The 144,179-nt window shown below is 44.4% G+C and overlaps 1 protein-coding gene and 1 long non-coding RNA gene across 2 annotated transcripts; both read left to right on the top strand.

The window, feature by feature from the left end:
• The first annotated feature begins 53,799 nt into the window (after positions 1–53,799).
• On the top strand, positions 53,800–55,037 carry LOC146195834 (uncharacterized). The gene has a single exon (XM_084596873.1). It carries the CDS (start codon positions 53,800–53,802, stop codon positions 54,988–54,990), a length of 1,191 nt encoding a protein of 396 aa, XP_084452999.1. The 3' UTR covers positions 54,991–55,037.
• A 3,135-nt stretch (positions 55,038–58,172) lies between these two features.
• On the top strand, positions 58,173–107,102 carry LOC146195833 (uncharacterized). The gene is made up of 4 exons (XR_014705602.1): positions 58,173–58,209; positions 63,795–63,847; positions 83,429–83,497; positions 106,896–107,102. It is a non-coding gene; the product is annotated as an uncharacterized LOC146195833 (long non-coding RNA).
• Positions 107,103–144,179: the final 37,077 nt, after the last annotated feature.

Genomic DNA, 144,179 nt, shown 5'->3' with positions numbered 1-144,179 from the left:
TACAATAAGGACGATAACGCCGATGACTTGGTCTGGCAAGAGGTGGGTCTCCCTCGACATACCCCTGCTAATTGACTCTAAGCAGGTTGGTGCGCTAGTGGTAAGGATACGGACTACTCTATCCTTAGCGGTAAAATGTCAAAGGTGCTGAAGAAAAGACACGATGCCTTGTATAGGTGCACATATATGTGCGGATGGGGAATACCACTCGGTATGAGCAACGCGAGAATCACAATGGGCTGCTGCACATTCGTGGGCACATTCCTCAATCTGCCTGAATGCTCTCGAGACGTCAATCACTGTATTAGTTTTCATTGCGAAAATTGCGAGACTGTAGACCTCTAGATAACGGCTTGAGGGGCTAGTTGGTCTGCATAATACCCAGAAATGTGGCGCAACAAACCCAAACACAAGCGAAGAGACACAACAGAAGATGCACTTGAGTGTAGAAGAAGAGGAGTGGTGAAGAGGAAGTGTGTTCAGATCCATATTACAGTTGGTAGTGTGTGCGTGTGTTGTGTCTCTTCGCCTGTGTTTGTGTTTGTTGCGCCATATTTCTGGGTAGTAGACTTCTAGAATCAGCTTGGTAAATTTTCGACTGAAATCGCTGTCAGCAAACCAGCCGAAGATAATTGCTGGGCCTCACTGCTTATTTCTGGAGAAGCTGTAACAAACACTGACCGGGTTAATTATCTGACAAGGGTCACTTAGGGCAACCGGAGCACAAGAAACGTGCTGGTGTAGAACTGAGAGTGGGCCCCTGCTGGAAAAACTGCTACATTAACAGTTCGGGCCGTATGTAGGCCTCAGCCGTATTGTCAACGTGAATTGCGAATTTAGGCCGCATGAAATTGCGCACTCGGCGATTAATGACCACTCACTGACATTGTGCATGGGTTAAGATTAACCCTTATTGTTCGCGTGCCAGAACTTACAGTTCATCTAAAATTCCGTCTTACTTCCCTTTATTAGGTTTCATTTTTAAAATTCCTTTATTCTGCATTTCCTCTTTAACAAGTTTATGCTGCAGCGTTCCCCTTTCTGTTTTTCTAATTTTTGCCTTCTTTCCCTTCTTTTGCATCTCCCTGCTTCGTACTTATCAAAATATTTATATCGACAGAAAAGGCAAAATGCATATACTCTGTACTAAGTGTATGCATTGTAACGACACTGGCATTGGACGATGCTATTTTCTCACTGGGGACTAATGCTACTCACATGACTAGCTGCCTGTACGTTATGCCGCGACGGGGACGAAGCGGTCGAGGTGGCAAAAGGAGGTCTCGAACTGGCTCTGGGCTCGGCGATTAAACCTAAGTCGTCTACTGACCCCTCTCATTGGCAACTGCGTTTCATCTGGGTGGTGAAAATATATTTGATTCATTGTGAACGGCATGCAATTACTATAGATTGAGTAGGAGCGCTTTATGAGAACAAATTCACTGATCCCCTAACAAACTCGCCGATCTCTAGTGCATTGTGCGAAATGCTGCCGTAGCATGTATGTTGGTACATTAACATCCGTCTACAATTCCACGCAGTACACTGCATATTAGGAATCCATTCGATGGTAGCCGCATTTTCCATTAGGGTGATAGCGAAATAAGGATTGCATGCCGCTCATCCTTGATTATATTTTTACTTAGACTTGTGGTCCCTCACAGATATAAAATATAACGCACTTGCCTACAAAGCTCGACTTCACACACAGCTCTAACGGACCTACATAGCGCGGTATTCACACATCATATTTGAACTAGTGTTGGTCACAAAAGAGTCTAGTTTAAATACAATACAAGAGCTAAAGCTGCGTTTTGTAAACAATATATAACAACTTAAAAAGTTTTAAACGCGAGGTGGTCTGGCGTAACCGTCGACTCGCATGGATCCGTTAGTGATTGCGGTCTCTTTTTAGGGTCCTGTGGCACGTTATAGGCGAGCAACATTTACCACAGCGTAGCACGTGTAAACAGAGCACCCTGCTGTCATTGTGGTAGCATTAACCTGACACTAGATCCTCCATTTCATGCTGCGATAGTCCTCAGATTTATTGAGGTGTACGCCGGTGACTTAGCAGCACTGCTGCTACAAGGTAAAATCCACCGCTTAGCAAGTCTTTAATAAACAAATACGTAGTTCGTAGTGGTGCAATCTGGTTTAATTGAATCGCCATGATGTTTACCGTATTCATGCGTGTAACAGCGCAAAGGCGCCTCGTTTTTCGCCTTCGTCGCAACACGAGCAGCTTGGACGGCATTATTCTCATGCTCTCGGTTCTAGCAATCAAGCCCTGACCTCTGATGCACCGAAGTAATATAGACTATACGTCAAAGACGAACCTAAAGAACAAAATCCACATCTGTCAGCATGAATAGCAGTATTATCAGCGCCATAATGTTTTCTTGAAGACTGCTACAGTTTTCCGCTTATCACGCAAGAATTAGGTAAGTTGCCTATCTACCTCTAAAAGCTGAGAAAGTGTTGGGTAATGACAATGATTCTACAGCACAACTAAGCTGATATCAACAATTTCTCAGCTTAAACACGCACATATTGCTCGTAGTTTTTTGGCAACAAAGCGGAAAGCACTCATGTGCATTTCGTACTGGGGGTTGCTACAGAGTCGGAGGTAACACCTCACATGCACAAAGGACATTATTTGTGTACTCTCTGGCGTTGATTACGGCTCTGGGTTCTTTATATGTAAATAGGCGTTCAATTTTTATGTCATTCGACCGTGCTATATTCGTGAAGTTTTGTGCAACAATCTATCATGCCATTCATACCTTTCCAAAATACACAAAAATTAACTCTTTACAGCAATTATAGACGTCTTCTTCAACCATCGCTCCAAGGGGGCGGAAACAGAAGTATGTATGGCGCATGACAAAGTGTTCGGAATATCGGGGCTTTTGTTGGAACACACTTGCACATTTTTTTGTGAAGCCATTCGACTTGCAAAATAAGCAAGCGGTCATGCCTTGTAGCGGTGAGAACTTTAAAATCCACGTCATCTTCAAGCACCGGGGCACTTTGAATACCTGGCTTATCAGGTCTGAACATGAGTATGCTAGTCCCATCTGGAACCTTCACCAAACGTACCTTATCTTACAGAGGAGAAATGAGGATCCTATCTTTCCACCAGAGTTACCTAGTTTTTCTGCATGCGTGAAGCAACGATGATCTGCTATTTGTCGGTGCCAGCCAGGTTCATATCCTGAAGCTATTACCAAAATCTTAAATATATCCGTGCAATTAATTGGACAAGAAGTACTCATCAACCAAATGCCTTTGAAAAGCATTAGGAGCACCTCAATTTCTGCAATCGAGCCAAGTGAAAATCTATTGGGAGGTATTCCAAGCACCTATGCCGGTGTAGTATGACCTGCTCGCCAATTTGTAACCTAGCTTACTCGTTTCGAAGGAGGATTCTGCTGGCGCTTCGCCGCCACATAAACTGTGTCTCTCTGTCATCGTGACTGTTGGCGAAATTGTCCACATGTTTGCCACTAAGCTGTACCACATATTCATTGGCTCTCAACGACTCAGCCGACTCCTTTTTATCTGTTTGTGTAGCGTCCTCCATGCGTTTGCGCATTTTAGTATTGCTTCTCCTTTTGCTCAATGTGTTTCTGATCTTCTTTATTTAATTTTACTCACCTTGGAAGACCACCTTCGACTGATAATGCATAAAAATGGAGTTAATATGTACAACTATAATGAATACATGCCATTGCTTTAAGATAAAAGTTGTCACAGAAGAGACGAATGAGGATAGGCACTTGAAAACAGCGACGTTGATGGGGAGGGCGTTCCAGTCCACAACAAGTGGCGAAAGAAAAAGGAACCTGACATTCTTGCAGAACAATGTAAACACCGGCTAATCTGAAGTAGATGTGCAGTGCGGGGACATATGCGTGTGCGATGAGTAATGTAAAGTATTCGATTCAGAGTGCTGTGGCAAAAGTTGTGAAGCAAACAAGGACTTGCGATGCGGCGGTGAGTTTTGAGGCTTTCGAAACCGGATATATTAATCAGAGATGAAATTCTAATGCATAATATACGAATATGCAAAATGAACGAAGCGGATGGCGCTGTTTCTGATTAACAATCATGATTCTGAATCATGCATATAAACATTCTGGTTTGAAAGCTTTCTAGTAGCGGCAAAAAATAGAAAAGAGACTAAAATTTTGCCCCTAAAGGTTTTTCTTGCGTGAACAAAATTTTGGTGCCTAATATTCAAATCATGGTCAAATTATAAAACCCCATAGGTATTGGACTGCTAGGCTTTGCTTTAGGAACATTCGATACACTTTCGTCGATGTTTATTTGATAGCTGAAGCTACGGCACTCTTCAGCGAATGGTATTTTTGATGAATAACTTAGATACTTTGGTAGCATATCCGTTTCTTACAAAATTTCACACTCCGTTATGAGTGCGGAGTGAAAAGAAAATATTTCCCTTAACTAATGCGCTGCTTGAGTTTTACGTTATACAGGCGAGTACTACTTCTCTCTACATACCGGTATAAAAAACGTATTATAGTTTAGTCAATGCCATCGGCAGCTTTCTCTGGAAACTTCGCTCTCACGGCGTAAGTGCTCTTTGGTGCAGCAATGTCGGTCATCATATTTCTAGTGTATATACCACATATTTACTAAACGGCTACTAGAAAAAGGGAATAGGAGATATTAAAAGAAACCGCAACAGCGGAGAAATGAGGATGCTATCTTTCCACCAGAGTTACCTAGTTTTTTACGGTTGTTTACACCGGTACGTAGAGAGAACTAGTGCTCGCCTGTATGACGTGAAACTCAACAGAGCATTAGTTATGGGAAATATTTTTTTTCACTCCGCACTCTTAACGGAGTGTGAAATTTTATACGAAAAGGATATGCTACAAGGTATCTAAGTTATTCATCAAAAGTACCATTCGCAGAAGAAAGCCGTAACTTCATCTATCAAATAAGCTTCGAGGAAAGTCTATCGAATGTTCTTAAAGCAAAGCCGATCAGTCCAATACCTACCGCGGTTTTATAATTTGACCATTATTTGAATATCAGGCGCCCATATTTTTCTCACGCAAGAAAAACCTTTAGGTGCAAATTTTAGTCTCTTTTCTATTTTTTGCCGCTACCAGAAAGCTTTCAAAGCAGAAAAATGGGCTTGCATTTTCAAAACGGATAAAATACTGGCCGTTTCCTTGAGAAAACCTTTGAGAACTGCTTGGAATGTGAAAGAAGAAAAGGTTCGTTGCGCCCTCAGGCATCGCAACCTTCATCTGATCAGGAAAACCACAAAAAACTCAATAATTTCAGAATATCCACGATGTTTTCCTGACCACTAGTTTTGGAAACAATATTTTGTCTCGCATGAACGATCGGCTGCAAATCTTTTGGTACTGGTTGAACGTTGTACAGAATTCTAGGTAATGTTCGGGGTTGGCGGTACTAAGACGACCACACAAGATTTTATTGCGTTTTCCCAAATTTTTCGGTGCCTCTGCCTTCCCTGTATTTAGTTTTCAGCTAGTGCTGTAAACCTAGACGCAAAAGTAAGTGACAGTATGTGGCTGCTAATGTATGGTATATGCTGAGGCGTCGTAGTGACTGCCCACGTATTTTGAGCACAATACAGAGGAAAAAGAAGCCGGAGGATCAGCATTAGTTCTGACAGCGGAAGTGCGTTTTCTCAGGAAGTCTCGACCAATAAAACATTGGTAAATTATTGAGTGAAAGAAGCGAGTATGTCCGGCGCCATTGTGCGTATTGAGCTTGTTTTGACTTTTTATACTTGCGGACTATAAGGATTCCTATTTTTTCGATTCCGTCAGGCAATATTTAAAAAAAATAAGGCTGGATAATTGAATCTGTTTTATCAAATTATAGCACAAATGCGCTAGTGGTTTCGTCTACAGAAACTGTTTCCAAGGTGCATTTAGCGATGCAGCATTCAAGATCGTACATAATTTATTAGGCATACATGCCACCTCTATCTGGAGTCTTTCTCCCCGCCGGGGTGGTGCAGTGGTAAGACGCCCGACTACTGTGCCGGAGTTCCCGGGATCGAATCCCGGCCTCGGCGGCTGCGTTTCGATGGAGGCGAAACGAAGTGGCGTCCGTGTGCTGTGCGATGTCAGCGCACGTTAAAGATCCCCAGGTGGTCGAAATTACTCCGTAGCCCTCCACTACGGCTCCTCTTTCTCTCTTTCCACTTTCATTCCCACTTTCCTCCCTTCCCTTCGGCGCGGTTCGGGTGTCCACAGAGCAAGTGTGACAGTTACTGCGCCTTTCCCTTCCTGTGAACCAATTCAATTCAATTCTCCACTGGGACTTGTACGGCGCATTGCTTTGCTTTTAGTGCGGTTGCCTACCGCTGCAGGTACACACCCGGAGACCGCATGTTTCAGTCGTTGTGACCTTGACGCTGAATCTAGGTAAAACAAGAACCTAGCCTGTAAAGCGGGAAATCTCGCCCTGTGTGTAGGCTTACTCCTGCTGTTGCATGACCACATGAATACCTGGCCACTTTACCATGATTTTGGACCTTAGATGGGGACCTTAACCCTTACCTTTCATTGATTCATATCAACGTAAGAGATCACGTGATGGGTAAGTGAGGACGTCCGTTGAACGCAGTGGTTTTAGAAAAACCAAGCGAAACATAGCTATCGCTCGTCAAACTTGGTTTACCCGCGTTACCCAATGCTTTGATTTATGGCTCATCGCGTTTAGTACCAAACTAGTATCGAGGCGACGCACTAACAACAAACGCGTTTTGGAGACTACCGACCGTCGATATCCGCGACTGCTCTTTTCGTGCGTAATTGGGACACTCCTGCGTAAATTATTTCGCTTTGCCTTTTCAAGTCGACGTCAGCTGTAGGTATTCGCGGATAATTTCCTATATATACCTTTATTTCTGCGCACCCACCGAATATAGCGCTTAGCAGCATAAACCGAGAACATTTCTTTACCTAGATGGCCAGCCGCGGCTAGTAGAACTTCATTTAAGCCACTGGCTGAAACATGGCGGGATTGGAACTCTGTCATAAAGTTAGCATCAGATTAAGGCATATAGTAAAATTTTCCTGACGCTAACTCCACGTAAACCGAATAATAATTTAAGGCATGAAATTTTAAAGGTTTACATTGGATAAATAATATACAGTTTGGCGATGAGAGCCTTTCGGAAAACATTTCGCTGTTTAATGAAAAAAATGCTCCTTGCCAGACTCACGTCTGAGTGAAGACCTCTTACAATTATTAGAATACTAAAGAAGGTACATTTGTCGCCGGTGCAAATCTCTACCGAAATCCTTACGTCGAGTTTGACCAGGTTAAGTATCCTAAATAGGAAGGGAATGGTGTAGCACCGCCACTAAAGCTCATCAAAGGACGACCGTGTCATAGGTTTCATAGTGGCACGTAGCCGAGTTGCCACAAATGAAGATACCGGCGTTGCACTTCAAGGAAGCTCTTCATTGGGCTTACTTGCGGCCACAAACGAACTAAGAGGACCGGCGGAGGTGATAACAACAAATGTGTTGTTCTGCCGTCGAACTAAGAATGTTTTTTGCGTACGTGAATGCTCAATTTAAAGGCGGTTAAGAAACATCTAGTTAAACCTGAAAGTGGTGACTAACATAACCTGCAACTCTGTAAAAACACGCGCGAATGGCTGGAGCCTTCGGGATACATCTCAACGCACGTGACAAAGAAGATAATAAAGCGTCGTATCGCGAGAACGAGCATGGACACAAAAAGAATGCAGAAACGATCCGCGCGATGGAATCACAATGATAAAGCCGCGTGCGGCGCCTTCTGAACATTAACAAAGAAAAGTGAATTGTTCACTGCAGTACCAAATAATTTATTTTTGCTAAGGTTTTCCACTGATAATTGGTGCATATAAGTGTAGCGAATTAGGAGCTATAATACAGGTAGCCGTTATGCTATAAGATATTGCAGATTCCTATAAACTGAAATAAGAATGTATAATACAAACACGGTTTTACTACCCTCTTTCAGTGCTAACTTATTTGCACTAGTCATGATTACGCCCAGGGTGGGTTCAAAACTCTTAGCGTACCTTTCAAACAAAACCGCCACATTATCGACTAGTCCATTCCTACTTTACTGATGTCAGCCAGTCACGCCCCAACAGCATAGTGTTGGTGTTCTCGTTTTTCTTCACGACTATTAGCGGAAGCTGCTTGTGCTGACCGTTGTGGTCTAGCGAAACGTTTAACTTCCCCGTTACCGGCAGCGGAGCAGCTCTGTAAGTTGTTAGCTTTAGACAACATGGCGCTTTAGGTAAGCTGGGCGAGTATTCCTCGTACAGTGCCTCTGGAACAACCGATAACATTTAAATAATTTTTAAAATCATTTTACCATTAAATTAAAATGCACCTTGACACTGTGCAGCAGCCTAGTAGTGAAAATTGGCCTAAGTACTTTATAAAATGCGCCCAAAAATACGCTCGATAGATATACTCTCGGTGTACAAGGTGGTGGAAAAGGCTTGCGCAACTTTTGGTAAATAAAATAAATAACATAAAAAAGAAATAACAAAAAATAGAAGAAGAGAAAGAACAGAAAAAAAGAAAGAAAATAAAAGAACGAAATACAGAAGGAAGGGAAAGGAACTCAAAGCCAACGAAAACGTCTTGGACGGCATCTGAGGTATTGTTTACTTAAGATTTCCTTTCAAAAAAGGGAAGCACATCAAGTCATCAAAAATGTAATCGTCTCCAATTATTCATAACGTGAGAACCTTAATTGTAAAGCCCGGTGATCTTTCACCTTGCAAATATCCGAAATAAAAAGCGTAGTTTTAGACCATATGCTAATTCCCCACTTTTTATGCACTGCTTTGAGCAAAATATTGTTACGACGGGGGCATAACGTCGCAGCGCTGCATAGGTCGAGACGGAAGGGAGTTTAGCTCGTCAACGGCTACGCTTTCGCCATGAAAGCCCTTCCCTAATGTCTTTATCCTTCTCTTCTGCTGTGTTTTTTCTTCTTCAGGATTGGTACATCCCTTGCCCCGGCTTAACGCCCCCTTTAGGAGAGGTAGTTATTACCAGTGGGGTGACATGACTTCATCTGGATGATATGGTAATGTGGTAATGCGCGCTACATTGTAGTTCAGGTCACTGACGCGGTTGATGACAACGTGAGAGGCAGCGTAATGCGCTAACCTTTCCTGGGCTAAACCACCCTTCTGGAGAGGTCGCCGAAGGCACACTAAGTCTCCAGGAGGCGTAAGACAAATGGCGATGCCAGCTGTCGCACCGAGATTTGTAACGGTCTTGCGTAGCCATAATCCGCAAATGGGCGAGACGGCGAGCTTCTTTCGCCATACAAATAGTTTCAGAGATGCATGGTTCGTCATGGACGGAATAGGGAAGAATAGTGTCGGAAGAATGCCGGGGAGCACGGGTAAAGATATGAAAGAGCAGCCTCTAGCCAGTCGCCTCATGTGTTGCAGTGTTGGAAGCAAACGTTATAAATGGCAGAATGGTATCCCAGATGCGATATTACTAGAGAGCATGTTGACGAGTGTGCGGTTGGTGTGCTCCGTCAAACCGTTGGTGCGAGGTTCGTATAATGTAAGTGTCAAAAATAAAGGCGACAAGCACAAACGGAGGCGGTGTTCCACAAAAAAGCGCCGACTCGCCGCTCAACTCGCCGAGTTTCTGGAGCTCTTCCACATATGCCATAAACTGGAGACATCGGTCACAGATGATTACTCTCAGCAGTCAATGACACAGGATGACAAAAACGAGGCATGATGCACGTTGTGAGTGGTGGCTGGAGGAAGAGCAACAGTTTCGCAGTAGCGGGTGAGGCAGTCTGCGCATGCCAAGATCCAATGATTTCAGCCGGAAGGCTTCAAAAATTGACCCATATGGTAGATCTCGACTTTGTTTAATGCATCACATGCTGCCGTCACAGGATATAGCCAATCCGTGTGGCGTGGATGTAAGGTGTTTGTGCCGCTGGTACTCAGTGCAACTCACCGGTCGTCTGGCACTTCTTCGGCAAATAAAACCGGTTGATGGTATGATGGAGCCTTTTTATGAGCCCAGGGGACTTGAAGTGGGGTCATCGTGCATGGCACGCAAATGCATAAGTTGTGGTTCTTAGGAATCAAGAGTACACAATTTCTGCTTTAAATTGAATCGTTCGTTTTATTCAGAAGGCTATCACGGAGACAAATAATGTTCGTAAGCATGGAATCCGGCGCAGCCGTAAGAATTGGCTCGAGACTATGGCGGTCTCTTGCGCAGTCCGCAGAGCCGAGGCGTCAGGAAACTCAGGTACGACGGAGGCTACGTAGTGATCGAAGTTGACAGAGTGACATTCGCTCTTGGGAAGGGAAAGATGTGAAATGCACTCTACATCGGCTTGTTTACGGCCACTCTTTTACAAAACATTGAAGTCGTACAACTGCAGACGAAGGGCCCATCGTGCCAGACTACCAGATGGGCCGTGAAGATTGAGAAGTCAACATAGGGCATGATGCTCTATCACAACCATTATATTGCGTCCATAGAGGCAGCACCGCATTCGCTAACAGGAATAACTATACTGCGAGGGACGCCTTCTCCGTACCTGTAAAGGCTAGCATACGTAAATACATGCTCGCCGGTTTCCTAATGTTAAAGCGAAAGCATTTATTGTCTCATTGTTCTCGACAGAATGTTGTCAGCAGAGGTGTCACGCTTTCGAGAGCGAGGTTTAAAAATAACTTAATAAACCCTGTCTCCACCGTGAATTGAACCTCATCCCAAGTCCAGCGCTTTTACAACTGCGCCACGCCCCGGATCGTGAAGTGCTCTTCATAATTCCCCTGGTCTATCGTGAGGATGATAGCGGGATTCCACGAGTAACAGATACTGCGCCTTTCCTTTCCTGTAAACGAATTATAGAGCAGCGGTGAACTTTGATGCGTTCAATGAAACGCTGGTTGTATTCGACAGGGCGCGTGCTACGTACCGTCACGGCCGGTCATGACGTCACCATGCGTTTTATGCTAGAAATGGGAGTGCATAATACCAGGACGGAACTTGCTGAAGCAGCGTCCAACGTGAGGGATTGAATAGGTTGAGCACGGGTTTAGAATGGGTGGGTAGAAAAACATAGGGGTACAGCCGACAAGGTTGCCCTAAGGCCACAATGTCGCGCGAACATCATTGTCCGTCTTCTCTCCCGGAACATGCACCCAGAATACCACAAGGAGAGACGGGAGAAGAGAGCAGAAGAACTGAATAAAAGAGCAAAGAATTCAGAGTAAAAGAAGTTGCCTAAGTAGGTGCTGCAATCGGCCGATCTAGGGCGCCGACACCGCGGTAGTCGATGGTAGCGGCGCAACAGTCGTTTCCACCACCATCCGAAGCAGAAACATAGACACGGCTGAAGAGGCCACAATAGTGCTCGCTTGCGTCGGAACGAAGTCTAGATTGATCTTTAACGACAGTAGAACTGCTATCTAGAATATCGGAAAAGCCAGGGTCTCGCAAGGAACCGCCCGAATTCTATCAACTTCAGCTAAAATTGATCGCAAAATTACTAAATGTGGGTCCCAGCACACATGTTCGTCCCCGGCAGTGCGGCGGTCATGATTTAGCCCGAGATCTTTACTTCCGATCAAATGCGGAGCCGCCTGACTACCAGGAGGCGGACGAACATTTGGAGACCTATAAAGAAGTCATCGAAAATTATAGATTAGGAAGACGTCTGATGCTGCCCCCGGATCCTAGCTTAAATAATAAATAGTCGATAGCCTGTCGGCGATTACAAGCCGGACATTTCCCAAGCCCATCCTGGTTGTTTCACGCCAAGATAGATGAGAGTAAAAATGATAAACGTAAAGCTTGCGAAGCGAGGGGTCCCTCGACCATATACTTTGGGAATGCCTTAAGTCTCCGGGCGCTAGGGACAACATTAAAAGTAGAGAAGCCTTGGTGACCCTGCAGCGAAGAGACGTCCCCGCTGACTAGCAAAGAGCCGTTCGCCTGGTGGCTGCGGCCGTGAATAACCAAAGTATATTCGACAGTCCTTAGCCACGGAGGTTCCAGCCCCCGTTCCTCAGGCCTGCGTGCCAGGAGCGGGGAGTAGGGGGCTTCCCAAATCGGAGAAAAATAAAGTTTTAATCAATCAATCAATCATGCATATACGAAACGACCATGCCGGGCATGTGGTTCAGGCGTCTGTGTGGCGCCTTTCATTTGCCACGTCCTTGAACGCCGCACCAGACAGCAAACAGAAGTAGACCCAGATGTCTAGGAGGCGTTAGTACAGCAGACATGAGCAGCGTTTAAAATTTATTTACACTATAGAAAAGGCGCAGTATCTGTCACAATTCTCCGCGGACACGTACCACGCCGTAACGGAAAGGGAGAAGGTTGCTGTAAATTAAGAGAGGGAGATAGAGGTGCCGTAGTGGAGTGCGGCGATCTATCGCGCTATAATGGCTTTTGCCTCATCGCACTTTAGTGGTTCAAAGTGTCCTCTAGAATTTTTCGTACGAGCCCAGCATAGCCAGCAATCCAACTTGAGTCAGTGTGGACTTCAGTGGTGGTGGTAGTGAAAACATCTATTATATTACATAGAGGTATAGACACTAGGTTGGATGCCTAGACAGGCACTCCATTGGCGTTTGCCGCAGCCCTGGTGCGCTGCATTAAGGCCTTTTGGGCCTCTAGGATGCAGCAGCTGGACAGGGTCGCCTCCCAGTTATCCCGGGTGGGCTTGGGGATAGGGGGCGAAGATGGTTGTTTTTTGACAGGCCCACACCATGTGGTAGGTGTCAGACACCTCCCCACAGTGCGAGCACAGCCCGTCGAATTGTGGATCAAAATGTTTTAGAGTAGCTGGGCACAACATTGTATTGGTGAGCAGGCGGAGGAGCACCGGCTCGTTAGCCTTTCCCAGCCATTTGCACGGGATGGAAAGAGCTCGGTGCGTGAATCTGTAATATTCACGTATTTCTTTAAATTTGTAAACTGGGCTGAAATAAAAATCCTGGTCCGCGTCGGACCCCGTGGGAAATGCCCAGAGAGACAGCGCGCGGGCGGCGGCGCCGGCTGCCTCATTCCCTTGGCAACCTTGGTGACCTGGAGCCCAAACGAGAGATCAGTACGCGGAATCCGAATCTCGACTACAATTGTGGTATATGCGGTAAGCTAGGGGAGCTGTCCACCCTTGCTGGACGTTCCGACAAGCCCCTCTCGAGTCGGTTATGAGGTATTTGGAGGAGAAGTCAGAGGCTGCGAGGGCAATGACAACCTCTTCTGTGTGGGTTGGTGACTGGGCTTTGAACGTAAGGCCATCTACTGTTTTGCCCTTGTGAATGACCGCGGCTGTGTACCAATCCCTAGAGGTCGGGTCGGAGACGTCCACATAGAAAACTCCTGTTTACTTCCATAATGTTGGTCCAATGCTTCCGCCCGCGCCAGGCGCCGACCATTATATGCTTCGTGTACGAAGCGAGAGACCCGGTGCTGCTTACGTCGTAATATCTCATACCGACCAATTTCACGAATGGCTCACAGGAGCTTTTGGAATAAAGATTCTTTGATGCTGGCCACAGTAGTGACACTTGCACCACCCAAACGTCCGTTTATTGCGGCGCGTATTGAGGTTCTTAATGTCCGGCAGGTTGAATAACCTCAGTGAACGAACTGAAGTTGTCTTGGCAATGAGGAAAATGTAGACATCTCCCGCAAAGCCCTTAAGTGGATGGACTACCTTGTTGGCCTCGGTCGTCCGGCTGTTTACGGTATATCATAATTTCAGTATTGATTCGATGCAGGTGGTGCAAGTTTCACCTACTGTCTGGGCCCGCGGGTAAGTGTCTGCTCGCCTGTTCTTTCCCAGTTAGATTACCGAAACATTCTTTGATGACATCCACAAGCCCTTCGAAGCGGTCAGGGACTCTTAGTGATTCTCGTACCACATCAAGGGGTGCTGCTTCAAAAAGAACACATTTACGAGCTTAGCCACCGAATACTAGAGGTTGAGGCGGCTTACACATTCAAAATGAGTTAGCCCCTCATTAGCATCTTTTCCTGCTTTACCTGCAAAAGAACGAATGCCTCGAAATGACAGCGGGAAGTCTTAGACGGGGACAGAAGGTCTCGCGTTGAGGTTCGGGACTGCTCAATACTCTGCTGCATTCTCACGAGAACGGGAGGGAGACCAGGAAGGTGACAGCTTTTGCGAGTCTCCAGAAGTTTAGAATGCGTTGGGGGGGGGGGGGGGGGTGCTGGGGGGGAGTGGACGTACCTAGCACCTGCAACCAATTTGATACGAAGGGTGTTTGAGATCGGAGCGTTGCACAGGATGCGAAGGCAGGGAGCTAAGCTGGAATTGCTGCGCGGCGGGTATGATATTATCCTTCATTTCCTCATCAAAAGTGGCGCACACGCACAAGGAGAATGGGCCACAGCCAGGCTGTGAATATATTTTATGCGTTTTCATTTGCAGAAATGAGATTCAAATTTTGAGCAAATCCTTTTCAATTACAGTGATGAATGAGGGTGGTGCGTGCACTTGCTGAAATTTAAATTTTGATATTAAAAAATACTAATAATAAGACAATAAGAAAATACTAATAAGACACCAATTTTGACGGTCGTACAGAAATTGAATGCCCCAAACTGATCATTGCATTCTTCTGCTTAAAGGGGCCCTCCAACACCTACCGTGCACTGCTCACAAACTATTTCAGTCGCTGGATTGTGCTGCGATACACATTTCAACGTAATAACGCACGTGTACGCACAGTACATGTCTCACAATCCGATTCAAAAGTTGGCTCTCTTTCCTGCGACTTTTGCCATCCTCCTCCTTTTCTGTGCAACGCTTTTACGTATTAGGGTTTTGGAATGACTATTGGTCTGCTTCTTTGCGACGTCAGGCATCCCATAAACTATCACTTATGTCAAAATAATTTATATACGCTGAACTTCTAGTTATCAGGGAAACAGATTACGATGTTTTGCAGAACGAAACATTTTTTTGGAACTTTTTTCCTTGAACTTCCGGTCTCGAGCGAGACCCTTTGTCCTTCGCGCGGGCACCACGTCAACAACGGCGCGGTCGCGTGCGCCGATCTCGTTTCAATTCCCTGCGGGGAACTTTCCGCCTGTGTATGTTCTAGTTTCTTGTGTCTCCCATGCGAAATCGACTGTGAAGTCGGTTTACCGGTCTTCAGCATTAGGTCGGTGCCTTAATGCCGCGCCCCAGTGCACTGAGCAGTACGTAGTGCAGCAAAATGTGGAGACAACCGCTCCGTTCCCGTGTCCACCAAACCAAAATACGCACCTCGGATCGAGTCAAGGCGACAACATACGCTGGTAAGTAATGTGTTTACTAGCCTGAACATAGCACACACAAACGACGGTTTCACAGGTGCAATGAGTTAGTCATTGTTGTCATGCGTCATTACTGTAACGGCTTTTAAATCCTACCGTCTCAACTGTTGACTTTATTTAGTCAAACTACTCACAGAGGTTGCATTTTGTCTCCTATTAAGTTTGTAGTGTATAAAAGTTTGTCTTATAGTACATTAGCCAAGACAACTGTACCGACCTGACTCGGTCATGCGCGATGCGCGCACCCGCAGTATCGTGGGCCGATGTTTGCCGCTTCCGGCCCTTGATACCGGCGTAGACTGGGGGTTTGCATTGTAAGCAGCAGCGACGAAATAAGCACCCTTTTCTAACTTACTGTGAGCAAATAAAAAAAACTTACCGCAATATGAAAGCTCGGTGAGCAGTTTAACCACAAACGACATAGCGGTTGAGCCGAAGAGATACAAGCCTCCGCGGTAAGCATGTATTAGGATACGCATGCCGCATCTGCCCCTTGCAAGGTTTCACATGACGTGCAGTGATGAGGAGGAACAGAGGACACAAGGAAAACGACTTTATTTCGAGATAAGTTCTAGAGCATATTCCATTAGGTCCTGAGGCAAAAAAAACAGTAATACAAAAATTCTTCCCTCGGCGAAGCGCTGTTCGTCGTCGCTCAGCATTATAAATTACCACTAAGAACACAGTGTTATTTCGCGCACATAATATTATTGAGCTTAGTTACACTGTTGTCTTGTAAACTGTCTAGCTTAATGCATGGGAAAAAGCAAGCCCGTGAAAAGAAAGATGTGCCATGGCCACTTGTGAAGTCGGCTCACTTTAATCACATCCATTCACTTCCAGCTTTACCTCAAGAAGTTGAACAACTCTGACCGGCATAATTATTCGCAATTCAGCCTTACACACACCCTGAACCCACAGTTGCTTTGCCTTTCCTACTTTCTGTTTCAAGAGGCAGCTTTGATGCAATACTTGAAAAGCCTGCGAGCGGTCGCACGCTATGTGGAGGTGCCGCGATATGCAAACAGCAACAGATTTTGAGTGCAATTTTGCTTGGCCGCAGCCGCCAGCAAAACACAGAGACATGGGTATAACAAGACTGCACCCATTTCGATAGGAAACGTCTTATTAAACTGCGCTCCAGCTATTGTCAGTCGCAGCAAACACATTGAAACAATTGTTTCTGTTCCAGCGGCCAAGCTTTGCGGCGCTGATGCCAGTCTGTTGAGAATTTGGGTTAATAATACTGACAGTTTTACTATACAATTGACTAGGCATGATAAAGCGGAAATCTGTGCCTTTGTGCAGCAATTAGATCTTCTTTTGGTGGTCTTTCATGGGCATCAGTCATAAAGTGGCGCGCTGAAGCCCTGCTTGCAGCTGCCCCTCCGTGTGAAGAGCCATAAGACCATTTCCCCACATCCTGGAGGAGTCTGTGGACGTACGTTGCTTGAAATAGTCATCGACATTACAACAGTTTACATAGTTTTTGTTTAATATTATAAGTAGAACGAAGTTTTAACTCACAAAATGTAGTCTTTGTTTTCATTGGAGCGAAGCTATTTACTTTCCAGTAGTCCTGTCCTTTTTTGCCTGTGCCTGGAGCCTTTAGGATTTTTCTTTGAAGATAATAACCAGATGTGACCTAAAGAGAAGGCAAATATAAATTAATTGCTCATACTTTAAGGCAAATTTTGTTTCTTGTTCCCTACTAGCAAGCGTATGCCGAGTAGAGGTTACTATAAGGAACTGTTAAGCATCATATTAAGATCACTTCAGCAGGGATTGCTTCTGTGTAGTTACTATGTACAGCGCCTTTACATCAAATTAAGAATAGGATGCAAGTATCCTCACGTAGCAAAATGAACGTATGACATGGGTTACACAGCATATGTGTTCTTCCACAGCAAACGTGTTCTTCCTGCGGCTCTATAACAGCAACCATCATCAGTCCAAGTGATCAATTGGTGAGCATTCTTGCAGATTTCAATACAGTAACTTAGGGACATTCGAGAGGATCCTACAGTGGTCGGAAATTTGCGCCTTGATCACTTCCAGATCTTCAAAAACTGCCTTTTTCTTAGGACTGCACTACGAAGACGAGCACAAAGAAGAGACGAATTGTAATTCCAGCCAGCCCTTCATGCTTGCCCTCAAATTTGTGTCATTGCAGTGTTTCAGCTCTTGTCCTTTCTGTGTGTATGTACTCCTGGTGTGCTGTTCTTTTTTCATCCCATATACCCATTCTAACATATAAGCAATTGCTTCCAATAAGGACCCTTGGGTGGACTGTGCAGTCTATAGAATCCTGTCTCACTTTTTCTATGAAAGGGGATTACAGAATGGTTTGTGCTACCCTTCTAGCAAATATGTTTTTACCATATTATATGAAGCATCCTAGAATTTTAGAAGTGTGCACCGCAGTGTCCTCCAAATTTATGAAAACAACCTTTGACATCGCAGTGTTTCGAGTTTTGAAAAAAAAAGACACAAGATAATTTCAGCTAATTTGACAGCAGTATATTTGCTATCAGGATGGAGGGATTGTAGCAACTGGCCCATTATGTGCATGGGTGATTTAATTTACGCAGAAGTTGGGATTGCGTTACGTGGTGGGCACTCTTTTTTGTAGATGTCAGGGTCAACTCCTGTGAATCACAATTGTAGGGTCTAGTACCTGGCCTGATAACATGAGATCTCGAGATCAAGCACTGCACTAAGAAGAGTGAAGTCAAGCCCAAGTTCTACAAAAGAAAGGCACCCATGCGCCCAGTAACACAGCAGCTGCTCCCTCCTCACATTAAAAAAAAAAAAAACGAATTCATTTTACTTTTTCTCCAGACCTCAGTTATAAACCATGAGAAAGACTGTTTTAAGGTGCTTGAAATTTGTCGCAGTGCAATTTTTTAGCCCTCCAAGGCTATTGCATAGCACGAACTAAAAGCGAACTGCTAGTTGCAAGTGCCAATGGGCTGCTTAGCCAGTTGAAGAATCAAAAGGAGCAGAAGAAATTGGGGAGATGGAGCACAAGCTTTCGTAGATAAACTTCCGTTTTATTTGCGCTGTGTTATATTTCCTATGCCCTCTGTTCTTTTTATAATGACAATATTAAGTACATACATAAAAAGCTTCATTCAATGACTTATTGCTCGCACATGTCATGCACAAAGGCTGGACTGCATCCTCACACTGGTGTGAAACTTAATGTCCTAGTTTTCTCTTTCATTTAACTAACCTTACTTGCAGCGCATCATCCGAGTATGCAATTGATTTGGGAGCAAACCTAATGACGAAGCTGTGAAAAGATTCAAAAAAAGATGTTAGGGCTTTACGAGACAGCTGTGGATTGTCTTTCAAAACCCAAAAGTTCTTCATAATAGAGTTCAGCTTTTTGAAAGCGCATCGCACAGCACACGGACGCCACATCGTTTCACCTCCATCAAAACACAGCCGCCGTGGTCTGGATCGAACCCGGAAACTCCGGCACAGTAGTCGGGCATCTTACCACTGCGCCACCTCGGCGAGGCAGCGACTAATCCTTTTTAGCGCGATAGCTATAAGGACCCCGTGTCGCAGAAAATTCGGTGTCGTCGTCGGCGGCCGCCGTTCCGCGTCGTCCGGCGTTGGCCGTGAGCGAAAATTCCCAGCAGCATGGATAAATAAAAATGAGTAGGAAAACTCGCCGACCTGAGGAATCGAACGTGGGCCTCCGGGGCGCGAGACGAGCATGCTAACCACTCTGCCACGCCAGCTAGATGGTTTGAAATGGACAAAGGCGCGTCTATTGATTGCGGTGTCGTCTCAAAAATGTCCCTTTGAGAAGTGTATTGTGGCGTATAATAATAATTATGAGCATGTAAACTACAGAATTACAGAATACGCAGTTAACCGAGTAGCAAATTACTTTTCCGCTGTACTTCCTATTCGCTTAGCATGCACGTAGCGCCATCATGCGTGTGGCGCAAGGAATAAGATAGACAGGGCATGGCCTCCGAGATCTTCATCGCGCCGGCTCGGATCGGCAACGATGTTGCCGACGACCTAGGACTGCAACTTGAGGCCCGCGCGTTTGGCAAAGTTTTGGCAATCCTTACGTCCCGGAAGGATTAATAAATAAAAATGAGTATAGCAATTTGCTCTATGTAGGAATTCGAAACAGAGCCTCCCTTCTCAGTGCACGCGTCAGTCAGAATCACGCTTGAGAACAAGTAATTACCAAACAGGCATGCTTTGGACAAGTTAACGAGTGTTGTATCATGTGAACTACGTCTTTGTGTCACTCAAAAGCGCGACAAGCAAATGATTGGACGGTGCAAACGGGGCGCGATAACGCTATTGCGTTCCATTCCTAAAGGCGAGGCTTAAGCGTCCTCCAAATGTTTGCGTATTCAACGTAAGGTATTGTTTGAGGACTCAGGCATGACCACGTATTGATAGGCTCGGTTGAGATCAATCTTCAAAAAATGCTTACGTCCCGACAAGGCTGTAAACAGGTCGTCTAACTTCGGTAATGGGTAGCGGTCAACATCAGGGCACGGATTAATGGACGTATGCTACCCTCTTGCTTGATTACGGGTACCGCCGGCATAGCCTATTCTGACGTCGTAACTGGCGATGTAACCCCCAGTTTTTCCATTTTAGTCAATTCAGCGTTGAACGCTTTTTGCAAAGCGAATGGAATAATTCCTTTCTTTTAGGAATCTCGGCTTCATATCAGATTGAGAAAAAGTTCGGCGCGTTCTTCAATTATCGTGACTAACCCGTCTTTGAAAAGGGGTTGGTACTTCGCCAGCAAAACGTCAATCCTCTTTTTACGCCCATACGAGCAGGAGTGTCTGACCTTATAATATTGTTCAGGTTCCCAATTTTCATCCACTCCTGTAGGGCGGCGTGGAGCCACTCCCGGCCCAGTGCAGGTGGTCTCTTGTGATCTACGACGTAGACTGGAAGAATTGCAGCTAAGAACTCGCCTTCTTGTGGACACCTCCGTTAAAACTTGGCCCGTTGTTCAATTACGAACGGCTTCGAGGACAGGTGGTCGTTCAAAACTCTTCGTAGAAGGCAGCTCTGGAGCAGTTACTGACTTCAACAGCTCGTAGGTCTTCGGACCGATAATGCTCAAAAAGGCGTGTACCTTGTCGCCGTCGGGTACTCGGTTCGCCGTCGGGTACCTCATTTTCTCTCTAGCCCGACTGCACGCGGCACCATTCATTCGCACTCATCTCTCCTTCTATCTTTGTAAGGGAAAAATAGGGCTTTGTGCGTTCTCGGTCGGGGTGGATTTTTCCGCGGGCTGACCGGCGCTTCGGGATTCAGGCACCTACTCGTCAGAGCTCGCTGCTGCGTACCCAAGATCCGGTTTCTTTTCCAGTGCTTGGGGGACTAGAGAAAATAACAGGCGCTCTTGGGTCTCTGAATCCTTCACTTACACTAACACTTGCCTTTTGGACAGGAAAGAAGACGCTCGGGCAGTGTCTCAAGCCGGTGGCCGCTTTTGTAATTCAAAAGTTAGTGTTCGTTGTTTGTGTTAATGAACGCGTCTCCGTGTCGTCACTGCATCCTTCAGCAAGATTCACCATCGCACGATTCAATTCAGTATATTTGGAGATTTTAGTAGACTGCGGAAACGAAAGGCCTCATCTGACTTGTTGTGAGAGCGCCTGCGCACCTGAAAAGCTCTGCCCGGAAGACCCTACATGTGAATAAGCCCGTAGTTTCATCTCGTCATACGTTCGGAAAATACTACACTATAAGGAACACTGATTTTTTTTTTTCAGCTGGAATACAGAATGAGAATGCTGGAACGAGTTCTTGATAACATTCTGAGAACTTTCAAACTTGGCATGTGCGCAAAACAACGCTGGACGAATGGTGAGAATTTTAATTTTTTTCTTTGGTAAGACTAGTCTTCCGAATACGGACCAGCTTTGTCATGTCCTCTACCATCTGATACGTGGGATTGCATGTTGGTCAGCCACTGCAAATCAGAAGCGCATTTCATTTTTCAATGCAGCAGGCCAGCAATTCTAGTTCACATGAAAATTATAGTCAATTTCCTCAAAAGCGGCGGCTTTGAGGCTAAAGTTTTCGAAATTGGAACCATATCGTTCTTCCTGCTTCAGCCGCCGCATCCGCTAAGAATACTTTTTTTTTTTTTGCCACGTAGTAACATAAATTGCGAGCGTTTTCATTTCCATTTAGTCTCTCTAAGGAAGTGGGTAATCCTTACTTACTGTGTTGTTTTGCATGCCCAATTTTAGGCTCACATGAATTGCTCAAGGTGTACAATTCATACTTGCAGCTTATTCTCCCGAAGTTTTCTTTCAAAGAGCAACACATAGCTACTTTTTTAGGAAGGTATCGCATGTGATTTTTCTATTTATTAAGTCTCTCCGGAGCTACGGCATGAGCAGGGGCGTAAATATTTAAGTTATAATGTACAATACAAAGCTGATTTGAAATTCAGGCCTTCCGCGGATTAATCCCCTTGCGAGCGTCTTTGCATGAAATTACAAAAATAAATTGTTCAAGAAGGGTATACCATGCTCCCTCTTCTCTTTTCAGAACGAATGAGCCCCTGGCAACAGCTAGTCTAATTTGTTAATTAGCTAAGATTTCAATTCTAAAAACAGCAAGTAATGTTCACTTTTTACATTTGGCATGTATTGCTTCAATTTTATTTCCTGTTCTCTCATTATTCACAACCGTTCCGTCGTTTTAAATGCGAAGATAAATATGACCTTGTGTAATTAATTATGAAGGTATCTGAGATTGTACAGCTGGAAAGAACTCAAAAGTGAAAGAGAATTGATGATGCCGCTCAATCGCAGCAGAACTCCGCTACCATTCGAGACCGTCTGTTGTGAAGGCTCAGTTGCAGATTTCCAGCCGCCTGAAATGTTTTCTTGCCATCATTGTTCGGAATGACATGTATGCTCCCCCTTTTTTGATTGTATATTTGAACAATTAACCGAATTTCTGCGTGGTTCAGTAACGCTTGTGTTTCGTTTTCTTTATTGCAGTGTCATAATGAGAGCATGGAATGGCTGCTTCTGATTCCCTGGATTTCATCTTCAAGTAGTTACCGGATTTACATGCATCATCTCCACATAGACACTGTTCCTATCCTTGCATAACTTCTGAACCCTTGGGCGAGTCATCACGTTGCGTAGCCTCGCCTCCTGGATGACCTGAGCCTCCTCCCAAGAGCACTTCCTCCATGCATTTTATATATAACGAACGGTCTACTGATAGTATTGGGTTACTTTAAATCGCCACGAGCTAAACAATGATACGAGATAGGTATACAATTTTGAATAAATGTACACTGAATATTGAAAGGCTCTTCACACTCTAACAAAATAGCCAGTAATTGAACCTTCGCCTCCCGCGCGTGTTGTGCCAGCAGGCACTGTATGCATGTATCCAAGAGATAAACATTTTTGTCTGATTCATTTTGCTGCCTATTTTTTATTACGTTACTGTTTAATGGGAGTAAAAGGCTTCATTGCACTGGTTGCCCCACGAAGATGGAAATGAGGGGTTTAACTGTGTGACCTCCTTACACTGTAAAATATAAAAATTTAGTCGCGTAACCATGAAGGATAAACTGCTCTAAGGCTTCTAAATACCTACGAAATGCCCAGGTTTATAATGGAACATGAATGACAGAGCTATTGATATGGCAATATGGGAAAGCCACAGTTTTCAACCTAGGAATGGCAATAAATTATGAAGGCCGTCTTAATTGTGCTATGAATCCGCATGTGAATAGCAAACGCATATTCGTAGTGCCATAGCGGATTAACGCTGGACCACTGATGCATGAACCATGGTCCAATGTAAGAAGAAGCAGTAATTTCTTCGAGAGCCAATGTAAGTCTGATATTAAAACACCGGTTTTCCAACATTAGACCAACGGTGGTGAAATAGTGGTGTGCTGCATGGGAATAATATCAAAGGCCTGTGTCAGCAGCACTCTATGGTCCACAATAAAGTTAATGCCTTACCAGTCCAGCCTCTGGGGCGTGTGCCCAATAAAGTATGGATGCATCACGAAGAACTTATAAAATTAGCTGGTAATGACATCATTTTCAAAACTTCGGGCTTTTCCTACATTAAAAATAAATTCGCATTTTCAATAAAATAGCATTTCAGTGGATATATTGCAGTAATATATAACATAAACCAGCTTCAGCCTCAATGTCCTTTCATTAACCCTAAAGCTGAACATGTGTGATGAGAGACATCATGAAGGACGGCTCTCGGTAATTTCGAAAACCCTCCTTCTTCCACAAAAAGTTTAAGCTGTGCACTGGCACTGCCCAACATGTGGGCAATTTTGCATTTTGCCTGTATCGACAGGCCATAGGCACCATTCCATTCCACATTCTCAGGCTCAACAGCCAAACATCATAGCCAGTAAGCAATGGCAGCATGCATTGAAACGAAAACACTTAAGACACCTAAACGTCAAAATAAACATCAGGGGTCACAAGTGTCCCTTCATGGATCACTGCCTTGTCGTAGCGGAGGGGCTTGCGAAACTCGATGAAGTCGTGAGCTCTGCTGTGTAGGGCCACCCAAGATATACAGATCACGGCAGAAAGTTCTGACAAAGGTGATTCACTAGGGAAGGTAATGGCAACCCACTCCAGTATTTTCTGCCAAGAAAACCCTATGACCAGTCAAAACAGCATTCAAACCAGTCAAAGATGAGCCCCCCAGGTTGGAAGGCGTCCAGCGTGTCACTGGGGATGAACAAAGGGTGATTCTGAGTAGCTCCAGGACGAATGAAGCGGCTGGGCCAAAGCCAAGAGGACGCTCAGTTGTGGATGTGTCGGGAAGCGTCCGCGAAGTCCGATGTTGCAAGGATATATATCACATAGCAACATGAAATGTAAGATCTCGGATGCAAGGTAAACTGGATGTCGCCAAGCGAGAAATGGACAGATTGAACAAAGATATCTTGGGTATGAGCGAGCTCATGTGGACCGGGATGGGAGAATTTAATTCCGGCGACCATTATGTCTTTTATTGCGGGCACGAATCCAGGAGAAGTAATGCGGTCGCTCTCATAGTAAATATTAGAATGGGCAAAGCAGTGCTAGGGTACAACCGCAAAAATGACCAAATGATTTCACTTCGGATCCAAGGTCACCCTTCCAACATAACAGTTATCCATGTCTAGGCACCAACCACTACTGCTGAAGAAGCTGACATTGAGAGATTTTGTGCTGACCTGCAATGCCTTTTAGACCGCACTCCGTCTTCAGACGTCCTTTTTCTCATAGGAGACTAAGGTGGGGAGTAAAGAAATATCCGGAATTACAAGCAAGTTAAGTCTTGGTGAGCCAAATGAAGCTGTGCAGAGGCTAGTAGAGTTTTGTCAAGAAAATAACCTGACCATAGCGAATACTCATTTTCAACAGCACAAGAGGCGCCAGTACACACGGACTCTACCGGACGGTCTGTACAAGAATCAGATTGATTATATGTTTTGCCGGCAGAGAAGGAGAAACGCTATAAAAGCAGTAAAAACAAGGCCTGGGGCCGATTGTGACACCGATCATCAGCTTCTTATTGCAAAATTTAAGCTTCGATTGTGGAAAAAGCAGAAAACTAGAAGGCATTTCAGGTATGATCTGGATCAAATTCCATAAGAATATGCTGTTGAAGTGAGGAATCGATTTCAAGAATTAGATCTTAAAGACAGAGAGCCTGAAGAGATGTGGACTGATGTTCGTGATATAATACAAGAAGTTGCTACTAAGGTAGTTCCAAAGCAAACGAAATGCAAGAAAGCAAACTGGTTATCTGAAGAGGCTTTGCAAATACCTGAGGAAAGGAGGGTGGCAAAAGGGCTGGGGGAAAGAGTAAGGTACAAGGTTCTCAATGCGGAGTTTCAGAAAATAGCAAGAAATGATAAGAGTGCTTTCCTGAACATACAGTGTCAAGCAGTTGAGGACAACAGCCAACTGAACACAAGAGCTCTGTATAAGACGATCAAATATATCTAAGGAAGCTTCTGTGCTAAGCTGGGCGTGATAAAGGACAAACGAGGCAGAGACCTTAGTGAAGCCTCAGAGATAAAGAAGAGGTGGTAGGAATACACAGAACAACTGTACAAGAAGGACCCGGATGTGCAAACACAACATAAGACGGCTGGGATTAATAATCTCGTGCCGGGCATCCTGAAGAGTGAAGTTGATTGGGGCTTTAGCTAGCCTTGCTAAGAACAAAGCTAGCGGAATTGATGGAATTCTAGCTGAGGTGCTTCAAAACCTCAACCATGACGACGCTGTTAACATTCTGTATACATTGTGTGAGCACATTTGGACAACCCTGCTGTGGCCACAGGATTGGAGAAGGTCAGTTTACATTCCCATTCCAAAGACATTCAGTGCCAAAGATTGTTCCAACTACCGCCCGATCGCGCTTATTTCGCATGCTAGCAGGGTGATGTTGAAATTCCTCCAAGGTAGGCTGCAGCAGTATGTGGATCGGGAGCTTCCGGACGTGCAAGCTGGGTTTCGCAAGGGCAGAGGAACTAGAGACCAGATTGCCAACCTTCGCTGGATCATGGAAAAATCAAGAGTTCCAGAAACCCATCTACTTCTGCTTCATTGATTATGCGAAAGCGTTTGACTGCGTAGATCACAGCAGATTGTGGCAAGCTCTCCAAGAGATGGGAGTTCTAATTCACCTCATCTGTCTCCTCAAGAACCTGTATGAAGGACAAGAGGCCACAGTCAGAACTGGGCATGGTCTTACTGATTGGTTTCCGATTGAGAAAGGAGTGAGACAAGGCTGCATACTGTCGCCCTGCCTATTTAACCTATATGCCGAGTGCACCATGAGGAAGGCCGGTCTGGACGAGTCTTCAGCTGGAGTGAAGATTGCTGGGAAATGTATCAACAACCTTAGATATGCGGATGATACCACTATAATGGCAAAAAGTGAAGTGGAAGTCAAGAGACTTGTGATGCGCGTACAAGAAGAGAGTGAGAAGTTTGGGCTTAAACTGAACATTAAAAAGACAGCTCATAGCGTCTTGCCCTATTATGTCTTGGAGCATAAAGGGACAAGAAGTGGAAGCTGTGAAAGATTCTCTTCTTGGGCTCCAGGAGAACCTCGGAAGGAGATTGCAGCCATGAAATTAGGAGACGCCTGCTTCTGGGAAAGAGAGCCATGGCTAGCCTTGACCGCCTAGTAAAAAGCGGAGGCATTACACTGCCAACCAAGATCCGTATAACTCGTGCTATGGTATTTCCAGTTGTGATGTATGGATGCGAGAGATGGATTGTGAAGAAGGCTGACCGCCGAAGAATTGACGCTTTTGAATTGTGGTGCTGGCGGTGACTCTTGAGAGTTCCTTGGATGGCAAGAAGATCAAATCAGTCGATATTGTCGACCATAAACCCTGACTGCTCATTGGAGGGTCAAATTCTAAAGTTAAAGCTCAGCTACTTTGGTCATCTGATGAGAAGAGAGGAGTCGCTGGAGAAACATTTGATCATGGGAAAGGTAGAGTGTCACCGGAGAAAGGGTAGCCAGCGAACGCGATGGTTAAATGGCATCCTCGGGGCGCTGCAGATGAAGTTATGTGATGGTAGGAGGATAGAGAGACCGGATAGCGTGGCGTGATATGGTCCATAGGGTCACGAAGAGTCGGACACTACTGAACGACTGAACTGAACTAAACTAAAATATCACAAGTGCACTAGGAAGTTAGGCAAATAAGAAACTACACATCCTGAAAGATGTCTTCAGCGCTTACATCAAGGTCCTACTTCAGCGCGGCTAACGACGGCGACGTGCGTGACAGTCCCGAGTCGTCGCTAGGGTTAAATCGTTTCGCTTCGAAGCCGCGGCGGTCGGCGCTTTGGAACAGATCAACGCTGTCGTAAATCGTCTACTTATGAAACTGCCTGATAGTGAATCCTATCCTGCCGTAGTAAAAAACATAAGATTTATAATATAAGATAAAAAAATTATAAGATAAAAAATTATAACACTGGGACGCATTATTCGCAGAGCTAGTATGAGCAGATCGGATCAGCCGAAATGCACCAGCGGCAGCTGGCTTGAGCAGAAACTCGTTTGTTTCACGGCTATCGCTATTACCAGCAATTTGCTGCTGGTCAGCGATCCTCACGAGGGCTTCATGCTTGATATTCGGCTCAGTATTTCAGGCGCCAACAAATTTATCACGCTTTATTTCGGACATCGGTGCTAACGATCCGCCCTGTCATTCGCATACGGTATGCGGGAGGAGGGGCCACAGCTGCGGTGTTTACGGTGGTCGAGGTGGTGCTGCCATCGTGCGGTGCTTGACCGTGCTGATGACGTCTCGTCGGACGACACTCCGGTACTCCTGAAACCACGTTATATAAATAAGATATTTGTAAATGCAGCTTCGTTCCGCCGATCACTGCGTCGCTTCGGTTATTGTACTTGATGGGCAATGGCCGCCTAACCGATAAGGGCGGCGAGCTGTGTAACATCCCGCACAGAGTTCGAGCAGCGCACGAGCAGACGACTTTTGCAGCAACCGGAAGTGTGTCCGTGACGTCATGGCTGCAGTGACCGCAGCGAATGGCAGTCTCTAGCAAGCCTTGCCAGTCAACTCACCCGTGACGTCACGGGTTGAGGAAATAGTTCCATGCGACACTGCAAAACGACGACTTCTCTGCCCGCGAATTTCAAAAAACGCTGTTTTTAAAAATTAATAATAAATCGCTGGCTTTGTTCCAAGGAGTTATACTTTGGGTTAGTGCTCAAAAGTATTTGTTTTACACACTGAACACGTTTATCAGTGGCTTTTTGGTGGCCGTTTGAGCGGACCTTTAAAATAATATTTTTTTGGATTGGAGCTTTCACTTTGGGGTTGAAGTAGTTGAAGCGCGACTGCCTAAATACCAGATAAACAATGCAGACATCGCCCGAGACATACCAACACTGAAATAAAATAACTCCTTTCACACCATCTTGTCGCCAGACTGGCAAAAGAGCAGGTCTGGCATCACATTGCCCCTAGTTACGAATAACAAAGCATTTACTTCATTTTAACTTAAAGTGCATTTTACCATCAACCTATCCAAATCTACTACTGCACACTAAGCCCGAGATCAGGCAAGCTCTTTCTTTCATTGTGCTTTATATCGAATGAGCCTCTTAATTGGTACTGCAGGGCCTAGTACATGCCAGAAAATGCAATACCATTTTGCTAAGGAATGTGGAACTTCATTACGATTTATTTTATGACCGAAATAGTAAATTATATTTCCTCTTGAAAGAAGCAGCACGAAAAAACAAGGCTGTGAAAGGAGCCAAGGCAGGCGCCTACTTTCAACTTATGTTTATTGAAGCAAACATGAAATACATAAAGGAGCCAAGCAAAAACGCAACCCACTCAATCACTGATGAACAGAAAGCAAAACATCAGTCACTAAAATTTAAGAACGGTTCCCTTATCTAGATCATTCAACTCACTGCATGTTAAATACGATGGACGGCTGACTATCAAAATGATTACCTAGTCGTAAAATGTCTCTATTTTCAATGATTTTCTGGCTGATTTGCGATGAATGACAGCCGGAATGTGCGCCGCTGAGAGAAACTGAAAGCAACTAGGGCATTCTTTACAATGCACAACCAAGTTATTACGTCTATCTATAATATAGACAAATGGAACCGTTCGGTAATTTTAGTGATTCATGTTTTGCTATCTGCTTTGTGGTATTTGAGCAGTTTGCGGTGTTGCTTGGTTTTATATATTTATTATTAGAATTAATAAAGTTTAGTTGCGCATTAGCGCCCTCTTGCCTCCTTTCACGTCCTTGTTTTTTCGTGCTGCTACTTTCAAGATGACAACTAACCAACTCTGACAAATTTCCATCCTTCTGATTGTAATTTTTCAGTTAAATTTCACTTCATATGGCACTGACCAGCACATATGACCAGGTTTGACGAAACACAAAGTCAATCAAAGAGAGCAGCATCATAAAGCATGAACGTTGGCTCAGAAATGCAGCTCTCCATGCCACCATAGCTTGCACAGACACGATTTTCTATGGTAAACAAAATACTAGGCTGCTGGAAGGGTGGTACAGAGCAAGCAGAGGGTGCTCTGATAGTGAGAGGAAATGTGGCATTGAATCCTGCATTGCACAGAGACAATAGTGTGGGGCTATGCAGCCGAGTCTAGGTACAAAAGGAAAGGGAACAAATTTCCCTCTCCTAGCTAGTAGGATTGTGCAGAGATGAAGTGAACGGAGGGTGTTGGAGAGTTAATGCAAGGTCACTATGGCTGAAGTAACGCACTCTACATGGCAAGGGGAGAGGTGTATCTTGCCTCTTTCTTGCCTAGCTTCAGCTGCATATGCACAGGCAGTTAACCTGGAGTATAGCGATGTGCTACCATGATTACGACTTGTAGAATTGAACACTGAAAGTAGCACAGGAGTAAAGCACCATTAAACTATCCATGGCATACAGGTGAAGAGCACGCTGCACTCCAGGCTTGCTAACAGCATATTTCCTTATTTTATATTAAAAAACTGTAGTTAGTGACCCATAACTATACTTCTGCTATTATGGAGATACTACAGCTATATAAATTTCATGAAGATAGTGAACCAATTACAAGTACAAGCTTGCAATGCCGACTCACCAGGCACCCACTGGTGAACCAAAAGTGGACCAAAAATAATTCTATTCTGCGTTCACCATCTTCATCATGAAGGTACTGCAGATACTTCCTACATTTCCCCATAATAGAATATTCTCATATCATATCCAAGCGGTATAAAAAACCTACCAAGATTTTAACATGAACAATTCAGGAGAGGTTTATTTATTGAAATTGCGATCTTTTGCAACACCTTCGCACTTTTCAATGTGACTTTTCAATGGTCATATTATGACACTGGTCATATTCTCATAAAAAAACAGCGTTTATGACCAAATCAACACCTTTGTAGGAATTCACTACATGGGAACGAGATATGTTTTAAACTTCTTTTCTTCAACTGCAAACAAGGCGTAAGTAACCTGAGTTGACTTGCAAACAACGAAATTTTGGAGAGATGTGAGGAGCAGACTTTGCGCCATTGCGAAGGTCTTTTATTATTGCTAACAGTAGGAAGCCTAGATTTGATCATGGGGTTCAACATGGCAAAGAAACTTGGACGATGAGGGTCAGTCATTTTAGGTAGCTCTGGATAATTTCGACCGTCTATGCTTCTTTAATGTGCACTGACCATGTAAAGGACATGGGCGCTGAGCATTTTGCCTCCATCGAAATGTAACCACCCCGGCTGGGATAGAATCCTGGTCACCAAGCTCACCAGTCAAGTGCCCAAAACACTGAATCTACGACGGCACGATGTAGGCATCCTTGAGGCAGGATTACATTTGCAGGCATGTTTTTTACAAGCAAAGCTTATATAAGCTAGGTATGCCCAAGCTGTGGCTCAAGGGTAGCACAGGGCGCCTTTGCAGTCTAAGTCAAGCTCGCGACTGCTTGGCACCTGCCAACCCCCTCACCATTCGCTGTATTGCTGCCTCTAAAGACAGCTTCTTTGTTCTTTCCATTTACTTTAAGTTCCAATCCACCTAGTGTTTAGAAATGTTTTGAACAATAAAACAATGTGCCACCCTTACGGACACACATCTAACAGAGCTGCTCATTACTGTAACCATGGTCATTCGAGAACGTCAATCTGCTTTCTTTACAAATGGGGCAGCAGAGGCGCGGTAGCAGTCATTCAATTAGTTCTTAACGGTGACTACCAGCTTTATTAAATAAAAAAAAAGCTATTCTCACCTTTATACTTTGTATTTTGTGAAATGTTGCCTTTTTTTCAAGAGTTTTCATCAAAGGTAATGTAGCTGTTGCTGTAGGACCCGTAGCTAACGAGCTGTCTGCTATATGCCCGCATTGTACTAGCCTGCTCTTACATGTAGCTGAGCCTTCGTAATCTTCGTGGTGATGCAAAAAGATGTTTGCCTATGCTAACTTCTTGGCATTTGCATAATGGCGCAAATTAGTGTTGACTACTCCCACTTGTGCTGTGAGCATCTTGTCACTGGCACATCTTGACAGCAAAAGCGGTGACAGCAGGCAATGTGGCATACGCCAGTAGAGAGATATGTTTACTTGTCTTTCCTCCGCATATATAGTGAATTACAGTCCCAGAACTGAAGTGGTCTGCCCACTCCGCCACAAAGCAGCTGCGTCCAGCTCAGATTGTGTCCCGCCTGCGTTAGGAACTCATGCCAGCGCAAATAGGTGGTGCCCTTGAACTGACCAAGTAATTGTCTGTCATTCTGTGATTCGTGTACACGTGCCGTCTATTTGCAAACCCTAACAGGTCTGCATTTCTCCCGCTGCTTCTTGGAAGGATGTTGACATGAAAAGATTATGCCATCCTTTAATATAGCCGAGTGCGGGCAAGCACGGTAAGATTTCTTTTACCGCTATTTTGAAATGAAACAAGGACAAAGTTCTCCGTTTTCACTCTTTCAGTGTTTAGAAATAGCTTTCAGTTTACAAATAGCACATTAAGACGGTTTCCGCACGTAGTTTTCCAGTCGCACTCTGAGGTAAGGTTTTTAAAAAAGATTATTGCATACCACTGCTGCTCTCAGACTTGCTGTCCTCGAGAGTGAGCACTAGCTAATGACTCATAATTTGCATTCCTAGCAGCATCCAGTACCAATCGTCCTATATGGAGCTCAGAGGGCACTGCCAGTGCAGCAGAGACAAGGTACTCTGAATGGAAGGTGCAGCTAAACAAATACTCAACTAAACTTCCAGCCGGTTCGGTTGGTTTGGTAGAGCAATCCGAATTGCATTGAGTAATCATGGCTCAGCTATCCCTCCCCATCTGCGTTTGGAAGATGGGACCTGTGTGCCGGATCTGCATTTCGAATACAGTTGCTCCAAAAAAAAGAGCAGAAAGCAATGCTCTGTAAGTGACCACAGTCTGTGCTTGGAATGCACCATTAATAGTCTTGTTATCTACCACATCGATCTGCTCATATTTTAAGTAGCGTTATAAAGGCCTGTGGTCCTGCAGGGACCTCCAATTTCTCACCGAGGATTCAGCGCCCATAGCAGGCACAACACGCATCAAGAGGTACAAGATAAGGTAACTGGTAAGGAATGTTATGCTAACTCTTTACCTGCTAACAGAACAAACAGTTTGTCTGTCATCAAACCTTCTTAATACCATACCTCATGACAATGGGAAAAGGAATTTTGAGCCGATTTCAGTTCTAACCCAGTACAGTGGTGATGAACAAGAACCTGAGACTGCCATGTGCCAAGGCATAAATGCGCTTCAGTGCAAAGCACGAGTGAACAGCCAGAGGGCTGGAAGCTTGAACAATCTGTTTCCAGTAAACGGTGACGTTTTTTGGGTAGTTAGGTTGAAATACTAAGCGAGCATTCCGCCCGTACTTTCATCTACAATTTCCTCTCAAAGATGTGTGCAGCAAATAATGCCTGCAATTTAGACCAGGAGTGAAATAACGGCATGTTCTGCGAACTTCGAACACCACATAGACTTTTTCATTATGCCAGTCACCTCAACATCACATTCAAATTCACCCGCAGGGGTGGCACAGTGGTACGTCGCTCGACTACTGTTCCGAAGGATGCGGGATCGAGTCCTGGCCTCGGCGGAAGCTTTTCGATGGAGACGAAAAGCAAGGCGCCCGTGTTCGGTACGATCTCAGTGCAAGTTAAAGAACCCCAGGTGGTCGAAATTTCCAGAGTCCTTTACTACGGCGTCTCTCATAGCCTTAGCCGCTTTGGGACGTTAAACCCCACAAACCAAACCAAACCAATCAACATCAAATTCAAGCCATATATGCGGCAGCCTATGGAACACTCGCTCCTACAAAACACACCTATAAATGCAAGCCATTCAGTCTAAAGGCAGCCTATCATCAGCATATTGTTCATGGCCTTCCCGGTGCCACCAAGTTTGCTCGAACACCCCCCTTTGAACATGCAGTGTTCGCACCCCAACTCGGGTAACACACAGTGTGGCTGCTCCTTGAACGAAACTGGAACAGCGCAACAAGACAGGGAAAAATTCGTCCCTAGCTCCCATTATGTTAACTCTGAAGAATATAACCGGTCAGACCAGATATATAAATTTTCACAAAAGGATTATGTCAAGTCCCATGTTTCCGTCTTTTAACTTTACTTGCTCTCTAGCTGATCTATCTGTGATTAATTTTGCATGCTAAAGCTGACATGGTGAGGGAGTAGTCTGGTTACACTATAATATTTCCTAGCTGCAAGAGCCAACTAGAGAAAACATTTCTGTAAGCTTTCCATTTTAAAGCTGCTACAATTCTACAAGACATCGCAGATGATGTATGCGACCTTATAGAAGTATTGTACAAATCGCATACCTCGTAGAAACAGCTCAAATTTCTTGTACACATCGTAGCATTCTCGTTTATTTCGCACACACTTTATATGTAGGGCTTGCTTATATTGGCGCCTCCGAATCGCCTAGGTTTTTTGCGGGAGCAAATCAGCGCAGTAAAGACTTTTCGGGCGCACTCCCAGATTTTTCTTTTTGTCATATGTCTTGTCATCAGAACGTGACATGATGTGGAGGTGCTGAAACCCGTCAACGTGACGTTTCCCTTTAATGGCTGAACAAAAACCTGCCATAATTAATTTTCCATTAACGTGCGATGGGCCCTATTACACGGATTGTCTAACGAGAACGCGGAAGACTGCCTCCACCTGCTTGAACGAATCCCAACGTTCAACATCTGGAATAACGCGGTGAAGCTATGGCAACTATAATTCTGCACTTCAGGATCTGCGTGAGAATCAAAAGGCTCACTTCAAAGAATTGGGACTCATTGAAAATTGAGATTTTGAATGCTTTCAGAAGTATTATGAGAAACGAAAAAGCAATACATTCTTTCAATCAAGGATTACGCTCATAAATGAGTAGGTCCTGGCCGCGCCGATCCCAATTGTCCGAAGAGAACTTCGTGAGCTTGCTGATGTAAGGTTTTAAACATAAGGGTAATGTACGCGTCATTACGCCATCTGTCCCGCACCCCATCGCCATTCAGGGTCCGCGAGGCCGGCTACATCGGTACCACTGAAAGTATGGTCGAAGGAAACACCCATTCGGTACTGGAAAGAGTACTGCGCATCGCCAGAGGCACCCGTATTTTCGGAATGAACAAACCTAGGGGCTGATGACGAACTTCCCGAATGCCGGCACCTTAACAAGGTCACGCGCAATCACTTTCCTTGAAACATCAGCAGACATCCATGAAGGCTTCTTCATCACCGACAAACCCATGGAAGACCAACCTGAGCAAAGCCATCTGCCCACGTTCGATAGCAGTCAAACATTAGGGCGAAGAAGGCAAGCCTGGATATTGACAATTCTTCAAAGCTACAGCGAGTCGTTTTCGTACCACATTATCACTTCAGCGCACCTCTCCTGCGCAAAGCGCCTACTATGTGTAGCCGAGAGAACGCTACAGGTTTAGTGACCGAGTGGAGTACATGTTTCGCGATGATGTCATCCCGCTATTGCACAGCCCCTTGGTGGCAGCAGCTATAAAAGAGAAAGACGGCACACTTCGTTTTTGTTTCCATCATCGCAACTTGAACAACATAATAGAGAATGTCTACCTGCTCTCTCGAATCGACGACACAGGAACAGGCTCTGCAGTGCTATGTACCTGTCATCGTAGACCTTAGGAGCGGGTACAGTCAAATTGAAGTAAGGGGAAGGGACCGCGAGAAGACCGGGTTCATCACACGAGACAGCCTCCTTGAAGTGAATGCTATCCGGCCTATATTCTGCACTAGGGAAGTTCCAGCGAGGAATGGATATGCCGTACTACCTGGCTTGAAGTGGCGTATTATGCTGGTATAACTAGATGATATGATTGTTCTCTATTCGATCTCTGAAGACCACCTGAAACGTTTTCGTACAGAGCCGGCGTAAGCATGTTGTCTTGGTCAATACTGAAATAAAATAATTGTCATCTCGGCTACGAGGAGGTGTTGGTTCTGTATCATATTGTTACGAAGCGGTAAGACAATGAAGACAGGAGACAGAACATGACCGATGGCGATGGTAGATGACGTTTAATGAATGTTCGCGGGCCTAGCGCGAGCGCTCCTGCCCGCGCCACTGCCCGCTTCTTCTTCCTTGTCGTCCGTAACATGACCCGGGGCCACCGAGCGATCGTCCTGATCGTGGACGAGTAAGTTTAGCGATGTTAATGATTTTATGGCATGATGATGGGCGTGTCTGGATGCTTGAAGAAGATGAGGAAGAAGGAAGAATGGAACGGCTTGCCGGTACGATGTCTGATGAGTGGGTGATCCGCCTCCCTTAGAGCTGTCAACCATCCGTCACCAGAGTCCATGGGACCGATGGCTCGAGGTCACGTCGGGCAGCTTGGGCGGGGGTTGTGTGTTCGTGTCCATCGGTTCCTTCGGGTCATTCGGGTCTTTCGGGTCCTTCATCTCGTTTCTGATCGGTATGTCTGTTCTCCTTGTCTTCAGATCCGGGCAGGGGTCTGGGCGGTGGTAGTTGTTCAGGTCTGGGCTTGAAGGGCTGGGGCGAAGCTGCTCGGCGATGTCCCTGGACCCTCGGTGATGGTCCCGGCTTGAAGATGGCCTCGATGCTCTAAGGCGAGGATGGGAATGTCGTACGCCGCACCTCCAACCAAATGTTACGAAGCGGTAAGCCGATGAAGACAGGAGACAGAACATGACCGATGGCGATGGTAGATGACGTTTAATGAATGTTCGCGGGCCTAGCGCGAGCGCTCCTGCTCGCGCCACTGCCCGCTTCTTCTTCCTTGTCGTCCGTAACAATATTATATACAAGAAGGCAGCTGGCGCAGGCCAGCAGAAAACGGCTGCTAGTGCAGTTTCCACAGCCTGGGTGCGCTTATCATCGGCTACTTGCCAAAAACCCTTTGCCCCTCGCCGAACCGCTCACGCTACCTGCAAAGTCTTATGTTACTTTAAAACGAAGTTCGCCACAAGCAGAAGCCTTTAAGCTAGTTTCGTTGCGCCAACAGTCCCCCTTGTCCTGGGCTACTTTCGGAAAAACGCCGAATCTGAAATTCCCGCCGAAGCAAGCAGTGTGGGCATAGGCACCGATGTTATCCAGAAAGGTGGCAGACAGGAGAAAGAGGAAGCATATACCAGCAGGTGCCTCTCAAAAGACGAAGCCAATTACTCGACGACCAAGGCCTACCACGCCACCATCAGGGTCACACCAAAGTTAAGCCCACACCTATACGGTCGGTCATTAGAGATGGTAAGCGATCCACACGCGCTATGATAGCTGGCAAATTTAGACGAACCTTGCAAGCGCCGCCCCCGATGGAGTCTTCATCTTCAAAAAGGTGACGTTTTTGTATCCCGCTTGTGTGGCAACAATCACTCCGATACCGGCTGCTTATCCCGAGGACCAGTCGGCCCTCCCCCGAAGCAAACGATGAGGGCGCCTTGTCGGGACCAGTAGTGCCAGCAGTCTCGCACAATAGTTCTCAGACCTTTACTTTAAACTCCTAATCGATTACCTGAAAGAGAAGACCGCTTCTGCTCGTTTGTTCAGCGTCATTTGACGTCATTCGCATTATTGCTGTCATTGTGAAGAAGATCGCGCCGAAAATAAGGGCTAAAAGGTTCTTGTTGCGCCTCCGAAAGGACATTCTACAGACGTTGCACTAGGACTCGACAGCAGGGCATCTCGTGTTTCCGTGCACGTTGCTGAGATTCCGGGAGAAAAACCATTGCCCGGGACTTTCTGCCGACATTACTCATTACGGAAAAAGGTGCCTTGAGTGTCGGGGGGCAAGATACCTCTAATCACGCCCATCGCGCTATAGAGCCCCATACGACCTCCTGATACGCCATTTTAGCAAACTGGGATGAATGTAACATACAAGTCTTGCAGCAAATATTTTGACGCAAACTGCTTTTCTCTAGCCCCATTCGAAGCGCCTAGGAATGAAGACAACGACGAAGCATTGGTGGGACAGGTAAGCTCCACCTATTTCGTACAGCAGCAACTTTTGGACCCTGTGTTGCAAACTCTAGTGGCTTTCGTAGAACGCTCCCCGTTCTACTCTATTGCGTCGTCAGTTGTCATTCTTCGCCATACACAATTTCTGAAGAACTTTGCACCTAACAGGACCATGTATTGTTGTACCATAAAACATCAGAACAGAAATTTTCATGAATTGCATTTCGAGCCGACAGCAGGGCATCTCGTAATAACAAGCATGATGCACGTAACCCAAGACAAGTATTACTGGCTACGGCTACATGCTAACAGCACGCAGTACGTAAAAACAAGCCGTGAGTGTCAGGGCCGCAAGATGTCCACTACCAGACCTGTTGGACAACTGCACCTTTGACGTCCCCTAACCACGCCTTTTCAACAAATTGAATGAATCTCCTTGGGTCTATTCTGCCTTTATGTACGAGAAACGAGTGAGGCGTCGTGACTACCGCTTACTTTAACTGCTAAGACGAAGCAAAAGCGGTCCCGCAGGGGTGGCGCAGTGATTACGGCGCTTGACTACTTTTCCCAAGGACGCGGGATCGAATCCCGGCTTCGGCGGCCACTTTTCGATGGAGGCGAAAAGCAAGGCATCCGTGTGCTGTGCGATATCAGTGCACGTAAAGAACCCCAGGTGGTCACAATTTCCGGAGTCCTCCAATACGGCGTCTCTCACAGCCTGAGTCGCTTTGGGACGTTAGACCCCACAAACCAAACCCGACCAAAGCAAAAGCGCTGCCAAAGTCTGCCGCCGCAGAAGTGATTTTCGTCGGCCTTCTTTTCCCACGACCCGACACCTCTGAAGTACTCTTCACGGCCATGGGGACAGTATTTACAGCGGAGTTCAGGCAAGCCATCTTGAACTACAGCCAGGAAAATTAACGGGAAACTATCGCCTTCGAACCGCAGGTAAACTGACTTTCAGAGTGTCTGAATAGAGCTATTGCGCACATGCTCGCCGTGTACGTCGACGCCAAACACCCAAACACAAGGCGTGGGGCAGTATCCTACCCTACTTTATGGACTTTGACTCTGTGTCATGCAATTGGCGCAGATTTTTAAGTCTGCGTGGCTGAGAGAAGCGCGCGGCGCCTGGGTATAACCGTCCAGAACAATGAAAAATGACTCTTTATTCGCACACGAGAAGAGAGCATAGCCTTGAGCGCAACAGCGTCACCCCCCCCCCCTTTTCACTCAGTGATGATAAGTCACCTGGTGGATATGCACCTGATCATCCCTTGCAAGTTTCGCCTAAGATGACCGATGTCGATAGGCATCTCGGCGGGAAGAAAAGAGGATGCGAGTAAAGTGAAAGATCTGCGATATCGGCGACTGCCTTAGCACGGCGTAACACTGTCGTGCAAGGAACAACTGAGTAGACCCTTTTAAAACTTGCGTGTGGCAGGGAGCCGACAACGACGCTCTACATGGTGCTGCCGCACATGACAAAACGAAACCTCGACATTGCCGCCTACCTGCAGCGTGCAGAGGAATACCGAAGACTCACCTGGCTGCGCATTAAAGACCAGTAACGCACCGATGCCCGACGAAACAACTTGTGACGACGGCACTCAGAATACAAACCGGGAGACGAAGTGTGTTAGCCGCCGCGGACCGAGTGAAAAGCTCTTGTAGGGGTACCTCAGCCCATGCAAAGCCCATCGACGCATCAGAAAACATAACTGCGAAGTTATTCTTGATGGCGAGACCACATGCCAGTAGCACAAGGCTCACTCCGAAATCGTGCATGTTGTGAGAATACACGATAAATGTCCTACTTGTTTATTTTATAATGCCCTTTTTCAGTTTTCTCTGTCTACTTTGGAACACCACGACGTTGCCTTTTGACGGGAAAATAATGGTACGAAATTTGAATTCCTTTGTTTTAAACAGCATCGCAATTGCCAACATGCGGCCTCATCACTGTGAATATGGTGCATGGAAAGATTTTGCACTCTGTCTCTGCTTGCTATCGCAAGATGCGGCATTATCTTGTTCTTTGTCGGTGGGGTGTTTTTCCGTGCAGGCAGGAAACGGAAGACAGCAGCCGTGAAGCACGCGGTGGGAATTTCTTTATTCCCGGAAACAAGTTACTGGCGAGCGCCAGCAGAGCTGTTCGCTGTCCGTGATAAGCCAGGGCGAAGTGCGCAGCAGCACGCTGCGCTGCGGCCTATATAGCCGTTATCACTGAGGGGCGTGGCGCACAAGTAGGCGCGCAACTACTACAGTCGGCAAGATGCGCACAAATGTGTCTACAATGACTGCATGCACTCGCGTTCATTCCCACAATTTCCAAGGTCAGGTTTCTCTGGTCATGTTTTGCCTCTTTATCGAGATGCTTCTTAGCAGACCCTAACTTAAGCGCTGACGAGTGCAACGAAGATTCGCAATTCGAGGACCGGGAAGCACACCTGGGCCGGCTTGCACGATAAAGTCCCAGCTAAGTCCAGACTTAAATGGTGTCTTTAGAAAGACCAAGCTTATTTAAGACGGCTCGTGTTCCGAACGTCGAACGCTTCGGGTTCATGTTCACAAGAGTGGCTTCCCAGAACGGCCTCAGCAACCACTTGGGGCATTTTTCCTCGTAACACAATCTTAAGCCGCGAAAAGCAATGGCACTGATTTTACACAACGCAAAATTGACGGAATGTGTACATCTTACAGCAAGGACAGCGCTAGCGCATCCCTGTATTTCCCTAATTTCTATACTTAGACACCTGGCGTCCTTGTGTCTTAACCAAGACAGCACTAGAGTCGTAATCATACAAGCGACTTATTCAAGTCTGGACTGAAGCCCAGTCTTGACTCCAGTCTTAAGCGGCCATGCTAGTGGCCTATTCTTTAGACTCCAGTTAAGTCTGGACTTAGCTAAGACAGCCTTAAGATTGCTTTGTGCAAGCGGGCCCTGCTGTTATCGCCGCCGCCGATTCGCTTAATTTTTTTGCAGGCTAAATTCATCCTAATAAAAGGTTCCTTGTGTGCGCTCCCTGATTCTTCATTTGTGGTCATCGGCATTGTCTCCACCACGTGACAATATTCATACTTCAGGAAAATAAGACATGTTACTTTGAAAATTATATTCTGTTTAGCGTTGCATGTTTCAAGAAATGTTTGTGTAGGTTCAGTAATAAAAGAATATTGCCATTTTATGGAGTTGCCAAATTCTTAGCTCTCGTTTGCATTCATTCTGTTGAGAACGCATGCCTCAGTGGCTGCGCTTATGATTCTCATATTTAATTGTCGAAAATATTATACGTGCCGTATCACTTCGCTTTTCCGACGGCTGACATTTATTTCTGTAACTGATTCACGCTCTACTTTAAAGTATATATGTTATACTCGTTTCGCTGACGCACACTTCACTGTTTCCTGTTCAAGGCATTTAGCCTTAGAACCAACTTCAAACTAGTTTGATGTGCTTTACGTCCTCTGAGCTATCATACACAGACGAAAGGATGCAGATGTGGACTGTGTGCTTTTGATTTACTTCTTTATGTCAAGACAACAATCAAATGTCGTTTTCAGAATGATATTTCAGTTCACATTCCTAAGCTGAGCAGGTAACTAAAAAAAATTTAGTGGTATTTAGAACTAGTCCTTTATTTAACTGTTTGATGGATGCGCTCCATCTTTAATATTTATAAAAAACCCCCGAGCCATCATTTTTGCGAACAATAGCCGCACTCAGACAACAGCGTCTCTTCCGTTGAGTACGAGCAGGATGCACTCAGCAATATTGTACTCTTTTCTGTGTGCGTTTGCAGCTTCTTTAGTACTACGTGGTGAGTCTGGTGAGTCAAGCATAAAGCTCTCTCATGACTTTTGAAATATCGTGTTCCAATATATTTTATGCAATATACCTTTAGCCAATGAAAAATGAATAACTACCTAGTCAGCGCAGTGAGGTTGCTGGCAGCAAATAATATATGCAGGTCTGAAACATCGCTTTCTTTTATTCAGTCCATGTCAAATTAAATTGCTTATTTTTAGACTACAGTTTTTCTTGATAACAGAATGCATTTTTTGGCTTCTGAAAATGACCGCGCTTTCGAATTGTAGGTACTGCCTCAGGCACCTAAGACATCTAGTGAGAAGATTATCGTTTGAAAGAACGTAAATGTAGCCTTTTTTACAACGTGTGCGGACAACTGTTCTCCAAACCTAATATTATTTTCTCTGATACAAATCTCAATTCCAGCCGCAGTTCAACGATACCCGAGCCCCACTTTTTGATCCTTAAGGATCCGCAGTGCCCATGATTTGGAAGGTGTTACATGTTAAACGCTCTACTTCGAGCTGGTAAAAATATAGAAGTGCTATGTTTATTTGGTTCGTCTTTCTATAGTACGTTACTGCGTCTTCAGTAAGGCAAAAGAATTTTCCTGGCGGAACTTTTATACCTACCATAAGCATCGCAGCTTTATTCGGTGGACGTGGCAGCATAACGGCTCAAAAACGCAGCCAATGAGTAAACGTTTGCATTGGTGCTCTTTGCTGAAGAAAAAATCTTAATGATAGAGTTGCCAATGCTTCAGCCGAACTAAATCTCTTTTATCCTTATCTTCAAAATCCTCTTTTGGCGATAACTATACGGTGTATGCGTGCGCCCAAGAAACATACGCTTCCCAGCGAGGCTTGCAGCTAGGCATTATCCGGACATTTTCTGCGCATTCCCGATGCACTGACGCTCGCACATGTGGCCCGCTCAATCATTCTACAGTATTTATGCGATATCCATTAGCTAAACACAGTCTTGAGACTTCATCACCTATCAAACTTCTACGTAGCAACGCTAACAAAGAAGCAGGAGCAAAATAATTTTCCCAGCTGCCATTGAAAAAAGATCGATGTAGAAGCGAAATTAGAAAACAATCGCTGAAGAAGCCTCGTCGCATCAAGTCATACGGCCAGGAGATTATTTTATTGAACTTATATTAATATAAGCGAATAAAATGCGCACAGAGTAAGTGGAGGTTTATAATATAAACGTGATGTATATTAGACACCAATGGAGTTCTCCCATCCGTGTCAAAACATACTATCACCCCTGTCGCCAAATTTTTCACAAGAATAGGCTTTATTCTGTATTATTAAATTCTCATTCCGATTTAAAATTTATGATCCTCAATGCGATTAGTTGATGTAGGTTTAGTTACGCACTTTTAAAACTAGCTAAAATAAAAGTTCGGCTTCCCAGATTGACAGAAGGTCGCCTTCGTGTGAAGTATTGTAGCGAGCTTTCAATATCTGACAGTTTTAACTATCCGTTGGTGCCTAAAAATATTTTACTGTACTTATCTGACATTATGGAGATATTTGTGAGCAACTAGAAATTTATACTACTAATTAGCTATGCTAGTGCGACTTTATAATGAGAGACTTGCCCAGTCCCTCGGGCTTGACGATAGGATAGGAGGCTATTTTGCTCTGTGAAGATTGAAGGCCAAGATAAAAGTGAATAGTTCACATCAAACCTTGTAACAGTCGTGTCACGACTGACGTTGACTATAGCTATCAGACAGTGCCAGGAGTGTGCTTTGATAAAGGTTAAATTCTTCCACGCAGCTTTCCTCTAGAGCTGCTTCACAAGCAAGCTGTACAAGATTCTATTCGCGGTAGTCGCCTCCGGATTAGTGACTTTCAGTTAAAGTGGGCTTCATTGCTTTTCTGTGGCGTAGCTATCTCAGTTTCTATGCGGGACAAACTTTGTAAATTTTTCTTTCAATGGGAAAAATGAAAGTTTCGAAAAAAAGGCTCATAACATTACCTAATAAATTCGAGATTCCCTCTGTATTACAAGTCATGGCGAAAGAAGTTGCGGACTATTCTATATGTCAAATTAACACAAAATTGTGCCCTCTATTTATCCCTTTACCCCGCTGCTTCCACTTTGGCCTTCGGTTTACCTCTAGACGAAGAAAACGTGCGTTATAAATTATTTATTGATAATATTGTTAAGATGCGAGGCTTTTTTGCCCATATGAAAAGCGTCGGAAGCTTAAGTTCGATTGCTAGAGCCCCCAGCACGAGCCGACCGTTCATCCTCTTCCCTTTTTTATGCTCGTCTCTTTCTCGTACTCGTCTCAATCTGGGCGTCACACTTCCCCCTACGCAGCCGAAGCCCGCAGGGCGAATTAAACGACGTCGCGTGATGAGGAGGGCTTCAGACTAGCAACTACTTCACATTTCGCTGAATGACGGTCGCTGGTCTTTAGTAGCGCGATGCGGTAATTGAGCTCGCTGAGTTGGTTAAGGACGACAAAGGAACCGTCGTAGTGGCATTGCAGCTTTTGCAGAAGCCCCGCTTCCTCACAGGCCGCCGCAGAAAGACCGAATCACCAGACTGATAAATGATGTGACGGCGGTGAGCATCGTAGCGTACTGGCTGGCCAGTAGTCTAATGGCGTGAGGTAATAAAAGCGTAGGTGATTAGATGTAGGACGCTGTCCCAGCTCTTGTGCTTGGCATCAATGTACATGGACAGCATGTTCGTGGTAGTACGGTTGGTGCGTCCAGTTAGGCCGTTCGTCTGAGAATGGTAAGGCAATGAATGGCGAAAATGACAGGCACACGAAATAAGCAACTGCTCCATTACATCGGCGGTGAAGTGGCGAGGTCGCTAATATTAACTCCTGAGGGTCCGTGGCGAAGGACTGTTGCCCAGAGCAGGAAACAGGACCTATAAATATACAGTGGCCGCGGGTGCAGGTTCTTCCACGCGGACATATATATTATTAGACCTTTTCCGTCATCACGTGGGACCTCGTACCTCCTCACATATGTGGATCGTATCACCCGCTGGCCCGAATTGATACCCTTTTCTGACAATACCAGAGAGACAGCTGCTACGGCCTTCATTAGCAGCTGGGTGTCTCGTTTCTGCTGGCGGTCTATATTCACAACCGACCGTGGCCGCCAGTTTCAAGTCGCCCCTTTTCAGAGCCCTTGCCAGCAGCCTGGCCATCCCCCCCATTCATACGACAGCCTACCATTCTTCGGCAAATGGCATGGTGGAACCTTTCATCACAAACTCAAGGCTGCCCTTATCACTAATCAGCGGAACAACGCTGGTCCGACCATACTCTCCTCGCCCTTTTGGGTCTCCGCTCAGAACTGGAGGTTGACCTTGGCCGCTCTTCAGTTAAGCTGGTCTTTGGCGTTCCCCTGCTACTTCCATGGAGAGTTCCCCCTTCGCTCATCCATGATGCTTCACCCTACCTCCGGGACCTCCGGAATACATTTGAATACATCACTCAGATCATCTTTGCTAATCGTCACCTTCAATACGTGCTTGTGAGCCAGGATCTGGACTCCTACAGCTATGTTTTACTTAGCCTGGCCACGTCCGACCTCCCCTACCAACAGCCTATGACTAACCATTCCGCGTGCTCCAGGGCGCGATGAAGACATTTAACCTAGACATAAACGGTTGTGAAGACGTGTCTGCTGACAGGCTGAAGCCTGCCTATATTGCCACTTCTCCAACCATGACCCCTCCACTCACTCTCGCTTCGACTCTGCCGACTCCGCCACCAAACTCGTCCGCTGCATGGGCAGATCCCGTGGATTCCACTGTACGGGGGGAGCCCTGTAGCGTTTCTCGCGCCAAGGCACGCAGCGGAGGTTGGCACTAGACACCTCAGCTCGAGCAGCGCAATAAAAACAGTATCGAACCCGAACGCTGTCGGAGCTGGCTATTCCTCGTCTTAGTTCCGACAAGCCTATGTTAAGACAGCTCTTAAGCTGCCGATTAAGTTGTGTTGAAGCTCTTCTATTTGACGCGGTGGTTTCACGATCACACCACAAGATAACGTAAACTCATGGCTTCCGTGATCAAGCACGCCCTGGTGCCTGATCGCTGATGCCTCAGTTCATAATTTTGCTATCTACGCAGCGGCACAAATGCTTGCACGCAATGGGTTGATGACCAACTCTAGGCGTAGACCAACCCTTAACTCATGAATAAGATAAACAGACCAGTGGCTGCCGGCTATGCAGGGGCGTTGTACAGAGCCTCCTAAGCCAGTGTTGATAATGAAGGAAGTTTGGTGGTCCGAAACGAAAATTAACAAAACATTGGTTTGAATTTTCACTGTTGCGGCGCATGTCACTCAAAGATTTTATAGAGGTTCTCCTTGATAATTTTTAAAAGCAATCTGAAATATGCCCACTGTGGAAAATACGCCGCTAATATCCTAATCATCATGCTATAAAAATCCAGAAATTGCATACCAAACCTTCATGGCCGCAATAGAGCCCCTGAGTAGATTTAAACTTCTTCAACTCATTCTTGCTACACTGTAGTCTGCCTTCTGTGTGTTGCACCTTTATGAAAGGTCCTCAATGTTTGCAATATTAATTATAACCGTTGCGAATGCGTTTTGTAGCAATTGTGAAAAATTTTGCGCAGTCTGTATAGTTGTTAATTTTGCAGCGCGAAGTACAACCGGTTACCATTTAGATAACATATTCTGCTGTGTAACCTGATAAATGAATTTTGCCACACTTTATTTCCGTATGCTTGGGATTAAAAAATACAATGCTTCTTTATCATTTTTCTACAGCGACAAATTGCAGCGAGGAAGAGTATGATTACGGTAAGTGTGCAATGAAGCATACCGTGCGTGCAAACGTCTGATGCAGCGGTAACATTCGACACTACATGCAATATTCTGGATTTCTATTTCAGGTTCTTAACTGCAACAGTGTTACGGTTCAAATTCAGCTCAGAACACAGCGAGATGTTTGCTGGGTTCTCAGCTGTAGGCTCGTTTGTACGAGCTGTCTACGTTTCGCGTAAATATTTCCAAATATGCTACCGAGCTTGTCAAATAATAAACGTCTGAAGATTTATTTCTTAAAGTCTGGTCGTTCAGCGGAGTAGTGTTTAATCAACAGAAGCGAAAAATCTGATAAATGAGGTGCATCAGGATATATCTGCAAGTCCATTTTCTTTATAACGAGCTAGCAATCTTTCGACACCAAGCCACAATTGATGCGGGTGACTTAGTGGTGACGCCGCCGCCGTGCCAGGTGCGCATGCGCCATGAGGGAGTGACGTCCCAAGGTGCACTGCTGGCACGCCGGGGCCACGCCGACTCCTCCGCGGCGCAGTGACTGAGAGGTGCCGCAGCCGCTACGTTCGCTTCAGATGTTGCTTCCACATTTCAACTCGGGAGGGCCATTGGTTAAACCATAGCAAACGTTTCCCCTGTTTTCCTCGTCCGCGTTTAGCAAATTAAGAGCGGTGGTATCTATAGGAAGACTTTAGAGCAGCGCAAAAAACTAAAACAGCCTCGAAGCAGGGAGATCGCTTGTGCGACAAAGAATTGGGAAGGACAGAAGCTAGCGGTGAGAGGCTCAGCAGCTCACACAACTAGTTGTTCTCCGACCATCCTTTACCTGTCAGAAAAGAAAACGGGCCAGTGGTTGCCACCCTGGGTAAGACCATGATATTAACGTAATAATCCGGGCTCTCGAGCAAGGCTTGAGCACAGGGAAACTGGCTTTCGAAGGGGAGCTAGGCTGAGATCTAATTTCTATTTTTTTCTCTTTCGTTGCGTTCATCCCTGTAGCACTTTACCGAAACTACCTCCGACCATTGATCAAACCCTTTAGGTATGTTTCTAAAAATGCAGTAGCCCGGTCAGCGGCTTTTCAGACCCCTCGGCGGAAGCGATGCACACTTTAGCCCCGTCTTGCCATAGAAGCCAATACAGCACCGACCCGACCGGGGAAAATCGGCGGCCACCTTTTCCGCATCTCCCATATATACTTCAATTTCCTATCCTTTTTTTATTACTACCATTTCTTACCGTGTTTTCCTGTTTTTTTCTTCATTGTTACTGAAGGTGAGGGTTAACATTTTGTGGAGTAGATACCCTGTGGCGCTACACATTTGGTTACAGTATTGGTATACACCCAGAATAGGCAAAGCTTAAGTTTAGTTCCTGTCGCGTCCCCTTTTTGGACTCGCTGAAAGGGGGGGGGGGGGGGTGGCACAACTACCGTAAATCGATTTTTTAAATTAGCATTATTTCTTTAACGCATGATTGCACTCCAAATAAAATGGGAACTATTATTAAATTAACTACTATTTTTTGTAAGCTAAATATATCTTATATGTGCTTTAGAGCTGCAACATGAAGAACCAAAAAGTATGCCCTACAGGTGTTTCAAAATGTCTTACAGATACCCTTGACGTTAGATATAAATAACAAAACTAGCAGACGATGGCCTCTTTCCCAATGTGCAAACTAAACACCAGGCATAAGCCTACAATTAGTTTTGCCACTTGAGGACGACCTGTCTAAATCACTCGCCATCGATCCTTGAATGCTGTAAAATGAATGCTATCCGAAATTAACTTCTTGTCCCTAACCGAGGAAGAAATTTCAGGACTAGCAGACTAAAATGTCACAGCTGTGTACAGAATACAGTCAGAAAGAACAAAGCATCCCAACGAAGCATCTTGTTCTTACTTTCAACAGGAGTGGTGTCTTAGTCGAAAATTATGTGGGGTACATTAGTGTTAGTGTCTGACCTCACATACTTAATGCAATGAGGCATAAGCCAGGTATTGTAAAGCTGCTGTCGCCTTCCAACATGCACCATATCCGCCGCGAATGGTCACGAGTCTAAGAAACGTACCCGAATGCCACTCCGTGCTAATCAAGAGCATGACTCCGCATGCTGTAGATTCTGTCAAGTATAGAAAGTTAAAAAAAAGATCATGTCCATGAATACAAAAACAACATAACATACAAAGCGGCACGGAACACTATTCAAATAACGTTTATCAGATCGCAGCAAAACAGTATTTAGCTTATGTGGTGCGACGGGGCGGGACATCACACCGGTCTTTGGAACCTGCCTACATCACGGTGGAAGAAAGTGGCCAAGGACACTTTCTTACGTGGTCTAGGCCCAACAAAGTAAGGTTCAGGCAGCCCTCTACACCCCCGTTTTAGGCGGCTCACGCTGGTCCACAACTTCTAAAAGAGGCTATGAGGCCCTCAGGGTATTCGGGACTGTAAAGTCAAAAATGGAGACGAGGTCTAAAAATATCACATGTGTCTGGACGTAATCCAGCATATCCAAAGAGGCGATGCACACAAATCAAACGTTTGTTACCGTCGTCCTCAGAGAAGGTGGAACTCCTTAGATGGGCGCAGAAAATACAAAGCCCGAATCGCACCGCTAAAATGCAAACGAGGGTTCGTTTTTTTTTCAAACAAAAACTAATTTGGATTTCTTAATAACTTCGGGTTGCAGAGAACGTTTAAAAATTAGTACCATAAAACACATATTAGAACGGTTTATTGAGGACTCAAAAAATCGTAAGGCAACGCGCTGTGCAGAAATTGATATTTCGTATCGTCTACACCTTAATTATTAACACTTTACGAGGACACAACACTGCATAAGAGGTTAAATTTCTCCATAGTTGCGCAGTGCGAATTTACCCTGTGCGCCGAGCCATGAAAAGATGAACGTGCGCAGTAAAAGCTTATACTTCGCTCCGCACAGTCGCACCAAAAGTAAAAAGGAACAACTTGTATTCAGTTATAATTATCTTCTGATAGAGCTTAGCCAGACGATAGCTGAGAATAAATAAAGTAGGTTGTAAGGGCGAAATATGACGGGGAAATTTTCACGAATAACAATAGGAGCAGCACGGAAGGCACGATTCATTTAAAAAAATGGCTCCTTTGCACCTTGTTTATAATTAAGACACGGATGTTGAAGTGGGCTATGTACTTTCTCGACATGTATCTTACAATACAAGCGCGAAAGTGGAGATGCATGGCAAAAAGAATTAACTTCGTTCATTGAATTCTGTATTCTATTTCAATGATATCTTTGCAAAACTCGTAAAGTTGGCTTCTCTGCAGAGCAAAGACTTCATCATGGCGGCCTAACTTGTTTGGGGGGAGAAACCGGATGCAGTGCAAGGGGGTTCGATTCTGACAGTAACGGCCACGCCACTTATTGTCAGAATAGACACCTTGTGACGCTATTGTCATGTCTTGTGTTGAGGATGCAACTATGGGATTAAGAGCTCCTCTGCAAAGCCAGTGCCTCGAAAGTGCCATTCATACCACCTCCTCCTACCCTATCTCCACCTGATTTTTAATATCGAAGAAATTCTGCTCGCTAGGTTTATGCATGACATCAGACTTGCCACAGAAATATTCTTCGCTGCACTCAACTCCTGTCCAGAAAACTTGTTTGGTTGCCCTGGCAAAGAGGTTTTTGCTGTGGAAAAAAGCTGACTTCCAGAGTTGTGCAAAGGGTTGATACAACACATTACTTGTAAGTTTCTTACAATAATCATTCCTTAGTGAGCCATAAACGCAACTGCTTTTTAAAAAAATCCAGAGTTTTTATATAGCAGCATAATTTCCTGCACCCTATTAGTATCAGTTTGTATGTCTTAGACACATTGGAGATGATGTTCGTAGGGGCCTATGATGCTAACCAGCGTTTTCTCGGGGCAGACTAAAGTGTTTATTTCGTGGTGAGAAGACAATTGTGTCTTGAAGTGAAGCATTATTGTAATATTCTTTAGGCCTATGTATTCGTAAGAATAGTATTGGAGAGAACGCTTTTCGATTTAAGTAAAATAGATTTCTCATGAACAGGCAAAGTTTTCTCCGGGTCAACAATTGCACCATGTACTATTGACTTCATATGCGAATTTATGGAAAGTTACTTGGAAAACAAAGTGCGGCTCATCGTTACTTGCCAGTGTTGCAGAAAGTATAAAATTAAATTTGAGGCACATTTTTACGAATTAAAAGACACCAACAACATAATGCTCTTTCGCACAAAATGTCCGCATGAGATTCTAAAACTACAAAAGAGATTTCTTACTTATGCCTTTTATTCAAGCACTCACTGCTTTAATCGTTTTTTGTGCTTCACCACACTTGGTATTGTGTCATATTGTTTGATGCCCTAACTTTGGTGCCGACGAACCGCAAAAGCATTAGTGTCATAAGAGAGCAATATGCGTCACCCATTGGTGTCTCTAGAAGTAAGGACCCTTGTAACTAAAGATGTTAGCGATGCAGATGGACCATGAAAAACCGATCACGAGGACAAAGCTTTGCGCAGTACGCGAAGGAACTTTCGGTAGAGCCGAAAATATAAAATGTCAGAAGTAAACAGTTATATCATTGCATTCCGTAAATGATAGCGAAATATCCTTATTTTGCTGGCTGTCGCCTGTGTGTTACTGTAATGATAAAATCCTTGAAAAGTCTGAAAATTTTGTTCTTAGTATAGGAAAAAACCAGTCCTGGTGCACTATAGATTGTCTGAAGTAACTAAATCTGATAACTCACACCTACACTTATGTTGAAGGTTTCTTGCGCCGGTAATAGGATTTCCACTCGTCCGAAAACTCATCGTCTGTGTGTGTCAGTGTTCCGTAGCTTTCCTGTCCTCATCACAAGACTTCCACTGGCACGTGCTAGTCAGAAGGAGACATCCCTGAGCAGAGATTCGTCGACAGGTTCCATGACGTCCGGATAGCGATTGCTATGGTGAGATTTGCGATCGGCATCGCAAATCTATTTGTGATCGGCATCGAGTCTACTGACACCATTGCAAACCGAAGTCAGATATTGTGTCCTTAGGTATGGCGGCAATAGCAGCAAGCGTGCTCGGCGATCTTTGATCTATGAACGCCTATTGCACTTGGCAGCGCTCAGTTGATAGTCTGCAATGCAATATCTTTAGAGACTGGTCAAAAGTAAACTAGAACAGCCTGGAGCAATTATTTACGTAATAAATTAGCAATACCATATTTGCCATGTCTATATTTGTTCTTGATTTGCTTTAGCTTTGTTCTAAAATATTTCAATATGTCAAGTATCAACAGACGTTCGAGGATCTCCACTGACTATTCCAAATACTTGTTTATATTCATGCTTCTACCTTTTACTTCATAGCATTTCATTCTGACTTAAGTACACAATTATGATATAAGCGTCTATCAGCTGGGTGTCTCATCTCGGCTGCCCGTCTATATTCACAACAGACCGTGGCCGCCAGTTTCAAGTCGGCCCTGTTCAGAGCCCTTGCCAGCAGCCTGGCCATCCCCCACATTCATACGACAGCCTACCATTCTTCGGCAAATGGCATGGTGGAACTTTTCATCACAAACTTTTTTTTCTTTATTTCCGAGGTATACATGAACAACAAAATGTCACACTTAATAAAACACTTCAGCTGCCCTTGAGCTGACGCGTGTGAGGTTAAAATTTCTTCAATTTTACCAGGTCATCCGGAACTTCTGCCCACTGTGGTGGGTCGGGGAGCGCGCAGATACATTCCCGTAGATAAACAGCACTTTCAACAAAATTTTCACGTACACTGCGAATGTTAATATCTTCATGCCTTACTTGCATCCGTGTTTTCCACAAGCTGTGGAGGCTCAGAAGCATTATTAAATCATAGCGTACGTCTTCGTTCTCCACCGGTAAAAACCGGATGCCATAAGGGTTTAGTGGTAGCTCTTTTTTAATTGTTCTTTGTAGCACGTCCCAATGAAATACTGCATCCCAGCAGTCTAAGAATATGTGTTCAATTGTCTCTGGCTTCTTGCAAAGCAGGCAGTTTGTCGTCCAAGGGACATAGATTCCTTTTTCGTGAAGCCAGGTTTTGACGGGTAGAGTGTTCGAGTGCAACTTAAAAAAGAACGTTTTGGCAGCCGGTCGAACTGGCATCCTCTTCACTCGTTTTAAAATATCCTGCCCTGGGCCTCCACGGTAGGGCTCTCGATACAAAGGTGCCGGCAGCATTATTTCCACTAGGTCCTTATACAGCTTTTTCTTGCCAACACTGTACAAATATTCACGGGAAAAACGCACTTCTAACAACTTGTAAGAGAGAACTACCTCGCGCAAATATCCTGTGACAGCACCACGCATGTTTTCACTTGAGGAGACAACAAATCCGGGTAACAGCTTTTGCAGCCTCACTTGCATGACTGTTCTTAAAAAGGTGTCATTTTGGTCGCGAAGAAAAAAAAAATGCGATACCACTTGGCGCAGAAACAAATGAATCAAACCGACTCCTCCGCTTTTTAAAGAAAAAAATAAATTCGTTCGCCTCGTCTTTTCCCAGGTCGAAGTCCAAAGAAAAACCGCAAACACACGATGAATTTTTGAATGGCAGTTCGTGAAGCACATAGAACATTCATTACATACCATATCTTTGAAATCAAAAAAACATTGCAGATGAACGCGCGTGAAAAGATTGACAGTTGCCTTCCCTGCCATGCTTCTCCTTTCTCTCGCACTCTATTTGTTTCTTCCTTCCAATGTAAGCTAGGATCGCGATAACATTGTAGGGGCACACCCAGATACTGCATTGGCACGGAAGACCATAGCAATCGGGAGAAAGAAGCCGGTTCAGCATCCCATAAGGCGTGCCAAAAACCGGAGCTTTTTTCCCAGTTAACCCGACATCCAGTCTGGTCACAAAACTTTTCAACAACGTTAACCAATTCACAAATGCTCTGTCTGTTTTCACTAAATACTGCAATGTCGTCCGCGTATGCAAGTAGCTTCACATGCGCCGATTTAAGCTTGAAACCCGAGATGCATTCATTATTGAGAATGGCCAAGCATAATGGCTCGAGATAGGCTGCAAAAACCAGAGGAGAGAGTGGGCATCCTTGCCTCACCGAAGAACGCACTGCGAGACTGTCAGTGAGATCGCCATTCACTATAATACGCGTCGAGCAGTTTGCGTACGCCATTCTCACTCCCTCCACGATTACCGACCCCATGTTACAATGCTCTAGAATGGAGAAAAGGATGTCGTGTGATACGCGATCGAACGCTTTTTCCAAATCCAGCTGAATCATGGCAACTTGACTTCCAAGCGTGTCTACACGTTCCAGTACGGTTCGTGCCACATGTATATTTGTGGCGATGCTGCGACCTCTTATGCCGCACATTTGGTGCGGTCCGACTAATTTGGTTATTACACTCTGCAATCTCTTCGCTAAAACCTTCATGAAGATTTTGTAATCAACATTTGTCAGGCTTATTGGCCTATAGGACTTCACCAACAGGCGTTTCTCCGGATCATCAGTTTTTGGAATAAGTACGATGTGTGACGTAGTAAATGATAATGGCACTTGTTTGCGTTCGTAGGCTTCTCTTATCACTTCCAACATAAGGCTGGAAACATGGTTTTTAAATGCTTTGTAAAAGGAGGCGCTCAGCCCATCTTGTCCAGGGGCTTTCCCACATGGGAGGTCATTTATGGCCTTTCCGGCCACGCCAGTGAACGGACGCAGGATGCAGGGCTCCGCAGGAGCGGCTTCAGCGGCCATGTCGGGACGCGGTAACAGGGCTATGGAACAGGATAATGGCTACCAGGTTGTTCTGCCAAGTCTTCCAACAGGGCGTTTTGTGTTAAACACAGTTTTTTTGCACGCGGATATCAGGGCCCGCCCGTACCGGGTGGAAGATTTCCGAGACGCGTTGGCTCAGCGTTCGCTGCTCCCTGACGTTATCGCCATGGGGGCGTATCGCATGAGCCACGTCTGGGCTATCAGTATGAAAGACGCGGATGCTGTGAAGAAGATTGCTGGAGTGGGTGAGTCGTGTGTGAAGCAACGTCGCTGCCTCGTTGTTGATCCCGCTAACCAGGATGTGAGGCTGAAGCTCCACTGGTTGCTTCACAACGTTCCGGATGAAGATGTGCCTGTGGTCTTCGCGCCGTATGGAAAGGTTTCCGAAGTGGCCAGGGAGCGCTGGCGCGTGCATGGCATATCGGATAAGGGTTCAACTAGCAGGATTGTCACCTTGAAGATGAAAGTGGGGGTCAAACTGGACGACTTGCCGCACCAGCTGAACGTCGGCGGTGAGTTGGCGCTCGTCGTAGTACCTGGAAGGCCTCCGTTATGTCTCCGGTGTCGAAGTACCGGCCACATTCGCCGAGAGTGTAAGGTTCCGCGTTGTGGTGCATGCCGTCGTTTTGGCCACGAAGAAGGGCAGTGTTCTCGCAGCTACGCGAGCATCGCTGGACCTGGGAACAGCGAAGATTTTTCCGAGCATCTGATGGATGAGGCGGACGCGGAAGAGGCAGCCAAAACAACCGGGCAACCGGCAAGGAATGATGGGCCGGTGTTGACCCCTTTGACAATGAGGAGGACGTCCACGTCCGTTGCGACAGCGGATTCTGCACAGGTGGAGAATGGTTCCCAACTGGACGCAAGTAACAGCGTGGCGGACGCCAGAGAACCTGTGCTCGAAAGCCAAGGCAGCGCGGAGTCTCCCAACTCCGAAGTTATGGACTTCAACGCAGGAGTAAGCGGCCTACCCGTTGGGAAGCGGCCCCATGATGAGAGCGCCGGTGAGGATCTGCAGCCTGGTGGTGGCAGTGACGAGCCGCCATCGAAAGCACCGGGGGTTCGACGTTCGACGTTGAGGCCTCGGCTGAACGTTTCGTCCGAGACGCGGCAGGCGGGGAAACCGCCTCCGTAGTTTGGACGTGACCTAATGCATGTGAGTGCAGGGGGTGCGTCAGCCGTCATAGCCTGTTTTCGGCTCTAGCTCTTTGACTGTGTTTATGGAAGGTGGCAAGTGCGGTGGTCAGGCACGCCTCAATACGCATGCAGACATCCCTTTGGGAGGCCGGATACGAGCAGGTACGCTTTGGAACCTCGGACAAGCAGAGCAACATGGACGACTGAGGTAGGCATCGCATGGATCGGGCGCCTTTTTCTCTAGATGCATGGCAATTAGGCTAGATGTCCCATTACATGTAGCAACCTTGAATGTTAGAGGGCTTGGAGCCCGAAGGCGGCAATGCCAGTTGAATCGCCTGCTGCTAGATAATGAAATCGACTTATTAGCCGTTCAAGAGTCGAAGATAGAATCTCAGGACCATGCAGACCGCATGGTGTCTGTTTTCCATGCAAACTTTGATGTGTGTGTTTGTCACTCTGTGGGGGCATCAGGCGGATGCCTTCTTTTCATTCGCAATACTTTGGGTATAAGCGTGCACTGCGTATTTGCATGCGAAAGTGGCCGACTCTTGGTTGTTGACTTTTTGTTCTCAAATTTATTTTGGCGTGCTGTCTGTATGTACGCCCCCAATGTTGAAAGTGATCGTCAAAACTTCTTTTATTCAGTCGAGCCATACTTGAAATGTGACAAAATTTTGCTTGTATTGGGCGATTTTAACCGTGTGTGTGGTGCTACTGATCGAGTGAAGATTAGACCAGTGAAAGACAAGAGCGCTGAACTGCTGAATGTATTGGTGCATGACTATTGCTTGGAAGACATTGGAAATGTGTTTTCTGCTGGAACCCGTCCGGAATACACGCACTTTCAACGCGATAGTCATGCGAGACTAGACAGGCTATATGTATCTATTGATCTCGTTCCAATCCGTACCGACTATAATGTAAAACCTATTTCGTTTAGTGATCATTGCCTTGTTAGTGCGACTTTTGGAATGAAGGTTAAGAAATCTGTTTTCAAGTGGCATCTATGGAAGCTGAACGAGAAAATTTTGGAGGACGAAGAGTTTGTTAAGGCAATCACGAACGATTTGGAATGTTTGCTTAAGGTGCATGAAGAAAGCCATGCAGATAAATGGGAAAGATTTAAAGAGCAGGTGAAGATAAAAGCAATAGAAAAGAGCAGTGTTATTCGGTACAAAGAGAAAGAAACAGAAAAGGAACTTCATGGACAACTTGAGTGCCTGTTGTGCATGGAAAGCTGTGCGCCAGGAAAGTTCACGAAGCAAATAAGAGATGTGAAATCTCATTTAGAAAGAATCGACGCTGAGAAGTACAGAGCCGCGGTTATATGTGCAAGAAGCGATAAACTGTGGGCTGGCGAGGCGCCGACAAAGCGAGCGCTATCAGATGAAAAAAGGTATGCTTGCCAGAAGGAAATCAGGCAAATAAGACATGAAGGGCAGATTACAAACGATGCTAAAGATATAAAGTGTGCGATTCTGAAACATTTTGCTGAGCTTCTGAGTAATACGCGCGAACATAGTGAAGGGTTTCCAAAAGAATATTTACGGCTAATGCCAAGGCTCGAAGATCATGTGAAAGAGAGCCTTGAAATGCCTATTACATTGCAAGAGATAGAAAAGGCCATAGATGACCTTTTCATCACAAACTCAAGGCTGCCCTTACCACTAATCAGCGGAACAACGCTGGTCCGACCATATTCCCCTCGCCCTTCTAGGCCTCCGCTCAGAACTGGAGGCTGGCCTTGGCCGCTCTTCAGTTAAGCTGGTCTCTGGCGTTTCCCTGCTACTTCCATGGAGAGTTCCCCCTCCGGTCATCCATGATGCTTCATCCTACCTCCGGGACCTCCGGAATACATTTGAACACATCACGCAGATCATCTTTGCTAATCTTCACCTTCAATCCGTGTTTGTAAGCCAGGATCTGGACTCCTACAGCTATGTTTTACTTAGCCTGGCCACGTCCGACCTCCCCTACCACCAGCCTACGACTAACCATTCCGCGTGCTCCAGGGCGCGATGAAGACATTTAACCTAGACATAGACGGTCGTGAAGATGTGTCTGCTGACAGGCTGAAGCCTGCCTATATTGCCACTTCTCCAACCATGACCCCTCCACTCACTCTCGCTTCGACTCTGCCGACTCCGCCACCAAACTGGTCCGCTGCATGGGCAGATCCCGTTGCTTCCACTATACGGGGGGAGCCTTGTAGCGTTCCTCGCGCCAAGGCACGCCGCTGAGGTTGGCACTAGACACCTCAGCTCGAGCAGCGCAATAAAAACAGTATCGAACCCGAACGCTGTCGGAGCTGGCTATTCCTCGTCTTAGTTCTGACCAGCCTATGTTAAGACAGCTCTTAAGCTGCTGATTAAATAGTGTTAAAGCTCTGCTATTTGACGCGGCGGTTTCACGATAACACCACAAGATAACGTAAACTCATGGCTTCCGTGATCAAGCACGCCCTGATTGCTGATCGCTGATGCCTCAATTCATAATTTTGCTATTTACGCGGCGGCACATATATTTGCACGCAATGGGTTGATGACCAACTGTAGGCGTACACCAACCCTTCACTCATGAATAAGATAAACAGACCAATGGCTGCCGGCTATGCAGGGGCGTTATACAGAGCCTCCTGAGCCAGTGTTGATAATGAAGGAAGTTTGGTGGTCCGAAACGGAAATTAACAAAACATTGGTTTGAATTTTCACTGTTGCGGCGCATGTCACTCAAAGATTTTATAGAGGTTCTCCTTGATAATTTAAAAAAGCAATCTGAAATATGCCGACTGCAGAAAATACGACGCTAATATCCTAATCATCATGCTATAAAAATTCAGAAATTGCATATCAAACCTTCATAGCCGCATTAGGGCCCCTGAGTAGATTTAAACTTCTTCAACTCATTCTTGCTATAGTGTAGTCTGCCTTCTGTGTGTTGCACCTTTTTGGAAGTGCCTCAATGTTTGCAATATTAATTATAACCTTTGCAAATGCGTTTTTTAGCAATTGTGAAAAACGTTTCGCAGTCTCTATAGTTTTTAATTTTGCAGCGCGAAGTACAACCGGTTACCATTTAGATAACATATTCTGCTGTGTAACCTGATAAATGAATTTGCCACACTTTATTTCGGTATGCTTGGGATTAAAAAATACAATGCTTCTTTATCATTTTTCTACAGTGACAAATTGCAGCGAGGAAGAATATGATTACGGTAAGTGTGCAATGAAGCATACAGTGCGTGCAAACGTCTAATGCAGCGGTAATATTCGACACTACATGCAGTATTACGGATTTCTATTTCAGGTTCTTAACTGCAACAGTGTTACGGTTCAAATTCAGCTCAGAACATAGCGAGATGTTTGCCGGGTTCTCAGCTGTAGGCTCGTTTGTACGAGCTGTCTACGCTTCGCGTAAATATTTTCAAATATGCTACCGAGCTTGTCAAATAATAAACGTCTGAAGATTTGTTTCTTAAAGTATGGTCGTTCAGCTGAGTAGTGTTTAATCAACAGAAGCGAAAAATCTGATAAATGAGCTGCATCAGGATATTGTCTGCAAGTCCATTTTCTTTATAACGAGCTAGCAATCTTGCGACACCAAGCCACTATTGATACGGGTGACTCAGCGGTGACACCGCCGCCGTGCCAGGTGCGCATGCACCAAGAGGGAGTGACGTCCCAAGGTGCACTGCTGGCACGCCGAGGTCACGCCGACTCCTCCGCGGCGCAGTGACTGAGGGGTGCCGCCGCCGCTACGTTCGCTTCAGATGTTGCTTCCGCAATTTTACTCGGGAGGGCCATTGGTTAAACCACAGCAAACGTTTCCCCTGCTTTCCTCGTCCGCGTTTGGCAAATCAAGAGCGGTGGTATCTATAGGAAGACTTTAGAGCCGCGCAAAAAACAAAACAGCCTCGAAGCAGGGAGATCGCTTGTGCGACAAAGAATTGGGAAGAATAGAAGCTAGCGGTGAGAGGATCAGCAGCTCACTCAACTATGTTCTCCGCCCATCCTTTACCTGTCAGAAAAGAAAACGGGCCAGTGGTTACCACCCTGGGTAAGACCATAATATTAACGTCATAATCCGGGCTCCCGAGCAAGACTTGAGCACAGGGAAACTGGCTTTCGAAGGGGAGCGAGACTGAGATCTAATTTCTATTTTTTCTCTTTCGTTGCGTTCATCACTGTAGTACTTTACCGAGACTACCTCCAACCATTGATCAAACCTTTAGGCATGTTTCTAAAAATGCAGTAGCCCGGTCAGCGGCTTTTCAGACCCCTCGGCGGAAGCGGTGCACACTTTAGCCCCGTCTTGCCATAGAAGCCAATACAGCACCGACCCGACCGGATAAAATCGGCGTCCACCTTTTCCACATCTCCCATACATACTTCAATTTCCTATCCTTTTTTCATTACTACCGTTTCTTACCATATTTTCCTGTTTTTTTTCTTCATTGTTACTGAAGGTGAGGGTTAACATTTCGCGGAGTAGATACCCTGTGGCGCTACACATTTGGTTACAGTATTGGTATACACCCAGAATAGGCAAAGCTTAATTTTAGTTCCTGTCGCGTCCCCTTTTTGGACTCGCTGAAAGGGGGGGGGGGTGGCACAACTACCGTAAATCGATTTTTTAAATTAGCATTATTTCTTTAACGCATGATTGCACTCCAAATAAAATGGGGCCTATTATTAAATTAACTACTATTTTTTGTAAGCTAAATATATCTTATATGTGCTTTAGAGCTGCAACATGAAGAACCAAAAAGTATGCCCTACAGGTGTTTCAAAATGTCTTACAGATACCCTTGACGTTAGATATAAAATAACAAAACTAGCAGACGATGGCCTCTTTCTCAATGTGCAAACTAAACACCAGGCATAAGCCTACAATTAGTTTTGCCACTTGAGGAGGACCTGTCTAAATCACTCGCCATCGATCCTTGAATGCTGTAAAATGAATGCTATCCGAAATTAACTTCTTGTCCCTAACAGAGGAAGAAATTTCAGGACTAGCAGACTAAAATGTCACAGCTGTGTACAGAATACAGTCAGAAAGAACAAAGCATCCCAACGAAGCATCTTGTTCTTACTTTCAACAGTAGTGGTGTCTTAGTCGAAAATTATGTAGGGTACATTAGTGTTAGTGTCTGACCTCACATACTTAATGCAATGAGGCATAAGCCAGGGGTTGTAAAGCTGCTGTCGCCTCCCAACATGCACCATATCCGCCGCGAATGGTCACGAGTCTAAGAAACGTACCCGAATGCCACTCCGTGCTAATCAAGAGCATGACTCCGCATGCTGTAGATTCTGTCAGGTATAGAAAGTTAAAAAAAAAGATGATGTCCATGAATACAAAAACAACATAACATACAAAGTGGCACGGAACACTATTCAAATAACGTTTATCAGATCGCAGCAAAGCAGTATTTAGCCTATGTGGTGCGACGGGTCGGGACATCACACCGGTCTTTGGAACCTGCCTACATCACGGTGGAAGAAAGTGGCCTAGGACACTTTCTTACGTGGTCTAGGCCCAACAAAGTAAGGTTCAGGCAGCCCTCTACACCCGCGTTTTAGGTGGCTCACGCTGTTCCACAACTTCTAAAAGAGGCTATGAGGCCCTCAGGGTTTTTGGGACTGTGAAGTCAAAAATGGAGACGAGGTCTAAATATATCACATGTCTCTGGACGTAATCCAGCATATCCAAAGAGGCGATGCACACAAATCAAAAGTTTGCTACCGTCGTCCTCAGAGAAGGTGGAACTCCTTAGATGGGCGCAGAAAACACAAAGCCCGAATCGCACCGCTAAAATGCAAACGAGGTTTCGTTTTTTTTTTTTTCAAACAAAAACTAATTTGGATTTCGTAATAACTTCGGGTTGCAGAGAACGTTTAAAAATTACTACCACAAAACACATATTACAACGGTTTATTGAGGACTCAAGAAATCGTAAGGCAACGCGCTGTGCAGAAATTGATATTTCGTATCGTCTACACTTAATTAGTAACACTTTACGAGGACACAACACTGCATAAGAGGTTAAATTCCTCCATAGTTGCGCAGTGCGAATTTACCCTGTGCACCGAGCCATGAAAAGATGAACGTGCGCAGTAAAAGCTTATACCTCGCTCCGTACAGTCGCACCAAAAGTAAAAAGGAACAACTTGTATTCAGTTATAATTATCTTCTGATAGAGCTTAGCGAGACGATAGCTGAGAATAAATAAAGTAGGTTGTAAGGGCGAAATATGACGGGGAAATTTTCACGAATAACAATAGGAGCAGCACGGAAGGCACGATTTATTTAAAAAAATGGCTCCTTTGCACCTTGTTTATAATTAAGACAGGGATGTTGAAGTGGGCTATGTACTTTCTCGACATGTATCTTACAATACAAGCGCGAAAGTGGAGATGCATGGCAAAAAAAATTAACTTCGTTCCTTGAATTCTGTATTCTATTTCAATGATAACTTTGCAAAACTCGTGAAGTTGGCTTCTCTGCAGAGCAAAGACTTCATCATGGCGGCCTAACTTGTTTGGGGGGCAGAAACCGGGTGCAGTGCAGGAGGTTCGATTCTGACAGTAATGGCCACGCCACTTATTGTCAGAATAGACACCTTGTGACGCTATTGTCATGTCTTGTGTTGAGGATGCAACTATGGGATTAATAGCTCCTCTGCAAAGCCAGTGCCTCGAAAGTGCCATTCATACCCCCTCCTCCTACCCTATCTCCACCTGATTTTTAATATCGAAGAAATTCTGCTCGCTAGGTTTATGTATGACATCAGACTTGCCACAGAAATATTCTTCGCTGCACTCAACTCCTGTCCAGAAAACTTGTTTGGTTGCCCTGGCAAAGAGGTTTTTGCTGTGGAAAAAAGCTGACTTCCAGAGTTGTGCAAAGGGTTGATACAACACATTACTTGTAAGTTTCTTACAATAATCATTCCTTAGTGAGCCATAAACGCAACTGCTTTTTAAAAACATCCAGAGTTTTTATATAGCAGCATAATTTCCTGCACCCTATTAGTATCAGTTTGTATGTCTTAGACACATTGGAGATGATGTTCGTAGGGGCCTATGATGCTAACCAGCGTTTTCTCGGGGCAGACTAAAGTGTTTATTTCGTGGTGAGAAGACAATTGTGTCTTGAAGTGAAGCATTATTGTAATATTCTTTAGGCCTATGTATTCGTAAGAATAGTATTGGAGAGAACGCTTTTCGATTTAAGTAAAATAGATTTCTCATGAACAGGCAAATTTTTCTCCGGGTCAACAATTGCACCATGTACTATTGACTTCATCCGCGAATTTATGGAAAGTTACTTGGAAAACAAAGTGCGGCTCATCGTTACTTGCCAGTGTTGCAGAAAGTATAAAATTAAATTTCAGGCACATTTTTACGAATTAAAAGACACCAACAACATAATGCTCTTTCGCACAAAAGTCTGCATGAGATTCTAAAACTACAACAGAGATTTCTTACTTATGCCTTTTATTCAAGCACTCACTGCTTTAATCGCTTTCTGTGCTTCACCACACTTGGTATTGTGTCATATTGTTTGATGCCCTAACTTTGGTGCCGACGAACCGCAAAAGCATTAGTGTCATAAGAGAGCAATATGCGTCACCCATTGGTGTCTCTAGAAGTAAGGACCCTTGTAACTGAAGATGTTGGCGATGCAGATGGACCATGGAAAACCGATCACGAGGACAAAGCTTTGCGCAGTACGCGAAGAAACTTTCGGTAGAGCAGAAAATATAAAATGTCAGAAGTAAACAGTTATATCAATGCATTTCATAAATGATAGCGAAATAACCTTATTTTGCTGGCTGTCGCCTGTGTATTATTGTAATTACAAGAATCCTTGAAAAGTCTGAAAATGCTGTTGTTAGTACAGGAAAAAACCAGTCCTGGTGCATTACAGATTGTCTAAAGTAACTAAATCTGATAACTCACACCTTCACATATGTTGAAGGTTTCTTGCGCCGGTAATAGGGTTTCCACTCGTCCGAAAACTCATCGTCTGTGTGTGTCAGTGTTCCGTAGCTATCCTGTCCTCATCACAAGACTTCCACTGGCACGTGCTAGTCAGAAGGAGACATCCCTGAGCAGAGATTCGTCGACAGGTTCCATGACGTCCGGATAGCGATTGCTATGGCGATATTTGCGATCGGCATCGCAAATATATTTGTGATCGGCATCGATTCCACTGGCACCATTGAAAACCGAAGTCTGATACTGTGTCCTTAGGTATGGCGGCAATAGAATCAAGCGTGCTCGGCGGTCTTTGACCTATGAACGCCTATTGCATTTGGCAGCGCTCAGTTCATAGTGTGCAATGCAATGTCTTTATAGACTGGTCAAAAGAAAACTAGAACAGCCTGGAGCAATTATTTACGTCATAAATTAGAAATACCATATTTTCCATGTCTATATTTGTTCTTGATTTGCTCTAGCTTTGTTCTAAAATATTTCAATATGTCAAGTATCAACAGAAGTTCGAGGATCTCCACTGACTATTCCAAATACTTGTTTATAGTCATGCTTCTACCTTTTACTTCATAGCATTTCATTCTGACATAAGTACACCATTATAATATAAGCGTATATTAGGATGCGTTGCCATGTTCTTTGGTCGCGGAGCACTCGAAAAAGCGACATGCCACTTTTTGCAGTGAGAGTGATGAATTACTTATCTCTTACACGTTCTCCATATTTTCGTGGCCTGTTTTGAGCATGACTGTTTTACCATGTGATTGGCGTATTTTTTTTTTTTTTTGTCTTTTTGCAGATCTCCAATGTGGCTGTGCTGTTCCGAGTCTGGACTGTTCCAATAATCTTTCCGTACGTTTTTCATCTACAACTGTCTATCACATATTCCAAAACGCAGCGAATATAAACAATATATATTTGTGCCTAATAATACTGCATATATGCAATAACCATTCTGCAGGTGCAATTTACTTATGTTGCTACAGATCAAAATTTAGTGGAACCAAAAGAATCAGAAACGGCTATATCGGTACAACCTCAATGATTTCCACTTCACTAAAATCTCCTGTTAGTTTACCTGAAAATCCTATTACTTCCACTTAAACCTCTAAAGCGTGTGCTAATTCAAAAGATATCTCCATCTCTCGGTTACAGAAGTGAAATGGTAGCACAATAATCATGTTCATTCTTCTCTCGATGTATTAACAGGCCAGGATGAATCTCGACTCCTTAGATACAGCTTGATAAGGCTCCTTGATCGCCACATCGGGTAGAGGAACAATAACCCAGACACCTACTAAAGGGCGACAACGATGGTATTGCGGCAAACATTTTTATCTCAGAGCTACTGAAATCATCAGACGAAAAATTAAAACCACTTCAAACTGAAGGTTTCACATTTTAGAAACGCTAGGGACAAATTTTGGGGCGTGATTGAATCCCAGTGATTTCTCTTACCGGGGCTTGGATTCGGATCAAATATTTTGCAAGCAATTTTGTTTTACGGGCACAAAAACTCCACTGTACATTGCAGTCTTCTACCACATCCATCAGATCATAGGAACCGGCACGCGTGTAGTAGACGAAGACAACTCGCCTAACCATTTCTGTTCGTTTGTTTTGCTTTTCACAACTATTACAACTATCATACGAGACCACAAGGCAATGAAACGTGAACTATGGCGGAGTAGTCATACAGGCATTACATTTGTAGGCTGACGCTTTGCGGACTTCATACCGACAACCTTCTTCACTAAGTTGAACAAAGCTGAGATCGCAACGCCACGCGTGATGAACTGCCCGTGAACTGAGCAAAATGAGACAACACCATTTTTATGACCACATTGAAGAACAAACGTTTGTGTGGCTATTCTCACATAGCAATGTTCATGTGCTAGACCATAATTATGGCAAACGTTCGTGCCTGAACTGAAGTCCGGAAGTGGTCTTTTCTAATTGCATACAATGCTTCTGCGCATCTGCAATACTAACTACACAGACATAAAACGACATTACCCCCATATTTAAAGCTTTGTACCGCGCCTAGCATCCACTAGTTTTCAGAAAGCAATCGGGTCTCTGTAACGAAATAAAGTCAGCAGAGCGTATGCCAATAAATTTACTGGCAATAAATGTACTGGGTTTTAGGGCAAACTCTTCGCCTGCAAACAAGATGAAAAGGGAAGAGGTGTGACCGCCAAACATTCTTGTTGTTGCATCCTTTCTCTAATGAATTTTCTCGCTGTATACGCAACAACAGACTATTCCCCACAAACAACCGTTTGCGTCCTGAGCAATTTCTCGAGGAGTTTGTACGTAGCGGAGAGGCAGGGTACCTTTGGCTATTTTGAAAAAAAAAAAAGAAAAACGAAAATGCCCGAAATGAGGAGCAAGAAGGCATATTTTTCCACCTGTTTGCTCAGACTTTGCACTATAAAGGTTGCCATAAATATTTGTAATGTACATATTGGCATCTTCCGTGGTTAACCCAAGGTGGGCTGCTTTGCTTCCGTGTTTTAGAGCGACGCTTTTTGGTGTCCGTTTCTCCGTTTCGCGGTTTCACCATTTACATTGATCTCGTAACCAGCTTCATAAATAGATTCTTATAAAGTAATTAAAGCCTGTCTCCACTGGGAATTGAACTTTCATCCTTTGGAACTCCCGCCGGGAGCTGCTCCAAGCCCGAGATCGTGAAAAGCACATCATAATTATTCTCGTCTGTCTTGAGCATGATAGTAGCGATGACAATGGCATTGTAATTAGTGATAATGACAATGAGAACATTAACAATGATATTGACGATGTATTTAGTTGATAATCGTAATGACAGCAAACGTGATGGACCGTGTGCACTAACAACCCATAGACTTTTGCATTTCTGCAGTGTGCTGGAAAGCGTCTGGCGACATCCCCTGCTTTTGGCATAAAATTGAATTCTACCTAGAGCGCCAGTGAACTTTGATGCGCTCAACGGACCGCCAGTTTTGTTGGATGCAACCCTCGAGAGCCCGTACCACCCGAGCCGAAACGCATAGTCGCCACCGTTCGCCACTGCGAACCGCTTGCCCATACAAATAGTCTATTCTATGCCATTTCTTTTTCAACCATGAGCGAGGCAAATAGTGGAAGCTTGTCTTCCGCTGCATGCACTGTTACTCCGCCTAGTGCCACCGCCATCTTTCCTGTTGTTGCGGAGGCCACATATACGTTTCATCAAAAACCGTTACTGGAGTGTTTCTTGTCAAAGGAATATTTGGGAAAAATAAACAGAAAATTGTCTGTATTTGCACTTGCATGTCTTGCTCAAATATTTTGCCTCAGTCTATTATAACGCTTAAACAACTGATGAGCTGCACTCAAATTTCGCCTTAGGAAGCAGCGTAATCGTCAGATATTTAATATAGGAACGAAAGTATTTGAGTAGAGAAGTGCTTCAATTCGTATGATTGGCACTTCTTATAACTCATGTAATCCCAAGGTTGTCGCGTTTGCTGTCAAAGCGCCTTTCGCGCCAAAAATGTCTTAACTCTTAGAGATCCTAACTATCGTTCTTATAATTTTCTCCTGGTATTCGCACTCCAATAACATGAACCTATCAAAGTTTCCTCGAGATCGGAAGCCTCGAGTCTCTTTCACGATGAAATTTCACAGTTCCTCCCAGATCAAAGTTTAAACACCTGGGAGCAGTGTTCTTTGAGACCAACCTCAGCGCCTCGAATTCGCACGCATCTTTCTTCTCTTTTTATTCATTTTTTATTTTAATTTTGCATATATCAAAGCTCCTCTCGACTGGGCAGGTGTTGCTAAATTGTGAACAAGCTTCGTTCCTGCGCGCAAGGTGTCAAGAAAGTTTGTGGGCAGCGGGCCTCAAGTGAGATTTTTCACGGCTTATTTTTCAAGCCTTCTGTCGCCTTGTAGCTTAATTGACGTTAGGGGCTTTTCTTGCTCCTAACTTACCAATTCTGACAAATAAAGTACTTAACCATTGCCTTGTCTTGAACAAATCGAGCATTAATTGCAAATAATACTGATTTGATCTTACCAGATGCGGAGTCATATTCAGGCATCATTCGTAGAAAGTTGCACTACGTCTCGAAACTGCATGTTTAGGGGCGATAGTTGCAAACTAAACCAAAACAATAGAAACAATCGTTTGATTACAAAAAGCATATATAAACACCTGGTTGCGACTCTTTGCTTTAACGATGACTAAGATGCAAAAAATGCTAAAACTGGACACAGAGTTTGCAGTGCTCGATATGCTAAAAAAGCTACGAATTCTATATACCTTCATTCCCACCTTCCTCCCTTCCCTTACGGCGCGGTTTAGGTCTCCACAGCTACACGTGTGACAGATACTGCGCCTTTCCTGTCCTGTGAACGAATTATATTATTATATAAAGCTACGAATGGGCTTAATTTGTTTTGCGTCTTCCAATTTTAGCTTTAGAAATATCTGGTCGTTTTTTTTTTCATTCTGTAGCCTTATCATTGCTCAAGGAAATAGGAGGCGAAAAAAAACAATTATGCCCTGTCGCAGTTTAAATACAGCATAAAATGTTTTGTGTGCCAGATCACGCATGCATGAAACAAATTTGGAAACTACCCAGACAAGGTTAGCGACGAGACCATCTTTGTGTTCTCTAAACGTCTGTTTGTTCCATAAACCTACCAAATGACAGAAATCTTTGCCAGCGGAACGCTGATCACTGTGCGAAAAACTAATTTGTTCGCTAAATAACTTTATCAATTTCTTACTAAGAGATAGCAATAGAGGCATTATTTAAAAAAATTGTAAAAATGAACGCATTTAAAGTTGCTACAGGCAAAGCAAAGAGAGCTAATTTTATTTCAGCACGAGTGTTTAAGAAACTGTTGCATTAAAGGGATATATTGGAAGAGATAATTAGGGCAGTCAGATACAGTCTGGAATTTTCTTGAGAGCGGTCGGCTGATTGGACTTGCTAACGCTCAATAAACGATAACTAATAAGAAAGAGTATAATGGCATCGAACATTGTTTAGTTCCTCGGTGATATTTATGAAGAGATTGCAAACTAGTAAGAATGTCAATACAGAGGCGCAAAGGAGAGCAATTCAAACATAACATGTAAAAGAAGTATTTTAGACTGAGAAATTGGATATTTCTTTATTTATTCCAATCATGTGGCGCTCATTTCAAGCCGCTACATCGACATCCATATCTCAAAAATTAATATAAGCTCAGCAAGTACTATCAAAATCACAACATAATCGAAGCCTTAAAGGAACCAGCAACGTACACATTTACCGGCCCATTGTCTAACCATATATGTCTCTATTTTAACGCTAGCGAGAAACATGTTTAACGCATATATGCTTTTATTTAAATGCTATTGGGAAACATGTTGGTGCGCTTTGCCTAAACAGATTGTATAATAGGAAGTACCTTATTTATAAGCGGTTTTCAGTAAATCGTTGAAGGTATGATTTTTGTTTGGGGCAACTTATAAAGCTAAAATTCGAGAACTCAACATTTCCGGTCACATAGTTTTTGAAGCGAAAAAGCAAAACTGCGTGAAAGAGACAGGACAGAAAGGCGCACAAGCACCAACAAGGCCCTCAATTTCAACTATAATATGTATGAAACAGACGTCTTATGAGGTCATGAGAATATCAAACTAGACGAAAATTTTCGGTTCTCAGTTTTCCTGTTTTTATTCTCGTGAACTGCATTTCAATAGAAAAGAGATTCATGCTCTCGCGAATATTTGGCGACGAGGTGTCAGCGGGTGCTTGTCACGGGTGAGGTTGATAGTTTTGCTAATTGTGTTGACATGTTCAATCCTTACTTTGCGAACCCGTACTGTTTAAAAAAAAAAACCGCGTATTTTCACGAGTCTCGTTTTGTTCTATGTGTGTGTTTAGATCCTATATAACTATACCTTTCTAGGAATAAAAAATTCAGTTGTTAGAAAGCGCTTGTGTCGTCTCCTGTTCCTTTTAGTCTTGTGTTTCGTGCTGCTTTAGGATGAATCTTATGAGGTCTCCAAAGATAACAAGAAAGACACAAACGTGAAAAAAAGCTCGATATAATGAAAACAGCATTTCACAGCAGAATCGTTCACTGTGCAACCCAAGCATGCCCTTCTAGGTACTCAATTTCTTGTCTCGCTAATAATATCGACAGCGGACTGACACAGTCATCATATCTTCGAGCAACCAGGAATGCTTCGATGACCTTTGTTTCAGTTTGTCTCGCACCTTACAGAGGAAAGGGGCTTTGTCGAGATAAGGGACCCATTGCACTGCATTTACCACTACAATGCGCTTGTGCAATGCAGTGGTAAATTGCTGCCTGTAGCAGCACGCATGGGTCTATTGCCCTCAAGAACCAGCTCACTCAAGTATCCGTCGGATTGGCCGATATATGCCCAACAGCAACACAGATGTATATAATAAATAACCCCGGAGGCACACCTGATGAACTTTTTCTGATGGTTTGTTCTGAATGTGCTTCGCTTCGTTTTTATTCCTTTCCTCTTGAAAGCAAGACACTTCTTCAGCGGGATATGTGCCAAAAAACGTATCCAAAATCTGCCTTCCACCTTCTTGATGTTCTGAGAAAAATAGGGACAATACGGCATGAGAAATGGAAGTATCCTGTCTCCACACTGTATTTTCGCATCAGTGTTTATTAAGTTCTGAACACGTTCTTGCGCAAGAGCTAAGAATTAAGTGCTGAAGGGAGCCCACTGATTCGAGCCGCTTGACTTTATTCTGCAAACTAAAAAGGCACAGATATAACACAAGACTCTGAAGAGTAGATAGGCAACTCTTCATGATGCTGGTGCATTTCAATAACCGAGATGGTGCTAATAAAGGGCAAAAGGCTTTTGTTAGCTCTAGAGTTGTACAACCAACTAACATGAGCATCGCAGAAAATCAACTTAAGGTTAAAACCTGAATCTTGCTTTCCCTTGTCAATTCGTGATTTAAACACAAATCCTCAAATCCTGCCCCTCACAGGAGGATTCGATGAAGTAAGCAACAACAATGTTGAGGTCAAGGTTTATATATTTATCTAAAATGACAGGATAGTCATTGACATAACAACACACTCGTAACATTTGCTTAGAATGTTCTAGTTTTAGACACCTGTAAAAAGACGCCGTAACAATATCGCGCAAAATATGGACAACAGATGCCCCAATACAATTGTCGTATTTATGGACAAAAAGGCCATCGTGAAAACTAGTAGTAGAGTTGAGGTAAAATTCCAAACGGTCTAGACACTGGTCATTGCTATTGCCCGCGTTGTTCTGAATGCGATTTCACAATTTTCGTAAAATCTCTGCTTCTCTACAACAAGGAACAAGCGGCAATCCTCTATGTGAACTTGATAGCCATGGGTATAAGCCTGTCTCAAGTGCTAGCTTGCTACCGCAAGAGGAAGTTCATCCCTCCTGAAGTTGTGCCGCTCTAGAGTTCCACGCCCTTCCTTGGGGCATTCCGACTTGATATGGGAAATCCTCAGCTCAAAGTTTGGAGGCGTGCGAGACACTACTACGACTGGTTATTGGTTTTCATTTATGAGCAAACTGACGGAAGGTTTGCCGCAAGGCAGTTACAACAATGCAAGCTACTGTCAGCAGAGACGACTGAGTTTCTCTGGCAGAGAACGCGGCTCGGTCTTCCGGCCAAATTCCGGGTAGTGACGACGTACGATTCTCGACGGAGTGTCGTCCTACGATGACTCGCCCCAGACACGATTAAGAAGGGACTTAGTTTTGCTTTGAACCATTGAGAAGACGATCTGACGATCGAATTGTCACGATGTGATGATAGGACGCATTAGCCTCTTACCAGGACAGAGAATAGGCTGTTACAGATTTTGTGAATTGCCTTCTGCGAAACTGAGGTCGTCTCACTTAGGCGGAAGGCTCCCATGAAGACAGCTTTGCCCTACCTTAGCGGTAACAACATGTACATATTTGACGTGGACAAGGAGGGCGGCTTGATTGCTTGGCCGCAAGCAATGTGTGCCTAAAAAGCGCTTGAAGCTGTCTTAAAGAACTTCTAACCGATTAAATTTCGAACCATGCTCCAAAGAAATCAAGGTATTGGGCTATTGAAGCGAATTAACCTAAATGCTGTCGCGATGGCTGTCTCAAACGCTGAAAGTGATTCCTTGCAAATGATAAATGTCAGGCGACATTTATCATTGTTCGCGTTAAGCAATTACCTCCTCGTGAAGCACTCGCACCCAACAGGACCGCGCAACTTCTTGTTGTGCCTAAAAACCTCCGGCAGAAAATTCTGCAGGCAATGCGAGATAAGCCTTCAGCAGGCCATCTCGTGTTTGCGCGCACATTGCGTTGAATCCAGAAGTACTACTGGCCGCGACTGCCTGCCGAAGTTTCCCACTAAATGAAGACGTGTCGTGAGTGCCAACGCAAGACGCCGCCGATCAGACCAGCAGGACTACCAAACCCGATTACGCCGCCAGACCTGCCCTTTCAACAAATTGGGATGGATCACCTCGGCCCCTTTACATTTTTGTTTATGGTTAATAAGTGGATCATCGTGGCCATTGGCTACCTTGACGTTACGCCGAAGAAAAAGCACTGCCAAATGTACCACGCAAGAAGTTGCCAAATGTTTTGTCGAACAAATGTTCTTGCGACACGGCGCCCCAGAAGTGCTCATCACGGACAGGGGAACGGCGTTTACGGCAGAGTTGAGCCAAGCCATCCTGGAATACAGACATACAAGCTATCAACTAATCACTGCATACCATCCCCAGACCAATGGTCTTACGGAGCGCCTGAGCAAAACGATCGCGGACATGATCGCCATGTAGTACGTCGACGCTGAACACAAGACCTGGGACGCCGTCTTGCCGTACGTGATGTCGCGTATAACACGGCAGTCGAGGAGACGACCAGAGCGACCCCATTTAAGCTTGTGCACGGCTGGGAGCCCACGACAACGCTCGACGTAATGCTTCCGCACGTAACTAACAAGGACAGCTTTGACGTCGCCGCCTACCTGCAGCGTGCAGAGGAATCTCTACGACTCGCACAGCTGCGTAATAAAGACCAACAGCGCACCGATACCCGACGATAGAAATTACGATGACGCCACGCAGAGTATAATCCAGGACTGTGGGTTTGGGTTTGGACTCCAATTCGCCGCCGTGGACTAAGTGAAAAGCTGCAGCGTCCATAATTTGGGCCATACAAAATCCTTCGCCGCGTCGGACAACTGGGCTATGAAGTCATTAACGACGATACGACAGCATCACAACAGCGACGCGCGTGCCCAGAAATCATATATGTTGTTCGTCTGCAGCCTTATTACGCGCGTTAAAGAATCCGTTCTGTTTACACTTTGTATGTTTCTATTTAGGTTGCTTTGTTTATTTTGGAACACCGAGGCGATGTTTTTTAAGGAGGGGGGGGGGGAAATGCCGCGATACCTTCAAAACTGTATTTTGTGTTTTTTTTGGCAGCCGCCGACAGGCGGCCTTACCACTCCGATTCAGGCTCACGTATCAGTTCTGTATTATTTGTTTGTGAAGGCTCGATGGTCGCGAAGCGCACCTTTATCTGTTTTGTTGTCACGCAAGATACGCCGAGATCTGTCTCGAAGATTCCGATCACTCGCGTATGTTTTTACAATGTTCCAGGTTGTGCTAGTAGCAGTTTGTGACATTATCTAGATTGTTCTGAGCAACCTCTAAATTGAGCGTTGATGAGAGCGACGGGCATTTATTGTTCGACGATCGACGAACACGATTGTTGCTATCGTCGCCGCCGAGTTGCTTAGTTCTTTTGCGGATGCAAGTCAACCTAATAAAGAGTTAATTTCAGTACCATCAAGCACGTGTCTTCTTTTGGTGTCCACTGCCTTGTCATCACTACGTGATAATATGTATTTCGTTTTGTAAATGACTGTTTTGTGATATGTGATAACTCTTCTACCTTGTCCTCGAATGTGTTGTTGCTAAGACGACACCTCCTCTAAATGGAAGGCTTTTGTGTTTCACTCAAGAAATGATAAGTAACAACATCCAGTTTGTAGACTTTCTTTTCATTTTCTCTGTAACACTTTTGTTGGTCGTACAGCCCTCTAGCTCGCAAATGCCTTTTACCCGATAAAAATGCTCATTTCAAACTAGTTAAACGCAGACTCGTCATGAACAGCTGTCGGGCCGTCCTTTAGAAGGCACGTATTCAGTCTACATCACGAAATTTTCATGATCAAGTCAAGCGGCTCGTATCTTCGGGCTACCCTGAGAACTTAATTCGTAACTGATGGGAAGGCATTCTTCGGAAGTTGAAAAGCGCTGAAAAGAAATTAGAGTGTGCTGACAGAACAGCAAAATTGCTCATGCTGTATTATCGTTGTCTTTCCCGTGACATCAAGAAGGTGGTAGGCAGATATGGGAGATATGTTTTTTCGGCACCGATCAACTTGAAAAACGTTTGTCCCTTGCATTCAAGAGGAATGGAAGAAAGAAAAACGAAGTGCAGCACGTGCAGAATAAACCACCAAGTTCATCAAGTCTGCCTTCAAGTGTGCCGATCGACACTCCAATGCATGGGTCCTTGAACACAGAAGACCAACACGCACCGGTACAGGCAGCCATTTACCACTGCGTTGCAGTGTTAAATTTACCACATTCCTCACAAAGGATTGTGGTAAACCACATTCCTCTTTAAAGCACGAGACCAAACTGAAAGGGACGCCATCGAAGCCTTACTGATTGCCTAAATAGGCGAAGACTGCGTTCGCCGTCGGTATCACTGCCTAGATAAGAGGTCACGTATCTAGAAGTGCATACTCGGGTTGTACAACTTCTCTGATTCTGCTGTGAAGTGTGGTTGTCATTATGTTGAGTGCTTTCCGCATTAGTGACTTGCTTGCTATGTTCAGTTGCTTTTTGAGCCATCTGTTTTATAAGTCAATTTAGCTGGTAGTGTCCGCATTGCTTGTGCTTGTGTGGGTCTCAGCGCCGCCTTTTTTGCTTCGTTTTGATCTTTCCCTTCAAATGCACCAATTAGTGCGTCAGGGTATCCTACTTAGGTTTTTATATTTGCTGAATCATCAAGGTTTATCTATACAGTAGAAGCAGAGTGGTAAACTGTTATACATGACACATAATTTTTACAATATAATTTTGTTCCCAATATTATACTATAAACGTTGCTAGGTATATTATATAAATGAGAAATTTCTGGGTTCACCGCACATATATAGCAATATCATCCGTACTTTCCACAAATATAGGCCACCCTGACGTATTTCCACCACTTCAAGAAAACATTAGTCATGTACCAAAATCACAAGTCAGGTGCAGCCTTAAGGGCAGCTACATAAACATTTAAAAGTAAACCACAGTACTTTGTTAATGTTGCACTGTTGCCTCAAAATATTTCGACTTAGTTAAGCCGATGGAATAAACGAATAACAGAGCGCTCTTATGCCTTGATATTACATTATAAAGCTCAGTACAGAAATTGGATACCTCAGTGACACTTTCGATAGAGATGACAAACATTCCTCTTTTTTCCGAATCAGAGATGAGACTTTCATCTGAAGGCACATTTCAGTTACACAGTATCTTTTTTTTTGCACAGTGTAAACCAGCAAGACTGTACTTGAAAATGTTATTCACTGAAGCATCTGAGGCACCTATGGCATGGTGGTTGTGATCACGTAATAATAACATTTTGCGAAATTCGGGTTAAGGACTCTCTGCCCAGTTCATGGGCCGGGTTCGCAGGCCTGTAGGAAAAGCTGGGAAAGACCTGCACTGACATTGAGTGTTCGCGGTAAGCGTAACGGCACCGTATATGCGAACTACCGGAATGTGTGAGCGCGACCGCCAAAATACGTGCTGATGACGGCAAGGTTCCTCACAGGCAAGGCGAATAGGCGCCTGGCACTCAAATATTCAACGGACATGTGCTTTATTGTTTGTGAAAGGTTATCACCGTCATCAGCCTGTGTTTACCCACTGCATTGCGAAGGCCTCTCCCATATTCCTCCAATTAACTGCATACTGCAATTAGCTGCATACACTTGACTCCCGGGAGCTTCTTAACCTCATCCGCCCACCTAACTTTTGCCGTTCAATGCTACGCTTTCTTTCCTTGGAATCCAGTTTGTTACCGTAAGCGACTACCGGCTATCCTTTCTTCGCGCTACTTGTCCTGCCCATGCCCATTTCTTCTTCTTGATTTACACTACAATTTCAGTGACTTAAGTTACTTCTCTGACCCACACTGCACGTTTCCTATCTCTGAACTTGAGCCCTACCAGTTTTCTTTCCATAGACTTCTGCGTTGTCCCCAGCTGAAGTAGAACCCTCTTTGTTAGCCTCCGTGTTTCTGCCCCATTGTCAAGTACAGGTAGGAAGCAAGTGTTGTATACTTATTGCTTGAGCGATACCGGTAAGCCGCTACTGATAATCAGGGAGTGCTTGCCAAATGCGTCAGATCCCAATCTTATTTTTCTTGTTATTTCCATTCATGGTCCGGATCTACGGTTACTACCTCTCCTAAGTAGACATATTCGCCTAATATTTCCAGTGCTTCACTACCTAACTTACACTGCTGTTCCTTCCCTAGGATATTGAACATTGCATTAGTCTTCTGCATAGTACTTTTCAACCCTACCTTTCTACTTTTGTGTCTAGGTCATCAGTTATTATTTGCAGTTCATCTCCGGAGTTACTTAGCAAGTCAATGTCATCAGCAAATCACAGATTACTAAGGCATTCTCTATCTACCTTTATCCAAAACTGCTCCCTTTCCAAGTCTCTGTGCAGTTCTTCTAAGCAAGCTGTGAATAGTACTGGGGAGATCATGTCTCCTTGCCTAACACCTTTCTTTATATGAATTGTGTTACTTTCTTTACGCAAAACTATGGTTGCTGTTCACTACCTACATATATATATCCTCCAGCACTTTCACATACGGTTAGTCTACAGTCTGCTTTCGCAATGCCTGCATGACCGCCGAGGTTTCTGCTGAGTCAAATGCTTTATCGTTATCAGTGAATGCTATGTATAAGGGTTGGTTATATTCCAAGTATTTTTCTATCGCCTGATTGATGGTATGGATATGATCGTTAGCTGAGTATCCTTTCCGAAAACCTGCTTGATCTTTTGCTTGGTTGCAGTCTAAAGTTGTCATGAATATATTGTTACTGGGAAACGCGGCACCAAAGTGATGTGGTCACTGACAAAGACGACGACCGAAGAACGCGGGCACAACGAAGCGTTGAGAAAGAGGACGACGCTGTCAGAGTGGATACTGCACGCCTACTAAAGTCTTAGCGTCGAGTTCAGCCCGTTGCAGTGCCATTACATTAAGTACATCCTCGCAACATCTTGGTGGAGGTCGCGGGTTCGACACAATCTGACGCTGGATCTCCGCAGTGGCCGTCACCTCGGAACCATCACGATGACAACCAACGTGGCTCCATCTACCTCCGCAACTCCAACTGTCGTCGTAGCCCACCTCCGTGCCCTGGCCCATTCTGCGGTACAGATGAGGTAGATGTCGAAGACTGGCTTTCGCTTTATGAGCGTGTTAGCCAGCACAACAGGTGGGACGCCACGCTGATGCTGGCCAATGTCATCTTCTAACTTACTGCACGGCACGCATGTGGTTCGAAACACATGAAGCAGATATACCCTCCTGGGATGTTTGCAAACAAAAACTCCGTGACCTGTTCGGAAAACCGGTTGGCCGTCAACTCGCCGCCAAGAGAGACCACGCTACACGTGCCCAGACATCTACCGAGCCTTATATTACGAATATATAAGACGTTCTGGCCCTCTGCCGAAAAGTTGATAAAGACACCACAGAACCTGATAAGGTGGGGCACATCCTCAAAGGCATAGCCGACGATGCCTTCAATCTTCTACTCTGTCGGGTCTGTTGTGGGGTTGACTCCGTTCTGCAGGCTTGTCGACATTTCGAGCAGGCCAAACACAGACGCATTGCACATCGCTTCGATCGGCTCCCCAACACTGCCCCTAGCTCCACGTGCGAGGATCTGCCGACCCTAAGGCCTTCCAACACTGAAAATGCGACCCGCATCGTGCGTCGTGAACTGGAAGCGCTCGCACCTGCTGCATCCAACCCGCTCTCCTCGGACAGCAACCTAGCGACGATATCCCTTATTCAAGCCGTCGTTCGTCAAAAAGGTTGCCAACTTGGGCGTCCCCTATAGCCACACCGTGGAACACCACCGTTCGAGCCCCGTCCCTCCCATGGTCGCCACCGCAACGCCCTGCAACACCTACACACCACGCTGCCGATACCGCAATCCTGATGAGTGGCGCACCCCTGACGACAGGCCGATCTGTTTTACGTGCTCGCGTATTGGCCACATCTCTCGCCACTGCCGCAGCCGCTGGACATCACCACCTCGACGTTTTCCTTACGTTGACCGCTACTCCGATTACGGTCACCGCCGTTTCACGCCTCGTTATGAGCCGCCCTGCACCGATACCACTCCGCCTCCTCCTGTGGCCAGTCGCTCTCCTTCCCCGCTAGCCCGCCGTTCCGGTTCACCTCTTCCTAGCCGCAGTTCCTCGCCGTCCTCTGCCGGCCGCTTCACGGGAAACTAGCCAATGCAGCTCCCGGAAGTGACGCTGCATTGGTACCCCAACCTGGAAATCCTCTACTGCCCATTTCTTCGCCCTGTAACCTCCTCTCCCTATTCATGGATGCTGTTCCCGTCCCTGCACTCATTGACACTGGTGCTCAAGTCTCGATCAGAAGCTCATCGTTTTGCCGCCCCCTCAAGGAAGTACAGACTCCCGCCGCTTCGGCCACCGTTCTTATTGCCGATGGCAGTACTGCTGCCGTCACTGGGCTGTGCACTGCCCGAGTCACCCTTGCCGGTCATCACATCCTTGTTTTGTTCACCGTCCTCAACCAGTGCCCTCACAATGTGATCCTCGGCCTTGACGTTTTAACGGCCCACTCTGCCCTTATCGACTGCTCCAGCGGCCTTCTTCGTTTGGACCTACCTGTCTGCCAAGCTGCTTAGTTTTACACGGACAAAGGAACTGGAAAAACGCTGAGGTTAAGCGCACTCTACCAACTGAAGTTTTATTTCTTAGAAAAGGAAAAAGGAAACACAAGCACGCGACGTAATCTGAAGATCGTGAATACACATAAATCATAACAGTGCACTGTAATAGCAAGAACAACTAAGGAATGAAACCATGAAAATGTGAAAAATAAACACCTTATCTAAGCCCGGGATGAAATCGCACTCAACCCCTCCCCCCCCCCCCCCCCCCGCGCATCTAACAGACACGCGCGGGTGACCTCATGCAAGTCTTTTGTCTCTTCGCAAAGTATCTATTTCCCGGCGGGAAAAAGCTACGGATGGAGCGCTAACGTAATCGCCTTCTTTGCCAGAAACCATTCGAAAGGCCTCAATTACCTCACGCTTTTTCCTTTCTTTTGCCCCGCGCCAAAACAACCGTGTTTTGGAAATATGGGCTGCACTCGTGTTTCAGACAATCGTTCGCCAAGTTTTCTGCGAGCTGCAGGGAACGACATTTCCTGCTGTGCTCCAAAAGCCTTTCATTCAGGCATCGCCCAGTTTGCCCCACGTAGCACTTGCCGCAAGAGAGGGGAATTTTGTAAACCATCCCCTTAGAGCATGAAACAAAAGGCGAAACATGCTTGACGCCGCACGCACTTCGCTCATCTGCAGATTCTTCCTGGTTAACTTTTTTGCAGATCCCTTTAAACTTTAAAGGAGCTGAAAAAACAACCTTCACGTCAAACCTCTGCCCAACCTTCTGTTTATTTTTGTTGTTTCTTCTTCTGTTGTTTTTTCAGCTCCTATCAGAACTATCAGAAAACTTGTCTATGCAAATCGTCTCGTCTGGTGGAAAGTACTCTACTCTTTGGAACGGGCGTTTAGACCACCTCAATGTGGTATACCTGTGAAGTACATCCGCTAACTTCTTAAAGTACCAAAAATTTTGTTTTAAACTTTATTGCAAATAATGTTCCTGAAAATAAATAATTTTCAATTTGGCACGAAGTTTGCGACCTTAATCTAGCCTAATTCGCGATTCCCATCTTTAGAGCATGTTTTTCAAGGAACTTTCAAAGGATAAAAAATCAATTTGTTTTGAAGGCCTTGAAAATTATATACTTAAATTCAAGCGTTTTCAGCGGTTTCAAAGGACTTTGCGCACACGGAGCTATAGAACAATGCAACCGGAATTTATAAAACGCCATGCTCGAAGGGTGCTATATTATTTCTTATGTGCGCGCAACTTGCTCTCTCCACGATTCTGACCTTCTAACCTTCACTTTTTGGTTTTCCTCGATACCCTTCACACGATAGAAAGAGGATGCACAGAAATAGTTGGGACTGATACTGCCTGAAATATACTACCTAGAAGAGGCAGCGCTAGTGCTAGAGAAGCTCAAGCGCTCGAATGTAAGACAAATCTAGAGCCAGAAGAAACGACAAGCAGACAAATAAAATTACGCATATAGTCGACATGAGTCGCAGTATCGAAGCCTATAAATATGATGAACTTGTTTAGACGAGAGTCGAGCAATGTTTCGATACGCAGTTAAAACTCGATTTAACAATGTTGAGGCGAGTCACAAATCATTTCGTTAAATCGAGAACTACATTAAATCGAGGGAGGCATTTCTCAATCCCTTAATGCGATACGTTCGATGATTGTATGCTGTGTCGGCATCCAAGCAGTACCGTAGCCTGAGATTTGCAAAGCATAAATGCCCCGAAAACAAGATTGCGGCTCGTGGAAAAGATGCAAACAACTAGGATCTATGAAAAGAAGCAACTAAAATTACTGCTGCAGCAGCGTGGACCCAGGGTACTCCAAACTTATTTCAAAACCGAAGAAGTCGATAATTTTTGCTTGCATGCGCAAGCAATGTCTGCACGCATTTTTCGGAAGACTCAAGTGCGTCTAGGGCGTCTTACGACTCTGATGTGCTCCGGCAAATTGCTGCAGCAAGTCAAGGGCATTTAACCCTAGACCCGGTGTCAGCAGGTAGCACGCAAAATTTTTACCAGTAGCGTCACCAGACGCATTCACCTCAAAATAGCCCTCGTATTGGACCGAGTAGTTTTGTAAAAGCAAGAAGAAGTCGCTCCGCGAAATTACCTTTGGAACGCAATTAATAAACTTTGGGCATTGCCTAAACAATTCATCATACTAGACGTTTTCCCCTCCATATTTCATAAAAAATGCTTAAATCGGGACCGGCATCTATTTGGTTTGATTAGTTCCACTTAGTCCAAGAACTGGATCATATTAGTGGCCGAGGTGGAAGCGGGATGTTTTCGCAAAATAGAGAATTTCGTAAAACCGGGTTTTGTTAAATCGAGTTTTGATTATATTCTGAAGGTAATTCTTTGCTTACATGACCGAAACAAGCTGATTTTTCAGGTAATGTTAGTCGTGTCACGTATACGCTATCTCTCACTTGTGACCCAGCAGGTGTGGGGTTGTCAGCGACATATTCAGGAGCCAGTCGCAATTATTGTCAAAAACAGGTGCCCTATGCCAACGCCTTGTAACCATGAACTATTACGGAGAAGCATTTTCGATCAAAGCAATACTACACCAGCGATAGAATAAATCGCTAGGTAAACAGGTTTTTTGAAAGTAGCAATTACAAGGTAGGTTTGTTGGCACTCATTAATAGTTTTAAAAATGCGAATGATTTAGCTACTGTTAAACCTAGTGTGTAGAGATAGCTAATGCCCTCCACTACTCACCTCTTTCTATTTTCACTCCCTCCTTCCTCCTTTTTCTTACGACTAGGTTATGGTGTCCATGGAGAATTATGACAGAGACTGCTCCTTTTCTTTCCTCAAAACCGATTTCAAACACCACTGATGCCTTTTGTATTGCCTGCTTCTAATGCTGCTTGGTGTGGAGTTCAAGGAAGCACTAAATGAATGGCGCCACATGAACGCATGGATCGCATGATTGCAAACTTCTATTTTCCACCGAAAAGGGGCCCTACATCTCTCGCCCCCGGCACGCAGGCCAGCGGAGCGGGTCTGGAGTATCACCGCAGACTATAAGACTAGTGAAGGTATAGGAGTTCATGGCCTCTGCGGCCAGGCGGCTGGCCTGCTGCTGAACGGCGGGGTCTCCACTCCGAAATCAAACCTCCCAGGCCTCGGCACATTCTCAGATAATGTGATCTCGTCAGCCTTTTCGGCCGCAATTTTTGCATTTCGCATCTTCTTCCTCCCCGGTTTGTGTCAGGAAGATCCAGACCGGGCAGATGTAGTTTCCGGCTTGTAACCGCCTCCAAATGCATGCTTCATTGTTAGAAAGAGACCGATCGGCGGGGGCGGGGGAGCGGGTAGCTCTTTTGATTTAATTTGCAGAATTCAGTGATTCCGTCGAATGGCATGGCACAATCTTTTATTCTCCTCCAGTCACGCTGTTCCATTGCCGCCTCGTGATAGAGATCTCTGGCTAGCAAGTTTGCAGCTTCGTTGCCATGGACAGGTTCATGTGCAGGTATCCATATGATGGAGATTGTTCGATTAATGGGGTTAGCAAGGAAGATCCCTTTGACCTCCTCCAAAACCCTTCCTTTTCCGAAATTCCATAAAGCCGTTTTGCTGTCGCCAACGGCTACTTTTACCTGCGTTCCAAAGCAAGCGAGCGCTAATGCAACGTCTTCCGCTGTGCTCGTGTCACGGGTGCGTGTCAAAGCCCCAATATTGGGTGCGCCGTTCCCATCTACTACCGCCGAAACTGCCGCTCCATGCCTTCCGCACAATACGTCGACATATGCTACGTCTTCGGCTGCCTTGTGTTTCATTCGTTTTACAATAGCTTTTGCTCTATGTTCTCTACGTTCTTTTGTATGCTCCGGGTGCCAGTTTTTCGGCAAAGGTGGTACCACTAGGGGTTTCCTTTTGACGGGTGGAATCGATGCTTTCTCTTGTGTGCCTTCGTCTGATTGGAGGCCAATCTATTCAAGGATGGTCCTCTCTGTCTCTGTTTCACTTAATCTGTCTAGCTGCGCAATGCGGACTGCCTCAGTTAGCTCTTGTCATGTGTTGTGTATCCTCATTTGTTCCAGCTTCTCCGTCGAGGTGGATATGGGGAGACCTAGTGCTCGCTTGGCGCATTTCCTAAATATTGTGTCGATTCTGTCACTCTCAGCTTTTTTGATCGCACGCCGTGAGGGGTAGCTTCATCTGGTGACGTCGTCACAAGTCGGGACGTCATAACCAGCTGTGATGTCATAAACACGTCGCCATGTTATTACTTCATAGCCAAGCATTGTCAATACACATGACTATTTAGTCATGACCAATGATTATTGAGCACTAGTTAGGGACTAGGTACTTCCAATTCAACCAGATCAGTTCAATCTAATCTACTTGAATTCTATCCCGTCCAATGCTGAGTGCAAGCTCGCTCAAATTGCGCCATTGACTAGCCTATCATCATCAGTACTATCACCCTCACGCTAGAGAAGGAGAATTAAGAGGCGCTACCCACGACATGACCAAGAACCCTTTTACATAATTTTCCTCCTTGGACTGAACAGCCTGTGCAAAACGCGTGTGTTGGATCGGAATGCTGAGCCTCTCGTCTCCCATGCTACTCATTTTGGCCAGATGGTGCACCAGCTTAGAAACACGTACGAAGATAGTGACTATCAACCGGATTGGCTGCCATTATTAATGTGTTGTCTTTCGTTTCCACCGTTTTAGTGAAGTTGTACTAAATTGATTCTATTTGTGTGGTGTGGTTTTGTATGTTTTAATTGGACTTTTTGCCTACAGGTTGATTACTTTGTAAATAATGTATATAGTTGTTTGCGGAATCTAAAGTCATGTAATAAATACCATGCTGAAATAAAAATGCTGGGTGTGGTTCAGTTGGCAAAGCGCGCGTCTGTGAATCCGAGGGATGAAAGTTCGATTCCCAGTGGACTTTTTAGCATGAGGAGACCAGCCTAGCGGCGTGACTTAGTACTGCGGCGCCGCCAGCTGTGGCGGTTGCCAGACAATGGCGGACGCGCGCCTGTAGGAGCGTTGGCCGCGCGGCGACTGCGACGAGCCGAGTTGTCGGAAAATAGAGGCCCGTGGTTTGATGTGACACAGGGCGCGCGGCGAGCGCCCAAGGGCATGAGCGGTTTTCTTTTTCAACTTGAATGATTTAGAGTGCAGGTAAATCAAACAAACAGCAGTGCCCAAGCGATTAGCGATTCTCAGTAGACTGGACATGAAAACTTCTAGATCTAAAAAGACAAACCGTTACCTATCTAGCTGATGGAGTTCATTTTGTTACCAACTGTAAAAATAACAATCACTGAATTTTAGATACTGTTCATTAAACAGACCAAAGTTTAGAACCTGATTTTTTCACTTTTTTTGCTAGTATTACATAGGATGCAAGTACAACTGTACCAGCCAAAACTGTACAATATCTAATGGAGAACGTTGCCTGGTATGTATGAACTGCTTTTTTTGAAGGTGCATGTGTCTTTACTTTACCTGAATCGGATCATTTGCTTTAGTATTTTGTACAGGTTCTGTAATGCGATGGTAAAATTATTTGCATGCGCACCCAGTCTTACCAACTGACAGCGCATTTTGTCTGCCTGGATGAGTGTTTAAATATGAGGATATTTTGCTAAGAGCTATCTCGCGCAGAATACCAAATTGCTATTGCTTTGTAATCAAGTAGAGTTTATAAAACTTAGATTGCTCTTATTTAGACTAACTTCCGGATATATTTTGTTTCTTTTTAGCTGGTAAAAAAATTATGTTTGCGAAATAAAATACGAGCCAATGTTTTAAAATTCATTTAACTAAAATTACTATTACATTCAGCGATCGACGTAGTGATAACTGAAAATTTAAAAGAAACAAAGGGCCTAATTTTGGCTTGATTATGTTGCAAGACATGGAAGTGATTCGTTACGTTCTTTAATGTAACGCGCGTCTAAATTGCTGAAGACATTAACTGAAGACATTATTGATCGGAAAGGTACGACGAAATAATAAAACCGCTCACATATCACCAGAAAGACTAGAACTACATCTGCGTCAGGTACAGGCACTCTTCAGGCGTCATCTTTATATGTAAAATTAATTAAGAAGGCTCCATTATCAATGAACTAAGTATGAGCATGATTCGTCCAGAGGCCCATGCGCCATCAGTCAGTTGTGAACTAGTTCCAAGCATAGTAGGAATACTTTTACTTAGTCTCAGACTGTTTCAGATCAAGCCTCCTCTGTATTCGGTACGGTTTATTTATTTATTATTTATTTATATACACAAAACCCTACAGCACAAGGACATCATTGCAGGACAGACAATATGATCAAAAGATATGCTTAATATGTAGTGCGCTAAAACAAAAAGGGCGCACTGTTGTTGAGGAAGAAAATTGTGGAAGTAATCAGCACCGATAAGCCATCTCATAGGTACCGCTCTTGAAGATATCTTGTTTCAAAATTTTGCAACACAGTACATGGAGAAGGTACATTATCACCAGCAGTGCTATGCCGACCAAGGCAGAAAAGCGCTAAACGAAATTATATGCGGCTACGGCAGGCTGTTTGAGAAAAGATACGTAAACTCTGAACAAGTTTTACGAGTATATTATCGAATCTTCTTTCGAAGCCTAGAACGTTCTTCATGGTGGGCCCTTTGGCAAGATGGCAGTGGTGCTGCTTTACTGTCTCTTTTGATTTGGGGATATGCCACTTTCTGCAGTATGAAAACATTGATTGAAAGTTTATTACGTCTTTAGAGGCTGTCCAAACGTTGGAAAGAATCCTGACGACCCTAATATTGTTGCTAATGTTTGCTAGAAGAAGCCAGAAAAAATCAGCCAGATATCTTTGTATGTCTTTGGAGCATTTTTTTTATCCAAACAGAAACCAGTAGACCCTTTCTGTTTGATTTCTCGCTCTGCAGTGTCACTTCTCTACATTCCTCATGCCCCGTCTTGCCTCTTCCCTGTCCTGGCACGCCATTTGACGTAGTCGGTATTGACTTATACGGTCCCCTACCTCTCTCCAATGGGAGTAACCATTGGGTTATAAAAGCTGTCGACCACCTTACACGCTACGCTGAGACAGCACCTGTACCGACTGGTTCCGCTGAAGAAGTAGCAAATTTCTTTTTGCGATCAATTGTATTACGTCACAGCGCTCCTCGGGTGCTCCTAAATGACCGCGGGACGGCCTTCTTATCGACAGTCATTGCTCAAGTTCTTCACGCGTCATCCATTCTTCATAAGACAACCTCAAGCTACCACCCCCAGACTAACGGTCTGACTGAGCGATTTCATCGCACCTTGTTCAGTTCAGTTCAGTTCAGTTTTATTCCTTAAAGGCCCCCATTTCAGGGGGTGTTACATAAGGGGTGGGATTACATTTGTAGTGAGGAAAACAGCGATGGTAATTTAACATTGAAGGTGATCTGTTACGCGTTCTTGAAGAGCAGATGTTGAAGCGATGGCGACGATGTCATGGGGTAGGCCGTTCCAATCCGTGGCTGCTCGTAAAAACAACGAAGCTGAAAACGTAGCAGTGCGTGATAGTGGGCGGGCAACTTGAAGGGGATGACTGGTGCGGTGAGATATGAGTGATGCGGCGGTGATATACGGTGCTTGATTGAGAGGAGAATAAAAGCATTTGTGATAAAGGGTGAGGCTAGCAATGCGACGACGTAAAGAGAGGGGCGGCAGTCCGGATGTAGCTTTCAAGGATGAAACACTGACGTCATATGAGTATGAGGAATGAATGAATCGGGCAGGACGATTCTGCACAGCTTCCAATGCGGTGATTAGATATGCTTGATGTGGGCTCCAGATGGGGGATGCATATTCTAATTTGGGTCTTATAAGTGATTTATACGTGAGCAATTTAACATGTGGTGGGGCAAGACAAGGGTGACGTTTTAGAAAACCGAGTGTTTTGTTTGATGCTGAAATGATGTTACCGACATGAACCTGCCATGATAGATTAGAAGAGAGAGTGACTCCTAGATATTTATATGATTGTACTTGCTCAATCTGTGTGTTAGAAATTGAATAATGAAAGAGATATGGATTGTGACGACGAGTGAAGGACATTACATTTACTAGGATTGAGGGACATTAGCCAGTTATTACACCAATTTAGTACGTTGTTAAGCTCTGTCTGAAGAGTGTATTGATCATGACAGTTATTAATGGTGCGGTAAATAACACAATCATCTGCGAAAATTCGAATACTACAGGAAACATGCAGGGGCAAGTCGTTAATATATATTAAGAATAGGAGGGGACCGAGGACAGAACCTTGTGGGACACCTGAAGTAACCGGGAGAGATGTAGACAGAGGGCCGTTAAGGCAGACTGACTGAGAACGGTTAGTTAGGAATTCTTCAATCCATTTGAGAATATTAGGGGGTAGGTTCAGCTTTGAGAGTTTTAGTAATAGCCGGCGGTGGGGAACCTTATCAAAAGCTTTGGCGAAATCAAGAAAGATGGTGTCGGTCTGCATATTACGGTCTAGATTAGTGTGCAAGTCGTGAAGGAAAAGCGCTAGTTGGGTTTCGCAAGAGAGGCCCTTACGAAACCCGTGTTGTGAAGGGTGAAAAAAATGGTTTCGGTCCAAGAAGTTTACGATTTGTGAGTAGATGACATGTTCCATGATTTTACAAGGCACACTAGTCAATGAAATGGGCTTGTCAGATATGATCTCCATGTACATCACATCATAGAAATTGGGACACTATTCTACCATTCGTCACATTCGCCTATAACACAGCAGTACAGCGGACTGCTGGTTACTCTCCATTTTTCTTCGTTTATGGCCATCCTCCCACTACAATTCCCGACACTTCCTTCTACTTTACGCCCGACTACTCCACATCAGTACCTACCCAGTTCTTATCTCGTGTGGCCAGATGCCGTTATCTTGCCTGCCTCAACATAGCAGCGTGCCAGGAAGACCGCTAGAGTTGCTAGGATTCCACGCATCGCGTGGTCTCTTTTCGCCCTGGCGCCGAAGTACTGCTTTATAAACCACTGCGCACTCCGTGCCTTAGTGACAAATTCCACCATCGCTACCTTGGTCCCTACGAGGTCATCAGCCAAACTTCTCCAGTTAGTTATACAGTCACCTTGTGGAATTCTGACCAGTTTGCGAACTGCCGCTTAAAATCCCTGGACCCTGACCTGAAGCTGCGGCTTCCACCTGGCCTACCCCGATGTGAAGAAACTGCTGTGCTGCCTGGTGGGTTGGTGTAGCATTTACAAACTCTTATTCTTTTGTGATAGGTATGGCAAATAGCCCTGCATGCACAAACTGCGGGTGCGAAGAGACTATAGGCCACATTCTTTGTGGGTGCCCTATATACAGCGAAGAAAGACAGTGTCTATGTCGTGCGCTGGAGCGTCTAGATGGACGCCCACTAACTGAAATGAAGATCCTAGGTCCCTGGACACGGCCATCGTCTGCGGTTAATGCCTCCCAGGCACTGCTCCGCTTTATGAAAAGCACAGGACTGGTCGAAAGGCTATGATTTTTTAATGTTACGTGATATGACTGTGAAGTGATGTGATGTGACATGTCTGTGATGTAACTGTACTGTCATCACCCATCCCTTTCTCACCCACAACTTTTATACCCATCTACCCCTCTCCCCCCGGTGCAGGGTAGCAAGCCAGTTCCTTTACCGGCTAACCTCCCTGCCTTTCCTCCTCATCTTCCTCCTCCTCCTCCTACAAAGTCACGCCTGTCGATCCCCCAGCCGATCGACGCCACCGTGGAACTAAAATTGTTCATGTTTCTTGCTTGAAACCGTTTGTGCGCCGCGGTGCATCGGTTGGATAGGAGCGGCCAGGCTGGCTGCTTCCGACCCCCCGGGCAGATTGTGTGAGCCTTTCGTGGATCTTCCTTCAATTGCACATGCCGTTTAATAAGACGAATTGCACCTAAAACGGGTTGCGCTGGCTCGTCTGTTGCACGCCAGTTAGTGAGGGCGGTTCTGCAGCCACGTATTGTTTATTAGACCCAGTTCCAGCATCTTACAAGAGCACAATGGGATCGCCTTGAAGCCGTAAATCGAGAAGCTATGAGGACCATAACATGCCTTCCACGACTCACACCGGTCATAGCGTTACAAGAGAATGCGCAGCTCTACACCATCGATGAACTGGTGCAGCAGCGCCGCGATGCTCGTAGACTCAAGGCCATTTTGTCACATTCCACGCAAACACTGAGGGCGTATGCAAGCCAAATGACATCCGCAGACTATCGTCTGCCAACTTAGCATCGTTGCTTCGCCAGAAATTTTGGAGAGCAAGATAATCACCTGCCTCAAGATTCCATAGTAGTGTACGTAGATGGAAGCCTGCAAGGCTGTGAAGCAAAACGGCAATCTACTGTCCACGGAGTCCTAGCCTGAATCAAACAACTACGTTTCAGCTTTCGGAACACTTAAATCTTTCTGCGCTGAGCTCGTGGCAGTTCAGGAGGCACTCTGCTCCGTGGTTTCCATAACCATGCTCCCTACAGCATACGTTGTCATCCGCACTGATGCACTTCAAGCAGTACGTCTGCTCCGACGTGTCAGCCGCTGCCCTAAAATTTGCCAAGACATCCACCAGCTTGCGGCGCACATCGCACAATCAATACGCATTGAGAGGGTCCCACGGGATCTGCTGCCTTCCCAAAGTCAAGCTGACTTAGGAACCCGCCTCGTGAACCAAGACGCATCAATCCCACGGCTCCTCGAAGTGGACGACGCTACCCTCCTTTTGTCAAGAAAGGAGCACCTCCGGCGCCGCACACGTGCACTTATCCCTGCGTGTGCGATATCCCTTCCCCGCGGTGTCACCCGTGCAGAGGAGGTTGCGCTTAGGAGGATCCGGGTCGGTGTTGCCCTTACACCAGCTGTCACCAGGACGTGGTCACACTTCCAACACATATATCCTCGCACAGGATGCCCGATCTGTAAAAATGAAGATGTCGAGGCCGACATCCACCACTTGCTGTGGGACTGCCCAGCACTCAAACCAACACGGATTCGGCACCTGAGCATAGCTGGCCTTTCAGCAACAAATCCTGCCTCATACATCACTTGGACGCAGGGACCTCATCATCACTCACTTCTGGACTTCATAAAATCAGCCAACCTTTTTCCATTCATTTAATCATTCATTCATCCTTCATCTCATATCCTACTGGTGCCCTGAGGCAATAAATATCGACTAAGAAAATATTGCACATACCATGATCTACTTTCATTTGCACATGTAATCATCATCTTCCCGCGGCGCCGGCTAGATAAGGCATCGCTGTCCTTGCCGTCTCAACCTAGCCATCTTTTACAATATATGTATGTATATATATATATATATATATATATATATATATATATATATATATATATATATATATATGTGTGTGTATGTGTATGTGTATATGTATATGCATATGTATATTGTTACGCCGTGTAGCGGCGAACTGAGACGCAGAAGAAGAAGAAGAAGCGGAGGAAGCGAGGCGCGCGCAGACTGTGCCGGGTTTTTCTGAGCCGTGTGCGTCCGTTCACCTGCCTTAAAACCATTTCATCCGTTACATTTGGTGCTAGGCGCTGGGTAAAATGTTCTGGATCCGCCAGTACCTCGTCGCAGCCGTCGTGTAGCAGGTTCGCCACCTTTACCTCCTCAACAATACATTTCAATGACTACCACCCGCACGACGCAGACTCATGAACAACGACCTGAAGAGACGACGGCCTTTCCCCACCAGCGAGAGCCGCGTACGTTCCACGGTGAGCCCGAAGATGACGTCGAGGAATGGCTCCGACATTACGTGTGGAGGGCTGGCGCTGGGTTAACGTCTGCGTTGATTTTCTTACCAGATACGCGAAAACCGCTGCTCTCGCTACCGTAAAAGCTGCTGAGTTTCGTCGTTTCTGCTGCATTCCGTTATTCTTTGCCACGGCGCACCCCGTGTAACTATAAGCGATCGTGGTCGGCACTTCACTGCTGATGTCGTGGAAGAAATGCTCCGACTTTGTGATTCACACTAGCGACACTCGGCAACGTATCATCCGCAGACAAACGGTCTCACCGAGCGCACCAACCGCACCTTGATAACCATGCTGTCCATGTACGTCTCGTCTGACCATCTCAACTGGGATTCAGTGCTACCGTATGTGAAGTACGCTTATAACACTGCACATCATGAAGTTACCGGCCATTCTCCTTTCTATTTACTCTATGCAAGAACTCCCACGGTTTCTTAGACACCATCTTCCCATTTCCTCCCAACGACGATGCGTCTGTTTCCCAGATACTATGCCGTGCCGAAGAAGCCCGTCGCATATCCCGCTTACGCACACTGACTGCTCAAAACCGCTCGAAAGAACACTACGATCTGCAGCATCGTGCAGTTGCTGACTACCCTGGAGGCTACGTCTGGCTTTGGACGCCTATTTGCAAGCGAGGATTATGTGAAGTTCCTCTACAAGTACGATGGCCCCTTCGTCGTGGTGGACCAACTGAATGACCTGAATTACGTTATCGCCAAAGTCACGAAGGATAACCGCCGATCCCGCAAGACACAAGTTGTTCACGTGGCTCGCATGAAGCGCTGCCATCTTCGATCTGCCTAATTTTCTCGTGGACGAGAATTGTTTGTCCGGGGGAAATTGTTACGCCGCGTAGTGGCGCACTGAGAAGCAGCAGAAGAAGAAGCGGAGGAAGCGAGGCGCGCGAAGACTGGGCGAAGGTCACGCCGGAGAGCGGCACCAGAAGCAGTAGTGGTTGGCTACCGGTGCTGCAACCAAGCCTATTCTGACACCTGCAGAAGGCAGCAGAAGGCAGAAGGCGTGATTCGGCTAAGTATTGGGTGGCTAGTCCTCTTTTTCTGTTTTCCCCTGCGCATTTGCGCTTTTCACCGTGTTGATAACGCTCGCAGAGAGATTGTAACTGTAAAGTGATGTCTACGCAGTCTCCCGGCCAGGGGCGCTCCCCCTGGTCGGCTTTCATTACTCCTCAAGATGTACCTCTGGAAGCGTTCCAACGATCTGGCGTTCCAAACATTCCTGTGGCGCTAGTGCCCAAGGATGGCGGATTTATTAAAATGAATAACCCTGGGACTGTTCGAGCTGCTCTCCAGGCAGCCTCTACCCTGTATGACTCAATCACAGAAGTGAGGCAGTTTGGGCGCGGCGGGATACTGTGCCGATCTCCAGATCTCAATTGCGCGAAGGATCTGCTTAAATGCAAATCATTTGGATCGCTTCAGGTGAGCAGCTTTATCCCTACTCATCTTGCATGCACAAAGGGAATAGTCCGAGGAGTAGACTCTTCTTTAACTCCAGCTGAGACCCTCGACCTTCTTTCGGCGGCTGGTGTGGTAGCGGTGTATCGTTGCAGCCGGGAGGTTAATAATACGCGGGTACCAACAGAGTCGGTGATTGCCACATTTGCGGGAACTTCATGCCCGTCAGAGATAAAAGCATGGCCATTGATCTTCCGTGTGGATCCTCTTAAATCTAAGCCATTGCAGTGCACTAATTGCTGGCGATATGGTCACAGTGCTCGTGGTTGTAAGTCTTCCGTGCGGTGTTCAAAATGTGGCGATGGTCATCATTCGTCATCTTGTTCACAACAAAACGATAAATGCTGCCTTTGCGGTGGAGCCCACGCTGCAAACTCCTTGGAGTGTCCATCTCGAAAACAGGAGCTGCAAATTCTAGAGGTAATAGATAGAAAACGCTGTTCGCGTCGTGACGCTTTAACAGAGGTTAAGGAACGATTACACGGTTATGCAGGTGTATCAGCCCGATCAGGTGTGCCTCTGGATGCATCAATCTCAAAGGCAATAATGACTGCAGTGGAATCATCAATGACTAAAATGGTCGACCGAATAATTTCTACTGTCACAGAGTGTTTTTCTAACGTTCTGGCAGTTCAGCTAACGCAAGCCCTGCAATCAGGAACAGCCCCTTTCATAGCAAATATGCCCTCTGAAAGCTCTCAACCGCTTGAAAGCACTGCTGTTGCTTCGCCTAACAGGGCTGCTCCTCCAGATGACGATGAAAACATTAATGACGCAGAGATGGTAGAATCAGATGTAAGAATTTTAAAACGGTGTGGGTCTCCCATGTCCAATCATTCTTCTCCGCGGTCCCAACCAAAATCAAAGAAACATCAGCATACATTAAAGCCAAAGGATAATATTTTGGGGCAGGCAGTTGCGGCTGCCAAGATTCCACAATCATAGGGGCACTAAGAGTTATCCAGTGGAACTGTCGTTCAATTCTAACAGCTTCAACAGATTTAGTTTACATTTCTTCTCAATATAATCCACATATAATTATTTTGCAAGAAACTTGGCTAACAGCTGAAAAGCATTTCTATTTACAAAATTATAATTCATTCAGACAAGATCGCCAATCAAAAGGAGGAGGTTTAATTATATTTGTCTGTACAAAATTCTGTCACAGGGCTAGGATTTCTTTCCAGTTATCTTCTATAGATTGTGAGTTATTGGCCCTAGACTTTGAAATTCCAGGGCACTGTCCGTTTTCATTAGTGAATGCTTATTTCCCTAGCGGTGTACAAGATACAAAACCTCTAGATCTGCTATTAGTTAATTGTCGAAACTCAGTTCTTCTGGCTGGTGATTTTAATTCGCATCATGTGTCATGGGGCTACAAGACAGATAGTTGTGGCAAGCGTCTTTGGGATTGGGTAACAAATAATAAATTTTCCTGTAGAAATTCGGGTTCGGCCACTTTTATAAGAAAACACAGTCAATCTGTGTTAGATTTAACTTTTACCTCTCCCAGTCTCTTCGTTAATAATTGGTCAACACTTGATTGTGGCACCTCTAGTGACCACATACCGATTGCGTTTGAGGTTAATCACCCTGTAACTCCAGCGACTTCTCAGTTGAGGTCATTTATCAACTATAATAACTTTCAGTCAACGTTACGCTCTAATCTTGAATCATTGACTAACACGAATGAAGAACAAAAATCAAAACGCTTATGCTCGGTGATTGAGGATTGCCGTAAGAAGTCTGAGATCTTGGTACGGAGCTCAAAGGTGAATACTTCAGCTGTTTGGTGGAATGCTGATTGTTCCCGAGATTACAGACGTAGAAAGGCGGCATGGAAAAAGCTTCTCCACAACCAGTGCCCGAAAAACTGGCAGGATTACAAGTTCATTGCAGCTACATTTAAACGTACAGTTGCAAAAGCGAAGGACGAGTATGATGCAAAGCATTTTGATTTCCTCTCTAAATCAGGCAATCGAACTGCACTTTTTGGTTTTTTACGCTCGCGGAAAAAGATTCCGCAAGCACAAAATCTACATTCCTTTATTTTGACTCCCCATGAAGCAATAGACACAATTGAAAAAATTGCGAAAGGACTGGAGAAACGTTTCTCGTCTGCACTACCTTCGGGCTCGATATCTGTAATGCCAATGGAACCTGTTAATTATGATCCTCAAATTTCCGTTTCTGAGCTTACTCCAATAGTTATGAGATTACCAGCCGCTGCTCCCGGTCCTGATAAAGTAACTTCAAAAATGTTAAAAATTCTTTTTGACGAGTCACCTCAGACGTTATTAGAGCTAGTAAATTATTCCATTAAACATGCTTGGATACACCCAGAATGGAAACTTGCCAAAATAATTCCTTTACTTAAGAATAAAGGCGGTGCCTTGTCTATTGATAATATAAGACCAATTGCATTAACATCAAACATTGTAAAATTAATTGAAAGAGTCATACTTATACGTGTTTCGGAATTCATGAATAAAGAAAATATCCTCAGTCCTTGCCAAATTGGTTTCCGTCAAAAATGTTCCATCTGGAATGCGCATGCTGATCTCGAGAGTCGAGTTCTTCTAGCGCGGCGCCAAAAAATGCATGCTGCCTTGATAACGCTAGATATAGCCAAGGCCTATGATAGCGTTGAGCATAGCATTCTATTGCAAAAATTAAAATCTCTTCAGTTTCCACATTATTTAGTAGCCTGGATATCCGAATTCCTCCAAAACCGAGAGTTTTACTGTGCATTAAATGGCGTCCATTCTGGCAGATATAAGCAAGCCAGGGGAGTGCCGCAAGGAGCAGTCCTTTCACCAGTCCTTTTCAATATACTACTCAGCTCAATACCTGTTAATCATGACGTTCGCACTTACGTATATGCTGATGATATTGCGTTTTTTGCAACTGCATCGGATATTCAATCCCTTTATCTCCACTTGCAAACGTACCTAAACTCTATTGAGAATTGGTTGTGTGGCTTGCGTCTCACATTAAATGTCAACAAAAGCGCAGTCCTCGTATTTAATATAAAAGATTCTGTAAGTCTGTCTGTAATGTACCAGCAACAAATAATACCACAGGTTAAATCATTAAAGTATTTAGGGGTCACTTATGATGGTAATCTTTCATGGCAGCCCCACATTAACCATATTGCTACGAAAGGGGCTCGGGCCGTGGGCATGTTGCGCCGAATTAGTCGTCCCAGGTCTGGAATGCGGAGAGATGTCCTTTTAATGATTTATGTTATGTATGTGCGTCCAATTTTAGAGTTCGGTTCAGTCTTGTTTTCTGGATCAGCAGCTTATAAAATTCGACCGCTTGTTCTTTTGGAGCGAGAAGCGCTTCGTTTTTGTATGGGACTTCCAAAATTTGTTGCAAACAATGTGCTCTACCTTGAAGCCCAGATTCCACCCTTGATATATAGATTACAAATTCTAACCGTTCAGACGTACTTAAGGATATATGAATCAGAGTTTCACCGATCTATGTCTATTTTTTGCTGTCAACCGACCTCCTTTTTCGGTGTCCATTGGTCTAAATTTCACACCCCGCAGGTTGTTATGGTCAAAAATTTGCTGGACCCCTTAAATGTTTCCCTTCCTAGTATTCTACCCATACAAACCATCGGTTCATCTATTAAAATTGTCTTTGACGACATATTCCCGAATAATGCTAAAAACTTATCATCCGTTATTCTAAACGGATTATTCGAAGATCATTTAAGAAGTCTTTCTGCTAGTTTAGTTGTAGCTACTGACGCATCTCAAAGTAATGAAAAGGCGGGAGTGGGTATATATTGTCCACATTTAGACTGGTCTTTTTCTGTCCGGCTTCCGGACTTCACCCCAATTTTTGAGGCGGAGTTTCTGGCGGTGGTACTCGCTCTACGTAAATTAGACTCCTCTTTTTCTAAAGTGGCAGTAATTTCCGACTCTCTATCCTTGTGTTCATCTCTCTCTTCGTCGGTGGATTCATCAATAGTTAAAACCTTTGTCTCCCTGATCCCAAAACATTTGAAAATTGTACATATGGTATGGGTACCAGGCCACAGCAATGTGGATTTAAATGAATATGCTGACAATTTAGCAAAAGAGTCCCTTAATGGCCCCGTATTATCTATCCTTCCGGCGACCGCGTACATCACCGCAGCGAGGTTTCGAAGAAACGTTCTATTAAATATGAAAAACGGACATCTTTTAAGATCTGAGGACTACCTGCATCTAAATTATTCTTGGAATAGAAAATTATGTCATTCACGGCAACTTGAGATTTCACTAACAAGGCTGCGATGCCGCATCCCACCTTTAAATTTCTATCTTCACAGGTCTGGTTTGGCAATGTCTCCCGTCTGCGCATTTTGCGGTGAACAAGAAACATTAGATCACTTTTTATTGTTTTGCCGCCGCTTTACTACGCTGAGAAAACAGTTGATGGAAAGGCCATTGCAACAGCTTGGCCTTAGTTTAAGCAGCCCGACATTGTTATCATTTGGCGCCACCATCCTTGGGCACAGTCACAGGTCTATTTTTACCGCCATGCAAAATTTTTTACTGCACTCAAATCGTTTTCCTTGCTAAATATTTAAACATCACTTGTCCTACAAATATAGTGTCAATCTCCCGTGAGTGTTACCACTTTTCATATTATATTTCACTTATTTCCCATTTTGTTTCGTTTCCTCTACCCCTCAAATTATTATTAATATATATATATATATATATATATATATATATATATATATATATATATGTATATATATATATATATATATATATATATATATATATATATATATATATATATATATATATATATATATATATATATATATATATATATATATATATATATATATATTTCTTTTTATGCAAGTATATTAAAAAAAAATAAAAAAATTCTTTGCTACCCAATTCTTGGCCGATCCCCCTCTGTGGGTATGTGCCATAAGTTATTTGGACAACAACAACAACAACAACAACAACGACTGGGCCGGGTTTTTCTGAGCCATGTGCGTCCGTTCACCTGTGTTAAAACCATTTCATCCGTTACATTTGGTGCTAGGCGCTGGGTAAAAACGTTCTGGATCCGCCAGTACCTCATCGCCGCCGTCGTGTAGCAGGTTTGCCACCTTTACCTCTTCAACAATACATTTAAATGACTACCACCCGCACGACGCAGACTCATGAACAACGACCTGGAGAGACGACAGCCTTTCCCCACCAGCAAGAGCCGCGTACGTTCCACGCTGAGCCCGAAGATGACGTTGAGGAATGGCTCCGACATTACGAGAGATGCAGCAAGTACAATCGCTGGAACTCGATCGCACGTCTGTACAATGTGGTCTTCTTCCTCGCTGGCACGAGCCTGACGTGGTTTGATAACCATGAAGAAATCCTGACGACCTGGGACCGATTTGTTGAACAAATTACGAATTCCTTTGGGGATACCCTTACGAAGAAGGAACGCGCTGAGCATCAGCTTTCCCACAGAGCCCAGCTGCCCGGTGAGACATGCACACGTTATATCGAAGAAATATTGAAAGTTTGTCGCATTGTAAATCGGCAGATGTCAGAAGAAGACAAGGTAGGGCACCTTCTCAAGGGGATTGCTGAGGATGTGTACAGCTTCCTTATTTCGCGGGACACCCTTGCAACAGTTGCAGATGTCATCAAGCAATGCCGGGCATTTCAGGCATTAAAGGCCCATCGCATGGCGTCCAAATTTGGCCGTCTTTCAAATGTGACAACTGTTGCCGGTATCGACATTCCTGAGGCTGTAGACATCGCTTCTATGGTCAAGAGTATTATACGCGAGGAGCTGGATATTCAGCGGCAACGTACAAATTTCGATGTTCCCTACCATCCGACATCGATGTCCGTATGGGAACAACGCACGCCATGGGCTGCACAAAATAACAACCAACCATCTTACAACAACGACGTGGAGCGGACCTGCAACCAACATCGCATTCTTATTTCCAACAGTGCCCCGTGGTGCTCCTCGTCGCGCTTCTGTCGCCCCATCTCGGCTCCAAGGGAACCTGAAGGGAACTACCAGAGCCGCAAGCTACCCGTATGTTACGGCTGTGGGGACAGCGGACATATCTCCCGCTTTTGCCCGCGTCGTCAATTTACCCGACCCCCTGTCCAACGAGCACCGCGCTTCACGAATGGTGCCCAGTGGGAGCAGCAGCCACCCGCTACCTTCTATCGACCCTATTCCCCTCAACGCCACGCAAGGAATGACTCCCCTGTGTCCGATTGCAGCATCACTCCCCCACCGCGACAACCCCGTTCGCCATCCCCATGTCGCCGCTTTGTTTCTCCACCGCTGGGAAACTAGGTGGTGCGACCGATGGAGGTAAGGTCGCCTGGCGGTCAATTTCACGCATACCTCTACCTATCGTCATCCTAATACACAAAGTGTCAATGTGTATAGAGGATGTTAAAACGGATGCTTTGGTTGACACTGGTGCCGCTGTGTCAGTTATGAGCTTTTCGTTTAAGAATCGCCTTCGACAGAAAGGTATGTTTGTGTGGGACAAAAACAGTACGTTTTGTGGAGCTGGGGGTGAAACTATAGTTCCGGTTGGCCTGTGCTCAGTTTCTGTTGTTATTGGTGACGAATGCTGTAGGACAGAATTCGTTGTATTTAGACGTGCCACACATGACGTTATCTTAGGTGTTCACTTTTTGTGTGCGAGTGTGGTGCGACTATAGACTTTAGTGCCGGTGAAATTTGTTTGCAGCCGAACATTATCCTCGCATTAGTAGATAACATGTCTCAGAGTCATCAAGGAGGTCTCGCCTTGAAGGAAGATGTGCTGCTGCCTGCGATGACGGCGGAGTTTTTCCCCGTGAAGTCATCTGAATCCTTCATGGGTAAACATTCAGTAGTCGTCGAGCCCGAGGTCTCGAATAGAGTGAAAAAAAAATTCTTTTGATGCCACGCTCCGGTCGTGGAGGCGGAGGATGGCCGCGCATACCTCTGGGCTCTGAACGTGTCAGAAGAGCCTGTCCGCCTTCCTTCTGGTTTGACACTCGCGAAATTTGAGAAATATGTGACTCATACCGTTGAAATTATTTCTGATCGCAGAGGAGCATCGAAAGACAAGTCTGAGTATTGTGCTGAGTTTGAGGCCATGATCAAAAAATCGCTCCCATCTAGTGAACGTCGTATTCTGCAAGGCAGCTCATTGTATGGCAGGCAACTCGAAGCAGGGCCCGCGAGTAGGGTCGGGTGTTAAAAGTTTGGAGAGAACTGCGTGCTTGAACAGCTGAATGGTGATTCAGTTCTGGCGCATCGCAGCGTCCAGTTGACCGAACCACTAGCCTATGCCTGCAGGCCGGAACGTCGGAAGCTGCAGGTCGAAAGCCGGGCCTTGCCAATATGACATCCTAGGACACCGCTCAGGGTAAGGCACGGTTCTTCGGGTCACCACAAAAGTGGAGGCCGCCAGGCAGGGGCGACCACGACCACATTTCTTTGAGGAGAATCTGAAAAGGTGGCGACGGCACCGTCCGGTCAAGGCGAAAGCCTCCAGCGTTCCGAAGTTCTCGTGCCGGCGCAGTTCCTTCTCCTCGGCACGTGCCCGGCGGAAGCATGCCATGCGGGTCGCTCACTCTCAAAGCGACTCAGCCTAGAGGAGAGGCTGTAGCGGAGGGCTCCAGACATTTTGACTACCTGTGGTTCTTTAACACGCACTGATATCACACAGCATTCGGGCGTCTTGCTTTTCGCGGATGATCGCAAGAATCTCCAACAAAAGATGAGGCATCTCCGAGCTGGACACATGTAGGCTGGTACATTTCGCCGTTGTAAGTCGCATTGTATATGGTCTCCGTTAGCAAATTGCGCTCAAACATGAAAAGGAGCAACTGTAGGCAATCCTGAGGAAAGCCTACAAATGTGCTCTTGGACTACTCGTCAACACCTCGACGGAAACATTCTCACAACTGGGCATAAACAACACAGTGCAAGAGCGCCTCGAGGCAGAAAATAACACATGCAAACGCGAACGTGAAGGAACATGCTAAATATGGTACGTATGAGAGATCCTTACACAGTAATAAATAGCACTCGGAGCATACCGAAAAAAATAAGAGTGATTATTAGGTCAAACCTATTCCACTCTTTTTTTTTTTGCCAGCAGGAAAAGCCGATTTTAGCTCCACCGCTTTGCAGCGTCGCTGTCCGCTACAAGCCCCCGCCTGGACAGAACGGCGAAATGTACGGGCCGATGGTGAACCTTGAAGTTCATAAAGCTCTTGAAATGAAATCTCTTTCGTCTTTTGGGTGGTGTTTGTTTTCGAAAATATATAGTCGCCTCATTTCATAAACGACATCACTAAAATAGAATCTGTTCAAAGAAAGGCCAGCAGATTCATTTACAGCCGCTACGACCGCATGCTTTCACCGTCATCTCAAGCGCGTGCATTATCACTAGAGCCGCAGCCGTTCCGTCGCACGTGTGACCACCTAATCATGCTGCATAAAATTGTATGCGGATCAAGTAACATTGAAACGCCCATAACATTGATCGCACCCACAGCACGGGTTACGCGACGGCTCACCCACTGAACATAGTTCCTTTCACTCCATTTTTAGATTGCTTTAAGTTTTCTTTTTCCCACAGACGATTGAATTGTGAAATAACTTAGATGGCTCTCTGCGTTTACTGCCAACTAACCAATTTTAGAAAGAAATACCTAATCATGTTACCTGATATTGTATTGAAATTCTGTATACCCCACTCCTGCTATATCTCTAACAAGAGTGACAGCAGTATTTGTAAACAAATAAATAAATAATACGCTGTCGCAAAGTGTAGTCTACTACGTCGCACTTCACGCCGCTCATGCCCTTGAAACTAAGCTTTGGCATTTTTACCGCAGCGATGTCATGAGTGCAAATGTTTTCTGTGCGCCTTTCCTAAACGAACAGTTTGAATGCTGTAGCGCTTGAAGTCAATATAGAAAATATATAGAAGACATCTTGCAGAGAAATCCGCCATGTGGTACTACGTCGTCATTTGTGTTTGAATTGCCGAGATTTTCTTTCCAATTGCGGCGAACTCGCCATATGTTTAAGCAGGGGACAAATGTGCGAAAGCTTGACCGGCGTGCGGCAGCGCACGTCGCTTGCGAACTGCCGCCGCAGTGTCAGCTGGGTAACATAGAGCACCGTGCGTCCGGCGAGCGAACTCCCTCAAGCTCCGCCCACAGCCGGCGGTGTCACAGCGCAGCGAAGTCACAAGACTGCCTGGCTTGATGAACCTCACATGACTTCACGCTCGCACAAAAGACAAAACAGCGATGTTATCAGAAGGATTGCCTGCTGTACTCGTGCAAGAACAACAGCATGCCTGCACACATACGAGGCTTTCGGCCACGTTGCTGCCCGCTTCACTGATCCGTACCTAAGGCCTGGCCAGTTTCGCATCGTAGAGGGAGTAGACCGCGCTTCAGAACGGGCCGACGCTGTAGTAAAGGATCGAATTGCGTCGCCGATGTACGAGAAAGGCCATCAGCTATAATAAAATAAACCTAAGCACGCTTTGCATGGCGCATTCAGCAGCAGAGCGAGTAGTCGTTTGGCGATCTACCGGGCAACAGCAGTGGTTGTGTGAAAAAACTCGCTTGTGCCGCAGTTATCTCTCGTAACAGCACTTCAGTGTTGGCCAGTGGTCTTCACAATTTACTCGTCGTTGACAGTCCTCTACACAGTGACTTTTTATTTACATGAAGAAACAATCATCATCATCATCAGCCTAACTATACCCACTGCAGAGCTAAGGCCTCACCCATATTTCTCCAACTAACCCGGTTCTGTGCTAGCTGCATCCACTTGACCCCTGCGAACGTCTTAACCTCTTCCGTCCACCTAACTTGCTGCCGTCCCCCGCTACACTTTAGTTCCCTTGGAATCCAATTTGTTACCCTAAGCGACCATCGGTTATCCTCTCTTCGCACTTGATGTCCTGCCCATGCCCATTTCTTCTTAATTTCCACTAGAATGTTTGTAACTTGAGTTATTCTCTGACCCACTCAGCACGCTTTCTATATCTTAATGTTACCCCTACAATTTTTCGTTCCATAACCCTCTGAGTTGTCCTCAACTTAAGTAGAACCCACTTGGTTAACCTCCACGTTTCAGCCCCATAGGTGAGTACAAGTAAGATGCAGGTAAGAAACAGTACTAAACCATTTTTCAGATGCTCGGCAGCACAGCACATCGACGGCAGAGCCGAGAGGTGTACTCCACGGCTCCACAACACAGCCCTCCTAGGTCAACGGGACGTTGCAGCTGTTCGCGCTCCCATTGGCTGCCGCCGCCCATCGCTGGGATTGCCGCACGCGGCCCGTCTTCTACATCTAACCTGCTGGACGCAGGCGAAGGGCTGCGATAGGCCGTTGCGACGACGTTCAGAGCGGCGCGCCGCAGCTAATCCAACTCGCTTTTCGCACATGTGTCCCCTCCTTTACATCTCCGAAAGGTGGATGAAAATGGGTGGGGCGGACGTGCTAGAGGCTCACGCAGACAAGTAATATTTGAGCTTCACATTGTCTGTATTGCAGATAGCAAATTAAAAGACCGTTCTTAGTTACTACGGCGTCACGTTAGGCTATTTAGAACTCATACTTACTGCAACAGCTCACAAGAACTTTCAAGAATCCGCTAAGAATAACTAGAACATTTTTCAGTGTACTGTAGCCTTAACGTCACAATTATGTAGCAGTTTTATTATTGTACGTGTCAAATAAAACAAACTTTGGCAGAGAGGACTAACACATTGTAAAAACGTTAACAATATTTTCGAAAATCCTCTAAGAATCACTAAGGCATTTTTGGATGTCGTCCTGAAACCTTAGTGGACGGAACCCGTGACAGACAGTGGGAGCTGAAAATGCGGCCATGAAATGAAATCCTGCAATAGTAGTCCAATATAACTTTAACCTTCTATTTATTCGTAATGTGTTTCACATGTTGCTGAGACAGGTCCAAGTCAGGCTCCAGTGACTTCTGACGCGCGTATAAGAAGAGAGAAGTTTGGGCTTAAACTGAACAATAAAAAGACAAAGATCATGGCGTCTTGCCCTGTCAAGTCCTGCAGGACAAGAAGTGGAAGCTTTCACAGATTTTCTCTTCTTAGGCTCCAAGGTTACCCCGGAAGGAGACCACATCCATAAAATTAGGAGACGCCTGCTTCTGGGAAAGAGAGCCATGGCTAGCATTGACCACCTAGTAAAGAGCAGACACATTAGACTGTCAACTAAAATCCGTATAACTCGTGCGGTGGTCTTTCCAGTTGTGATGTATGGATGCGAGAGTTGTACTGTGAAGAAGTCTGAGTGCCGATGAATTGACGCGTTTGAATTGTGGTGCTGGCGGAGAATCTTGGGAGTTCCTTGGACGGCCAGAAGATCAAATCAGTCGATATTGTCGACCATAAACCCTGACTGCTCATTTGAGGGTCAAATTCTAATGTTAAAGCTCAGCTACTTTGCTCATCTGATGAGAAGAGAGGAGTCGCTGGAGAAAGACGATGTTGGGAAAGGTTGAGGGTCACCGGAGAAGGGGTAGGCAGCGAACGCGATGATTAGATGGCATCCTCGATGCGCTGCAGATGAAGTTATGTGATGTTAGGAAGAGAGTGAGAGACCGGAAAGCGTGGCGTGATATAGTCCATAGGGTCACGAAGAGTCGAACACGACTGAACGACTGAACTGAACTGAACAGAAAGCGATATTATTTTCTCCCATTATTTTACACCTGCGAACTGCGGATTCTGTCAGCCCAGGACACAGTGAGGTCATAAGACGGGATATTAGTTTGTGGTGCACCACGAGTGCAACGGTTAGTGGACTATCGTAATAAAGAAGGCGCGGGAATGGCGCCTGTGCACCGAGGAGTGAGGAGGAGAACATTTTGACAAAATATTTTTCAACGATGTTACGGCAAATTTTGGTGGCGCCTTAGCCATTTTGAAGCCCATATAAACCAGGCGAAAAAGCGTAGTTGATAGTCTAGAAACGCAAAGAACAATCCAGGGGGCATATATAAACACGTGAAACAATATTTCATGGGGCGATTAAAATGGCCTAAAAGTTTAAATATAGCTCCATTCCTCGGCTTACCGGAACGGTTCTATTATATGTACCAAACAGTTCGACAGTTATGGTAAAAGAGCCAAATCGGCGAAGAGTAAATAGACTTCTGCTGCAGGCAATTGAATGCCGTAGCTCGTACAACTATGGCGCTGGTCGAAAGTAGTTATCAAAGGACAAAATCGCAGAAATTATAGATGCCTTGAAGAATCACGGAGACTCCATCGAAAAGGTTCAGCAGTACGCGATTTCTTTGCCGGGCACCGGTTCACATGCTTCGCGCTTCGCGTTTGATGTGTCATTTATTATGACCATGCTTCCCTCGTCAGTGTCAATATTTGCATGGCCTGAATAAATATCATCTTCTCAATGGCTTCTCTCTCACGTGTTGGCGCGATAAATATTTCTTCATTTGAGCTCTTTGCACATGCGTACCAGAAATTCTCACTGAGGACTAAGTGGCACGGCAAGTTTCGAACCTACGGCTAAATATATATTAGAAGAGGTATAACGGAATACAATACAATTTATTAAAACTATCTTGCTCACTATATAGTTACAGCTATGATACCAACTCGAATAATGGTACACATGGGCCAGCATTACTGAAGGAGTAGAATTAAATATATGGGTCGGTTTGGGAACATCGCTGCAAATGCTGTCGCAGATTATTGATGCGAGAGCATAAATTATTATGCGGCACAGGAAAGCGAGTATACAAGCCACGTTACTTTATGCGGGCCAATTCTGATCGGTCACCTGGCGACGATATCTTTGGCTAGTGACCTTGCTTCGAAATTGAAGACGTCGTAGAGCACTCACATTAGTCAGGACGGCACAGATGGAATGAAATGGATAAATATCTCATGTGATGCGTACTAAAAGCAGCTGTATATCTGAAGGTGTATATTTTATTCACAAATGTATTCCCATGAATGATATCTTCAAATATTTTGGCGGGATTTGTAGAATGTCTTGTCTTTGGCAAGACAAACTGACTCTACTGGTCCACTCCAGACATACTTCTAAGGCCGACGAGAGCAAGGTCACTGTATATATCCGCCATGTTGCTTACCAATTCAAATGTATTTTGCGAGTGCATGCTAATAAATATGGGTGTAATTAGACAACAAACGGTTACGCCACATGTGTGAACTGCATTCGATTCAGTCCTCGCTGATCAGATGTTTACTGTCGCAGCGCAACTTTCTGGCTTAAGCGCACACCTTTACGTTGCCTCTTCGCAGTATGAGCAGAGCGTGTGCGTTTGATATCCGAGTTCAGAAACATCAAAGAGGAGCACATTCCGCTATAACCACCCGCACCTTATGCCAGGGTATTTATCACTCTAATGATTCGTCCTGTGTTCCATTAGTCACGCATTCTGGCTGGAAGTACATCGCTTCTCCTTTGCTGTATTCCTGGCATTTCCGTGGCCATTTGCGAATTTGCCTGACCTAAGACGGCCACTACTGCAGAAGCGAGCTTGTTCAGAAGCTAACCATTTGCTGCTTCTTATACATAAGGTAATGGAGATGATCAAAAGCCACCGCTTGACAACGCTTGCGCCGCTGCGCCTAACCGCTCTCCTGGGGTGTTACACCAGTCTCCTCTTGTACACCATTCACCTCCATATTTGAGTCACCTTTCCTCTCACTATTCCGGTAAATGCTGGAGGGCGAGAAGACAATCCGTTGACGACCACCACGGCTACGTCATATAATTTATAGGACCGAGGCTAGCATTGCTGGCGCTGTAGGTAATAGAGCGAAAATATCCACACTGGTCGACTATTCACTATCTGTCAGTGTCGCTCTGAACATTATTTCCCATCGTGAGGAAACGAACAGGAGTGGGTTGCCAATCATCAGGCATTTCGTACCACAAAAAAACAGTAAACAGCATTCAAATACTTCACATTTGTGATCTTGCCGCACGCTATGCTGACTTCATAAATCCCGCAACTCCCTGTATCCCTCACATTTATATCCCCTCACCCCCTTCCCCAGTACCGTGCAGAAAACCGCTTTTCTTTCGGTAAACGTACCTGTCTTTCCTCACCCTCTTTTTCAAAACACCACAGTGCCTACAAACAAACATCAGAACAAGCTTGGAACTGTTCTGGCATATTTGATACAGCTAAAGGCGTTCTAATATTTTATTCTGTTTTGTAAAAAATGTTTGCTTTGTTTTTTTTAGGCAATAAAATAAGAATATGCTAGGAAATAGAGAATAAGAAGGTAATGTCATGAGCGAACAATACGACCCCTAGTCTCTACACGAAAGCAATGGAAATTGCTTATAACGCATGAACGTCTTGCCTACTGTGTGAATATGAACACTAATAGTTCTGGGGTTCGAAATGATTGTTTTGCTATCCCAACACAACAGTACTTGGAATTTCTCAAAGGTGACGAAAAAGCGCTGCCGAAGTAACGAACTTTCCGGCTGATGTACGACACAAAAAAGAATACACAAAATAGCATTGAGCTAAAAAGCATTCTACAGTGTCCAGAACACGAAACCGGAAACATTAGATAAAAAAATGGCTGAGGCTTAGCTTGGTTAAGCCTGGTCAGATGCGAAGCATATTGAGTGCTAAACTCGGCTTTCCATGGTTACACTTGGCTAAACCTTTCTTTCCTTGGTTACACGTGCTTTTACACGGTTTAAACTTGGAATGCACAAGCGTGCAACCGCAGCTAACGGCGCGAGCCGGTCCCCGTCTCTCCTCTGTCGTGATGTAAGCGTATCACGTGGTGTGACGTCACCATACCACGTGGTCCGCACGGCGTGCAACCGCAGCCGACGGCGCGAGCCGGTCCCCCTCTCTCCTTTGTCGTGACGTCAGCGTATCACGTGGTGTGACGTCACCATACCACGTGGTCCGCACGGCGTGCAACCGCAGCCGACGGCGCGAGCTGGACCCCCGTCTCTCCTCTGTCGTGATGTCAGCGTATCACGTAGTGTGACGTAGCATTCCAGATTCTTTTATACGGCGTGTAACCGTCACGAAGGGCTGTGGTTTACCTCTAGCAATATGCTTCGCATAAAAAATGAAATCAGTATTGATAAACACCAGATGTATTGCGTCCCCTGGCAGACCTCTGAGAACTACGGAAAGAGACAGACGGACAAATCTTGTCTATCGGGTAATTCTCTTTTTCATGCGCTGACAGAAGTGATGGCGTAATAGTAACCAGCTCAAAAGTTATTTGTATCCTGCGACCTTGTGCACTAGAGATCTTCGGGGGCTGCGTGCCTAGAATTTCAAAGTGTGAACTTTTTGTAAGGAATCTTCGCGTTTAATAATTCACACGTATTTATGCTCGAGTAATAGGGCGATGATCACACGCAGCATGTTTACAGTAGACGAAAGCCCTGAGCGCACTGGCTTTTATTGCATGGAGACAATTGGTTTCATGTTTTTATTTTCAGAACGAGACCCTTGAAGAAGTGACGGTGCAGTTGGCATCTGAAAAACCATTGTGCCAAGCAAAGATTGGAGTTTGCGTTAATGGCACCTGCGTTGCAAACGACACAGTTGAAAGCTGCTTCGGGGTAGAAGTTTCCACAGAACCATCCACGGAAGCAACATTTTAACTGCATTTTTCGGTAAAAAAATAAAGAGTGTATAATTTAGGCGCTTCTTGAAATTTGTGTTACCGATGTAAATATAACAGTTCACCTAAATTACTGCTGTTGAGTCTCAACCAATAATCTTTACTTGTCACTGTAACGAGCTGGCGGTGATGATTGTGGCCTATTGAAGCCCCCGACCTTGACTGGCGGTTCTAACCAATATCGAGAAATTGTAACTAAAGCATCGGCAGCATCTACCAGCCGGTGTCTTCCACGGCGTTGACTGATTCCTATGTAACCTGACACTCGTACCCTCTCGGACTCGCTTGTGTATGGCATGGCATGGCACACATGGCAGCATATTCCCCAAAAAGTTCGTTTTCGCTTGTCTGCAGATGAGAGACGATACTTCATCCTTTAAAATTAGGGATTTGTGTTGCTTATTGTGCCATGTCCTCTTACTTTAGCGATTGTTAGTCTACGTGCTAGCGCCTTACCAGAAGGGTTGGCATTGAGTTAAATCCGTGCCCAGGCCCCCTGCGGATGAAAAGCTTGAGCAGATAATGCAAACAATAATGGAAAGCACTAAGACATTAGGTAACATTAAGAACGAGGAAATGGCATTTCAGAATAAAGTAAAAGGAAATAGTGCTACCATTCAAAGTTCCGAAGACCGATTAGAAAACCTGAGTCTTATTTTTTGTGTTCAATGGCAGCTAATGAAGTGACTGCCATGAAGGAAACAGTTGATGAGCTATACCGAAAAGTTGGAGATATGAAAAACTACTAACGTCGCAATAACGTTTATCATTTAAGGCCTTGAGATAACGAAATATACGAAGATATGGCAAGAGCGTCGAAGGACGGGGTGTTGCTCCCAGTAGAATGGAGCGTATGAATCGGCTTGGTAAAAAGCAAGTAAAAGGAGGAAATATTATTCGACTCTATGATTTCAAGAAAAAGCAATCTGCTCTGAGCAACTGGAATCGGAGTGCATTGTGTGTACCTTAGAGTGTGGTAGTGTATTCCTTTTGGTTGTGCAGTATATCGACCTCCGGGACTACTCAGGAATACTTGCTACTACTTTATCGTTTCCTAACTAAAAAGTTCGGTCGCAACAAATTTATGACAAGAGATTCTTATCTCCCAAACATTGGCCGGATCAATGATCACGAAAGTCATTCTGAGCAAGCTGCATCTCGTGTTCTTCTGGACCTATCCTTCTCTCTTGAGATAACGCAAATTATAGACACACCTAGACGAACTTTTTATTCGGCAGGATCGCTTCTTGGTCTAGTGTTTTTAAGTGAATCCATTACTCAATATCAGTATCGGTCTGAACACCAAGAGGGTAGTTCTGAACACAAATTGGTGACGACTTATGCACTCGATGGTGCAGTACTTGACCAAAATAGCAGGGCTGTAATGATATTACCGAGGGTGTTTTTATGAACTCTACCTCTAAACGATGCCTGCAAAAGTTCAACACAGTGATAGATTATATAGAATTACGTGTTCCCAAACGCGTCGAAAGCGTTACAGAAGGAACTCGTGGGGTAACACGAAACTTCATTCCCAAAAAAAGAGCTCTTTAAAACGAATGAGGCTAAAACGTCATACCCAGATGCAGCACGCCATTTAGTTAAATCCATTTCTCAAGACCTGAAAATGGACATAATTCAAGAAAAACGCTTCTATATGAATCACATGTTAAGTAATTTTATTAAAACGACTCTCGTAAAGGCTTGGAGATTTATGTCCAAGCCGAGATCTGGCATTCGTTATTTGAAGCAGGGAAACAAAACGGTCGTCAGTAATTTCGAAACGGCCTGTGTCTTCAATGACTATTTTGAATCGGTTTTCATTTAGCCGATGGGTATACGCCCCCAGACAGAACATTGGAATAATCGGTTTTTACCGTAACGTAATATAGGAGAAGACTGTATTCTGAATTTACTACATATGGTAGAAGAGAAAAGTCCAGCCCTTGATCAAATTTAAATGCTTTTTACGCTTCTTACTTCCTTTCTTTGCTAGTATAATTCTACATTTTGTTGTTCGTCTCCTAACCTAAAATGCGACAAACCAAGCCGAAGCGCAGGCGACGCAAAGCTGGCATAGGTAATTAAATAATGTTAGATTTTAGTAAGAGTTCTCGGAATAGACTGTGAGCCGGTTTTGCGCACTTCCTTCGCTTGCGTTTCGTGATTAAAGTGCATTTGCCCATATTATTAGACTGACTCCTTAATATCCCATACACAAATTAAATACCTTCGGTATCAAGTCAGAGGATACAAAAAAAATGATCTGGTATTTCCCTACAGAGTGTATCTCTTCGATATAATTTCTTTGTCTTCAGTTTGACAAACAATTTTTAAATTTGATTTGCGCTAAAAATAATCTTTTTTATACTTAGTAAACAACAGAAATGTAGAGACTTTCTTTTGTTTCTGTATTGAGTCATGTTTACTCTTGAGCTTAGGGCGCTGCGCCTCTCTTCATCTTAAAACACCACCAGAGAAATTTAGTTTAATTTCGTTATCTTCCAATTCGCCGTTCAAAATGTTCTAGGCTTGTTATAATCGGTAGCTCCCGACTTGCAATATCAAAATGAGCATTGCTTGATATCTGCATACACCCTAACAGGAGCACTGTTAAGCACTTTACCGAGCTCAATATTAGCTGGGTAACCTTTAATGACCTTTTTCTCAAATAACAAACTTGGGGCCATTGCTGTGCGCGAGATGTCACTCGAACTGCTCTGGTACATCATAGTTGGCAGATGACGTGGCAGAGTAGGGCTGCACGTCAGTCTAGTGCACTGAGATGAGTGGCTTAAATTTGCATCGCGCTTTGCCGGAGCGTTAGGCGAAAAAGCTTGGGTATTTAAGGCTTATCGCTACGGCTAGGTTAAAGAGAGCTTTATAAATTTGTATGTTGGGAGTTCTTTCAACTAACTGGATATCGTACGAGCTCATGCTCATGAATATGAGCAAAATTTTAGAGGCGCAAGAACGAAAATGGCCTTCCAGTGTCACACTAAAATAAGTAACTTCGCTATTATTTCATTTTGACCTCATTTTTGCCACAGCCAAGAGGTTTTAAACGCTGGAATAAAAAGATGCGCCAGTCTATGTATGTTTTATCCAATTAATGTGCAAAAACTAAAACATTCTGCTCCCACCGCGTTCATTCAGGTTTTGATTGCGGTCAGCCTGTAGCCTAACATCCAGTTAGTTAGCTTTTTCTGCAGTGCGTTGCATCTTCTGCCTCTCGCGTTTTTTATTCAGTTCGTGTCGTTGGTCCGTACGTTCATGATTAACATGCTTGGCTTGATGATTTCGCTTAACCTTTAATCACGCAGGGTTTGTCAAAGTTTTAAATATCATTATTTCACGACATAGAACTTGAGGTATTACATGCTTAGTTGTGACATATTTTTGTGCGAAAAAAAAAATGCAGCGCTAAAAGAAAGTTCTTAAGTAATGCTGCCGGAGCGGATGGCGGGCACAATGTAGAAGATGGGGAATCCTGCCGTAGAGTTATCTGCTGTGCATGTAATAGTTCATGTGCAGTTCTCTAGGTGCTGAAGGGGCGAACTGCGCCATAACAGCTCAAGTGGTAGGGGCGCGCATAAGCGCAGTGAAGGCATAGGCTTTGTCACGGCCCCAAGTAAAATGCACGTTTTAGCTCACAATCGAGGTAAGGGGACGAGCAATGTTTTCGAAGTTTCGAGTGAAGCGGCGGAAGTAGGAGAAAACTCCGAGAAAACATCACACTGCATTTCAGTTACGCAAGGTAGGGAATTCGAGCACGCTGCGAACGTTGCCATATTCTGGGTACACACCTATCCTATCCATAAAATAACACTAGACTTTGATTTGTAGCCAGCCGAAGCTGCATTTCTTGGCATTCTGTTAAGTCAGATGCGGTATAAGGCGGCCAGGAGCGTAGACAGGTGGTCTAGGTGGCTTGTGAATGTAAGCGAAAACGACGACATCATCTAAGTAGCGCAAAAGGTTGACTATTTAGAGCCTCGAAAGAGCGATTCAATCATGCGATCGGAGGTGGCAGCAGCATTACAGAGTCCACATGGCGTGCCATGTAAATGAAATACGACTTTCTTGCGATCCCGTTTGTCAACAATTATTTTCATTCTGCCAGTGAACCATATGAAGCAAATAAATAGCTCGCATGAAAGCAGTCGAGTGGGCCGCCAGGTCACAGAGGGCAACGTCTTTCTCAGTAATCTGATTAAAGTGGGAGTAATACATAAGCTCTCACTGTGATCTTTCTTATTGACTACAACGACAGTGGCTGACGAGGCCCTGCTGGAAATCTAAATAATATTGTTCGTAAACATCTTGTCGACCTTATCGTATGGCTTCTGCTCAGCAAGGCAGGCACGAGAAAGTCGGTAGTGAATGGGGCTAGCTTGACTCCCATTGTTGCGATCGGTCAGAACGGAGGATTGGCTCAAAGGTGAGTCCGAGAAATCAAATATATAATAATAACGTTTATTTTTCCATCAAAAAGATGAAGGGGACCGTGGGTAAAAAGCTGCAAAACAGTTTGTCGAAAGCCCACGGTCCCCTTTACTAGTCGGTACAAAGCCATACGGAACAAACACAATGCAAATGTATTATTCATGGCTCGACAAAACAATGAAAAAGTTTAATGTTGTTAACATTCATAACAACGTAGCGTAGCTTGCGAAATGTACAGCGATGTATATCAATTCTACATTTATTTAGTTAATTAATGAAAGAATGATATGGGACAGTTTTTCCATGGAATAATTGGCATGAGGAGTGACCACCTTCCAATATTCAGCGACGCATATTTTAGGAAGCCGCTTTTATTTCCAGCTCGGCTAGGCTGCGGAAAAAGAAGCGGTTTTCTCTTAATTCAGCCTTAAATGCTACACGCAGCCTATAAAAATATAATTTGCAGACAGGTATTATGTCTGCTTGAAGGAACAGATTATTAGTATCAGCATTATATGGGACACCAAAATATAGCCTAAACATGTTTTTTTGAAGGACGAACACCTTTTACAAGTTTGTTGTTGGGATAGAACACCCCATCAAAAAGCAATAACAAGTCAGAGAAAAAAAGGAAATCATAAATAATTTTTTTTGTACGCCAAATGGCAGTGTGTTCTGCATATCTAGAGCAGCCCATCACTTGACACTTTAGTGCAAGTGAAATCGACTTTAATATCCCAGAGAATATTTTGCGAACAAGTGACCCGAAGAATTTTTGGTACTGGTTACTATTTCAATTTTTGTGCTGCCGTACATACCTTCTGCGCTTAAATCGGCATGTTTTGAAATTGGTCTCAAAGGTATGGTTTTAGTATTATTAGTATCGACTCCTAACTGGTTCGCCTGAGGCAATTGCTTAAGGATTTAAAGAGCAGAGGTTGCTGTGTTGGCAAGGTACCCACAGTCTGAGGCAGAACCAAATATGCTAGCATCATTGTCGTTTAGTATATATATGGCTTCAGTGCAGATATTTACAAGATCACACATATATATATATATTTATCAGAAAGAAAAAATCCGAGAATGGTGCCTAGCGAAACACGTTTTACGATCGGCTTTAGGTAAGAGCAGTGATAACTTATTTCAACGTACTCATGACGGTTCTTCAGTTATGATTTGATAAGATTCAATAAATGACCACGCAAATCAAATGTATTGCTGTGCGAAAGGAATCGACCGGAGAGCACTCTTTATTCGTCAGCTGTCAAATCAGGTGCTATAATGTCTAAAATATGATCAAAAGGAAGGAAGCTAATTCAGGGGCACGAAAGAGAGGCACAAGCGTGAGGGCCGCAACGTCGCTGTCAGGTAAGGGAAGCAGGCTTGCCACCGCAATGCAGTAATGTAAAACTTCGTCGAGCAGCTAAAGCTAAAGACGTGCGATACCGTTGGTGGTCACGATAGTATGAGGGAATGTGACGTTATGATGGAGAGCATCTGAATGGGCAAAATACCGTGCTGAATGCTGAACAAGAGTGCCAAAGCAATATAGATGACAGCTTCAGGTGGTGGACAAATACGATAGACATCAGTGTTTTCGGAGCTTAACGGCACGTTTAGAGGACTAAGGCTAGTTGAGCAATCAATAAGATCATGGATCGTTACAAGGTCGATGCCTGGATCATGTCATGACGGCAGCGATGGATCAATTAATTGATACGGGCAGTGTGAACGTGCACAATGCAACATGACGATGGCAGCGACACTTCCTCAGCGACACGAACGGCTCATGAAGCGGCGGTTGTGACAATTTTCTTCAGGCGATGGCGGTACGAAGGGCTAAGGACGAAAATCTGAGGCACAGCGTCAGTTAGTGTGGTAAAGAACACACCATCTAAGCAGACATCTAGAAGTAGGCGGTGGTTGGAAATTGAGATGAGGATATTCATACCAGCAGTCAATGCCACGTTATTTTCTGGAGATGCATGGAATAGTTTGTAGGGAAAGTGAGATAATAAAGCGGACGATAGAATGGCGAGGTTGGGGCTATCGGAGGTGCATGGTCTAGGGGAAACGGCGAGCGGCTAGAGATGCCCGCTTACAGAGTTTGCCACGCGAGCAAATTTCAGGCAGAGAATTCGAATGAGGTCCGCAGTCGCTGCGATCACGACAGTAGTGAAGTCGAGGTGGCGGTACCAGTGGCTGCGACAACGGCGATAAATGCGACCAACGCATGGGCCGAAAAGTATATGGCTCAACACACGCAGACTGGACGAAAAACTAGCGTTCTTCAGTGCCGTGCACGTGCGCTGTTGGCAAAATGATTCCGTATCAAATCGACAATTTTTTTTTAAGATATCCGGCTGTCGTCCGAAATGCGCCATTTTCCCGGGTTACAGTAGTGTTTTGGGAATTCCGCAGTGAGAGGGGAAGCACCTACAATTAGAACTTTTAAATGCTAAGCGGGCAAACAGTTAAATGGTAAGCGGTCTACGCCACCGTCCACGTTGAGGCCCAAATTCTCAAACTGCTAGCGAAATACATGTTGGATTAAAACTGTAAGGACGTCCGCCTGCTGAGGAGTGAAGGCAACTGGAATCTTAGCATCCAGCTCGCTGCTAACAATCCTAATCAAGTTGGCGGAATGGGAAGGTGCTACAGTTTCGACAGATACTCGCACGAGCATGCAGCAGCATGTGTTTGGCAACCGGTCGAATCGGAGGCCGGCACGGTGGTGGTGAGCTCTTAGACCCCAGTTCCTTAAACTCATTGCAAAGATGGACTAACTTTCGTAAGCGATTCCCTTTAACGTGTGGCTCACGTTTTCAGGCACGCACATGATACTGTATAAGAATGGTAATGAACTCCGTCTGTTTCCCCCCAAGCAATACGCACCCCTCATTAAAGGAAGAAGGGATTACGGCGAACGCCCCAGGTAAAGTGCAAAAAAGTGCTTTTAATTATCTTTATCCAACGCGCGCTAACAGAACCTACAATTGGTCAACAACCATTCTTACTTAACGATTGACATGTCAAGCAGTACGGAAATGCGGCCAAGTTTCATAGCACATCGAAGTGTCCAAACAAAAAGGCTGTCAAAGTGGATTCCTTTGATATTTCGCATGCAACGAAACCACTTTGCCATCTGGAAGAAACGGATTCATTGAAGACAGCAATGAATACGGCGGAAAAAGTAAGGAGTGAGCTCACTACGTTTCAATAGCAAACAGACCAGACAGACAAAAAGTGATCATGCAATAAGTTGTGCGCTTCTGCAGACCTGTCATTGCGATTTTAATGAACACGTCTTTTATAACTTCATGCAGAAAGCATGTTGCTGCAGGAGGGAAACAAAATCAGCGTTTATACAAAACAATGGGTTTTTAGTCAAACTTACACTTGTTGCTGCTACTTGCGCGGGTTTGCGACGCACTACAGAACAGACTGGGTATTGAGGCGACATTTAACCCATGTTGGAGCTCTGAAAGAAGTAGGAGCGTACAGCTCATATTACTTTCGGCTCATCCTTCTCTAATAAACATTTGCACAAATAAAATTTAATGCACTAAAGTTACTTAAGTGATTTGCTCACACCGTAAACCGAACTTATGTGGAGGGCAACTCTAATTCTTGCTGAGTTAAATCTGGGCTAATACTTTTCATCCAGTTAGAACAGCCTTTACTGCCAATCCAGTTACTTCACAGGGAATAAATTACTTATATTATTTTTGCAGTATTCACCGGCAATATATTGATGCAGCGAAAGCTTGTAGTGAACTCTACATGCTGTGTGATCAGATAGGAATGCAAAATATTTACACGTCGTGTCTGCCCTCCCTGATGCTCGCATTTAATTGCTCTCAGTTTCACCGCCAGTTCACTTCGCCATGCTCAAGTCATCACGTCTACCTAGTGCTTGCTAGCAAGGTTTAGATTTCGAACTAAAGTTATATTATAGCTTCTCCATTTGCCGCCGCATTTATAGCATATACCGGGCGTAGTTCTGGGAACAACGCCGAGTATGTTTTAAGGAGAAAGCTTTTAACCTCTTATCGCTGTCAGCAGGAGCTTTCGGCAGATGGTGTAATGCTTTCGAGAGCAAGAGTTAAAAACAAATGAATAAACATTGTCTCCACCGGGAATCGCACCTCCAACATTTATATCCCCAATCGAGCGCTTTACCAACTGCGCTACGCCCGATTTTTTTTTATTTATTGCCTGACTTTTGCAAGACAACACAAACACACACAAGACATTGATATAATAAGCCTGCCAGTGGCTTGCTTCGTCCTTCTAAAATTCCTTTAGATTCATCAAAGCTTCTACCTTTGGCAATCACTCAGGATTACCATCGACAAACTTCACAAACTCGATAAAGCAATGAAGAGCCTCGCCGAAAAGAAAATTCGTGCAGGACGCCAGTAGAATTTATGTCGTTCGTTCCTTTTCGGAAGGTTCTTTAAACACTTCCTGTTATGTAGTTCGGCGTAGGGAAGACCAGGAGGCATACTTGAAGGTGATGATGGTAGAGCATATATTTACAGCATGACACATATATATACAGAGTAAAACTGGAACATCAAATGAATTTACAAAAACAGCACTCTGCGCTACTTTACTCTTCGACCTAACTGGTTAGAGCCTAAGCAGAACAGCTACGTTACATGCTTACGCATGGAGCCTCAGCTCAGACTGGACTGAACTCTCTTGGATCACATTTCGATTTACATATTCACAAAACAAAGAAATAGGGGCGGTCTTTTTCAGAGGCCAGCCCCACACATCAACTGTCCAATAGGAAATATGCTATATGGGCACAGCCCCATAGGTTGGCCCTAGCCTCTAACCCAGGGCCCCACTAGCAATACAAATTACAAACAAACAAAGCACGGCAAAACTCTTTCCTCTGTGAGGTTGTCGAACCCTCTCCTCTCGTGAGACTTTCTTCCCACTTGTCTCCCGCACACCGTCGCCTCATCCACGCTGCCGCTGCTGGCCGGATCCTTTCCACAGTGCATTGCCTTTCGCCACTTGTGTTTACCACTACGAGCGACGACAAAGAAAGGGAAAGATCAACCAGCCGCCATTCCGCAGGTGGCTGGTTCTGGCTTGCCCGCTCTGAGCACAATACCCGCGTCAACTCCTGAATGCTTTTTCTGGCGCTCTTTTGTCGCATCTGCAGACGGGATAAAATTCCTTTCGCACTGCTCAAAGTTGCAGTGTAAAAAAAGGGCCGAAGGGTCATTTGGGTGCTCGCTACCTGCCAGTACGAAGGGTGTCAAGATGAGTGCACCTGGCGTGCACCTGGCAGTACGTTCAGATGCATACCTGCAAGTGATTATCCTTTGGGCGCGGCCCTACACGCCCCTTCTAAGAGTATAACCGAGATTGCTATCAGCTCGTTCATACTAACTCTTCACAAGGGCCACACTACCTTCACGGCAGCAGTGTCATTCCTGCTGGGGCGCCAATGTCTATACGTCACCACGACACTCAGAGAAAAACATATACACCGAAGTAAGCAAATCACAAAACACAACACTGGTGTATGCTGTTGTGCAGGTCTGCTAAGCAGTCAGCAATATCACTCTGCAGGGAGTCCACATTCATGTACACACACACTAAACACGAATCCACCCAAACTGGAGTAAATGGCTTGTCCTCTAACGTCCTCCCTAAACGAGGTTCAGTTTAGAACGAAAAGTTGGGGTAAAATTTTACCCCAAAAAGAACGGAGTACCTTTGGAAGACGGGGGGAGTAGAATTGGGGTAAAATTTCACCCCAAAAGAAACGGAGTACTTTCGATAAACGGGGGAGTAGAATTGGGATAGAATTTTACCCTAAAATAAACGGAGCACTTTCGGCTTTCAGGGGGAGCTGATTTGGGCTATATTTTCATGCCACAAAAACGGAGCACTTACGGTTGGCAACGGGAGTAGGCTTGGGGTATTTTCATGCCACCAAATACGGAGCACTTACGGTTGTCAACGGGAGCAGATTTGGGGTAGTTTTTCACGCCAGAAAATGCGGAGCACTTACGGTTGACCACGGGAGTAAACTTTGCATTGAAAAATCGGCGGTTTTGCGAGCAATAAAGGGAGCATTATTTTACCGTCAGGTCCGGTATTTTTAGTTCCTGAAGGGAGCATTTATTGCAGTTTTTATGGCCAGTTTTAGCGTGGACTCGTCACTAAGTCACGGCCCCCGCAGCCTTGCACCATGCTAGTTTGACATTGCAGGCGCCGAAAGGCAATCGGCCGCAATGTCGTGACAACTTGACACCATAGCTCAAGGGCCTCGCTGAGGCACACGCTTGCCAGTCGTACTCGAGAAACGTCCACTATAGTATGGTTAAGCTTTGAGGAGTTTACACGTCATTTGAGGAATATTCTCGTTCAGTGTTTTCACAGCGGTATCGAAATAAAATTAGTGCAGTCACATACCAGTAAACTTTCATAAGCAAATTGGGAGTACTTTTCCACTAGTTCAGTCACTATAATCACAATGTCTATGCACTGCTTTTTACCAACATGGACGCATAAAGAAACACAGGACCTGTGATACTGAAAATATTCTTGCAGAAAACGCTGCTTTAAAGCTTGAAGCAGCTAGCAGGAAATTATAATTTTATTTCACATACAGTGAACATATTTAACAGATGAATGTCAGTAATATTCAACTCAGGTCCGCTATAAAATATCACTCAAACATTATGATCACAGGCACATCATTTGTTTCTGAAATCAAGTGAATCAGTAGCTTTACCTCATATTTAGCTGGACTGAAGGATGCTTGATCAACCAGCAAATAGCACATGGCTATTCATGTATGGTATTTTCCTTACACATCACTACAGGGAATAAATTATGCAACTAGTTAGGTAAATATACTCCTTTAAAAATAGCATCAATATTGAGACTATCACAGAAAATTTTATTCATAAAATGTAGCATCAACCCCAATACTTTTGTTGGATGCCAAGTACATAACTACGCACATAAAACCGGTTCTATACATTTTAGCGGCGAGGTTTAAAACTTATAGTTCAGGTTATAATTTGTAAGAAAATCACAGCACGTAACAATAACCTGTAATCTTTGCATGTCAGCCTAACTAACAATGCTGGTGAATGACTAGAACAATGCACTGAAGTCTGGTACTAGACTGTCAGTATGTGATGCACAAAAGGAAAAGAAAGCATGTTCAGGATAACCAGGGAACAGAAACAAGTATAAGGAGTCTTGCATTATTAAAAGATGTTTCAAGGATAATGTAAATGTAGTTCTCTGAAAACTTCTTGGCAACAAAGCAGCTTAATGTGCACCATATTAAAGAAAATCTTGGATAATGTAAATGCTTCTCCCAGGAAACCTCTATGGCAACAAAGCCGCTTAAGTAATTGAAGTTGCATGCCATATTTAACAAAACTTCAGCGAAAATTCCTTAAATATCAACATTTACATTAGTCAACATTACAACTTATCACTGTACTTTTACAACATATTATTGGATCACATTGCACAAAAAACAGACGAAGCACAAACAGAAACAGCACTGAAAGTGAATACCTTCACCGAAATTGAGATGGTGAGGAGGCAAGCCTTAGACAGAAAATATTGCAGCACTCTGGCCAGTGAGTGTTATGTTTTCTTTCATATTGTCTCGGATGCAGACGAGCAGCAACAACCGATTAGGCAGCCTGCAGTCACCAACATACTTCGGTGTCTCCTTCCCATGAGGGAACCACACCGTTGGGAAGAACTCATGCCATTTGCAAGAACTCATGCAGATGAGGTTAAGAAGTTTGCAGGGGTCAAGTGGATGTAGCTAGCACAGGACCAGGTTAAGTGGAGGCGTATGGTAGAGGCCTTCACCCTGCAGTGGGTATAGCCTGGCTGAAGATGATGACAAGGAATTATTTAACCAAAATTCGGTGCATGTGATTCTTTAAAAACAATGTTAATTGTAAAACTATGACAGTAGCCGAGTTGTACGTAAAATGCAGCAGAAACTCCAAATGTCCTTTGTGAGACAAAAAAAAAAAGAAAAACCTGACTAGACATAAAAAGCAGGTCCACAAATTCATTGTATACTGGCTTTGAAAAAATTGATCAATTCAAGGGCCTTGACACGAGGTTTGGTTTGTGTCAGGCCTAGAAATCCGTGTTCCAAGAACGTAAGTATTCGGTGTGCTTTTTGCGGATACTCGATATGGAACACCCAAAATGCTGCAAATAGGCAGCATATGCCTCCCAGACATGATGATGCCTCTGTGATGAGAACTTGGTCCACGTAGAGCGCCACTTTCCCTTCAGTTGTGCGCAGGCATGGCGTCAGTGGCACCTCATTCTGTGGAGTTAACAAAGATTAATTATACATCACTACACTGCTCACAGATGCAAAGAATTCTTCCTGCTGTGTTAACGTTTCATACATTACATTCATGCAGTAGTCTACACTACCCACATATTTGTACCTAACATTCTGTACACTTCTGAGAAAGGGAATACATTTGTGCTAGACTAACTAAAACACTAATATAGAACACCAATAATTAGTTTTATGCATACATGACTTGCTCACCTCAGCTAAGAGGACGTTTAATGGGTCCCCACACCGGTTTGCCAAAAATTTCAGCAATCCTAAGATGGTTTCCTCTGCAAACATTTCAAAAGCAACCTCATTAAAATGCAAAAGGATGCCTAAAATATAGTTCAGCACAAGCAAAATATTCAGCTTTACAAAAAAGCAAAGCAATGGCTACTTTTAAATACTATTAGACCTTTGCGCATCATTGCTGCGAACAGATTTATTATGTTCCCCTTTAAAACACCCACTCCGAAGTCTATCGGAGCAAGTACCACAAAAAGCCACATGGTAGGCATTGCCTAGTCCTAGTCCAGCTAGACCTTAGGGCCAAGACTGATAATACCTTTTGAGCCAGAGATTGGGCATGAAAGTCACTGGTTCTATGCTCATTATTTATTATACTGACTACTCTGGCTATTGTATTGGTCAGTATAGACCTTCTTGGCTACTTTGACTATCTTGTCCATATTAGTGATGACACTGCCCGTCTTATCCCTTAGTGCAGACATTTGATTTTTGATATGCCTAATTTCCTCTTCACCACTTGAAGGCTACCACCGTTCTCCAGAGCATGCTCGATTTTCTCCATGTTATACTTCTTTATGTCAAACACTGCACTTGATTAGCTTTGATAGCTCTGCCAGTTATATCCTGTCTGTTGAGTTGGAGGCTTTCACACTTTGGCACTTCTTAATCAATCTTTTGTCTGCTTAATATCAATCTTTTGTCGGCTTAATAATTTACTGGCACCATCTCTAACTATCCTACCGCCTACTTCTGCCACGCACTCAATAATGATATCTCTGAAAGTGTCGTGAATTGCTTCTGCTAAGGTCGTCTTTCTCAGTTAAAGCTGAATATCTATTATGTAGCGAGACCCTGAATTCCTCTACCTTTTCTCTCACCACTAATTCATTGATGGACTTCTTCCTTACCAATATGTTTCGTTCCCTCTTCAAATATAGACTAATTTGGGACCTTACAATCCTGTGGTCACTGCATCGCACATTTCCGAATACTTCTACATCTTGCATAATGGCGGGGGCTGAACACAGTATGAAGTCAATTTCATTTTTAGTCTCCCCGTTAGGGCTTTTCCATGTCCACTTCCGGTTCTTCCATTTGCTGAAGAAGGTATTCATGATTCTTAAGTTATTGCACTCTGCAAACTCAACTAGTAACTCCCCCTTGCTATTCCTAGAACCCATGCCATAGTTCTTCACTGCCTGGTCTCCAGCCTACTTTTTCTCTACCTTGGCATTGAAGTCACCCATTAGTGCAGTATACTGCATATTTATTTTTCCCGTTGCCAGTTCTACATCTTTGTAGAAGCTTAATTTCGACTGCCTGTTGATCATGACTACATGTAGGCACGTATACTTCTACAACCTTCAGTTTATACTGCTCATTAATCTTAATTACAATGTGCCATTCTCTCATTAACACTGTAGAATCCATCTATATTACCAGCTATATGCTTATTGACAAGAAACCCCAGTTCTCGGCTCTCGGGCAAACTTGATAACACAATACATGTCTGCCCTTGAGTACAGTATGTACCTCATTTGGTTTTGCGACCTCATTAAGCCCTGTGATACCACAATTTCATGCCCACTAGTTCCTTGAAGAGCACTAGTAAACTAGCCTCACTAGCAAGGGTTCTAGCACTGAACAGCCACGGTCAGTTTCAATTGGCGGCCTGTCTGGAGACAGAAATTCTTAGCACCCTCCTCTGCGTCACAGGTCCGTCCACAGCCGTGGTGAGTTGCTCTGCAGCCGCTGGGGACTGGAAGTCGGGTTTGTAGAATATTCATGGATGGTTGTGGCCCATTACTACACAAGGGTGGCCAAATCCAGCTCTTGTGAGGGAATGTATTTTCCTTAAGTGTTCACTGGAATCAGTTCGCACACGACACCTCCTTATGCAATTCCAAAACTAGAAAACGTTTCAAGTCAGCTAGATTCACTTTTAATTTGCATGCATCTAAACCAGCAAGCCAAATTTAAACTGAAATCGCTAACTGAACACATGAGATTATTCTTAGTATGAGCTTTTGATCTTGCACTGCCTGCTATTTTTATTCTTTTCTTCATACATGTTGCATGCATTTTTTTCGTTTTTCTTTTAAATGCATATGTTTGCATTCATGCCTCTTTAAATGGCACTAAGTATGATGTCACTGGGTATCTTAGTTACACATCTTGCTATGTAAACTTTTGGAGGACAAAAAACTGGGCGAGCTGGTTTCGATACAGACCAGACATAACCCAACAGCGCAAAAAACATGGACGCAGAGTAGAAGTGAGACAACACACTCAGCGTTGTCTCACTTCTACCCTGTGTCCATGTTTTTTGTGCTGTTAGACCATGTCTGATTTGTGTTGCTATGTAAATGCTGAACCATTGCAATGTCTGGCTCAGCATGAGGTGCACAGATCGTTGTCCTTTTTTCATTTTGATTCTCATTGTTGGCTAGTGTGATACTCTGTCTTTTTGTTTAAGCATGATGCTTGCTGGCATTGCCTTGTCCACATTTTCCTTATATCACTCCCTGAGAGATTTATTTCCCTTAATGTACATTTATTGTAACACCCACTGCTACTAAACATCCTTTCTACAAAGACTGGCAGTAATTCCTAAAATAAAGTACATAAATTGATGCTTCTTACTTGATCTGTTAGACTCCTACTCTCAAAATTAAGATAGCCATTTTTTTTACAGCTCAATGCACTGTTAGCACATTGATTTTATTGCTGCTTCTTTATCTCTTAAATCTGTTTATTGATTTTATTTATACATTTTACACATTGGGATATGAATATGCTATTTAGGTGGTTCGAATCCCAGTGCCCTGCAATTCTCCACTGGTATAAAAAAATATCCACGTGTCGATGGAATTGCTAACAGGTTTGGGGTGCGACCTGATGCCTGTGAATACCTCCAGCAGCGGACTTTCTCACCAGAGCACGTGTTGGCCACTCTGGTGCAGCAATTGGCCACAACCTCCTATTAATATTCTAATAAACCCCTCGCCCTCAATCACCAGCGGCTGCGGAACAACTGACCATGGCGGCAGTCATATCTGTGACGCAGCGGGGGTGGTAAGAATTTCTGGCTCCAGACAGGCCGCCATTGGAAACTGACCTTGGCAGTGTTTAATGGCAGTGTAAGTGTTTAATGCTAGAACCCTAGCTAGTGAAGGTAGTTTAGCAGTGTTGTTAGAGGAATTAGAGGGTATGAAATGGGATATCATAAGGGTTAGTGAGGTTAGAAGGCCAAATGAGGCTTATACTTGAAGGAATCATTTTGTTAGAGGTAAAAACATGGACACAAAGAACACAATACACAAGGGACACCCGCTAGACTGCAACTAGTTTTCACTGTACACATACATGACATATATATATGACAATCAATAGCACACGCAGGTGCCTCGTCATTCACACATGGTCTCACCCCCCCCATCACTCTCTTTCCTTCGTGACATGCAATCACGAAGATAAATAATTTCTTTTCCTGTCAACGCAAGGGAAGAGGTGCTAACACACGTCACCCGTCTTGTCAATTTGATAGGCTTCATTAATTTCTCTTTCTTTTTTTCTGGGCCCCCACATACATCACGGACGTAGCATCACATACTGGAAAACAATCTTGGCAACTCTTGCACTGCTTCTGACCTTCCGGCCAGTGATTGAACAGCTCTGTGGTGCTCTCTTAGGCGGTCATACACACCATCCAGTTTGGCCAATATATACTTTGCCACAGGCAAGCGGGATAGTGTACACGACTCCCGTTCTACATGTCGCAAATTTAGTTCGGTGTTTTTTGCTGCAGCACTATCCCGCTTGCCTGTGGCAAAGTAAATATTGGCCAAACTGGAAGGTGTGTGAATGACCGCATAAGAGAGTGCTGTACGGCTGTTCAATCACTGGCCGGAGGGTCGGAATTGGTGAAGCAGTGCTAGAATTGCAAAGATTGTTTTCCAGTATGTGATGCTACGTTCGTGATGTATGTGGGGGCCCAGAAAAAAGAAAGGGAAATTATTGAAGCCTATCAAATTGACAAGGCGGGCGGCGTATGTTAGCACCCCTTCCCTTGTGTTGACAGGAAAAGGAATTATTTATCTTCGCGATTGCATGTCACAAAGGAAAAAGAGTAACGGGGAGGGGGGGGGGTGAGATTATGTGTGAATGACGAGGCACCTGCGTGGGCTATTGATTGTCATATGTATATATCATGTATGTGTACAGTAAAAACTAGTTGCAGTCTAGCGGGTGTCCCTTGTGTATCGTGTTCTTTGTGTCCGTGTTTTTACCGCTAACAAAATGATTCCTTCAAGGAATTACCAACTAGCCCAACTTGAAGCTTTAATGAGGCATATACTGTACTGAAGGGCGGGCATGTACTGTGTTGTCAAGGTTTACCGGAGATACGAGAACAAGGAGTGGGTTTCCTTGTCAATAAGGATAGCTGGTAATATAAATATGAATTCTATAGCGCAAATGAGAGGCCGGCAGGCATCGTAATTAAGCTTAATAAGCGGTATAAACTGAAGATTGTAGAAGTATACGCGCCTACATGTAGTCATGATCATCAGGCAGTCGAAAGCTTCTACGAAGATCTAGAATTGGCAATGGGGAAAGTAAAAACACAGTATACTTATACTGATGGGCAACTTCAATGCCAAAGTAGGCAGAAAGCAAGTTGGAGACCAGGCAGTGGGCAACTGTGGTGTTGGGTTAAGGAACAGCAGGTGGGAGGTATCAGTTAGTTGAATTTTCTGACCGCAATAACTTACGAATCATGAATACCTTGGTCAGTACATGAAAGAACCGCAAGTGGACATGGAAAAGCCCTAACAGGGAGACAGAATGAAATTGACTTCATACTCTGTTCTAACCCTGGAATTGTGAAATTGTATAAAACTGAACTGTAATTTCAGAGACAGCATTACTGAGTACACGGTATACAAGTAGGCGGTAGAATAGTTAGATAGGGTACCAGTAAACTATATCTAAGGAGACGAAAGATTTGATTAGAAAACACTAAAGTAGGAAAATCTCCAACCCAACAGACTGGATAGAACTGGCAGAGATATCAAAGCTAATCAATAAGTGCAAGGTGGCCGACATAAGGAAGTATAACAAGGAGAAATTGAGCATGCTCTCAACAATGGTCACAGCCTGAAAACGGTAGAGGAAATTAGGTAGACAAAAATCATGTATTCATTGAGGGAGAAGGCGGGCAATGTCATTACTAACTGAAGGGAATAACGGCGCAGAAACGCGGGCCAAAGAAGGAAGACAACATGGCCATTTTTTTTTTAGACAACAGTGCCCGTGTTGTCTTCGTTCTTTGTCTCTCGTCTCTGCGGTTATTCCCTTCAGTATGTACCAACTAGCTCAACTCTCCGTGTCATTACTAACATGGACAAGAAAATCACGGTAGCCGAAGAGTTCTATACAGACCACTTCAGTACCCAAAGTAGTCGGGAGAAAAATGAGATTCGCTGCAGTGAAGAGCAATCAGACGTTCTGCCAGTAATGAAGGAACAGGTTAAGAAAGCCTTAAAGGACATTAAAAGAGGGAAAGCTGCTGAGGAGGATAAGATAACTACACATTTGTTGAAGGACGGAGGGGGTATCATGCTAGAAAAACTGGCCCCCCATACGCAATTCCTGATGATTCGAAAGTATCGGAATCATGGAAGAATGCTAAGATCACCTTATTTCATAAGAAAGGGGTGCTAAGACTTGAAAAATTACATATCAATCAGATTACTATGTGCTAACTGTATACGTTACGTACAAGGTATTTACTAAAGCAATTGCAAACAGGATCCGGACAACCTTAGACTTTAATCAACCAAATGATCAAGCAGGATTTTGGAAAGGGTACCCTACTATCTATCATATCCAAACCGTCAACAATATCAACCAAGTGATAAAAAATTGCCCAAAATATAAACAGCCCCATACAGCATTCATTGAATACTAGAAATCATTTAGCTCGGTCGAAACCACAGCAGACATTGCGAGATCAGAGTGCAGTTGAGGCATATGTGAAAGCACTAGAGTGGCTGCACAGCAACCATTGTTTGCATAAAGGAAGTGATAAAATTCCACTTAAGAAATGTGTTAGGCAAGGAGACACAATCTCTGCAGTGTTTAGAGAGTGCATTCAAAGTAATGAAATGGGAGCAGTTAGGCATCAGGGTCAATGGAGAATATCTCAGTAATCTGCAATTTGCTGATGATATTGTATTGTTAAGATCAGGGGAACCACTGCAACTAATGATTAATAATCTAGACAGGAGAAGCAGAAAGGTAGGCCTAAAGATCAATATGCAGAAGAAGGTAATGTTGAACAACAGCCTGGGAGAGGAACAGCAGTCTAAAATAGTTAGCGAAGTACTGGAAGTCGTAGGCAAATGTCTACTTAGGAAAGGACCACAGATCCAGACCACGAAAGGGAAATAACAAGGAGAATAAAATTGGGATGGAGCGCAATTAGAAGGTACTCACACATTATGACTAGCAGCTTACCGGTATCACTCAAGAGGAAAGTGTATAACAGTTATTGCATCCTACCAGTACTATATCCCTATGAGGCTGAAACATGGAAGTTAATGAAATGGGCTGTACTCATGTTGAGGACAACATAGAGAGCTATGGAATGAAAAATGGTAGGTATGACGTTAAGCATTAGGAAGCGTGCAGAGTGGGTCAGAGAAATAACTTGAGTTACTGACATTCTAGTGGCAATCAAGAAGAAGAAATGGGCATGGGCAGGACATGTAGTGCGAAGAGAGGATAACCAATGGTCGAAACGAGTAACAAATGAGATACCAAGGGAAGGAAAGCATAGCAAGGGACGGCAGAAAATTAGGTGGGTGGATGAGGTTAAGAAGAATGCAGGGGTCAAGTGTATGCAGCTAGCACAGGACCGGATAAATTGGAAGAAAATGGGGAAGGCCTTCGCCCTGCAGTGTGTATAGTCTGGCTGATGATAATAATTTAGGTGCTCTTAAGAGTACTTTAACTTCGCATATCTTATATTCAAAATATTACTGAAAGTTCATCCAATTCCCTATTACAGTGAAACTGATCTTAGCCCAAACGAGGCTCATCTCCTGGGAAAATTTTCAAGTGCGGCGCAATACACCACCCACGATAAAAAGTGGTCCATTACCAGCATTGCTAGAAGCGAAGTATCGACAGGCAGATTATTACCTGTGGGCGTCTGTGTAAATATTGCCACTTCACGTTCATTGCCACACTTGAGGATGGCATTGCAGAGGTTGTTGAAGCCAGTTTGCATGCAGTCCTTGATGGATTTTTGAAACACGATGTCAAATTCCATTAGCAACTGAAAGAGTATGAAAATTCCATTATAGCTAGGCAAAGAGAAAGGAGCATGTTTCATTCAGTAAGGATCAGTTTGCATGCAAGTCTGCAAAATACATACCGTTGCCTCAAAACAAAGAAAAGGGAATGTTGCAACTGCTTCCAACAGCGACATTCCCTTTAGCTGCTCATGCCTCTCAATAGCTGTAGCACGCAGACGGATTTCCAGGGCACGATCATCACATGTGGCCCTTAAGGCAGTATCCATAAGCCACTCCTTGTGACTAGCTAGTGAATCGGGTGTCTCTCCATACACAATCAGGTGTCTGTAGTCCTGCAGTGGGATGGTGCAGTATAAATGCTCTCAGCACAAGAAAATAGTTTCAGCAAGTAGAATTAAGCCAATATAGCTGTGCTCAAGCAATGGATGACTAAACCAGTAAGTGCCATCATCTAACAATATTCACTTGTTTAGTTTCACATATCTTTAATTAAAGAGGAAAAACATATACAGACACAAGGATGACGTACAAGACTGAGTGCCGCTTACAACTGCTTTATTCGGAGGCAGAGTAAATATATATAGAGTCATCATACCCGCAAAATACACCATCGTGCTGCAGGTATGATACGATGAGATAATGAATGGGTGAAATATAGTTGCTCTCGGTCTTATACAGTGGCATGGATGTGTCACCGATGCACATGCTTCTCTTTCGCTAGCCTTGGTATTTTTACTTAATTTGCTGACGGAATCCTTGCATCAGTAAAACATGGCTCATAGTAGTGTTATAGGCAGGACCCTATATGCTTGAGTAAATTTGGGCCATCTTTTTCTTGCTCAGTATTTCTTTTGTGCCCCCCAGATTTGCTCATTCGTGCAGTGACCTAGCTGTTTGTCCTATGTAGGAGTGGCCACAGGAGAGAAAGATTTCATATACACCCTTTCGGTGCACTTAATAGATGGTCGCCGATGCTCGATACTACAAACTTTTTCTTCTCCTCTTCTTCAGATGTGACAGCAAAGGCTTCTGAGCTCCCTTGGGGCTTTAAAGACAGCCATGCCTGCTTGCATGCTTCTTTAAACTGTGGGCCAGTTGCTGTACGGAGGGCACCACTGCAGGTCTCACCCCTTCATCTTGAAGAGCATCTATCCCTTGTTCTTACTGCTTTTCTCATTTTCTGTAGGAGCCTTTCCATGACGCTGGCAACAAGCTAATTGGAGAAGCTACCTGAAGACAGCCTAGCAGCTTGGTTTTGAAAACATAACTGCACCTTGTGAGCGCATAATTTCCTGTGGGTGCATTCTAGACAAAGTGAAGCTATCCCCCTTTTTATTAGGTTTGAATAAGCATAGTCATATGACAGAATTATTCTCCTTTTTTTGCATGCGAAACTTCGTCCATATGACTGCTCATTGCAAGCTAATAAAAATGAGGATTGTATATAATTTGAAAATTAAAACCACAGCAAACACAGGACCGAGAGAGGCGACAACACATATCATTTTGCCTAGAACGCATGCACATGAAATGTGTCCTCACACGATGCAATTAGGTTTTCAAAACCAATCTGCCAGGCTTTCCTCAGGTGGATTCTCTGATTAGCTTGTTGCCAAAGTCATGGAAAGATTCCTACAGAAAATGAGAGAGGCAGTTAGAACAAGGGTCAGATGCTCCTCAAGAGGAGGTGGCAATTGCTGCAGTGGTGCCCTACTTACAACAGTTAGCCCACGGTTTGAGGAAGTGCACAAGCAGTCATGCCTGTCTTTTCAGCCCCAAGGAAGTTCAGAAGCCTTTGCTGTCACATCAGAAGAGGAAGAAGAAAAGAGTGCACCAGAAAAAATTAAGCAACCAAAAGGTTGGTATAGCACATCTTTCTCTTCTGTAGCCACTCATACATGGGACATACAGGGCACTGCATGAATGAGCAAACCAGGGAGTATGAAAGAAACTCTGAGCAAGATAAAAAGGGCCGGATTTAATCAAATATATGAGGTCCTGCTAATCACTCTTTTATGAGCCATGTTTTGCTGATGTACGGATTCCATCAGCAAGTAAAAATACCGAAGGTAGCGAAAGAGAAGCATGTGTGTCAGTGACACATCCACGCCACCGTATAGCACCAACAGAAACTATTTCACCTGCTCATTATCATATCGCATCATACCTGCAGCACGATGGTGTTTCTTGTGTGTACGATATGACTATATATTTGTGCATTACTTTGCCTCCAAATAAAGCAATTGTCAGTGACACTCAGTCCTGTATACGTTCCTTATGTCTGTACATTTTGCACCTCTAATGAAAGTTGAGCAATAACCAACTAGTCGAACAAGGCAGTTTTTGTTTCACAAAACTTGAGCATACATCAACTGCACTTGAAACTACAAAAATGATGAGCCACTTGCCATGGAAGTATATAATAACTATGGAATTCTTGTCTGTGCACGTAGATTGCAACCTACCTACTGTCCTACCTGCAGTCTGTGCAGATAAATTGCACAGAAAGGTGGGCATTATATTATGTACATGATAGAGCTCTAAGACTATTTAATCAACTTTTTAAATTTTGCCTTTAGAGGCCAAAATTATGTCAGATATTGAAGGCTGTCAACATAAAAAGTAGAGTCCAGTTTTTAAGTTTGCTTTATTAGAAGTGGTTTGAAATATTTAACACTGAGCATACAATTTTTTTTAGCTGGTAAAGTCCACTGTCTGCTATGCACTTTATTAAAACAGCATCACTCTGCTTTTTAGTACAATAAATATCGAGGCTGTTTGTCTAATTTATGCTACAGAAACAGTTAGCATGAATTCTGAAACAATACTACAGACAGCAACACCATTTTAAATATGTGCAATTGCCGGAAACCAACTTTATGAGCTAAAAAAGGTATATTTTTTTTAAATATTTCAAAATGCGTTGCCGGTAAAGAAAATTTCAGAGCTGGACTCAGCTTCTATGCTGACAGGCTTCAATTTATTATTATAATGTTTTCTCTAAATGAAAAAGCAAAATGATTGATTACTTAATTTTAACCAATTGTTTAATCACTCAGCTTTATCACATACAACATCCACCTTGCTGTACTGCAGACTGGAGTGACATATCTCTCGCAGGATTTAAAATAATGGCCTCTAACTAGTTAAAAAGCACCTAGCATAAGAAAGCACACTCTTGTACTTGCTATGAAATTTTGCTACAGTGCAACAAGGCAGAACAAAGAACCCATTTACAGCTTGATTACTGAAACAATGTACACAATCTTTCCAGCTAGAAACCATGCCTTTCCAGCTGAAAAAAGCTATTCCAGTTGAAATGACACGTATCTTTAGCTGGATTATTGAGTTGGAAATCATGTCCAGCTGGAACGTTCCGATTTCCTTGGAAAATTTACACCTCTAGGCAAGCTGCTGGAATGGGTATGCTTGAGGAAAGTTTACAGAGTGTCCATTTTCATCTGCGTAAGCATAAGTCTGCCATGTGGAACATAATATTTTCTTTCTCCACTACGAGAACGCTCTGCCACCATTAATTTCCTCTCCAAGATTTGATTTGCAAACATGAGCAGGACAATTAAGAAATATAGCCTGCCATAAAGGAAAAAAAGCAGGGGTTGTGATAGACAAATATGAAGATAGAGAATACACAAAAGTGATGAAATAATGAAATATTCAACCAAGTACTTTCTGCACTTGACAGCATGCCATGACAGCATACCCTGGAGAAATAGCAATAAGATCAAAAATCCATATTTGCAATGGCAAACAAAATTTCATCAAAAAGGTAAAAAGCGAAAAACAGCAGTCTTGCATCAGAGTCTATTGAGCAATAACGGATATATATTTTGATTACCAGTATTTAGTTTTTTTGGGTAGCAGCAGTTTTGTTTTCTGTAAATCCGCTTTCTGTTGAACCACCGTGTGCTCGTGTTTGTGTGGGCTCTCGGCATGAAATGAAGATTTCTAGGAACACTGCAGACTACTGTCAGTGAGTTCATGACCATCAACATTCTGAGCAGATGGCCAACCAGGACTCCCACAGGTGACACAGGTGACAATGCCTGCCTTGGATCTGCCCTTCAAGATAGAACTGACCTCGCTATCTCTTGGTCAAAGAAGTACATGCATATACAGGCCATGGCAAAGCAAGCTATGAGGTTATCACAAAGCTACCTGTAGCTCTCACTTCCGTATATATCTTGACGACTGGTAAGGCACCTGTGGAGCAGAAGCTAATGAAAAGTGTGCCGGAAAGCAGCTAACGAGCTTATACACATTTTCATGGTAAATCGCTCTACTGAGTTGTATAAGGTTTTTAGAGTGAATGATCTACAAATGCATCACAAGACTCCTCGAGAACAGAAATTAGCACTCCTAAGAAATGAGTGTGCCAAAACAGGTCTGCAACTGGTAATGTCATCACCCTCATCTCATAACTTCAAGTGAACCATCATGCTGGTCGCATCACGTCAGCTGTCCTTCTTCACCACTTTTGAGAGCTTTTCACCATGCCGTACTTGCAGTGTTTGGCAATCTTGGATGAAGACAGAAGTTATAAGTAAATCGAAAACTACTGCTGCACCTTCCTATAATTTCACTCAGCCAAGGAAATGGCTGCCTACATGAAAATATTTGCATGAAGGACTGCTGCATCAGAAAAAGCCTTTTATACCACTAGAAGTATAGATATGAATTAAAACTTGCATGCCACATGCAGTGCTACTACAAGCTGCGCTGACTTTCTCAGCCTAAAAATACTTGCTCTGAAGACATCCACATGTCTTCATCAATGGCTCAACTTCACAGGAATCTCTCTTATTACCTTTATGTGCTCTCAACAGGCAAGATATATTACCATCACCTCTGGCGGAAAGCATCCTCCACGACAGCGGAGCTTCCTGGGATTCAAGAAGCTGCCTTCTATATCCTATGCTGAATGAAGCCCTATAGTCACTGAATTAACTTCAGCGACTTCAAAACAGTGCTACAGTATCGGTCAAACCTATTGAAGAAAACTAATCACCAGCCCGTTTCTCTTAACACAGGCTACCTACATCACCAGGCTATTATAGCAGGCCATTTATTACACTTCAGTGGATTACAACTCGCCATGGAATCATAGCGAATGACACTAATTAAGCAGCCCATAGATGTCAGAAGAATTGGAATTACACGCCAATTTAGTTCACGAATGCTGAGGCTTCACAAGTGGTTAAAAGTTTGCTTCTTTTGCTGCCAGTAGTGTCGCTAGGGTCACCCGCACCCGGTGCAGAGGCGTGCCCCCCCCCCCCTTCCCTCTGTCCCTGCGTTGCGCCAAACTGAAACTTTCTACCTCCTCTGTCCTCATGGTTCGCTTTCAAATCAAGTTCGCTCTGCATCAGTGCGAGTGAATTGGCATTTTTTTCTTTTTAACACTCATATGCAGCGATCGTGCCCCATGACTGATACTTCAGGAAAACATCACATCAAAAGCACATATTTCCATAAAAGGCAGAAACACTAGCACGTGTAAGTTGTAAGGACATTCACTGAGCAAGCGGCTTAAGACAGGTGATTGCCCAGTACGTATGAGATCATAAGAACAAAGGGGCCTCCTGAACTATGCATTGCATAAGCATTCCATGCACTTCGTGCCTTTCGGCGTTTTTAAAGTGTGAGGCAGATGTGCAACTAGGCCGAGAAGTGAGAAAAGCACAGGATATAAATGAACAAGACAAAAAGTGCTGGAGAGAGACAGCCGGCGGTCCTCTCTTGGAAAAAGAGTGCACTGCACATACACCAAAATAGGCGATGCGGCGGCGCGGCTGTCGGCGGCCGTCGTCTAATGCTCCGGCACGCAGGGGTTTCCAATGGGTATCGGGTTAATGCTGGTGTTTGCAGGGCATACACACACATACAGTCTCGGCCATAATAATATGTACGGAGCAAACCTCGGAAGTAAGATATTTGTCACACGTAACCCAGCCAATATTAAGAAGTACCTTACATACATGTAAGCACAAGCTACTGGTGCGCACACATGTGGGCATGAGTAACCACTCTATCTTTTCCAAAGAAGGAATGAGAAAATTTCAAACACGAGAAGCGTGCTCCGTAGTATTATGGCCGCACCTGTACACAGGCCCGGTGCAATGTTAAAATGGCGTGGAGTCTCTGGCATAAACTTAGGAATGTGTCAGGCATTCTCACAACAGAATAATTCATTCCACGAGAAGATCACACTTGCCAATCAGTGATCCAGCAACACCAATGCGCGCCTTTTCGCGTCTTTACACAATAATTCATTTCGCCCCCCGCCCCTTCCTCCCTCTCACTGCCCAGCTGCACCCCCCCTGGGCGCTGCACCCCCCTGGGCGCTGCACCCGGTGCGGACCGTACCATCCCCTGCTGGGCCTCAGCACTATTTTATTTTTATTTTTCATCCAAAAGTACAGATGGTGCTCCTGCACCACACGGGCATTGCTATGACTAAGGAGTGAGTCTGCCAGTACTTTTCTCTTTTCAAAGAAACTAGCAGATATTCAGAATGCTTCAAGAGGTTTGACAATGTTGTCAAAAGCTGACACATCATATCTAGTGCAGTTCAGGTTAAGCTGCGTTATTGCCCAAAATCATCCTTTTATTAATTATCAGGTATAATAAAAGGCTATAGCTGAGTCCCTGACAAAAACGGGCTTCTTAGTACTTCTTAGAACCAGTTGGATTGCATTTTTTATTGCGAATATATTTAAGCACCGCCCTAATATAGCCACTCGAACTGGCAACAATCCTTACATCGGGGTCTTTACTATAGTTGTTGGTGATGATATGGCCTTAAAGATGCTGTGTAGTAATTAAATGACTACTTACTAAACAAATCTTCTTGCTTTATGGAAAAAAAAGAACACACAAAAGTACCTTCCATCCTTCTTACCATATTTTTGTGCATTTTTTTTATTTATAAGATTTTTTCGCTTATATCGTGTGGAAGCACCTCTTTAGCATCACTACAATGTGGCTACAAATACAACTGAATTTGATTTTGTGTGAAAACCAATGCTTGCAAGAACATGGCACCAATTTCCACTCTTTAATATGCAGCGAGTTGGGCGTGTTGGTTCATATTTTTCAGAAAAATCAGCGCAGAAAAGACTTGGGCAAAGACTTTCTGTCATTTAAGAGGCAATAGAGAAGTGTGCACAACAGTTGAGCGCCCTCATGCTTCGCACTGCACATGCTGGGAACATTCAGCTGTTTTTTCCTTTCCCTACTTCTCGCTACACTTTTACTTTCTTATACCTTTTGAACGAGTCCTCCACTACAGCATCTCTCATAGCCTGAGTCGCTTTGGGACGTTAAGACCTACATACCAAACCATTCTGGACCGACTGTGCCGCCTTCTCACATTCGTAGCTAGCTTTACTTTTTTTCGCTACTCGATGTGTGCTTCGCCTCACAGCTTCAAAGCCCATGTAAAATTGAAATCTTCTCGGAGCTGCCTAGCCTACTTAAGCCATTAAAAAAACACGCGGTTTTATTTTTTTTTTAAATAAAAATTTGCCTCGTGATCCTAGGTTGCGTGCATGCGGTGATGTCATTTCGTGAAAAGAACATCACCGCAACAGGGACTTTACTGTAGCTGATTTTTCATCAAATATGTCTACTTAAAGGGACAAATGTATAGTCCTACTGTGCCACTGGTTTCTGGTTCTACTGTACCAGAAATTCCTGAGCACATTTTTAGAATTCACATTTGCCAACCAGGAATGTGAAATTTTGATTGCAGAACAAAGTATGAATATTTACAATATTTTGCTACAGGCAGTGCTATGTTAATGGCGAAATCAGCGCCCATGTTTCTTGTAGAAACAGCAAATTTCATAAATATTGCATGCCGAGTATTTATTAAAGGTGCACATGATATAGGTTACAAAAATAAAAAAATTGCTTTAGTTCAGGAACTAGTCTTTTCATGGTGTGCTTAAATAAAACTGCCTTGATGTGTCATTATATTTTCTGCTAAATTAGCAACACTAGCCACAAGTCAAACTCAGGACCTCATGTGCAGTTAGTACAGTTTCTTGGCTAATGAGCTATTATAGCCAAAAATCATGAGGTAATGCATATTCATTGCCAGAATGATTTACCTATAGTAACATGAAAAAGCTAACACAAATCAGAAATGAGAAAACTGGAATAGACTTACAGACAGGCGACATAGCTTTTTGTTTGGCATGACTGGTCTGCTGCGTTCTCCATCTTTCTGCGATGTGTGGCGACTTTTCTTTTTAATAAGTTCCATTTCTTCTGACACAGTTTCTGCTTGTTTGCGTGTATTTTTGAACTTGTTTCGCAGTGCCTGAACCAAGGAATCCTGTGAAGATAGTAAAGGTGCAAAAATAACTGGATAATAAAATGGAGATAGTTATAAGGTAGTTAAGCATATCAAAAGAGGAAGCACCCAAAATTTTCTTCTTGCACTTGCCATAAGATTAATTTGCCATTCACTTCTTTTACTTGGCATCTCTCATTGTCTGAGTCGCTTTGGGATGTTAAAGCCCACAAATGAACTTGTTTTACCATAAATAAAAGGTAGAGCAGGTTAGCATTGCATGCTGCAATTAAATTTTTCTGTTTGAAGGTGTCAATCTCTTAGTCTATAATCAAGAATCAGTTTTGGAATAACAGGACTCTGCATCAGCAACACAAAAGTTGAAGGTCAGAGTGCTCACCAGGCCACTTCCACACTCAATTCTATCAATGAGATGTGGGTATTTTGCGACGAGGTGCTCTGCCGCCACACGATACAGATTCCGAGAGGGGTACCTACAACGAAATGAAACAGCAATTCGAAACAGTGACAATTAAGCATAAAAGTGCCTTCAAAGTAGAAAACTAAAATATATGCTAAACTAAAAGAGAACACTGCAAGTAAGCTCATTATCTATAATTGCAGCATTTTTTTTAGTTTCTTTGAAGTATTACCTTTGAAGGGCAAAAATGCCTTTCCTTGCTTCAAAATCACCCAACAAATATTTCACTTAAATGTGCGCATGGCTTGCATGAGCAGCTTTGTCTCACTCTCTCCTTGGTAAACATACATGAACACAATGCCCCATCCAGTATGTATTCTAAAATAAGGCAGTGCTACCTAATAAGTTGGGAGATTAACTATGGCTAAACTTGAATATGTCTCAAAGCATGTTCTGAAGCAAATTAGAATGTGAGGTCAGTATATACCATGCAATTCCAAAGCACTGCTGGAACAGCTTGGTGACTATGAATCGTCGCAGCTGTGGGCTGATAGGAGTTCTTCTCTGGAGCACTGACTCGTAAGGTTCAAAGCTGGGCAGCTTGAACTCTAAATAATCATGCGTTTTCTGAAGTGGCACAGTGTGGTATGACACCACTGGCAATCTGCAATGACAGAAAAGGTCATATAAACAATGCTGTGATCATTACGAAACGCAGTCAAGACTCAACTCACATGACTTTGGACTGTTCCAAATGTGCACCATCAGTTAATTTTAAAGTGGATTCCAGCAAAAATTATCAATTCAATATTTATGTTTTCCTGGAAATTTAAGCAATAGTGATTGCAGGCAGTGTGGAGCTCTGCAGGAGGTCACCTGTGTTAAAACAAACATGCTGTGAACAGGGTGTTAACATGGAAACAGCTGATATAGCTGCCAATGTGGGAGCCATATTAAGCGATTGTGGATATGAAAATGAAAGCGTTCAATTAAATTTTTGCATAAGTGCAAAGGTTATATGAAAATATTGTTAACTGGCATACCCCTGATGATCACCCCATCTGCTTCAATTGTTCCCATGTTGGCCATATCCATCACTGCTGCAACCGCTGGTATGTTGTCCTGCCCATTCTACTATGTCAACCTCAGTGGAGTCTCTGCACCACACCGTCTCTGCGTCAACCCGACCCCCCCCCCCCCCCGCTGATCTTGCTCCAACTGGTCATGTTTCCAGCCAGTTGCTTTCCCCGCAACCCTGACGTTCCCGCTCTCCTCTTCCTTACTACAATTCTTCACCGTCCATGCCGGCCGCTTCTCAGAAAACTAGCCGATGCAGCTCCCACTTGGTTAACCCTGCCTCTGTTCAGCCTGACCCTGATAAGATTCGCGCTATGCATACTTTTCCTATGCCACATTCATCTAGTGACGTTCGAAGTTTTATCAGCTTGCGTTCTTATTTTTCACGCTTCGTCCAGAACTTCGCAGCCCTTGCTTGCCCTCTCATCACCCCGCTGAAAAAAGATGCACCTTTCTCTTAGGGCCTGGACCAAGCTGCAGCATTCTCCGAGCTTATATTGCTGCTCTCAACAATCCACCCGTCTTGGCCCATTTTAACCGTTCCGCCCCTACCAAACTCACACTGACACAAGTGGCCACAGCATTGGAGCTATCTTTGCTTAGCAACGCCACGGCCGCACAAGACTGATTGCGTATATGCCAGCTGCCTATTATCTACGGTGAACAAAATTACTCTAGAGGGCACTTGTTGTGTAGAGGGCACTGCTGCCTGGCACTTGTTTGGGCTATTACGAAATTCTACTCTAATTTGTTTGGGCGACCCTACCTACTGTCATCACAGACCACCATGCCTTGGGCTAGCTTTCTTCAGTCAAAGACCCTACTGGCCGTTTGGGGCGCTGGGCGTTACAGCTGCAAGAATGCACCTTTCCTGTCGTTTACAAGTCTGGTCGGCTTCACCAAGATGCAGACTGCTTGTCCTGCCACCCTGCCGATCCTCCTAGCTGTACGGATTGTGACATTGACGCATGCGTCGTGTCTTTACCGGTTTTTCCCCACATTACCATTATTTACTGCCATTGACATTATGCTACCATTTGTAACATTTGCCTACAACTCTTCTCATCCTGATGCCGCTGGCTACTCTCCCTTTTACCTGCTCTTTCACCGACACCCTTTACTCCCCTTCAATACATCATCACCCGGTACTGACGCCACCACCAGCACTTGCGCTCTTGATGCCATTGCCCACGCTAATGAAGCTCACCAGATTGCTCGCGACAGGCTCTTTGCCTCCCAAGGCTCCCAGGAATCCCGTTACAATAGTCGCCACCGCGATATGTACTATGCTTCCGGCTCTCTCATTCTGCTGTTGCTCCGATCCCACCGAGTGGGCTTGTGTGAAAAACTTCTCCCATGCTACACAACTGCCCTTACCTTATCTTGCGCTGAGTCACAGACATCATATACGAAATCACCCCTCTAAATGAGAAGTTTTATGTACCACTAGCCTCGGACATAGCGCACGTGACACACCTCAAACCGTATCATTCATGCTCTGCTTTGTCCATGAAGAACGCACCGGAACTGTACTTTTACGGAGGGGGTAACGTCAACATGGCATACCATGCTGACATTCAGCAAGTGAAAGATGAAGTCTCTTGGTTGGCTGACGAAGATGACGCAGAGTGGGTAGAGTTAAGCGGTGCCCATCGAGCCTGGACTAGTGTTACACGTACTACTCTGTGATTTTCACTCGTAACAATATGCTGCAGTTACTTCTCATGCTGGCCATGCCATAAAATTTGTGAGGTAAGCTTTAAAGATGACTCGAACAAATCAAGTACGGATGATACACGCAGAGAAGACTGCTACAGCTGGACTCATTGCTTCTGTCCCTCACTAATTCATAAATTTTCTAATTTCACTGACTAGATACAATCACGACTTCCCATGCATAGAATAAGCAGACAACTCTTTGCCAAAATTAAGGGTGAATTTCTAACAGTGGACATAACAGACTGCATTATTTCAACAAGTTGAGAAACTGCCTACCTTTCACTGTCCGGCAGGCTTCCACTTTGGTCGTCAGGAACACTGACAGCGGCACTTTGTGTACTTGCACACTGCATTAAATGAATGATAGTATGAATATAACTGCACTGACGAGAATATGGAACTTATGCAGCACGCTCTTTAGTGGTGTAAAATAGAAGCCACCTCCACTGACAGCACTTTATACATTAATGAATCTATGCATCTACCAGCAAAAAAGCATGAAAATTTGTGTTTGCCTGAAATGAGAATAAGATTGCACATGGTAGTAGCCAATTATGATGACTGTAAAAGGCAACAGACAAAAACTAAATGCAAAACAGTTGTCACAGGCTCAACAGAATGAGTCTCCTTGTCTTACAGCTATAGAATTAATTGGCTCACTTTGATGAATGTGAAGCCTAAGTTGATTTCCATGCATGCTGTCGTCGCAATATGCCTCTTGACTTGCCCCTGCTGACAGTAGTGGCTCTGTATTCCACTCGAGGCAACACCCTTTGCATTGCCTTCAATAATTTAAAAGATCATGCAGTACCATTATGAAAGTGCTGCTGCAGTCTATCATTGAGATAGTGGCTTTGATCACTGCCACATCTTGGCAGGAATTGCATTAACACCTCTTCTTGGGCTAGTGGGTGCATACTTGAATTGATGAAAAAATTTGTTGTGCCTTACAAATCCGCACACAACTCGAGGAACGTGGGCAACCGGCATGGCGTGAGTGTCATCTTTTCGGCTCATGACAAGCTGGGAAAATTGTGCCCCTGAATCTGCAACTCAACAAAGGGGGGTTGTCGGATAAACCGGCTCTCCATTTACAAAGTATTCTGTTGGTGTGGTCTACACTATTCCCTTAACGTGTGGAAAGCTTTATGTTGGCCAGTCGGACTGCTGTATCAATGGGACCATTCCCAAAATGTGTGAGAAGTAAAGGACAAGTATGCAGATTTGGTTGCGCATGCAATCAAGTGCAAGGGATGTGAGGCGCAGTCGAATGAGACGAAGATTCTTAAAAAGAGTAAGAACAAAATGGCACGCGTTAGTTTGGAGGCATTATACAATAAAAAGTTTGGCAGTGTAGGTGTATCGGCACGCCTTCATTATCTCTTTTTGCCTCTGAATTCAAGTTTTTAGAAGCCGATACCTACTAACCAATATTTTTCTTTTGTTTTTCTGGGCTCATTCCTTGCATCTGCGTTCTTAATGGTTGGCTTTGTTCATCCCTTCTTTCCCCTTGAACTCCACCTTATATAAGTGCGTCCTGAGTTGAATAAAATTTATACGAGTAGTGCCAGTCTGTATTTTTTTTGTCTGCATGGTTCAGTACAATTAGTTCCCCATTTCAAGTATGGCAGGAACTGGTAAACCAAATTCATGGCTCAGATAGGCACGTACATTGCTGGTCTTACAAGCATCTCTGTGCTTTTTGCGACATGCTTGCACAAATAAATCAATTTGCAAGATAAAAACATGGATTGGATACCTTGCTTACTACTGATTAGAGCCTTCAGATTATGGACCAGCTGGTACACAGAGAGCACAAACTCTGGCAAGGCTTCATTCTGAGCGACTCATGGTTCCTGCCTATACACCCTGTAACACAGCTTATACTTCAGTGGCGGATCAGCCACAATCTGAGGAAGAGGGGGAGGGGGGGGGATGCAATCAGGTGAAATTTTTACATTTCACATCAAAACTTGCTCCTGTCTTATGTTGATGTGATTCCAAGAGAGCAGCTATCCCTCTTAAATAGTTTGGTATGGGAAGGAGACGCCTTCTTTGGATTTTGGTAGAATTCCTCCTTCAGTTCACCAGCCTTACAAAAATTTTGCAAGTATAAAATGTAAAGGTGAATTCTGAGCAAGACCACCATCAATAGTCTCAGTAAAATACTCACATCTGTTGCCGGCACCACCCTTTTCACCAGCTTCAGTTTTGCCTTATTTGGTACTGCTTGTTGTTCAAGGTCGATGTAGTCATCAAGTTCTTCATCATAGATTTGTATCTGCATTCATTGTAGTCAGTGCATAAACAGCTGATTAGGTCCCCTTTCTACAAAATAATAAAATATTTGTCCTACAGCAATGTAATGCATGTATAGACATTAACAATAAGGATTGAAACTGTAGTGCTCTTTTCAATCTGTTCATGTGGCCTTAATTGTCAGGATATTCAATATATTTACTCGAAAATTCAATGCCAAGCAGTGATGCAATGTAATCATGGACTGGCTGCAGTGCTGCATCCTGTTACAGTGAACCTTCTGACATCATAGTTTCTTTATTTCAACCCCAAAGAGTTAAGTGAATAAATGCATGCACTAAATAATAATTTACAAAACAATCATTAATATTCAATTATTATGATGCATTGCAAAGCATCTCAGATTTTTTTTTTTTTTTTATGGTTCCAGTGGAGATGTTTCAGCCTTATGGCCACAATTAATGACCCAGGTTAGATTCTGTTCAGGTTGTTTTTAAGAGGCGGAATACAAGGTATTTCAAATAATCAGCTGCTTGAAAACAATCAGCTGCACTGAATGAAAATTTATGCATTGTGAAGCTACACTTGTCAAACTTTCGTACAATGGGGACAGAATTATAAGCAGTTATCTCACCCAGATCTACAAACATTTTTAATGTGGCAGCTATAAATTTGTCCTTAAATTCAGTGCAATTTTGTTCAAAGTGAAAGGCACAAGTTCCAAAATTCAGTTTCAAATGTTTTATGAAAGCAATTTCAGTGTTCTAAAGCAGGGGCAAGTCGATTCTGCGTTTGGTTATTGCAAGCTACAGCAGGGGAGCGGCAGGCGCGCGGCAGGAGGGGGGGGGGGTATGTGGTTTGGTGACCACGAAAATTCTAGCACTGCATACTGCTGCCCCCGCCCTCCATTCGGCCCTTTTTCGTCATTTTTTTTCTCGATCGGCGACGTATACCCCCTCCGAAATATTAGTCTGATTACGCCATATAGCTAAACAGGGCAATTAAGTAGGCAAACTGTAGTAGTTCCTTTTCGCCTAAAATAAAATAAAAACATAAAAAAATTATCACGTGATTATGAGTTCCCGCGTCGCATGTAAGTGCCCTTGCTAAAGAAAATTGATTGCTCAAAGCCGCAACGAATAAACAAGCGGTGGTACAATGGAGCAGTGGTTCTGCGATAGATGAGTATTCGTGGACCGCGACAAAGCTACGGAGACCTTTTCGCAGTTCAAAACGGCGAATCCTGCATAATGATACGTCCGCGCTCATCGCAAAGCGGTTATGACCTTGGTGTAGTTTATTCTTAAAAGCTTTGTGTAGCCGATTTCTTTCGGTCGAGTAACAGCGAGGCGCGGAGGACAAACACACCACGTGATAATTTTTAAACTTCGCGGGGTTTATTTTCGGCGCGAAAACAACCACCCTGAGAACTACGATAGTTACTTTCAGTGAAACGGCTTATATAAACACATCTTTACTTAACTCTTCTACAGTTTTCAGGAATTTTGAGCTAACTTTAATGATTCCAACGTTCGATAATTCGTATTTGCGAACTAGTACGAAGTAGCTAAGCGAGGACAAAGCAAATGTACAAAATTTAACGGCGGGAAAGTTCCGACTCGTTCAAACGGGCTTTAATAGTAATGTCATAGATGCGATGCAAAGCCACTTACCAAAGTGTCGTCGGTGAAGGCGGCAAATGGTGACAAAGAGCTTAGCAACTCTTCGTAAGCGCCCGTTTCCAGTTGTATTTTCTTCCTCTCCCCTGTCGGGAGCACGACAAGGCAGACAAGTCTGTCTGCCATACCTCGAGTTGTGTATAAACTCTATGCCTCGAGTGGAGATTCGTAGTTGCGCTAATAAACAACACAATGGAAGAGATACGTGCTGACCGCGGTTCAGCCTATACCTCGCTCTGAATGACTGCGCGCCAAAAGTGGCAGACTCTAAAGCGGCGCCGCCTGCTGCCAGGGGAATCTCCATGCGAAATCAAAACTCAAAATCTGAAAACCAGCCTAGGTTTGTGAAAAATATCAGTCAGCAAGTTGAGCTTTGAATTGTTTTTCTCACTCTTCTTTTGAATGCCACATACCTTTCAATTAAGAATGTTGCAAATATTTAGTGAAGAAGAGAAAGGCGCTGTAATTGTCGCTTAGAGATTCAGTTCCAGTTTGCAACGGGCAGCGCCATTTAGCGCCTGCCACTAATTTTGGCGTGCAGTGCAGTCATTCAGAATGAGTCCAAGTATAGATGTAATATCTCACTCTCGGTAGAAACTTTTTGATATGGCAGCGCCCAGGGAGCCCAAAATGCACCGAGCGAGAGCGTTTCACCCTGCTCCGAGCGTCGTATTTCGATCGTTGTCGGTACCAGGTGTTAGTATAATAAAACGTACTACATACATTGGACAAAGTCAAGGTCCTCTCCGTTCGGATACACCTCTCTCTCGCATGTCTGTCCTGCTCGATATCGTGCACCTCAAGGTTTTGGTTCAGACCCTGTTCAATTTTATATGAACTAATGTCATTTTTCGAAGCTCCATTCAAGTGAGTTCCCGATAGCCAGTATGTATTATGTTGAAGAGTGGTTTATTACCGGAGTACTGGAAACGGTGACCGGTGGCGAAAGGCGATCGAGTGTCGAAGCACAAGACCGGGTCCGACAAAGGCAGCTTGAGTTAAAAGTGCACGCGACAGCTGATCGGAGAAGAACCCAAAAACCTCCATCGTCAATTGTGTCGGCGCATTGTTACCTTCTTTACAATGTGTCATAGGTTCACCTGCATGTTAACTTGAATGACGTAATTCTGCAACTATAAGTTACACAGAAGCTTTTCTCAAATGGGTGCCCGCGAAGCTATTTTCGGAGGTCCGCGAAGCCCACGCCCACATAAGAATGAAAGGTCGCGCGATCCATGGCAAGAT

The sequence above is a fragment of the Amblyomma maculatum genome, chromosome 3 (assembly GCF_055883805.1).
Source record: "Amblyomma maculatum isolate TAMU_Amacu chromosome 3, ASM5588380v1, whole genome shotgun sequence".
Taxonomy (NCBI): domain Eukaryota; kingdom Metazoa; phylum Arthropoda; class Arachnida; order Ixodida; family Ixodidae; genus Amblyomma; species Amblyomma maculatum.
The sequence above is the reverse complement of the archived record's forward strand: the minus strand, read 5'-3'. Positions and strand labels throughout refer to the sequence as shown.

What these genes read in the sequence shown, in the direction of transcription:
- LOC146195834 (XM_084596873.1), top strand. Translation starts at nt 53,800, where the DNA reads ATGCAGGGCTCCGCAGGAGCGGCTTCAGCGGCCATGTCGGGACGCGGT.